This window comes from Lepidochelys olivacea (genome assembly GCF_965140295.1).
Source record: "Lepidochelys olivacea isolate rLepOli2 genome assembly, chromosome: 1".
NCBI classification, from domain to species: domain Eukaryota; kingdom Metazoa; phylum Chordata; order Testudines; family Cheloniidae; genus Lepidochelys; species Lepidochelys olivacea.
Window position 1 is genome coordinate 144,216,872 of NC_140411.1, and position 144,179 is coordinate 144,361,050.

A 144,179-nucleotide genomic window follows, 5' to 3' on the forward strand; every position below is an offset into this window, starting at 1 on the left:
CCGTCAGGCTGGAGGGAGGTTATTAGTGGAGTTCCTCAGGGATCAGTCTTGGGACCAATCTCATTTAGCATTTTTATTACTGACTTTGGCACATAAAATGGGAACATGCTAATAAACTTTGCAGATGACAAAGGTGGGATGTATTGCCAGAATGGAGGACGACTAGAATATCATAGAAGAACTGGAGCACCTTGAAAACTGGAGTAGTAGAAATGAGATTAAATTTAATGAGTGCATTACTCTGCATTACCAACTAACAATTTTTGCTATAAACTGGTGACATATCAGTTGGAAGCAATAGAGTAGAATGAAGACCTGGGTGTATTGGTTGGTGGCAAAACATCCAGTGATCAATATAATGCAACTGAGAAAAAAGACTAATGCAATCCTAGGATGTGTCAGGTGAGGTACTTCCAATACAGACAGGGAAGCGTTATTGCCATTATACGAGGCATTGGTGAGACCTCATCTGGAATATTATGTGTAATTCATCCGATGAAGTGAGCTGTAGCTCACGAAAGCTTATGCTCAAATAAATTGGTTAGTCTCTAAGGTGCCACAAGTACTCCTTTTCTTTTTGCGAATACAGACTAACACGGCTGTTACTCTGAAACATGTGTAATTCTGGTCACCCATGTTTAAGAAAGATGAATTCAAACTGGAACAGGTGCAGAGAAGGGCTACTAGGATGATCAGAGGAATGGAAAACCTAATTTATGAGAGGAGACTCAAGCAGCTTGGCTCATTTAGCCTAACCAAACGAAGGCTGAGGGGAAATATGATTGCTCTCTATAAATGCAGCAGAGGGATAAATACCAGAGAAAGAGGGAGAGAGAGAAAGGAGTTATTACTTAAGTTAAGTACCAGTGTGGACACAAGAACAAAATGGATATAAATTGGCCGTCAACAAGTTTAGTCTTGAAATTAGACAAAGGTTTTAACCATCAGAGAAATGAAGTTCTGGAATAGCCTTTCATGGGGAGCAGTGGGGGCAAAACAAAAACACTTAACTTATTTCAAGGCTGGGCTTGATAAGTGTATGGAGGGGATGGTATGATGAGGCTGCCCATCTGTGACTGCTAATAGCAAATATTTCCAAAGGCTGGAGATGGGACATTAGATGGGGACTACAGAGAATTCTCTCTTGTGTCTGGCTGGTGGGTCTTGCTGACCGCTCAGGGTCTAACTGACCACCATATTTGGGTGTCAGGAAGGAATTTCCCTCCAGGTCAGACTGGCAGAGATCTTGGGTAGGGGGTATGGTCTTCCTCTGCAGCATGGGACGCAAGTCACTTGCTGGTTTAAACTAGAGGAAATGGTGGATTCCCTGTAATTTGAAGTTTTTAAATCATTATTTGAGGACTTCAGTAACTCAGCCAGAGGTTAGGGGTCTAGTACAGGAGGGAGTGGGTGAGGTTTTGTGGCCTGTGATGTACAGGAGGTCAGACTAGACCACTACAATAGTCCCTTCTGAGGGAGGCAAGATAATAAAGTCTAGGATTCTATGTGTACTGCAGAAGAAAAGATGCATTGACTTCCAAAAAAGGAAACCATAAAAATCTTCCCATATCTAAAACTGTGAATGCAAAGAAGAAGGGGTGGATAGAACTTTAAAATGCCTTTGTAGACTAGAGTAGTGCAGCTAAGTGCTATATCCAGTGAAGCTGTAAGTACTATGTGCCAATAAAACCTACCTTTTCTAGGACATTGACTCAGAGATGGAGCTTTTTAAGAGACATCACATTTGTTCATATCTTGGGATGTTCAGACAGATTAAAGAACTCAAAAGGTGAAGGATATTTGAACAAAAAAGACATTTTTATTTAATATACTTTTAAACATACAGTGGTTTATCTATTTATGTCAGAATGGAAATAAAATTAGTGTTGCAGTAAAGGTGGAATATTCTCGTATTCTCTTCTAGTCAGGACAGTGTCAGTAATTTAGAATTAGCAGTGAGTGAATTCAAAGGGTCCAAAGGTTAATCTGGATGAGCTGCCAAAGTGTGACTGCTTATTTGATCTACTTAAGACTCTTGGGCTTGCAAAAAAGTGAGGTGAGATTCATGTAGTCTAAGACCAGAAAGGATGATTGATCTAATCTGACCTCCTGTCTAATGGCCATAGAATTTTCCCAAAATAATTCCTTCAGCATATTTCTATAAAAATCCAAAATCTTTATTTAAAAGTTGCTAATTGAGAATCCACCATAACACTTGGTAAATTGTTCCAATGGTTAGCTACCCTCACTACTAAAAAAAAAAAAAAGTATGCCTTAGTTCCAATCTGAATTCATCTAGCTTTAGCTTCCAGCCATTGGATCTCATTCCTTTTCTGCTAGACTGAAGAGCTCATTATCAATTAGATTGAGCTCCTTGAGTCTGTAACTACCAGCATGTGTTCCAATCCTTTAACCATTTTCATGACTCTTCTGAGGTCCCTCCAATTTAAATCAACATCCTTCTGGAACTGTGGCCCTCAGAACTGTAAACAATGTTCCAGCAGTAGTTGCACCAGTGCCAAATACAGAGTTTAAATTAACTTTTTTAATCCTATTAGTGATGTCCCTGTTTATGCACCCAAGAATTGCATCCTTTTGGCCACAGCACCATAGTAGGAGTTAGTGATCAGCTTCACTAACTCCACAATGACCCCCAAATGTTTCTCAGAGTCATTGCTTCCCATATAGAGTTCCCTATCATACAAACATGGCCTGAATTCATTGTTCCTAGATGTATACATTACGTTTGGCTGCATGCAAAAAGCCTCTGGAGAGTCCTCAGCTCCCAGAGAATGCAGTTAGACTGGATGGTGCTCAGCTCTCCTGGAGATGCTTGGCATCTTGCAAGGCTGGACCCTTTGACTAGACTGTTTACAACACTGTTAGCCAATCTCTCGGGAGACCTCTGGTACAGTATTCAGGTGTTCAGACTGGAAAACCCATGTAAAAAAAAGGTATATTTTAGTATTTTTGCTTCCATTGTCTTCTGGAACTTTAGAGGTGCACAGAAATTAAACAAGGGTAAACTGTTAAACTAACATTTTGAACATTGAATTGAATGATGGGTAATGGTTGCAGGTAATTTAGCCCAATTAGTTCTCCTATGCCTATTTAGGACGTCAGTGCAGTACAACCCTGTTTATTGGCATATCTGAGACACTCAGCCTTCTCTCAGAGAATATATAGAGACACTGAAATCACATCACGACATACATTTACAGTTCTGTATTTTAGTTTACAACTCTTCAACACTGCATTTCTGTTACAATTTATGAGCATAGCCACCTATAAGTGTACTGTTCTGAACTGAAAATAAGTACAAAAAGTTAAATAAAATAACTCAAATGTTAGGAGTACAGTAAAAAAAAGTTTGCCAAAATAGGTCAATAGGGATGTATTCTGGTGCTAAAATAGGTCACACACTTCCATACTACTATGGTAAACAGTGAGGTGTCTAAGCCCTGGTCTACACTACAAGTTTAAGGTCTAATTTAGCAGCATTAGATCGATTTAACCCTGCACCCATGCACATGACAAAGCCAAAGGGCTCTTAAAAAGGGCTTTAAAGGGCTCTTAAAATCAATTTCTGTACTCCTCCCTGACGAGGGGATTAGCACTGAAATCAACATCACTGGGTCAAATTTGGGGTAGTGTGGATGAAATTCGATGGTATTGGCCTTCAGGAGCTATCCCAGAGTGCTCCATTGTGACCACTATGGACAGTGCTTTCAACTCAGGTACACAGGAAAAGCCCTGGGAACTTTTGAATTTCATTTCCTGTTTGGCCAGCATGGCAAGCTCATCAGCACAGGTGACCATGCAGTCCCAGAATCACAAGAGAGCTCCAGCATGGACCGAACAGGAGGTACTGGATTTGATCGCTGTATGGGGAGATGAATCTGTTCTATCAGCACTCCATTCCAAAAGACGACATGCCAATATATTTACCAAAATCTCCAAGTACATGATGGACAGAGGCTACAACAGGGACCCACAGCAGTGCCGCATGGAAATTAAGGAGCTCAGGCAAGCCTACCAAAAAACCAAAGAGGCAAACAGCCGCTCAGGGTCAGAGCCCCAGACATGTTGCTTCCATGATTAGCTGCATGCAATTCTAGGGAGTGCCCCTACTACTACCCCATCCCTGTCCATGAATACCTGCATGGGGGGAGTATCATGCAACAGGCATGAGGATTTTGGGGACAAGGAAGATGAGGAGGAGGAGGAGGAGGAGGAGGGCGCACAGCAGAGAAACCATTCTCCCTGACAGCCAGGAACTGTTTATCACCCTGGAGCCAATACCCTCCCACGGCAGGCTCCCGAACCATGAAGCCAGAGAAGGCACCTCTGGTGAATGTACCTTTTTAAAAATAAAATACATGGGTTAAAAGCAAGCGTGTTTAATGATTAATTTGCCCTGAAGACTTGGGATCCATTTGCGGCCAGTACAGCCCCTCCTTTTAAATGGCCAACCCAACAGGTGCTTGGTATGGGAAAGGACAGCACTGCTGCTTGAAACCATTCCCACGTTATGAAGATTGAAGAAGCCGAAAGACTGTGGTTTACCATGGCTGCCTGCAAGCTGAATTCTTTTACCTGTCCCTGCATGTGTGATCTCTCACACCAAACCAGCAGGCCCTCAAAATAAGGGGCAAAATGCGACCTTGTACCGACAGCATATGTGCTATGTAATGTTAACAGCTTGGTTCACCGTGGAAGAGTCTACTCATTGTTCTCTAAAATGTGTCTTTTTAAATACTACTCTCCCTTTTTTTTCCCCTCCTGCAGCTGCAAATGTTTCAACGCTCCCCCTGTCATCTCCATCCCAGAGGCTAGTGCCGATAAGAAGGCAAAACAAAACAAATAAACCGCGTGCTCGCGATGAAAAGTTCTGAGCTCATGTAGTCCTCCCACACTGAAAGAGCTCAGCAGAATGGGCAGAGGCAAACAATGTCAGAGTCCAGGAAAGCAGAAAATGAATGCGAGGACAGGAGGGATGAGCAGTGGCAGGAACAAGAGAAGTGGTGGTGGCAGTGTGATAAGAGTAGGCAGGAAGCAATGCAGAGGCTACTAGGGGATAAAACAGATATGCTCCAGCATCTGGTGGAGCTGTAGAAAAGGCAGCAGGAGCACAGACCACTGCTGCAGCCCCTGTGTAACTGCCCGCCTGCCCCCCCCCAAAGTTCCATAGCCTCCTCACCCAGATGCCCAAGAACACGGGGGGGGGGGGGAAGAAGGGGCGTGCGCTCAGAGAACCCAACCACTCCACCCGGGAGGACTGCCCAAGCAACTGAAGGCTGGCATTCAATAAGTTTTGAAGTGCAGTGTGGCCTTGTCCTTCCTTCCTCCCCTCATCTACCACCCCGCGCAGTCCTTACCTCCTTCCCCACCCCTCCCAGGATACCTTGGCAGTTATCCCCCTATTTGTGTGATGAATTAATGAAGAATGCATGATTTTGAAACCAAAATGACTTTATTGCCTCTGCAAGCGGCGATCGAAGGGGGGAAGGTCGGTTGGCTTACAGGGAAGTACAGTGAACCTAGGGGGCTGGTTTTCATCAAGGAGAAATAAACGGATCTATCAGACCATAACCTGGCCAGTCATGAAACTGGTTTTCAAAGCTTCTCTGATGTGCAGCGCGCCCTGCTGTGCTTGTCTAATCGCCTTGGTGTCTGGCTGCGTGTAATCAGTGACCAGGCGATTTGCCTCAATCTCCCACCCTGCCATAAACGTCTCCCCCTTACTCACATATTGTGGCGCACACAGGAAGCAGCAACAATGGGAATATTGGTTTCGCTGAGGTCTAACCGAGTCAGTAAACTGCGCCAGCGTGCTTTTAAACATCCAAATGCACAGTCAACCACCATTCTGCACTTGCTCAGCCTGTAGTTGAACAGCTCCGACTACTGTCCAGGCTGCCTGTGTATGGCTTCATGAGCCATAACTATAGGCATTTCAACATCCCCAACGGTTATTTTCTGGTCTGGAAAGAAAGTCCCTTGCTGCAGTTGTTGAAACAGACCAGAGTTCCTGAAGATGCGAGCGTCATGTACCTTTCCCAGCCATCCCATGCTGATGTCAGTGAAACATCCCTGTGATCCACAAGTGCTTGCAGCACCATTGAAAAGGCACCCCTTGCGGTTTATGTACTGGCTGCTTTGGTGGTCCGGTCCCAAGACAGGGATGTGTGTTCAGTCTATCGCCCCACCACAGCTAGGGAATTCCAATGCAGCAAAGCCATCCTCTATGACCTGCACATTTCCCAGAGTCACTACCCTTGATAGCAGCAGCCCAGTGATTGCGTTGGCTACTTGGATCACAGCAGCCCCCACAGTAAATTTCATAGAATATCAGGGTTGAAAGGGACCTCAGGAGGTCATCTAGTCCAACTCCCTGCTCAAAGCAGGACCAATCCCCAACAAAATCATCCCAGCCAGGACTTTGTCAAGCCTGACTTAAAAACTTCTGAGGAAGGAGATTCCACCACTTCCCTAAGTAACCCATTCTAGTGCTTCACCACCGTCCTAGTGAAAAGGTTTTTCCTAATATCCAACCTAAATCTCTCCCACTGCAACTTGAGACCATTACTCCTTGTTCTGTCATCTACCACCACTGAGAACAGTCTAGATCCATCCTCTTTGGAACCTCCTTTCAGATAGTTGAAAGCAGCTATCCAATCCCCCCCTCATTCTTCTCTTCCGCAGACTAAATAATTCCAGTTCCCCCAGCCTCTCCTCATAAGTCATGTGTTCCTGTCCCCTAATCATTTTTGTTGCCCTTCGCTGGATGTTTCCAATTTTTCCACATCCTTGTAGTGTGGGGCCCAAAACTGGACACAGTACTCCAGATGAGGCCTCACCAATGTCGAATAGAGGGGGACGATCACATCCCTCGATCTGCTCGCTATGCCCCTACTTATACATCCCAAAATGCCATTGGCCTTCTTGGCAACAAGGGCACACTGCTGACTCATATCCAGCTTCTCGTCCACTGTCACCCCTAGGTCCTTTTCCGCAGAACTGCTGCCTAGCCATTCGGTCGCTAGTCTGTAGCTGTGCATTGGATTCTTCCGTCCCAAGTGCAGGATTCTGTACTTGTCCTTGTTGAACCTCATCAGATTTCTTTTGGCCCAATCCTCCAATTTGTCTGGGTCCCTCTGTATCCTATCTACCACTCCTCCCAGTTTAGTGTAGTCATCTGCAAACCTCATGAGGCTGCAATCCACATCATCCTCCAGATCATTAATGGAGATATTGAACAAAACCAGCCCCAGGACTGACCCTTGGGGCACTCCGCTTGATACCGGCTGCCAACTAGACATGGAGCCATTGATCACTACCCGTTGAGCCCGACAATCGAACCAGCTTTCTATCCACCTTATAGTGCATTCATCCAGCCCGTACTTCTTTAACTTGCTGGCAAGAATACTGTGGGAGACAGTGTCAAAAGCTTTGCTAAAGTCAAGAAACACGTCCACTGCTTTTCCCTCATCCACAGAGCCAGTTATCTCGTCATAGAAGGCAATTAGGTTACTCAGGCATGACTTGCCCCTGGTGAATCCATGCTGACTGTTCCTGATCACTTTCCTCTCCTCTAAGAGGTTCGGAATTGATTCCTTGAGGACCTGCTCCATGATTTTTCCAGGGACTGAGGTGAGGCTGACTGGCCTGTAGTTCCCCAGATCCTCCTCCTTCCCATTCCAAATTGATTCCCGACTGACCGGTAGCTGTCTGGCAATAGCCCTCTGGAAGCTTGCAATGCCACTTGCTTCTGAACTGTGAGGGCTGCTCTCATCTTGGTATTCTTGTGCTTCAGAGCAGGGGAAAGTCAGTCAAAGTTCCATGAAAGTGCCCTTACACATGCGAAAGTTTTGCAGCCACTGGGCATCATCCCAGACCTGCAACACTATGCAGTCCCACCAGTCTGGGCTTGTTTCCCAGGCCCAGAATCAGCGTTCCACGGCATGAGCCTGCCCCATTGCCACCAGGATGGCCAAATTGCCGATGGCCCCATTGCCACCAGGATGGCCAAAGCCTGTGCTTTGAGAGAAGTCTTTGTCCATATCCTCATCACCGCGCTGCCGTCGCCTCCTCGCCTGCTTTTGCGAGTTCTAGTTCTGCACTTACTGCAGGATAATGCGCGAGGAGTTTACAATGCTCCTAACTGCTGCGGTGATCTGAGCGGGCTCCATGGTTGCTGTGGTATGGCGCCTGCAGGAGAGTGGAAGCAGTGGAAGAAGACTGTTAGCACCGCGCACATTTCCCGAGGAAGAACACATGTACCTGGGAGCCCATGACAGACAACATGGTGAAATTCGCTATTGAGACAATAGCAGCGGAGCAGACTTGCAGCAGAAGTTGTGTATGATGGTTGGCAGCACCCAGGAGAACCAGAATGGATCCCCTGAGCTGCAGCAGAGCAGAGTTGCAGCAGAAGCAGTGGATGGTGGTGGTTAGCAGACCTACTGCACCGTCTGCAGCACCCAGGACACAACAGCGGTGGTGTTGGTGAGCTGAGCTGAGCTGAGCAGGCTGCATGCTTACCGTGATACGGCATCTGCATGGAAAAAAGGCATGAAATTATTGTCTTCCATTGCTTTCACAGAGGGAGGGGCGACTGACGACATGTACCCAAAACCCGTGACAATGTTTTTGTCCCATCAGGCATTGGGAGCTTAACCCAGAATTCCAAGGGGCAGCAGAGACGGCAGGAACTGTGGAATAGCTACCCACAGTGCAACGCTCCTTAAGTCGATGCTAGCATCGGTACTGTGGATACACTCCCCCAACTAAATGCACTTAGTGGGGACATACACAATCAACTGTATAAAATTGATTTCTAAAAATCAACTTCTACAATATTGACCTAATTTCATAGTGTAGACATACCCCAATATAGCAAATTTATAAATGCATTTCCCTGGAAAATACCTCACATCATATACTCACTCACTCTGGTTAAGATCAGCTGAGCGGCTGTTGCTGCTGGTTGAGCTCTCCAGAGCCAGTGCTAAAGGTTTGTCAGCTGAACCACACGCACCACTGGTAGCTCACCATATCACAGGGACCTTTCAGAGCAGGATGCAAGGTGGTGCTGGATACAGAGCTGGCTGACATTATTGTGCTGTTTTGATTTCACCTTGTGTTAACTATGAGAAATTCATAAGTTATAGGCTTAATCCTGGTCCCACTGAAGGCAATGGTCCAACTTGCATGTTTTTCAAAGGGAGCAGGAACTGGGCGCCTTGTATTTTTTCCAGGTTCTGAAGCACAGCATTAGGGACCTGATCCATAGTCCATTGAAATCAGTGGGGAACCCATGAACTTCAGTGAGCTTTGGATCAGGCCTAAAACATGAGGATTATTAGTGCTTACAAAATGAAGTAAATAAAATTCTGTGTTACATGGACAATTATGCTGAACATGCCATGGTATTTTGCAAAGATCTCTTTCCTTTGTTTTAGTTGCAAGTAGTGAAGTTTCAATGCCTCACTTTAATTTAAAAAAAAAAAAAAACACACACACAATTCTGTCTGCTAGAAGACAGGTGCAAACGAACACCAGCAGAAGGTGTTAGTAAGGATCACAGCCATTACTGAAAGGAGCAGAGCTTTTGCTACCTTATACAAACAAACATTATGAGTATGAAAGAGGGATGTTCATGTTTTCCATATGGCTAATGTGAGGCTAGAACAAACTTTGCATATGTTCATCTTTAAAAATGTTACATTTATATGCACTTGTTCCTGGGTTTCTCTCCCTCCCCTCACCTCTTTTCCAGTCAGCTAAATACAGTAACCCCTGTTGTCTATTCATACGCACCCATTTTGGGGATTAGACTGTCATCAGGTCATGCCTTACTGTTTAGTTATTTTTAGTCTCCTCACTTCACCTGGCAATTTTTGCAGCTAAAGTGCTGCCATCTGGAGTTGTTAATGGCATGCTGATGGAAGTGTAATCACTGCATGACTTTGTTCTGCACTTCCCCAGGGTGCAAAAATTGAGATACATGTTTAATTTGTTATTTTGTGCTTACAGCTGCTAGTGATCAAGTGTGATAGATAATGTATACAGTTTCGTGCTCTTTCAATACATAGTCTAAGAAATTCCTACTATGTATCAAGAGTTGCTAACATCAGCAAAACATACCAGCAGATGCTAAAAATATCCACGGGAGTGAAACCTATTGTTTCACGTTCTTTGTTTTCAAGAAGGTTTACGTACTTATGAAACCAAAACGCAATGATGTCTATCTTATTAGGAGATCCCTGCTCCTGTTGGATTGGCATTAGAATTGTCAGCAAGGACAATTAGCTCTCTACCTTTCAGGCCTTCGCCTGCAGAAAGGATATTTTAGCTGCATTATTGGATATGTGTCTTCTCTATGGACATAAGAGAACAAAATATTGTGTTCTCAGCTATAGCAATTTATGTATCAGGACAGTGAGGAATTGTTCTCCCAATGCAAAAGAAACAGTATGAGATAATTGTGGTGCCTGGCTTTTTTCTTACGGCACTACTTCAACAGGGAACCATCAGAATCATGTTCTTATTCACACCAAAAGGAAGCTCAGCCTGATAGAAAAGATACAGGAGAGCTGGCTGTATTTCAAGGAATCCCTGTTGAGGTTACAGGGACAAACCATCCCGATGTGTCGAAAGAATAGTAAATATGGCAGGCGACCAGCTTGGCTTAACGGTGATATCCTAGCGGATCTTAAACATAAAAAAGAAGCTTACAAGAAGTGGAAGGTTGGACATATGACCAGGGATAGTATAAAAATATTGCTCGGGCATGTAGGAATGAAATCAGGAGGGCCAAATCGCACCTGGAGCTGCAGCTAGCGAGAGATGTCAAGAGTAACAAGAAGGGTTTCTTCAGGTATGTTGGCAACAAGAAGAAAGCCAAGGAAAGTGTGGGCCCCTTACTGAATGAGGGAGGCAACCTAGTGACAGAGGACGTGGAAAAAGCTAATGTGCTCAATGCTTTTTTTGGCCTCTGTCTTCACTAACAAGGACAGCTCCCAGACTGCTGCACTGGGCATCACAACATGGGGAGTAGATGGCCAGCCCTCTGTGGAGAAAGAGGTGGTTCGGGACTATTTAGAAAAGCTGGACGTGCACAAGTCCATGGGGCCGGACGAGTTGCATCCGAGAGTGCTCAAGGAATGGGCAGCTGTGATTGCAGAGCCATTGGCCATTATCTTTGAAAACTTGTGGTGAACGGGGGAAGTCCCGGATGACTGGAAAAGGGCTAATGTAGTGCCCATCTTTAAAAAAGGGAAGAAGGAGGATCCTGGGAACTACAGGCCAGTCAGCCTCACTTCAGTCCCCGGAAAAATCATGGAGCAGGTCCTCAAAGAATCAATCCTGAAGCACTTACATGAGAGGAAAGTGATCAGGAACAGTCAGCATGGATTCAGCAAGGGAAGGTCATGCCTGACTAATCTAATCACCTTCTATGATGAGATGACTGGTTCTGTGGATGAAGGGAAAGCAGTGGATGTATTGTATCTTGACTTTAGCAAAGCTTTTGACACGGTCTCCCACAGTATTCTTGTCAGCAAGTTAAAGAAGTATGGGCTGGATGAATGCACTATAAGGTGAGTAGAAAGTTGGCTAGATTGTCGGGCTCAACGGGTAGTGATCAATGGCTCCATGTCTAGTTGGCAGCTGTTGTCAAGTGGAGTGCCCCAGGGGTCGGTCCTGGGGCCGGTTTTGTTCAATATCTTCATAAATGATCTGGAGGATGGTGTGGATTGCACTCTCAGCAAATTTGCGGATGATACTAAACTGGGAGGAGTGGTAGATACGCTGGAGGGCAGGGATAGGATACAGAGGGACCTAGACAAATTGGAGGATTGGGCCAAAAGAAATCTGATGAGGTTCAATAAGGACAAGTGCAGGGTCCTGCACTTAGGACGGAAGAACCCAATGCACAGCTACAGACTAGGGACCGAATGGCTAGGCAGCAGTTCTGCGGAAAAGGACCTAGGGGTGACAGTGGACGTGAAGTTGGATACGAGTCAGCAGTGTGCCCTTGTTGCCAAGAAGGCCAATGGCATTTTGGGATGTATAAGTAGGGGCATAGCGAGCAGATCGAGGGACGTGATCGTCCCCCTCTATTAGACATTGGTGAGGCCTCAGCTGGAGTACTATGTCCAGTTTTGGGCCCCACACCACAAGAAGAATGTGGATAAATTGGAGAGAGTCCAGCGAAGGGCAACAAAAATGATTAGGGGTCTGGAACACATGACTTATGAGGAGAGGCTGAGGGAACTGGGATTGTTTAGTCTGCAGAAGAGAAGAATGAGGGGGGGATTTGATAGCTGCTTTCAACTACCTGAGAGGTGGTTCCAGAGAGGATGGTTCTAGACTATTCTCAGTGGTAGAAGAGGACAGGACAAGGAGTAATGGTCTCAAGTTGCAGTGGGGGAGGTTTAGGTTGGATATTAGGAAAAGCTTTTTCACTAGGAGGGTGGTGAAACACTGGAATGCGTTACCTAGGGAGGTGGTGGAATCTCCTTCCTTAGAAGTTTTTAAGGTCAGGCTTGACAAAGCCCTGGCTGGGATGATTTAATTGGGGATTGGTCCTGCTTTGAGCAGGGGGTTGGACTAGATGACCTCCTGAGGTCCCTTCCAACCCTGATATTCTATGATACGTCTAAGTAAGAGAGGAGGCGAGAGTGCATGGCACCTTGGAAGATTGGTCCCTCTCTTTGGGGAAAACCTCGAGATTCTTAGCTTCCACACTAAATATCTGGCATACATGTTAGTCATCTTACACCATCTCTTGTGCCTCTTGAGTTGACAGGTCTACATTTAAATGAAAGAATGCTGCAACTCATTTGTCGTCACATTAGACTGACGGTGCCGTAGAAGAATAAAAACAAACTGTTAAGCAATGGCCATAATGGATGTGCCACCTCTCTTCCCCCAAAAGAGAAGAGATATTGAAATTGAATATAAGATACCAGGGAGCTTTTACACTGAAGAGAAATGCAAACACTTGGAACCAGCAAGAATGCTAGCAGCATGGCTGAAGTTATAAAACTTAGAAAATCAGACTACATATTTAGGTGCCTATTAACTGTAGGCAGCCAAGTTTGAAAAATTTGGCCCATAATATATGGTAAATGATAGACTCAGGATCCACTTTGTACACAAAGAGGTGTGAGTTTAAGAACTCTTGTTTTGCCCAAAAGATAATTTTAAATGTCAACCCCTTTGAGGGACTAAGTAAATATTCATGGACATTAGAAATGTTACTCTTATGCTCAAATAAATTTGTTAGTCTCTAAGGTGCCACAATTCCTCCTTTACTTTCTGGTCAGCATATTCAGACAGCAGCTAACCACACTATCACGTGTTATAATGTTATTGTTTGTAGTAGTGCTCCATTAAAATTTGACAAGATGTATTCTGTAGATTGAACTACAGTAATTCTGATTTATAGCCCCTCCCTCCTCAAGAAATTCTAATTAGAAGTGGGCAAATACAAATATTTTCCAGATTTGTTTGAATTATATTTTAAATTCCCTCCAGCATTGCATCCTATTGGTGTTCACTTTTAGACTCTAATTCTGAAATTTGATTTTTGCAGGCATTCCCTTTCAAATGAATGGGTCAGGGGAGGTGTCTGTCCATGAAGGTCTGATTGCTTGCATGTTGACAAAGGCACCAGTCCTGCAATCAAATTAAGTGCTCACTGATGCTTGCAGAAAGCAAATACTAAGCTTGCATGTGCAAGTATTCAGTATACTTATATTGAGAGACAGAGAGAGGGAGGAACGGATGGACACAGATTTGTCTTGATCAATACATACACACGGGCCCTAATATATTTGGTGTTATGGTTGATCTACCCTAGAAACACATTAGCAAAGAAAGCTGGGCATCACTTTAGTAATGAAGAGCAAAACCTTCAGATGAACCTTCTGTTATTGCATGCAAAGCACATACCAGCCATACTTTCAGCCTTTTCAGACATGCTGTACTTTACCTTTCTAGACTAGGCCTGAGGAAAATAGATGAGATTCCCCTCTCTGCTCTCTACTATAGATGTATAGGTGTGACACGAGAAGACACCACAAGAAAAAGTTGCATTCTAACAGAAAAACTTGGTTTTAAATTTTCCAATATTAAAAAAGGTTTACCTTTGTTTTTATTGTATTTTGTTTGAGTGAAGAGGGCAGATTTTTCTTTTCCAGAGTATTGTTTTGGATAGTTTTTGAAAAGCTGAATGACTGAAGGGGAGCTTTAAGTCAGTAATAACTGTTTGCTTGACATACCAGTTTCAACACCATAATTTCACTAATAAATGGAAATGGAGTTTGTACTAGAACAAAAAGGATTCAGTTGTCTGGTGCATACACTCTGGGATTAAAATGCCTATTTCATCCTGCACAAAAGCATCCAATATTTCATATAGGGAGCTTGCCATCTTGTTGTTCCCTGTGTGCAAACACCACTTTGACAATGTGACAACTAGAATAACTAAAGTCCAGGTGGTCTCCCACTACCTAATAGTTTCACACCAAGAATTCCTGCCATTACATCATACACTTATTCACTAAATCAGCAGTGATACGTCCTCACCAGAAACAACTGTAATCCAAAACCACTGTCTTTTCGATTTTAATGCACTGAGTTAGTAAAATTCCCAAATCTGTGAAAGACAAATTAAGGCCAGGCAGTTTACCACTGACTCACAGTTAGTGTAATTGGTTTCAGTGAGACTGCTCACAGAAGTAGAGTGATCACCAGACTGAGTAAGGGCTCCACAGTCCAACATATAGGTTAGGTCTACACTGCCATGTAAACCTGGGCTCAAACTCAGGCTTGAATCCAAACCCCCTTCTGTCTATACAGATCTCCCAGATTTAGGCTTGGGCCTACAGTCATAGGAACCTGCAGCAAAGGAGGGTTTGATCTTGAGTTAAGTTGGGAGCCAAGGTTCAAGCTCTATTGCTCTGCAGTGTAGATACAGCCCCTCCTGACTTGGATCTTGGCAGTCCACCAAAAGTATCTCACAAGCTCATGGGCCAACTTCCTTTGTCCTCTCTATCCCAAGAATCTCCAGTCGAAGCCAGGGAAACAGAAACACACACACACAAACACACACCCCTTGGTGTAGCACTGCAGCAGCTCAGTGAGTCAGCGCTAACCCTTCCATGTCTTCTGAAAACACCAAGCTGCAAACACACCATCAGAGAGCCTTCTGGGTTTGCAATGGAGACCAAATAGAACAAGGTCTTGTGCACAGTGCATTGCTTCGTGATCACAGGAGCCCAGCCAGATTTTGGTGAATCTCTGGTGCTAGGCCAGCAAAACAGTGGACTTTAGTAACACCAGGAATGATCACATGTGCCGGCAAATAGCAAAGAAGCTAGCAGAGTTGCAAATTTAAGAGACCAGTGACCAATGCAGGGAATGGATTAAGCAGCTCAAAAGCTAGTACCAGAAAAATCAGACACCAGAATTGCACCTCAGGCAACTCGTCGACCTGTCCATTTTTCTGAGGAGTTTGACCGTGTGCTGAGCACAGAGCCAACAGTGGTGCACAATGATTTGGTCAGCTTGTATGGGGGGGTGGGGGGTGAGGTTTTTGATGCCACAGCACCTGCAGCTGACAACGTCCACCAGCGTCTCAAGGAAGCTCTGCCCACTTCCTGATACAGGAGCAAAAGCACGAGCAAGAGCTGTTCTTCCAATGACTCCTCCACAACATCGATGGTGTTGGTAGCACACAGACCAAAATTAATTGAGCAGTCAGTTCACACATCTCAGAGCTATTGTTTCAGGCTATATTCATCCCCACTGGATATTCTCTGTCATCTGAGTACATCTTATTGCGATGAATGAGCCACTTCACACCTCCGTGCCTGCTCTGCTGCCAATGGATGTGCAGAGCCCTTTCCTTCCATTCTCCCTCTGATTTCATACAATATTATAATGGACCACCAGCTCTGCTCTCGCTAAGGTTGGGATTTGGGAAGCCCTTCCTGTTAAAAGGAGGACTCTTCTTAGAGTTCTAAAATCCACGTGCTTACACAGATGGTCTTAAAATTTGCTATGCCTCGTAGGATTTCAGGGTAAGGATCCACATATGGGGTTGCTTGAGCAACAGGTTCCCAAGATTCAGCCCCCAGAAAACACAAAAAACAACAAATCTGCATTTCATTAGATTCACAGATTCCAGTAACTTTGAAGTTTGAAACGCACCCTGGGAAGAAATCTAGCAATTAACTGTAAACATTTTGTGGGGGGGAGGGGGTGGAGAAAAGAAGCGGGGGCAGAATCTGCCATTGTCAAAGTTTGTTTTTGCTTTAGAAATGTAATCTGAAAAGAAGAAAATTCAGAAAGCACTGAAACTATTTTTGACAAAGCCCTGGCTGGGATGATTTAGTTCGGGTTGGTCCTGCTGTGACCAGGGAGTTGGACTAGATGACCTCCTGAGGTCTCTTCCAACCCTAATCTTCTATGATTCTAAGGCTGTCTGGGCCCCTCTCCCTGACCCATGTGAGCTGGGATCTCGAGCGGAGGTGGAAATGAAGGGAATGCAAATTTAAACATCTGGCAGCCAGAAAATGAATGGTTAAGGTTAGGTCTACACTACAGCTTATGTTGGCATGATTTATTCATCCTCTTGAGCAACATAAGTTACACTGACATAAGGGCTGGTGTGAACAGCACTACATCAGCAGGAGAGCTTCTCTCTCACTGACATAACTACTCAAGCCCCAATGAGCAGCAGAAGCTAAGCCGACCAGGAGAGCTCTCTTGTCAGCTTAGAGCAGCTACATTAGAGAGCTTCCAGCAGCGCCGCTACATCAGTGCGTCTGCACCACTGAGCAGTCTCTAGTGTAACTGTGCCCTAGGATACATATATCTGTGTGTGTGTTTGGGGTAGGGGAGAAAGGGGACTGGCTTGAGTATGTTTGGGAGAGGCCTGGTTTGGAGACGGGGCAGCCGGGATGGACCTGGAGCATGGTGGAGAATCCTGGCTGAAGCAGGGGTAGGAGTCCCAGCTAGGGCGTTGGTTACTGGGAGTAAGGGGCCCAGCTCAGTGTTCTGCTCAGGCTGTGTAACCAAGATAGCATGCAGCCTTCCCGTTACCCGCTGCCTGTGATATGTACACCCCAGCATAGGGCAGGAGATAGCAAGGAACAACTTCTTAAGTGTTAATGGCTCAGTGCCAACTAATGGCTTAATACTGCAGCTCTCAAACTGTGGGTTGGGACCCTGTTTTAATGGGGTCACCAGGGCTGGCATTAGAATTTTGGGGGACAAAGCTGAAGCCTGAGGGCTTCAGACCTTGGTGGTGGGGCTCAGGTTACAGCCCCCCTGCCTGGAGCTGAAGCCCTTGGGCTTTGGTCCCCACTCCTGGGGTCATGTAATAATTTTTGTTATCAGAAGGGGGTTGTGGTGCAAGGGTTGAAGGAGAGAGGACACACCAGTCTTCTCTCACATGCTTAAAATTACTCTAATAACCATGTAATAAAACGGCTAATGACTTGGGACACAGACCATGAATGAGATTTCTCTCACCAACCTTGTTAGCAACTACACATTGCAACACCCAGCCATTATCCCCATTCCACTAAACAAATTGTACGCATGTGGGGAGGAACACAGAGGAATCACATAGCAACCATGTGGAATAGTTAGTAGAAAGAACACTGGACTGGGGCTATTCCTAGCTCTGCCACTGGCCTGCTGGGTGATCTTGGGCAAGTCACTTCATCTTCCCATGCCTCAATTCCCCATCAGTAAAATGGGGATAATGAGGAAAACAGCTAATAAAAATCTTTTGATTAATTTCCTAGCCACAAGAGCAGATCAACTGAAAACCAAGGTGAGAATTACAACCACCTAAATGACTATTAACTCTGACTAAATATTTTTGTTTAAAAAAAAATAGGCAATTAAATAGAAAAAAATTACCTTGGAATTAAGGGCTACCTAGGGATAGCTTGCGTCCTTCCAGCATGTCACATTCAGCAAATCTCAAGCTTCTGAAAACCAGGAAATACAGAGTTCAGGTAAATGCTGCCCATACATGCCCTCTTTGAGTGATGCATACCCTTATCCCATCCAGCCTTTTCACTGTTGTAGACAGGTGCTACTGGCCTTTTCTCTATGCTCAAGCACTCAGCCTACTCGCCCCCCAGAAACACCACACTTATGAAATTTTACAACCACTTCATCCCTTCCTTTTACAGCCCTGTCACACTTGTACACTGGATACCACCTAAACCTTTCCGATATCTACCATTAAATCCACAGATTGTTCTCACCTCACTAGTGACAATACCCATGGCAAGACCACCCCAATGCCCTGCTACTGACACAGTGTAGACTATTCTGTATTGAAATGATGTAGACTGGAACCTCAAAGTACACAAGCACCTCTTGATAACACATGGGGGACTCTGACCTCCCTATCTCACAATTACAGCTCTGTGATCATCCTCAAATTAATTCCCAGATCTCCTATCACAGCTCTTCCAAGTGGCTCCAATTTATTCCTCCCTCATTCAGCAGAGCTACACCTAATGCAGTGAATGCAGCTGGAGTGCATACAGGTAATTCCCAGTGGTCATTGCCTGCTCCAGGAAGGGGCCAGGGGAGGGAGAGGGGATTTCCTGGTTTTCATAAGTCTGAGTTTTGCTGAACTCTATGTTCTGGACAGGCACAAAATCAATCAGGAACCTTAACTCTGCATTAGCTATTTTTCTCCCCCATTTAATTTGTATTACTTTAATACCTAGAGGCCCCAAATCAGATCAGGGCTCCATTATACAAGATGCTGAGCATTTTTATTGTAAGAGACAGCACCTGCACCCCATAGAGTTCACAGTATAAACAAACAAGACAGAGTATCAACATCCATTTTGCAGATTAGAAAATGGGCATAAAGAGGTTAAATGATTTACCCAAGATCACACAGGAAGCCTGCTCCAGAAGCAGAAACTGAACCCAGTTCTCCAGACCAGGGCCTAGATATAGGACCATCCTTCAAGGTTTTTACACAGCTCTTGTCCTTCTTAAGGATTGTAGTTCCTATTCCCATTTATCATTCCTAACTTTCTTAGAACTAACCCTGGGTCAAGGCTTTACTGTAGACCAGATCATGCCCCCAGTTCACATGTAAAAGGTGCTCAAGCCATATCCAAGGCTTCTTGTCCCTCATCTTCCAGGGACACTCAAAGAGCCCCAAGCAACCAGAGTACATGGGACTGAGGCATTGCACAAACAGTGGGCAGAGGCAAGGTAAAAAGATTAGGGCCTATCTTATAGTGCCCTCCTCTTACCAGACCCAGCTTTGCTCCTGCTGAGTCAGTTCACTCTCTGGGTTAATTTGCTCTGAGCTCTCTCAGGGAATCTAGGGTAACAGTTTCCAGCAGGTTTAGGTAAGCCTTCTTAAACAAAAAATCAAAACCTTACAAACTCTTCCCTCAAAAGTCTGCACAGGGCAAGTTGTCCCTTCACCAATCCTCATGGCAGTAATTCCAGTAACCAAAATTTCTTGTCTTTTACCTCAGGAATAGAAGACTCCACATAATCTCCCTTCTGTCCATTTGGTTTCATGGAGCAATTCCTCTTTTCGATAGCAGCCCAGTGAGAGCACTTCCCCTAACCCCTCAGCTTCCTGGAGGGTGTTGCACAGGCCCTTCCACCATTTCCTGCTGCCCTTCTTTATGAGAATCAGCTAATTAAGTTCCAGGTGCATCAGACAGGGTTAGTCAGCCATCCACCCAGCTGCAGGCCTCTGACCATAGAGGAATGGTATCCCTTATATTTTCACAAGCAGGTAGTACCTGGGCTTGCCTTTGGTGGGGGCAGTACAGCACAGTATAGGGCGAGGAGAGATGCAAACAACCGTCCTACCAACAATATGGTGATTCCTCAGCAAACCAACAGCATGAGGCTGTGCAGAGCACCCCTTTAAAGGGATCCCTAGGGGGAAGTTCAGTCAGAGAAAAGTAGCAAAAATTAAAGGGCCAGGGGAACTAATTTATGAGTTGTGTCTCCCCCACATCATCCAGTTGTGCTCTCACTGATGTCATTGGATTTATTTGCCATTGACTTCACTGCATCCCCAAATCTGCAAATATTTAAGCACAGCGCAGGTATAAATTTTACTCACCTAAGTCTGCCCATTGAAGTAAGTGGTACTATGAGTAAAGTTACACCCATGCTTAAGCAGGATCAAGGCCTGTATATGTGTGTGTGCCCATGTTCCCCACTACTGGACCCTTATGTAGAATATAAGTGTTGTATCTGGAGCCAGCAGAGAAGGAGATAGACACAGAGGGAGCTGATAGAAAGACAGTTGTGGTGGTTTATTATTCTGGCTGCAAACTGAAACTAACAAGAAAATGGGGCTTTGCACTGGGGGAAGGAGGTGCTCAAACATTTAAAAGGACAGGACATCACAGTAAAGGTCCTTCTGTAGCTGGGATATATGCCTTAACACACTCAAAACCGCCTTCACCAGATAAGGACCAGAGAAGTAGATCACAGTACGGAACGGGCCACCCAAATACCCAGAGACGACCTACTCAATAAAAAAAGAAAACCCCCTCCAATTGCAAGTCCGTAGTTGTCACCTACCACACCACACTGGAACCCATACAGGGTATCATCAAATAATTATAACCCATGCTTGATGGGGACCCCATTCTGAAAGAAATCTTTCCAAACCCCCTTTTCTGGCCTTCAGACAACCTCCCCCTGCTTATCATCAGAAGCAAGATCCCCACGGACCAGGAAACACCAACTCAAGGTAGCACTAGACCCTGCCACAACAACAGATGTAAAACCTGCAGAGATATCTCCACTGTTGCAATGATCAACACACCTTTCATGATCCCTGGGTCCTACACAAGCCTATGGACATGTGGTATACCTCATCTAGGGCAGTGGTTCTCAAAGCCGGTCCGCCCTTGTTCAGAGAAAGCCCCTGGTGGGCCAGGCCAGTTTGTTTACCTGCCGTGTCTGCAGGTTCGGCCGATCACAGCTCCTACTGGCCGCAGTTCGCTGCTCCAGACCAATGGGAGCTGCTGGAAGCAGCAGCCAACATGTCCCTTGGCCCGTGCCATTTCCCGCAGCCCCCATTGGCCTGAAGCAGTGAACCACAGCCACTGGGAGCTGCGATTGGCTGAACCTGCGGACACAGCAGGTAAACAAACTGGCCCAGCCCGCCAGGGACCTTCCCTGCACAAGCGGTGGTCCTAGTTTGAGAACCACTGCTCTAGGGCACTAACTGTGCCAAAAACAACTGTGTGGGTGAAACCAGACAATCACGATGCTCTTGAATGAACTCATACAGGAAAGTGATAAATAACAGGGACCCCATCACTTGTGGGTGAATATTTTTTTACAAAGTGATTACTCTATATCTGATCTGTCAGTCTTCATCTTCGCACAACACTTTAAAAGACTAGCCTGGGAGCTTAAATTCATAACTCAGCTAGACACTAAAACTCGTGGTCTGAACAAAGACACTGGATCTATGCCTTATTACAACAATCTGTCACCCACTAACCCCCCTTTTTGGCCTATGACTACAGGGATGTTAACAGGCCATTTCACCTTGAATGGTCCCTTAGAATACATACGAACTCCTGATTCTAAACTATCTACTTCATCTTATATTTAGCTGTGACACCGTGAGTACCTTGTCCAGACCTGAAGAAGACCACTGTGTCGCTCAGAAGCTTGTCGCTCTCACCAACAGAAGTTCGTCCAATAACAGATATTGCCTCATCTGCATTGTGTCTCAGGAGAGGGTCACATAACATGCTGGCTGTAGAAATGAAGACTCACCTAACCATGAGTCATCTAGCCAAAACATCAGTCATACCAAGGAGTGCGCAGTCCCAACCTAACTGTTTGGAGGGTAATAGCGGTCAGTAAGGGGTGAGATGCTAGTGTTCGTTAATCTCACGTACATTTGTGCAGCCAGCCAGGCCTGAATTTAAAAAAGATGAACAGTTAGCTAACAGATATTGCCCTCAGTGTATAACAAAAACCTATGACTAACTGGCAGAGTTTTGACTCATGTAGACAAATTCCTTTTTAGTACCATTCATAATTTGAGGTCAGTGACAATACATCCTAATTGTTCAAAACAATACTATTCAAAACTGACATACTATTCAAAACAATCTTGCTCAGTGTCTAATTCCATGAATATTTCTTTAACATTATCACTACCGGTATTGGATCCTGACACAGCAGTATTTGACAGATTAGCTACTGTCCACTCAGTAGGTTATCTGGAAGACAGAATCCACAAGGAGAAACTGGATCTACCTCAACTACTGGTGTACCATGTAAAAACGGAAGCCTGAAAAGCACTGCACTCAGCTTGTAGTTCCAGGAATGTTTTTAACATCACAACTGCAGTGTGTGGCCACAATGGCTTAGGCCAGTACAATTGGATAGCAGTAAGGGTAACATAATATAACTGGACTGGACTGTGTAGTAACTAATTACAAGGAATTTATATGTGAAGGCCTAACTTGTCACTACTCCAAATTTCTGTTTTATTCCTTGTACGTAGCACTGTAGGATACATTATAATAATACCTATGCCAGTTTATCAAAATAAATCTGTTATTCAAAGTGAACTCCAATATCAGGATGAAATTGAAAGGTATTACCAGTTTGAACATGCATACTAAATCCGCTCACTTTAAATTTAAAAGCATTACTAGACAAAGACAACATTATTCAGTTTAGCAATGATGTGCACAAGGCAAAACAAGCTTTGAATGACTTTGCCCATGATGGGGATCTTGAAACATTGGTTTCCCACACTAGGATAGAAGTTGCATTTAAGGCTTTGCTTGTGTTACAAAGAATATTAATTTTAGCTCTGTTAATTATGTATTGCTGCTTAGACATTTTGGTAAGACACTTTAAATCACATATAAAGACTTTCAGCACTGCATCATATATGAATTTGTCCAAGGTATCACCTTAATTGTAACAATTAACAAGGCAACAAGTTGCCTTGTCGACTAATATATGCTGGCTAGAGTGTGTATATATCATCTATATCTATCTATCTATCTATCTATCTATATATACATACATTAAGCACAAATATTGTAATAGTGATACAGCCTAAAATGGACAATTCCATAATCCTATTGACTTATGCTGAGTATTCCCTAACTCCTTCTAAGTATTTGGCGTAAGCTGATAGGAAACATTGGCCTAAGCTGATAGGAAACTTATCCAAACCAAAATAGATTCATTCTATGTCTTAGTACAAGCTAGGGAAGTAACTGTAAGGACCTGGGGACTGGAATGCAGGTCTGCAGAGCCTAGGGTGGCTGATAGTCCCATAGTGCCACTAGCAGACCATGCAGAAGTACACTCAGGGAGCACTATGGAGAGTAGATGCTATGGGAAGTACCGCCCAATAGACCCAAGCTGATAGTACCCTGAGGCCCTATGATTGGCCAAGTGCCCCTACTTAACCCCAGGGGTTGCCCCAGGAAGTTGCATAGACAACTTAACAGATCTTGGACTGCTGTAATGCCAGACTTTTCCTTGTCTCCTGGTCTGTGACTCCAACCTGAGTTTGACCCCAATTCCTCTCTCTTGATTCTAGCTTGGTACTGCCTCTGATCTCCAATCTCTGACTCCAGCCTGACTCTGACCCTTGTTTACGGGACCTGGCCTTGTGATTCCTCCAACTCCTGCCCGGTGACTCTTCCTGGTGGGCAGACCTCAGCCCAGCTGTGACCGGTAGGCCAAACCGCCTATGCCCCCGTCCTTTACAGAACCTTCACAGACCAGTACCTGGAATGCTAATATCCAAAACAAAGATAAGGAAGGAACAGAACAACAAGTTAGAGACCTGGAACAAACTGATGGGTTGGATTTTTGAAATGTGTAACTTTGGGAGCACACCTTCTGTGTAAGGTGAATGTGACATTGCTGCACAAGACAGCTTCCTGAAGGCTGGTGTCATATAGATCATTTTTCCAGTACGAAATTATTATTAGCTTATTATTAGAACAATAAACCTGACATGGCTGTTTAGCCTCTTGAATATATTTCAGAGTGTGGTCCAGCAATTTACTATACAATTTCTCCACAGACCTTAAGTTTTAGTATCAGCTTTATTAGGCTTCTGCAGGATTTCATAATGCTGTAGGTTCCTCACTGCCACTCCTATATTTCCTTTTGCTGTTCTTTAAAACAGAGACTTCCTTTGTTTGCACTAACCTGGGCTGAACAGGATTGTTCTCTTCAGGATAAGAGATCCAAGCTCATTTAGGGTTCAGTTTAGGGGTTTAGTTGCAGCTCAAATAGGGCACAGACAAAAGAGCAAGTGAAGCTTATCACTTAGAGATAACGGACAAATTCAGCTACAGAACCATGTCCTCTTAGTGTATTTAGGCCGCTATTGCTAAAGAAGAGTGTGGAAGAGCAGCTCATCTTCCCAGTCCCCATCACCCCCAAGATACTATGGGTTTGGGGGAATCAAGCCTACAAGCCAGTCCATCAATAGAACGTTGAATTTTGTTTTGGGACTAAACACCAAAATGCTTCAAGTTTCACATGATTGCAAACTAAAGATTCTGCATATTTCCAATAACTAGTCTGATTTTTGTTTTGGAGGGGGGGTTGTTTTGTTTCAGCCTTCATCTTTGTTTCGCCATTTGAAGATGATGTGAACAATTACATTTTTATTAGTATTTCCTTGAAGTGCTGCAGTATGGTCATAACCCACACCCTTAGTCTAAAAATTCCTTCTCTAGTTTGATAGGTGATTCTCCGACTAAGTGTTTGTGGACTATTTATACAATAAAATTAAACATGGAGTGACTGCAGTCATAATTTATACCCTTTCCCCCTTACTTTCTCCTGCATTATTATTAGGGAAAATGTGTTTTTATTCATTTTATAACATTTTAAAATACCCCCCCAGAACACCCTTTTGGAAAAGCAAAATACCTAATGTATTCTGATATGTAGGTAGTAGCTAATCAAAGAAGGATTTACAGTAATTTAAGCAATGTATTATAGCAGAGACTTCAGTTTGAGAAATGAGCATGCAGTATCATGCTGCTAACAAATGCAAAGACACTCGCTTCATTCCCCTCTGCCAGTATCTTCACAGTGAATAGCCTCTATCTGAGATAAATAATATTTGCTCTGTAAAAGAAACTCTTTAAAAAAATTTCATGACAAGCCACAGTGTCACATCATAGAAATTAAAAACAAAAAAACCCCAGAGTTTTCAGAGCAATGTGAAAAAAGAAATTTTCCACAAACTGGGAGGCAGGCCAAGCTAGCCCATATGCAAAACAGCAGTAAATGATTCAAGCTTGCCTCCTGGTTAATTTATGTTTAACAAGGGTATTAAAGTTTCCTGGAGACTAAGCAAAGAGCTGTGAAACTTGAGAACTAAATCAAGAGGTTGACTGTTTAACATTAAAATACCAAGAGTTTTGGCAAGTGCTCCTGAAAAATACAGTGGGCTCACTGGGCTGCATATTTCAGTGACAACAAATGTTGAGCCTTTTAACTAGAAAGTTACCCATATATTTGATTCTTAGGTGAGTGAATTTAGTGAACTACAATGTATTCACAATGTATTCATGTTTTAGTTGCTTGAGACAGTGTACAGACTAAAATGGTTAGCTTCTCTCTTTATGGCTTTGTCTATGCACTTTAATCCTAAACGAAAGAACTGTTCCTCTTATAATTCAATCACACTCTTAAGAAGAGACAGAGACAATCAGGATAGAGTGTCTAGTGGTTTTTCAATGTTGCCATAAAAAAAAAAAAAGACAGGTGAGGAGCACTGGGTTTCCCATACCACAACAGCCTATTTAGGACCAGGCTCTTGCTCCCATTGAAATCAATAGGTTGACTTTTTTTCATTAACTTCAGTAGGAGCAGGATTCATAGATTCCAAGTCCAGAAAAGACACTGTGATCACCAAGTCTCACTTCCTATGTAACACAGGCCAATCAAGCCTTTAATTTGGTATCCTGACTACAGCAATGCTCAGCATCTGAGTCTTCAGGGAAAGGTAATAAAATCAAATAAAAACCTCAGTCTAAAAGCATACAGATGGAGGTAAATTCTCTTCAGGTAATCACACAAATGCAGTTTACTTTGAAACAAAATTAAGATGTGAACTCAAGTCTTCTTTGGTTACTGGAATGAACACAAAATTATTCTCTACATTTCAAGTGAAAATGAATATTTTATATTTTGTTTTACAAAAGTCCCATTTCCAGTATTCCTTTAACCACAATAAATTTGACATCGAATCCTGACCATTGGCCCTTCTGGTTAATTGGGATGATTGCATGGGGGGAAAAAATAGTGCCATGACTTTCAGTTTTCTAAACAAGCATTTCCCTAATGTTTGAAAGCTGAGGGCTGGTCTACGCCAGGAAATTAGGTCAGTACGACTGCGTCACTCAGGAATGTGAAAAATCCACCCCCCCTGATCAATGCAGTTAAACTGACCTAGCCCCCGTGTAAACAGAGCTAGGTAGATGGGAGAACTCTCCTGTAGACCTAGCTTCTGCCTCTCAGAAAGGACAGGAGAGCCCTCCATCAGCGTAGGTAGTGCGTTCACTGAGGGGCTGCAGCAGTGCAGCTGTGTCACTACAACCCTTTAAGTGTAAACATACCCTGAGCTTCCTTTCTGGAAAACGAAAACCAACCATGCACCCTTTAAACCTGCTATGTGTTGTTAAAGGCCTGTCCATCCATGTTTAATACATCTTTGCCAGCTCTCCAGCAGATCTCGAGTGCACCCCCACACTTAATAGATCTTCATAGTCTGATATGTCCTTTTCTTTCTTACATGCTTTTATGAACAGTTAAATCGTTAATGTTGATGTTTAAAGAGGAGCAGCCTGCCTGGGCTGGGGCCAACTAGCCTCAAGCAGGAGGGGTAGACCGTGGGCAGGGCCACGCGGGCTTGTTTGGGGAGGCTTAGCCTCCCCCAGCCTACGATACACGCTGCCCATGATCAATTGAAAAACATACCTCAGAATACAGTTGCCTGCATTAACTCCAGAGTGAAACAGTGCTATAAGGAGCAGAGCACATTTTGTCTCTCCAGAAACAACTTGCCCAGCGTTGAATAACTCCCAGTTCCAGTTCTGTTAATGATATCTCAACAGCATCATCTAGAAGCTCCCCTAAAGTCTTCTGATGGCTGTATAGCACTGCACACTATACAGAGAACAGATGTTTGTACATCTTCTAGTACAGTGGTGGGCAACCTGTGGCTGCCAGACAGTTTGGTTACATTTGCATGGCCGCCCGCAGCTTCCAGTGGCCGCGGTTCGCCGTTCCCTGCCATGGGGAGCTGCAGGAAGCAGGTTGCCCCTCCCCAACCTGCCCCCCTCCACACACACTGTTCTTGTAGCAGCAGTCCTCTGGAAATCACTGGTTTTCTCTTTGCACTTTTTAGACCACACAGACATTTTGAAATTCGTCTCTTCCATCTGAGAGAAGCCTGTCTTACTGGAATTCAAAAGAGGAATGGATCTGAAAACAATGACTCTCCCTTTAGAGTTAAAGAAGAGCTTTGAATAGCTGTCAGCAATATGGGCATTGGTGTCCTGTTAACCAAAACTCCAGGGGGCATGATCATCACAATTCATCATTACTACATAACATGTTACACCTGCGTAGACGTTTCAACCCCCAAACAGGTACTGCAGCACTTTAGCAGCTCTATGCCGGCCAGATCATACTCCAGTGCTATTTGTAGCATTCTCATAGACTTCCTAGCGCTACTTTTATAACACTGTGCAATACAAATACATCCCTGGCGATATAAAGGAGTTGCTTTGCAGTATTTTTTCAGTCTCTTTATAGCCTGGGACTCTAGCACAGGAGGCACTCCTTTGGGGTGAGCAAAAGTGACAGAATAAAACTACCGTGCCATTTTGGGTGTTCATCAAATAGGCCCAACGGCACAGTTGTTTGTCTCACCTGTCTGGACAAAAAGGGCATTTCAGCTTACACACTACTGAGCTTAATTAAGATTCCACCCCCTCCACCTACAACACACACACACTTCCCTTTCTTTTCGCTAACCACATTAAACATAAATGCTGCCTTTTGCACTGCAAAAGTAATGAAATCATTGGCAGGCAATGTGCCAAACTTTAAATAAAAAGTTGTGGGGTTTTGGGGTGTTTTTTGGAGGGGATGGATCATCTTTTCTCTCTTGTTTACCAACAGTAATGGACTTTGTCATCAGAGTCAGTTATATTAAACATAAGGGACTGCATAATAAAACTCATTCCCTAGAATTAAAAAAAAAGAAGTAACAGGAAAACTTTTTTCCTTCTCATTCATTTTTAAAGCCTTATTTTGTGGAATCACTGTAGAGTTGTAAATGACCATGAAATTCCTGCTTGCCCAGTACTTTGGGACAATAAGGAGAGTGCCTTGCAACCGTTAGTCTGCTGTAGTATGTCATTTGATCTAACCATTAGTTCATCCACTAGTCTGGCAATTAAGACCAGAATTACCTGATAAAGGAAAAATAAATATTTGAATGCTTTTTGGGGGGTCTTTACTAGGAAGGATTTTAGAGATTTGACATTCTGGTTTGGCGCCTTCAATAACTGATCTTATGTAACAACATGACAGTTTGGTGCTAACTGCTTTGACATTCCCAGTCTGAATTGGAGTATAACATACCTACTACTGATTGTTACCCTTGTGTGTGTGAGACCGCTAGGGCTTTCCCACTGAGTCTAAAGGTAAAATCCTGGTTTTATTGAAGCCAATAGCTAAACTCCCATTGACTTCAGTAGGGCCAAGATTTCACCAACATTTTCTTTTTAAACTGAGACCTAGTGATCCATAGAAGCAGGTAACGTTTCCAGCCTGATCTCAACAGAATCTAAAGAAAATGAATATATTTCAAACATAGCCCTGTTAATCATTCAAACAACATCAAAAACAGAAAACTTAGCTGGCCCTTTCTCTTCCAGCTTGGCTATTCCTGGATTCTTAGCCCTTGTCTACACTAGGAGTTGAGGTCGAATTTAGCAGTGTTAAATCGATTTATCCCTGCACCCATCCACACGACGAAGCCCTTTTTTTCCCACTCTTAAAATGGATTTTTTTACTCCACCCCCGACAAGGGGATTAGCGCTGAAATCGGCCTTGCCAGGTCAAATTTGGGGTACTGTGGATGCAATTAGATGGTATTGGCCTCTGGGAATTATCCCACAGTGCTCCATTGTGACCGCTCTGGACAGCACTCTCAGCTCAGATGCACTGGCCAGGTAGACAGAAAAAGGCCCGCAAACTTTTGAAGCCCATTTCCTGTTTGGCCAGCGTGGCAAGCTGCAGGTGAGTGCAGAGCTCATCAGCAGAGGTGACCATGCAGAGCTCATCAGCAGAGGTGACCATGATGGAGTCCCAGAATCGCAAAAGAGCTCCAGCATGGACTGAACGGGAGGTACGGGATCTGATTGCCGTATGGGGAGAGGACTCCGTGCTATCAGAACTCCATTCCAGTTTTCGAAATGCCAAAACATTTGTCAAAATCTCCCAGGGCATGAAGGACAGAGGCCATTACAGGGACCTGAAGCAGTGCCTCATGAAACTTAAGGAGCTGAGGCAAGCCTGCCAGAAAACCAGAGAGGCAAACGGCCGCTCCGGGTAAGAGCCCCAACCATGCCACTTCTATGATGAACTGCATGCCATTTTAGCCACCACTACCCCAACTGTGTTGTTTGACTCCTTCAATGGAGATGGAGGCAACATGGAAGCAGGTTTTGGAGATGAAGAAGAAGATGATGATGATGATAAGGTTGTAGATAGCTCACAGCAAGCAAGTGGAGAAACCAGTTTTCCCGACAGCCATGAATTGTTTCTCACCCTGGACTTGGAGCCAGTACCACCCAAACCCACCCAAGGCTGCCTTCCAGACACACCAGATATACTTTAAATAGTATATATGGTTTAAAAGCAAGCGTGTTTAATGATTAATTTGCCGTGGGATTCGCGGCTCTTCTGGATGTACTCCCAAAGCCTTTGCAAAAGGTTTCTGGGGAGGGCAACCTTATTCCATCCACCACGGTAGGACACTTTACCACTCCAGGCCAGTAGCACGTACTCGGAAATCGTTGTAGAACAAAGCATTGTAGTGTATGTTTGCTGGCGTTCAAACAACATCCGTTCTTTATCTCTCTGTGTTATCCTCAGGAGAGTGAGATATCATTCATGGTCGCCTGGTTGAAATAGGGTGCTTTTCTTAAGGGGACATTCAGAGATGCCTGTTCCTGCTGGGCTGTTTGCCTGTGGCTGAACAGAAATGTTCCCCGCTGTTAGCCACGGGGAGACGGGAGGGGCTAGCCACGTGGTGGGGAGAGGCAAAATGCGACCTTGTAATGAAAGCACATGTGCTATGTATGTAATGTTAACAGCAAGGTTTACCATGAAAGAGTGTACCCATTGTTCTATAAAATGTGTCTTTTTAAATACCACTGTCCCTTTTTTTTTCTCCACCAGCTGCATCCACAGGATGTGGATGGCTAGCAGTCCTACTGCACCGTCTGCTGCCAGCCAAAGATGTAAAAGATAGCTGGAGTGGATCAAAACAAAGACACTCTCATAACATTTATATGAATGGCACCTTTCATTATTAATATCTAGAATGGGGCAGATAACTGATTTTTTTAATTTGGTGGCATTTCTGAAAAAGAGAAAAAGAAATCCATTCAAGTTGAACCAAACTGAAATGTTTAGCAAATCAAAACCTTGTGACATTTTCATTTTGCATCAAACAAAACAGTTTGGTTTTCGTATTTCTTAATAAAAGCAAAGGAAATGAAGGACGTCTCATAAAACTAAAGTGGAGATGGAGCACCCTCCCCATTCCCAATAGCTCAGTGAACCCAGGCCTCCACCTACCCAGGTGAGTGCCCTAACCAGCAGGTTGATTGGCTGTTCTGGAGATGGGTTTCTCTTAATCTCGCCTGTTGAAGTTGTTCCCTCTTCCCCCTAGGTGAGTGCCCTGTCCCTGGGGCTAAAGATCATTAGCATACCACCATTCCCACCACCTCTTCTTCTATGACAGGTGACATCTCCTCTTCTAAAGTTCCCAGTGAGTCTAGTCTGAAAAGCACCAAACTTTTTGCTATTTTTCATTTTGGCTTAAGCAGTTTGCCAAAACTGATATGAATTGGTGACACATTTTGAACGACTAAAATCTTCCTTTTTCAGCAAAAAAATGTTGTATCCACTATTAGCCACAGTGAGTCAGCTTCTCACTGCATGGTGCCAGCACCTGCTAGCAGGGGCAGTCAGTAGAAGATCCCTGTCAAAAATCAACATTTCAGATTCAAATATGAATAAGCACAAAAATGAGCCATCTGTGCACCACTCCACATTTGATGCCAAAACTAGGCCTGTTTGTCCATGGGGCTTGCTGTTCTAGACCCTTCCCAGACTGCAACCTTCTACCCACAGTTCCACAGAGGCAGTGCACCTAGAGGTAGATGCACAGGTTCAGAAAAGAATTAAACTTTTCCTGATTTATGGTTAGAATCATTTTGTTCTGGATGCTAAACAATTCACAATTGCTGCTGGCAGTCACAGAGCAGCTGCACTCTGTTGAGAGCCGTTTCTGGTCCCATGAAACAAGCACTGACTGGTGGGACTGCATCATTTTGCAGATATGGGATGATGAGCAGTGGCTGCAAAACTTTTGAATGTGGAAGGCCACCTTCCAGGAACTTTGTGCAGAGCTTTCCCCTGCCCTACAGTTCAGCAACACAAACATGAGAGCTGCTCTAACAGTGGAGAAGCAAGTGGCAATCACTATTTGGAAGCTTGCAATGCCAGACAGTTACCAGTCAGTGGGGAATCAATTTGGAGTAGGTAAATCAACTGTGGGAACTGCTGTGCTCCAAGTGTGCAGGGTCATTAATAGACTTCTGCTACGAAGGGTAGTGAGTCTGGGAAATGTGCGGGACATAGTGGATGGTTTTGCCATGATGGGGTTTCCTCATTGCGACGGGATGGCACGCATATCTTGGCACCAAACTACCTTGCCAAAAAGTACATAAACCGAAAGGGATACTGTTCAATGGTGTTGCAAGCGCTGGTGGATCACAGGGGGCGTTTCACCGACAACAATGTAGGATGGTCGGGAAAGGTTAACGACAGGTGCATCTTTAGAAACTCAGGTCTGTTCAAAGAGCCGCAATCCAGGACTTTCTTTCCAGACCACAAAATGAACACTGACGACATTGAGATGTCTACCCTTTGCTCACACCAGCCTACCTCTTGCTCCCATGGCTCATGAAGCCATACATCGGCCATCTGGACAGCAGTAAGGAACTGTTCAACTATAGGCTCTGCAACTGCAGACTGGTGCTTGAATGTACCTTTGGTCATTTAAAAGGGCGCTGGAAAAGTTTACTTTTAAAATAAAAGTAAAAAGTTAAAATTAGTACTTTTAAAAGTTACTAATAAGGTTGGACCTTAGTGAAGAGAACATCCCCATGGTTATAGCTGCCTGTTGTGTGCTCCATAATATCTGTAAAAAGGAGGGAAATTTTCCGCAGGGGTGGGCAGTTGAGACAGATTGCACGGCAGCCATTTTTGAGCAGCCAGATATGAGGGCAATAAAAAGATCACCAGCAGGGGCGCTGCGTATCCGTGAAGCTTTGAAAAGCCGTTTCAATAATGAGTCACAATAATGTGAGCTGCTTGTGCTTTCCCAAACCTTCACCTGGCTTGTATCACTGTCCCTGTAAAGCCAACCCCTCGCCCAAGCCAACTGCTTCTACTCAATAAAGACCATGTATTTATTGAATCCATTTACTTTAATTAACAAACATAAGTAAAGAGGGAGAACGGGGGGGGAAAAGGTAACCTGGGGGATAAGGGGTTGTAAAGTTGGAAGGGGAGAAACATTTTCAGCTGTGTAACATAACACTGCATTCCAGACCATCAAAGGTCTGTGAATGGGCATCTTCTGTTTCTTGTACCCTCTCCCTGAGTTAAGTGAAGGGATAATGGACGTTTCATTCGTGCCTCGTGGAACCCTTGAGGGAGGGTGATTCTGCACCAGGCGATGCTGGCTGGCTGTCCACCAGGGTCTACAGAGGGACTCTACCCTCCTGATTCTGTTCCTGCAGTTCAGGCAGATGCCTCAACAGGTCTGCTTGGTCCCTCAAAACCCAAAGCATCTCATCCTGCGCCACACACTCTTGCTCATCGGAAGCTTTCCTGCTCTCCATGTCCATGTCTTAACTTCTCAGACAGTGAAATCCTCCATGCTCTCAGCTCTGTGTCAGCTGTCCTGGAGGCGTTCATTATCTCGGTGAACATGTCCTCCCGCGTTCTCTTTCTCCTCCTTCTAATCAGCAAAAGTTTGCTTTCAGGTGTTCATGACACACCGAAGGACACATTTCCAGCTGTCAGTCAGGGGAAAAAATAAAGGAGCCACTGTACATGAATAAAATGTTTCCGTAGCAAGGCCATTTTCATAAAAAACAAACAAACAAAAAAAACCCTTATTACACTAGATGCAAGCCATAACATAATCAGAATCCGTAACCATTCATTGTGCCATTTTGCTGCTCCAGCCATGGTGAGTAGGCCCCCCTGGGTCATGGGTATCTGCACTTTTAATGAAGTTTATGACAGGCTCATGTCGGGAGCATAGGTAGCTAGTCGAACAAAGGCCTTTCCCCATAGCACCATGGAAAGCTGTTCACAAATGGGGCGGGGGGCAACATTTTCACTCCCAAATTGCAGAATCTTTCATGTGGGGCCCCAGTCCCCTATCAGCCACTTTAAACTACTTGCTGGCTCATGCCGAGCACAGAAAAGGCACATTAGCGGCCACGTGGTTTGACGATTTGGAATGTGCGGGGTTGGGGTGGGTCTACATGCCCCTTTTTTTTTTTTCCTTGTAAGAGCACTTTTAATGAGAACTTCCCCCATTTCCCCTATGTGAGCCTATCTGATATCAGTCTCCTGAGGGTAACAAAGGCGGAAAGGAAAGGAGACGCTGCAAGACTTTGGGTATAGACCCAGTCCTTATGCTGCTATGTTGTGTACCGCAATGATACCTGCAGAATTAATTCAGGAGTTGCGTGGGAAAGTGTCCTACCATGGTGGAAGAAATAAGACTGCCCTTCCCTGAAACCTTCTGCAAAGGATTGCATAGTACCTCCATAAAAGTTTCCTAGAGATATTCATGGAGGATTCCCGGGCTATCCCTGTCCACATAAACAGTCTTTTCCATAGCTGGAGGGCCTCTTGTAAGCAGAGAACCACAGCACCTCGCTTTTTCTTCACAGTAAACATGCAATACCACCAAATGTGTGTTCCCGCTAAAGTTTAACTGGACTTTGATTGTAACTGTATACTCCCCAGCATCCTTCCCTAGGTGCCTTCCCCAGCATCACGGTTGGCCACCATGAACTCCTGCAACCCAGAGGTCTCCAGGGTTAAAAATATTTCCTGGCTCTCGGGGAGAATGGATTCACCACTCACCTGTCTTCCATTTGCCTCCTCATCCTCCTCTTCTTCATCCACCATATTGTCTTCCTTGTTGTCCCTAGACTCACACACCTGTGAGGTGTCCACATTGCTTGTGGGGGTGCTGGTAAGGTCACCCCTGAGAATCGCATGCAGCTCGTTGTAGAAACGGCATGTGTGGGGTTCAGCACCAGAATGACTGTTCGCCTCCCTTGCCTTCTGTACGTTTGAGGAAGTTCTTTTATTTTCACATGGCACTGCTGTGTGTCCCTCGTGTAGCCCTTCTCCCGCATTGCATGAGCGATCTTTGCATAGATGTCAGCGTTTCTTCTGCTGGATTGGAGCTCTGCCTGCACAGACTCTTCTCCCCACACAGCAATGAGATCCACCACCTCCTGTGCAGACCAGGCTGGAGCGCGTTTGGGGTGTGTAGTCTCCATGATCAGCTGTGCTCAAGCTGGCATGCTCCAAGTGCTGATCAAACAGGAAATGGGAAATCAAAAAATCCCAGGGCTTTAGTTTCCTGTGTACCTGGCTGCAGTGCAGCGAAGTTGAGAATGATATCCAGAGCGGTCACAGATGAGCATTGTGGGACACCACCTGGAGGCCAATTAAGTCAAATGACACAATGTTGCGTCTCCGCTACCTCGCAGTTGACTCATGAAAAAACTAATTAAGTGCTACACCTCTCTCAGAGGTGGATTACAGAAGTCGACATTAGAGGTGACTTAGGTCAGCGTAAAGGACCCGGTAGCGTAGACACATACATTAACAGGTCGACTTAAGGCAGCTTCCTTCAACCTAACTTTTTAGTGTAGACAAAACTTCAGTTCTGTAAAGAATGCTAATGACTGAGCTGGTGCATGTGTAAGCTCTGTTAGCATGCTTATATTGGGAATGCTAATCACAGCAAGGTATCAGTAAATCTAGGAGCTAAACAAAAAGGGTTAGAGAGTGCAAAGTGCTGGCAGATAGGCCTTCTGCCAGAAATGTTGGAGCGAGAAAAAATCTTCCACTATTACATGGCACTATATGAAATATGTTTATTCCCTCCTGAGAAACCTGCTCCATTGTGGGCATGAATCCAGCAAGGAAACTTCTATACACATAGGATATTCTCCATTTTACAGAACTGTAAATTACACAAGCACACAAAAATCACTCACACAGAGCAACTGAGTCCAATCATTAGTGACTGCTGCCAACAAGTAACTACGATAAGTGCTTGCTACATTGTTAACACAGCAGAAGGTGGCAGCATGCTGCACTTACAGAGACCCCAATGAATAAAAGAGAAGCTATTATGAACATGAGGTCTGTTCCTTAGTTTTATTTTTAAAGAAGGTCCCTATCACACTGTGTTAAAGCTACAGCAGAGACAAAAAGGGCAAAAAACCACATAAAGCCTATTGTGCAGTTGAGACGTTCCAAAATAGAAGTGCCATGGTAATTACACGGAAAACCATGACAATTAAATCAGTTCAGTGAACACAAATTAATTATTACCATTTTCTGCACAGTCACTAAATTGGCAACAAATGCAAAACCTTACTTTAGATCTGTGATGAACAGAGAAAGCTAGAGATATATTCTTAAATATCTTAGATGTTTTAAATTTCTATTATTGTTGGAGAAACATGATGTATCATGTATGTACATGAAACCCCAAGAAATTATTTTAGCTCCTCTAAAATGGAGTACATGAAACTGTTACCTGCCAGGAGAAGGATGTGACTTATTTGTACATCATTTCCAGGTAATAACATTGCCGTGCAGGAAATAGTAATTGGCAAGCTCATATCATTACTGGGTTCTGGAGAAAGTTCTGATTTTCATATCAAGTTCTGTCTGAACCTTTCAGAACTAAATCTGCGACCATAAAGAAACTCACTAGGGTTTTAGATTTTCATTAAAGCACATCTCAGGTTGGGCCAGACCAGTCAATCTAGCTCCCTTCTTAATGCTCAGCTGATGGACAGCTAGCCCACTTCCCCTCTCATATTTTTTGGCAAGAGCTGGTACGCTGTTCCAATAATTAACTACCCTCACTGTTAAAAGTTTGCCCGTTGAGTCATTATGCTATGTCTGCTAAATTAATGAGCTGTAGCCAAAGATTTTAGTGTATTATTCATTTATTGTGTGATGTTATAATTAATTAACATGTCATGTCATACATAATCATTGTATATAATCATTGTATGCTAAACAGAGTTAAACTGTAGGATTATTAGATTGATCAGAATTTAGAAGGAATAATTATGCATTAGATATCTAAGTAAGGATGGCTGAAACCCAAGATCTATAGGCTGTGGCCTGTAAAGTTTTATTTTAGCTATTTTAGGCCTTGGAGATAAGAAATGCTAACATAAGTAAGTGACCAAAGAATAACCTGATGCCATAAGATTATGGGAAAAGAGATACAAGGAGTAATACTGCAAAAAAATAGCTGGAAGATCATTTTAAATCACAAAAAATGCTTGAAAGGCACATCTGTCTCTAACATGTTTTAGCCACAGGACACAGGTTGTGCATCAATGCTAATAAGAATAAAAGGAACTCTACACAACCTATAGGAACTGGTGTACCTCTAGTTTCTAGGGGACACCAGACAATAAGGAAAAAGAGGGTTGACACTTTCATTTACATGTGCTGAATGTAGATATAGGCAGAATCAAATTATAAAAAGGGGGTGCCCAGACTGGGAAAATTGAGCTTTCTACAGGAAAACTCCAACAGATACCATCCCTCTACTGATGATCAATCCACAAGAGACCCATCGACCCTAACACTATCTAGGAGGATGTGAGTATGTCTGTAGCTATAACTGGTGCATGGATATATCTAGGAGTTGTATGTGCTGTGACATTCATAACTTCAATGGTAACTTTAAAAAAATATATATAGTAGACCTTGTTTTTGTGATTGTATGTGTTACTTGCCTATGCTTTCATGTGTTCCTATGAGCTTTAGACCTAAAACAGGCAGAAATAACTGTTAAACTTGACAGGTTTCAGAGTAGCAGCCCTGTCAGTCTGTATCCACAAAAAGAAAAGGAGTACTTGTGGCACCTTAGAGCCTAACAACTTTATTTGAGCATAAGCTTTCGTGAGCTACAGCTCACTTCATCGGATGCATGCAGTGGAAAATACAGTGGGGAGATATTATATACACAGAGAACATGAAACAATGGGTTTCATGGTTGTTCTCTCTTGGGACTGAGAGAGGCCAGACAGAAATCCATCTTCTCCAACCCATCCTAATCCAAGTCTCCAATATTGCCGCTAGTATAGGTAAGCCAGGCAAGGCGGATTAGTTTATCTTTTGTTTTATGTGAATTTTCCCTGTGATTAGAGGGAGGTTTATTCCTGTTTTCTGTAACTTTAAGGTTTTGCCCAGAGGGGGATCCTCTGTGTTTTGAATCTGATTACCCTGTAAAGTATTTTCCATCCTGATTTTACAGAGATGATTTTTACCTTTCTTTTTTTTAATAAAATCCTTCTTTTAAGAACCTGACTGTTTTTTCCATTGTTCCAAGATCCAGGGGTTAGGGTCTTTGATGATTTTTGTAACCAACTGGTTAGGATATTATTTTCAAGCCTTCCCAGGAAAGGGGGTGTGTAGGGCTTGGGGGGATATTTTGGGGGAAGACGTCTTTCCCTGTTCTTTGTTTAAAACGCTTGGTGGTGGCAGCATACTGTTCAAGGACAAGGCAAAGTTTGTACCTTGGGGAAGTTTTAACCTAAGCTGGTAAGAATAAGCTTAGGGGGGGGTCTTTCATGCGGGGCCCCACATCTGTACCCTAGAGTTCAGAGTGGAGAAGGAACCTGTTCTCTATGTATATAAAATCTCCCCACTGTGTTTTCCACTGCATGCATCCGATGAAGTGAGCTGTAGCTCACGAAAGCTTATGCTCAAATAAAATTCTTAGTCTCTAAGGTGCCACAAATACTCCTTTTCTTTTTTGTTAAACTTGAGACTGTAGCTGCCAGAGTTGAACCCTCGGTGGTGTAATATAACATCACTAAAATTACCGTTAAATAAAAATAAAGGCTACAGAGCCCTCTATTATCAGAAATATATTGCTCAGGTTGGTACTTTTAAGTCCATGAATATGTCACCTCTTAACCATCTCTTGGATAAACTGAATAGATTGAGCTTCTTTATTCTTTCACTGTAAGGCAGGATTTTCCAGAACTCAAATTATTCTTGAAGCTCTTTTGTGAACCCTTTCCAACTTGTCAATATCTTTGTTTAAAGCATAGCCATCAGAACTGGACTAAGTGTTCCAGTAATACCTTAAAGCAGTAATAATACCTCCCTACTTCTCCCCTATATTCCCCTGCATAAACATGCAACAATTGTATTTGCTGTCAGAAGCACATTACTTCGCACTGGGAGCTCATTTTCAGTTAGACACCATGACTCCAAGACACTTTTGATGTCTAGGCTTTCCAAAATGCATTCTCACATCCTAGAAGTATGATCTATATTCTGTGTTCCTAGACAGATGAACCTTGCATTTAGCTCAATATTAAAATGCATGTTTTTTAAAACATGTTGTTTACATGTTGTTCATGTAAGCCTAGCGTCATAGGTGCTGGGACTAAGGGTGCGAGGGGTGCTGCCGCACCCCCTGGCTTGAAGTGGTTTCCATTATATACAGGGTTTAAAGTTTGGTTCAATGGCTTTCAGCACCCCCACTATACAAATTGTTCCAGCCCCCCTGCCTAGCTTGCCAGGCGATCCAAATAGTTCTGTAGAAGTGACCTATCCTCATTATTTACCACATCACGAATTTTTGATCATCTGTAAACTTCATCAGCAATGATTTTATATTTTTCTTCACATCATTGATAAAGATATTGAACAGCATCTGGCCAAGAACAGCTCTTTGTCCTCACTAGAATGTCCCCATTGAATGATAATTCACCATTTCTAATAATGCTTTGCTATTTAACAAGTTAACCAGTTTTTAATCCATTTAATATGTGCTATCTTGATTTTGCATAGTGCTATTTTTTTTAATCAGAATGTCGTGACGTATGAAGTTAAATGCCTTCCAGGAGTCTAATTCTATTACATCAACTCCATTACCTTTATCAAACTCGTAATAAAAAAACCCAATGTCACACACTTGACAAGACCTATTTTGTATAATACCATGTTGACTGGCATTATTTATACTATGTTTAATAATGTGTTGATTGGAACCCATATCAGTCCTTCCATGGTTTTGCTTAGGACTGATGTCCAGCTAACCAGCCTACTATTACCCAGGTCACCCCACTTATCCTTTAAAATACTGGTGCAACATCGTTAGCTTTTATTCAGGCCTCTGGAACTTCCCCAGTATACCAAAATTTGTTAAATCAGATCAATGGCTCGGGGAGCTCATCAGCCAATATTAATAAAACTCTTGAGTTATTCAGGCCTGCAGATTTAAAAATATTTAATTTTAGCCGATATTGTTTAAATACTTTATGTATATGCTGCAGTTCTACAGAATCCTGCTTTTCATCTTGAGTACGGAGCTTTAATTGATGTATTCATTTATTTGGTGAGAGGAATGCTAAAAGGTACAGTGAGTTTGGTTTTATGACACCAAGAAACGAAATGCAACATGTTCAAAATTTCCCATCACAACTAAGCCTCCAAAATGTCAACAGTACTAAATTCAATCCTTTTCTTCCCAGGTGGACAATGCTGAGGAACGCAGGATATAAGGGAAAGACACAGCCTGTTTTACATCTCAAGTGACCTCCTCTGGTAGACTCAAGGAGTGGACTTGAACTGTATCTATGCCAAAAAGCTGTATTGCAGTAAAGGGATGAAAGAGAAGGAGGAATTTAAAACTGGCAATACAATTAATAAATAGTAGATGTAATTCCACATCTATAATTATAATAAATTTGTTACTTCATATTTGTGCTACTGGTCTTTTCTTAAAACATCCTTCCTATTACAATTCTGCAAAGGTCCAATCTTCTTAAATGAAAAGAACCTCTATTTCTGGTTTCCTGCTTCTGGTTGCCCTCTGTTTTGTATTCTTTCAACTTTACTTCTTGAAATAAATTTCTTTCACTGTTTTTTCAGCTACTGGAGTCTGGGTTGAATTCATCTGAGGTCACACAGCTGAATGTATGTGTTATTAATCTAAAGAGGGACCTGCTAGTACCAGTCTTCATAATGATATGTAATAGCGCTGATGCTTTGTTTAGCATGTCTAATTTTTTTATATCTTCAAAACTGTCATGAACATTTTAATTTAAACTCTCTTTTTCTTCCCACACCTCCTCAAAAAAAGTGATCAAGTGCCTTAAAAGTAGATTTGGAAAAATTTCATGTTATTCCAAACCACACTTCATCTTAGTTTCATAAGCAGTGCCTCTTAACGGGCACCAGCATTGATTAATACTGAATAGCTAATTCCATATCATTTTAGGAGGTACCCTACTAGAGCACAGAGAATAAGAGAAATTCATCTTATCTCTATTTCAGCTTACATGGTTTAGCAGTTCCTATTCCATCATTAGTAAGGTCCCAAAACAAGCCCTCTGTGCTCATATTTATGTTAATCACTACGCATTTAATCTCTGAAGTGGATTTATCCTCAGACAGCTGCACTGTAGTTTTTACCTGCTATTATACCAAGCCCTTTTAGAAGAAGTGCTTCCAAGATGTAACAAAAATGGAGAACTAAAGTATGACTTATAGTTAGGAAGACTTTGGAAAAAGATTCAGGGCAGGGCAATTGTCCACAGGCAGACAAGTGGCTTAAATATATTGGGGGAAAATTCTTCTCTCACATCCACATAGCAGATCTCTGCGCTGATATTCAGCTCTTCCAATAAACATAGATCTCTCATTTGGGAAGATATCCACTGTGTAAGTCTGAGAGCTGAGTTTTGCCCTTTGCTTGGTACCATGGCAATGCTACTTAGGGCTTTTACATGAGAAATAAAATGATCTTATCATAACTATTCGCAGTTAAACACTATTTTAAAGCAGCTCCTTGGTTATGATTCATCACAGGGTTACCTCCAGTTTTATGCCACAGTAACTCCATAAAACAGGAATAATACAATGGTGAATCAGCTGCCTTGTCTGAAAAACAGTGTAAAATGACAAGTTCTTTAAAAGTAAATAATATTGTGTCTACTAACACTGACTACTTTTAGATTTAAAATTGCTGTTCACTACGTACAATATGTTCATTTCAGTGTGAATAGTTTTTAGTGCTAAATTTCTGTGATAAATACAGCACCGAGCAGACCTAATTATTACAGACTGTACTAATTACCATAAGAAGTTACACTCCAATAGTATTCTGGGTAGACAACAACTCTTCCAGTCTCAGGCCTCTCCTCATTAAGCCCCAATTAGTATGATAAATGAAGAGGGTGATTTGGTTACAGCCCGCATTGACAGTGCTTGTTTATCACAAAAGGGAAAGAAAAAAAAAACAGAGGCTAGGAAAAAAAGATTTAATACCTAATAAGTAATAATTGTTAATAACAACATCTCAGTCAACTGCAAACAAAGCAGAAGGAAAACTCTGTCCAGGTGTTCCTTAACTGCTGCAGCGGAGAGCCAGCATGGCCTTTACCCCAAAATAAACCTCTGCATTAATGGGAAATATTTCAGCTTGCCATCTAAAATCCTGCTTGTCCTTGAAAGGAGTGCTACAATGTGCATGGGCTGCAGGTATTTAGTCTGAAGCTTGTGAGCGTAGCCATCCCAAGTAAGGCAACTACAATGCTAAAGGCCTGTGGAGTGCATCTATAATGATTCTGTCATTCTCAAGTAGCTTTCAGAGCAGTAGCTACCGGCCCATAGAGTGCTAGACAGCACTTGTGGCTCTGAATTCTTTAAAACACAATAAGAAAAGGAGTCCTTGTGGCACCTTAGAGACTAACCAATTTATTTGAGCATAAGCTTTCGTGAGCTACAGCTCACTTCATTGGATGCATTCAGTGCAAAATACAGTGGGGAGACCTATACACACAGAGCAAATGAAACAATGGGTGTCACCATACATACTGTAAGGAGAGTGCCTTTTGGTATGATGTCCATAAAACTCGTACAGATACAGACAGACATCATCTTCCTCTCCAAATACAAACAGATGGACATCATACCAAAAGGCACTCTCCTTACAGCGTGTATGGTGACACCCATTGTTTCATTTGCTCTGTGTGCATCCGATGAAGTGAGCTGTGTGTGGACTGGACCAGGCTGAGGTTGGTGGTGGGATGGAAATTGTTGAAATCATGGTGGAATTCCTCAAGGGCTTCTTTTCCATGGGTCCAGATGATGAAGATGTCATCAATATAGCGCAAGTAGAGTAGGGGCTTTAGGGGACGAGAGCTGAGGAAGCGTTGTTCTAAATCAGCCATAAAAATGTTGGCATACTGTGGGGCCATGCAGGAGAGTGAATTTGTGGGGGGGGGGGTGGAGGGTGAGAAAACCTGGATTTGTGCTGGAAATGGCCCAACCTGATGATCACTTTAGATAAGCTATTACCAGCAGGACAGTGGGCTGGGAGGAGGTATTGTTTCATATTCTCTGTGTGTATATAAAGTCTGCTGCAGTTTCCACGGTATGCATCCGATGAAGTGAGCTGTAGCTCACGAAAGCTCATGCTCAAATAAATTGGTTAGTCTCTAAGGTGCCACAAGTACTCCTTTTCTTATTGAGAACATTATTTTGCTTATAATTTACCAATTGCAAGATTGTTCTTTTGGAGGCATAAATACTTGTTTCTACACTGCTCTTACAGAAGGAAAGACAAATCACTGTGGTAGTCATGGGATATACATACAGGATCCTTCTTACTTATATAAGGTGAAATTCACCCATGTACAAAGAGCCAGCACAAGGCTCACCAAATCCCACTGCTGACCTTCTGCACAGGGTCAAGTTTTGCCATGACTGCCCATATCAGCTCGGACACTCTGCAAGCTATGATTTTGTTTCATATTTCAGAGCAGTTACCCAAATTCAGGATACCTGTGCATGTGCTTTCCTGCATAGGAATGCTTCCCTTCACTGGGACCTGTGTGTACTACATACATTCCTTCTAAGCAATATTAAAATTATTAACCCATAACTTTTCCCACACACACACTCACACCTGGCCAGGAACATTCAGATTAACAACAATTTTAGGAATCTGTTTGGTTTTTTTTAAGGAAAGAGCCAGAGGTGCCAACTTCATGGGTGCTCCGGAGCTCAAACATCCACATGGGGGACCGGGGGGAGAGGGGGAATAGTGGGTGCTTAGCACCCAAGAGCCAGAGCTTGCATGTGGAATGTGATGAGTTCTGTGCTGCTAACAACTTCTATCCTTAGGACAGGGAGTTTGTTTACGAACAAAAAGAAAAAGGAGGACTTGTGGCACCTTAGAGACTAACCAATTTATTTGAGCATAAGCTTTCGTGAGCTACAGCTCACTTCATCGGATGCATTCCATGAATGTAGCTCACGAAAGCTTATGCTCAAATAAAATGGTTAGTCTCTAAGATGCCACAAGTCCTCCTTTTCTTTTTGCGAATACAGACTAACAGGGCTGCTACTCCGAAACCTGTTTATGAACAGAGGCAGGGTGATTAAGGTAACAAAAGGCTTGTCATTAACTTTAATTAAGGATCCTTAGATGGTCCTGAAAGCATTCCCAGGCATTCTAGTTAAGAGATAGGAAACAAAGGCTAGGAATAAATGGTCTGTAACAGGGTGTCATTGGGCCCCACCTCAGTTCTGCCCTGCTTTACCCACAAACCAGCCAGAGACCTCTGCATTGGTGCAATCACTCATGCTCTTTATTTACAGTTTACTTTCCCACCACTGTGTAACTACAGTTTCAGTCTTACAGCCCCAGGGACTGCTACCTCCTGCAGCCAGCAGACAAGAGCTTCCCACTCCCTCTAATTCTCTGGCTCCTCCCTTTCCTTTCTCCTTGGCTTTATGTAGCCCCAGGCTAATGAGATCGGTAGCTGTCCCCCATTTGCCAGTCAGTCCTGGACTTACTCAACCAGTTCCAATTCCTCTTCCGTGATTGGAGCTGGCTTGACAGAGGCCTGCCTCAAATTTCCTTAGCCAGCACCCTGGCACACACCTCCCCCTTTATGAACCGCCAAGTTCGTCCTTCCTCGTCCTCTCTCCCCCCTGCCAGTGGGGTTCATCCAGGGGAGTCTCTCCCCTTCTTTTGGGTGATCCCCGGTGTCATTTCCAGGGGGTTCCTTCATTCCTCACCCACCGAAAGTACACAGTGTGGGGGGTGAACACCCCCATAGCTCTGCCGCCACAAACCGGTCCTCACACCAGTCACACCCTTGTGGGCATCCCTTCTCAGTTGTCCCCTTTTCATCCAGTAGGGGGTTAGGGTTAATCACGACTTTCTCCAGGATGCCCCTGGCCTTGGGTTTCCCCAAGCCACCAACTGGGGTCCATGTCTCCTCTCCTGGGAGTTGCGTTGTGGAGAGCTTTACCTTCAGTTGCCCCTTTTCTCCCTCTAAGGGGCTTGGGCTAGCCATCTCCCCTGCACCTCCTTCCCCTCTGTCTACCCTATCTCGGCTCTGTTGTCTAAGGTTTCCATGTTCGCTTCCCTGAGGACCCTGCTCCTCTTCTTCCCTGGGGCTTCCCAGTCTAGGGGTCCCTGCCCCCTTCTTCAGGGAAGCTTTCCCTTTCCCTCTGGGGAGAGGGCCCCAGTCCATATCCAATAAAATGGGATACAGTAACCCCTCTACAACCCCGACCTGCTTCCATTTAAATCTGCCCAGCACTTCTTGGGGCACCTGGCATCAAGCAGTATTTCCTGTCCCAGTGGATATACTCCAAAGCCATCCGTGCACCTGGAATTATCCAGTGCAGTTTTATCAGCCACCTCTGGATGAACAAGCAGACTGAAGCTGTATCCACCAGACCCCTCTGGGGTTTCCTCCCCACCCTCACCAGGATAGTGGACTGCCTCTGCCCCCTTTCCCGTGCTCCAGCATTAGTCCAGCTGCAAAATTCAGCCCAATCACATTCCATATCAGGGCAGTCTCCCTTTTATGCCCTGGCCGCCCGCACTGCCAGCAAACGATCACACCAGCTTTACTGGGAGCTCCTCAGGGTTCCTCCTCCTTCCTTGCTGGGCCTTTCCCAGGGAGGGGTTCCCTCAGCTTCTTCCCCAACTTTACGTCTTCATAGGGTCGGCACTCCCTTCGAGGGACGTCTGACTCTGTGTATTCCTCAGTCAGCTTGACCGCTGCATCGACCGTACTTGGCTGGCGTCGCCTGACCCGGACTCAGATATTCTCGGGGAGGCCCTGTAGCAATTGTTCTACATCACTATTTCGCCCACCATTTGCATCTTGGGACTCAGCCAGTGGGTGGCCCAATCCATCATTCTCTGGGTGAATTCCCAGGGCCCCACCTCATGGTTCCGTGCCTGTTTGTCTCTCAGTGCCATGTAGGCTGCCTGAGCTTCGCCCGCCAGGTAGGGAAGGCATCCAGTTCATCTGCCAGGCCCATTTTACAAAGTCCCACACTTGGTGGCCGGGTGCCATCCCCCATCATGGGACTCACCATTCGTTGCAGGAGTTGCTGCTGCATGCTGGCCTGCTCTCTTATGAAGTCCTGTAGGCGTTTTTGCTGTTCTGCCTGCAGAGTTAGCAAGGCCCATCTATTGGCCTGGTGGGACTGCTGGAAGCCTTGCAGGGCCTTCTGCATCTGCTCCTGCTGCTTTATGAGTCATTACAACTACGTTCTGGATTCTAGATCCTGGACAGGCCCCCACGTATAACAAGGTGTCACTAGGCCCCCCTCAGTTCTGCCTCTGCTGTGCCCACAGACCAGTCAGAGACCTCTGCATTGGTGCAATCACCCATTCTCTTTATTTACAGTATACTTTTCCACCATCTTCTAGCTACACACAGTTTCAGTATTACAGTCTCAGGGACGGCGAGCTCCTGAAGCCAGCAGAGAAGAACTCCTACTCCCTCTAATTCTCTGGCTCCTCCCTTTCCTTCCTCAGCTTCTTTCCTGCCAGCCTTTATGTAGCCCCTGGCTAACAAGGCCAGCAGCTGTCCCCCATTTGCCAGTCAGGCCTGGGCTTACTCAACCAGCTCCAATTCCTCTTTCTTGATAGGAGCTGGCGTGGCAGAGGTTTGGCTCCAATTTCCTTAGCCAGCACTCTGTCACATGGTCCTTTCAGAATGGAGATGTAACCCACACACCTCCTGCGTGTGTTCTGTCCCATCTAGCAGCACCGAGACCACTTAGAGAGAGAGAGATTATGAGTTTGCTCTACAGTCCTAGCTAACAGCCAGTTGGCTTTTAGCTCATGTGGTAGAGGGTCATGCACTAAGAGGTGTGTGGGTTACATACTTCCCCTAGCTGAGGAAGTGCATCCCGAGCTTCAGAGACTTCCCAGTTGAAATCCCAGATGAGGCCTCACTTGTAAGGCCAACAGACCCCGGTCGTCGGTGGGCAGGATCGAACCTGGGAACTCTGGAGCTTAGTGCATGAGCCTTTACTGCATGACCTAAAAGCCATATGCCTGTTAGCTAAGGCTGTAGCGCAGACTCATAATCTCTCTCTCTCGCCCCCACTAGATGGGACAGAACACCTGTCATAAATATAAAGGGAAGGGTAAACCCCTTTGAAATCCCTCCTGGCCAGGGGAAAGCTCCTCTCACCTGTAAAGGGTTAAGAAGCTAAAGGTAACCTCGCTGGCACCTGACCAAAATGACCAATGAGGAGACAAGATATTTTCAAAAGCTGGGAGGAGGGAGAGAAACAAAGGGTCTGTGTCTGTCTGTATGCTGGTTTCTGCCAGGGATAGACCAGGAGCATTCAGTGTTTTACAAGAAGACTTTTAATAAAAAATAGAAGTAAATAGAAATAAAGAAATCCCCCCTGTAAAATCAGGATGGTAGATATCTTACAGGGTAATTAGATTCAAAAACATAGAGAACCCCTCTAGGCAAAACCTTAAGTTACAAAAAAGACACACAGACAGAAATAGTTATTCTATTCAGCACAATTCTTTTCTCAGCCATTTAAAGAAATCATAATCTAACACATACCTAGCTAGATTACTTACTAAAAGTTCTAAGGCTCCATTCGTGGTCATTCTCCAGCATTAGAAGACTTAAAAATTATCTCCAGTCATCAATGGGACAGACACAACTGAATAATGTAGCTGCCCTTAATGTGCATCAAGACAATACCAGGGAACTAGATGTGAATAAGATTGCTGGCAGTTTCATCCAGAAAGCTACAGTGAGACATAATGTCTTTAAACTGGGATGTTAGTGAAAATAGTTTGTAGGTGATTACAATGATTTTAATAAACCATAATTCATGATAATGTAACTATGTAGTTCATAACAATTTAATCATTATTAAAATAGTAAAGATACCAATGATAGACACATTCAGTAACTAAAATATGAAAGAAGTGTATAAATATGCTGAAAATAGCCTCCCGCCAAAGCTGGCAGAGTGCCCCTTTCCCCCCTTAAAAAAAAAACATACACACCCCTCTTCAAAAGCACCCACTGCCAAAAACAAAAGTCAGCACCTATGGAAAGAGCACCCTTTCCCAGTGTCATGTGGATTCTGACGACTCTCAGGAGGTTATCATCTCTTGTCACCAAAAGAAAAGACTCATTTATTCCTGTCAGTTGTCTTTTACGAGCATGTCATTTATACGATCCCTTTATAGCACATGTTGATAAATTGTATAGTCAATTGCTTGTCCACACTTTGGTTCATTATGAAATATATTCAAGGGACCAAATAACCAGTGTCAGTCAGATTTATTGCTCAAAGCAAATAATAATGTAGGACAGGGAAAAAGTTCTATATGATGCTGGTTTCTGGGAAGCCATCTCGGGCAGCGACGTCACATTCACCTTACGCAGACGGTGTGTTCTCAGACTTACACATTTCAGCTGGTATTATTTATATGGTGATTTTACAAATTACACATCTCTTAACACGTCACTAAAATCCAACCCATCAGCCTGTCCCAGTTCCCTAGCTTGTTCTGTTCTTTCCTTATCTTTGTTTTGGATACTAGCTTTCCAAGTACTGGTCTCTGAAGTATTTCCCTAGCTTGTATTAAGACATAGAATGAATGTATCTTGATTTTGACGAGTTTCCTATCTGCTTATGCCAAAAGCCTTATACACATATCACATTAATGAAATGTTCATATTAATATGTATTATACAATTATACAATATTAACATTTTATTAATGTGATATATGTGTACACAGATATATATATATTGTATAATACATATTAATATGAAAATTTTATTAATGTGATATCTATGTGTACACAGATATATATATATGCTAGCCAGCATACATTAGTCAATACTCACATTTATATACGTGACAGCTTAAGCTATGCCCATCTATCTTCCTGACCAGATAAAAGACTATCATCCTTCAAATATACCTTTTTTACTGTTCGTAAGGTTGCATTGAAAATCATTTTGATTTTTAACATGTCCAACCTTCCAACTTAAAGATATCTTCAAACACATGCAGTGGCCAATTTCTTTCTCCATGCAACTCCCCGCATTCCTCACACCTGTCCAAAAAAAACTGTAACAGTGCAAGACAGTTCCCAGACTGCAGGACCAAATTGGAGGACATTTCTGTAATCAGCCTGGAATAGCCATAAGTAAGTGAGAGAATAAGATTCATCTTTTTACATATCCCCCGTTGACAAAAAGTGAGAACCATTAAAAACCTTCCCCAACGGGTTCCTTTCTATTTTTGCTGAAATCTTAAGGAACTGTCAGTTTTCTCTTCTTTTCTTTAAAAAAGTACCTCTACTCAGGCAAGAATATATCATCCACACATAAGAGATTTAGAAACATGAGTTACATTCAGCAATAAAAACAAACCATTACATTATTGGATGCAAAATAAACAACCCACCATCAAAACATCCCCAAACCCTCCCTCTGTGGTAGAAAATGATAATGCAACTCTTATCTCCATCCTATCCCCTTCCCATGAGATTTCATAGGATGGAAATCAATGCAGAATTTGGCCCTAACACTTACTGTCTGATATAGAATCTAAACCGGTAACTTTCACACAAATAACTGAAATATGTGTTCCTGGTCTCCTAAATCCAGAGTATTAAGCACAAGCAGGTTTTTCTAATCAGATCAGATTTATTTTTTAATCCTGTGATACACTAGTGACTCAAATTCCTGTTATTTAAAAGTAGCTAGAACGGTGTGGCGTTATGTTGTATGGAGGCTGTTTTCTCTGCATTTGAGAGCCCACTTTCTAATGGCTGCACACAGAATAATAACAAATCTTAGCTGAAAACCTGTGTGTGTAGGTACAGACAAGGGACCACGTTTAAGTCATTTTTATAAATGCCTTGCCTAAGGAATGTTTATCAAGCACTACATTTTTATATGAGGCTGATAAAATGACTTACCGTAGCTCTAAATCTGGTTGAGTTGGCCGGCACTTTGCAAGTTGATGACAGAGCACACCAGCTTGAAAATTATTTGGTATAAAGACATAAGTGCCATTTTTAATACACCACTTGCTGAAGAAGGGGAGATCTTTTTTTCTTCACCAACTACATCAGAGAATGTTTAACTGAGACAAATGACAAATCAGAGGTACCGTCACGCTTAGTGCAGTCCATACACACAGTAAACTCCCATTGAAGACAATGTAAATTTTGTAAGAATAAGAATTGCAGGTTTCAGAGTAACAGTCGTGTTAGTCTGTATTCACAAAAAGAAAAGGAAGACTTGTGGCACCTTAGAGACTAACCAAATAAATAAATTGGTTAGTCTCTAAATTGCAGGATTGGAACCTACAAGCAGATTAACAAAGGGGATGTCTTATGCTCGGATATTTTCGCGTTGCACTTGGACTCATTGTTGAGCATGATGTTGAAGACACGTGACAAAAAAACCCTGAGGATTACATACACCTTGAAGTGCTGATGACTATAAAAAGGCCATACCCAAATTTTCTACCATAAAAACAAAGGAAGAGCTTAAGGGCTTGTCTACATGGGACACTTAGTGCACAGTAAGCTAGGTTGTGAATTTAAAGCATGCTAGCTACTTTGTGTTTCATTAGCAAAGAGTGAAGACAAAGGCAAGTTAAATTGAATGAATGGAGCTTTTATTAAACCATGTGGGCAGCTCGGAAGTTGAGTTGCTACCAACCTATTTCCATACACTCCTTGTTTTCCTGGTATCCAGACCATAACAATCCCTCCAGGGAACATGGACCCTCTGACTCCATTTCCACAGATCAGGATACATTTCCCCTATTTTACAAATATTTTAGTATAATCGTTAAAAACAAATAATTAACCCCCACACCCTCACTCCATGTCCTTCAGTCAGAGGTTGCTAGCACACCACTGGGCTGGAGTCACATCTTTACCACAGACTCAGCTGGTTACATAGTTTTTGAGATAATTTGATCTCTTTAACAGATGACCACACTGGGAGTGGCCTATTGCTGTCTCTCTGTCTCCTGTCTCTGCAAACTAACTCTCTGTAGAATCTCCTCCCTTCTTGTGGGGTGGCCTACAGATGGTTTTCCATCTCTCCATTCTGTGATGGTCTCTGTATCTCTGTAGGCTCTCTTGGTGATGTGTCTGCTGGCTCGCAAGTGTCTCGTGCTCCTTCAGATCTCTCGTGTCTCTCTTGTGTAATTACCTCATGAGATCTGGGTGCCTCTGCAACCCTCACGACTCCTTTAGTCCACTCTTTCTGGTGTCTCTCTAGTGGTTATATTCTCACAGCAGTGCTTGTCTCCAGGGCTAGCAGGTCCTTGCTTGACCTGCTGTACTCCAGCACCTGCTTTCCCTGACTGTCAGCCATCTCCTCTCAGAGGTATCTGGTAGCAACAGGTCTCCCCTCATGGGCAGCAGGGTTTTGGTCCTTTGCCTCATCAATGTCTGCGCTGGACTGTTTTGGCACCCTGTGATGGGGTTTTCCTGTGTGCCAAAAATGCTAACAAGGGGTCTGAACCAGAAGAAACCGTCTTTTAGCTGTTTTCACAGCTGATCCCACCCTCCCATTACTTTATGGATATGCTGGGGAGGAGGCGTAGTGGTCAAACTTCCATTTGTGTGAAAATTCCTTGACTTCTTCCAAGGCAAACTGGAGTCCATTGTTGGTGAATTCAGTGTTCTGAATGCCATATCTCTTTAGTTTACCAATCACTGACTTGATTCTTATATCAGGCAGGGCACCGGCCCCCCAAAAATTTAAAAAGTAGTCTACTGTAATCAAGTACTGCTTTTCACTGGCGGTAAATAAGGCTGCTGCCACCTTTTCCCATAGTTGGGTGTGCAGCTCATGTGGTAACAGTCTTTCTGCTGGTGGTTATCACACTCTTCTATCAGGGATCAGAGCTGTGTAGTCATTCCAGGCCAGCAAACACAGAGCCATCTCAGACAGCTGCCAGTGCCCAGCTGTAAAGCATGTATTTTATGGATGACATCCTTATGTGATGAGCCAGGGACAACAGCTCTCTGTTCTTGAAATATGATTCCATCCTGCTCACTTAGTTCATCTTTAATTTGAAAATATGATTCTGTTCCTACCAATACTTGGCTTTTGTCTTCTGGCTACTCTGCTAGTATCTCTTGATTGCCTGTACTTGGATGTCCTTTTTCGTAGCCTCTTTGATTTCCTTCAGCTTCATTGTTGAAACTGGGAGATAGTGCAGCATGTTAATGGATTCAACTATCCTGATCTCCTTCCCCCAACTCACTGTTGCTGGGTATATATATATATATATATATATACATAATAACACATAATTAAGTACCCTCTGTGGATACTCTTAGGGCTTGTCTACATGGTGAGTTAGTGCACAGCAACCAGGGAGTGAACTGACAATGCACCAGCATGCACTATCTCACCATGTAGACAAGTCTTTACTTCACACTCAGTGCCTTTGGGGATTCTCACTTAATGCACTTTGGAAATTCATGAAGCAACGTGCATCAACACAGTCTTGGAGTTACTGCAGAAAGTGTCATGATCGGGGGAAAGGTGTGAGAGGGCCCATGTTCCCTGGAGGGACGATTATTGATGGGACACCAGGAACACAAGACAGGAAATTAGGGTGGAAGCAACTCAGCCACATGGAGAAAGCAGTGCACAGAGTTTAATAAAGTTCCACTTTTTCAACTTAACCCACATTCAGCTTCACACTTTGTGAATAAAAACAGACTCGGTAGAGGGAGGAGTTTGAGCTGTACGCAGACCTGCCGTGCAGGAGGACGAGAACAGCAAGAAAGTAAAATGGTTACTTTACCATATTGGGGAACAAGCCAGCGAGGTCAGCATCACTCTGAAGCTCACCACCACCTCAAGCCTCACAGCAGTCCTAGGAGCCCTGGGGACCTATTGCTCCTCAAAACAGAAAAAAACTGAGGTGACACAGGTTTTTTTTACTAGAGACCAGTCCGAAAGGGAAGAGATAAACCCCTGTGATTCTGGTTTATGCACACTGACTGACACATGCATTTGGGGGACTTGACAGACTCCCTAATTTGGGATGAGATAGTTTGTGGCACTTGGGATCACCTGATCCCTGAAGGTGATCTCATAGTAGACCAACCTCCATGCATGCAATGATGGTAATGGAGAAATGCCCGGTGCGATTTCAGCTGGATAGCAGGGTCTCCTGCAAAGTGGTTCCTCAGAGTGAACTGGACTTGAACCCAGCCACTACAAAAAGCAGGCACAATCTAATAATGCACAATGAGAACATAACACAGCCTGTAGGAAAATGCGACCTCATAGAAACAAACTCAAAACATAACAGACAGTACCAACTGAAGTTTGTGGCAGCAGATGGTTAGCAGATGGGGAATACAGTCAGACAAGCCATGGATTTGTCAGGGTGCAGCATCGGAATTTTATATCCGCTTTTGCTTCTTGCATTGCAGGAGTCCCATGGACAATGGAGACAATTTTGAAAGCATATGGGGATGTTTTCAAAGGCAATGCCTCAAAGGAAAGCTGCGACTGGAAGTAGACCCCACAGTGGAACATGTTTACCATGAAGTAAAATTCCATTTGTATTACATAATCCAGTATGCAAGGAGCTTGAAAGTATGCAGAGCAGAGGTATCATAGCATACATAGAGGCCAGTATACTCTAGGTAAGCAGCATGATGGTAAAGAAGTCATCAGGCAAATTACACATCTGCATAGACCCAAAGCCACTCACCTGGGCATTGAAAACATGCCATTATCCACTGCCCACAGTTCATGAATCTTGCCAGAACTTTCCAAAGCCAGAATCTTTACAGTCTGATGTGAGGAACAGCATTTGGCACGTAACGATGATGAGATTACTGGTTCTGTGGATGAAGGGAAAGCAGTGGATGTATTGTTTCTTGACTTTAGCAAAGCTTTTGACACGGTCTCCCACAGTATTCTTGTCAGCAAGTTAAAGAATTACAGACTGGATGAATGCACTATAAGGTGGGTAGAAAGTTGGCTAGATTGTCGGGCTCAAAGGGTAGTGATCAATGGCTCCATGTCTAGTTGGCAGCCGGTGTCAAGTGGAGTGCCCCAGGGGTCGGTCCTGGGGCCGGTTTTGTTCAATATCTTCATAAATGATCTGGAGGATGGTGTGGATTGCACTCTCGGCAAATTTGCGGATGATACTAAACTGGGAGGAGTGGTAGATATGCTGGAGGGCAGGGATAGGATACAGAGGGACCTAGACAAATTGGAGGATTGGGCCAAAAGAAATCTGATGAGGTTCAGTAAGGATAAGTGCAGGGTCGTGCACTTAGGACAGAAGAACCCAATGCACAGCTACAGACTAGGGACCGAATGGCTAGGCAGCAGTTCTGCGGAAAAGGACCTAGGGGTGACAGTGGACGAGAAGCTGGATATGAGTCAGCAGTGTGCCCTTGTTGCCAAGAAGGCCAATGGCATTTTGGGATGATAAGTAGGGGCATAGCGAGCAGATCGAGGGACGTGATCGTCCCCCTCTATTCGACATTGGTGAGGCCTCATCTGGAGTACTGTGTCCAGTTTTGGGCCCCACACTACAAGAAGGATGTGGATAAATTGGAAAGAGTCCAGCGAAGGGCAACAAAAATGATTAGGGGTCTGGAACACATGACTTATGAGGAGAGGCTGAGGGAACTGGGATTGTTTAGTCTGCAGAAGAGAAGAATGAGGGGGGATTTGATAGCTACTTTCAACTACCTGAGAGGTGGTTCCAGAGAGGATGGTTCTAGACTATTCTCAGTGGTAGAAGAGGACAGGACAAGGAGTAATGGTCTCAAGTTGCAATGGGGGAGGTTTAGGTTGGATATTAGGAAAAACTTTTTCACTAGGAGGGTGGTGAAACACTGGAATGTGTTGCCTAGGGAGGTGGTGGAATCTCCTTCCTTAGAAGTTTTTAAGGTCAGGCTTGACAAAGCCCTGGCTGGGATGATTTAATTGGGGATTGGTCCTGCTTTTGAGCAGGGGGTTGGACTAGATGACCTCCTGAGGTCCCTTCCAGCCCTGATATTCTATGATTCTATGATTCTAACCCTGGATTGTGAGTCCATCATGATGAAAACCTTTGCAACACCATTTGATTGCTACAGACAGCTGTGGGTGTGCTAATGGGCATAAGCCAGGCACCAGAGGTGCTCCAGAGAAGACCCAGCCCAAGTACTGCAAGGACTGCCTGGGATGAAAATAATTACAGCTGGTATCATCATTGTACTTAATGGGAGCAATGATACAGAAGCTCGACGAGACCATGACAGAGAACTACAAGGATTTTCTACAGCAATGCAGGGACAAGAATACATAATTCAACCCAGAAAAAAAATGCAACTCAGACAGTGTGAGGTGACATACACTGGACATCTGCTCACAGCAGTGAGATTGAAAACAGATTCCAAACAAGATCAAGGCAGTCAGCGACATGCCAGCTCCGGTGGATGTGAAAGGGTTACAGCACTTCATAGGAATGATAAATTCTCTGCCCAAGTTCTGTTCACATCTGGCTGCAGTAGGGGAACCCATATGTCAGCTCATAAGGCAGGATGTTGATTCGGACTTGGCAGGTCCCCAACAGTAAGCATTTGAAACACTGTAATAAACGATAATGGATGCCACTTTCCTGAAGTATCACCAGGCGGGAAAGCCATGGACACTCTCCTGCATAGGAGAAGAGAGGGGTATAGCTCTTTTGCAGGACAGCCGGTTGCTTATGCCAACAGAGCCCTGTAACTTGGGTTTCAGGAGGAGGAGTGAACGAATGTAGAAAATTGTGCCGCGCAGGAAGCTAGTTGTTCATTCACATAAGCCTTCCTCTTCCCCTCCTAATATCCCATTATCAACAAGTTGCTCCTTTAACTCAAACCCCCGTTATGGAACTGGTCCAATTTCCATCTCTGCATAGGATGGGGTTGCTGAGCTGCCAGAATGCCCAGTCTTCTAGGATGTGTGTATCCCAGATCTTTTCATTTGGGCAGAATTGAAGATCTATAGCTCCACATTAATCCATCTTTATGCCAGCTATTGGACTGGACCTGAACACCCCTAGTCTCTGGGAAAGTTCAGACCTGGATCTGAATTTTGTGGATTGTGCCCATCTCTAGCAGTAGCAGCAATTCATCTGAACACAATCTTGATACTGTAAAATTGCAATTTTAGTGGCCCTACTTTATAACTATGTCTCGGATCCTACATATGATAATAGGTGACATGGATACACGTATCTGAGATTATGATTCCCACATTCTTCCTCAAATGTGTTTCATAAATTTGCAAAGCATAAGTGGCATTATTATAAAATGACAGAGATAAACAACCTATGATCTCAGGGAAATTGTTTAAATGCTTTTGTAGAGTCTGTTCCAGAGCAAATTGACTCATTTGCCTATATGGATTTTACAACTTCAGTTCCATTGCAGCCCATCCATATTGTCTGTATTATTGTTTGGGAGTAACTAGATTTAATGGTGAAAGCACAGAGTACATTATATACTTCACAGCTGTATCAGGATAAAACCTCGTTTACAAGTGGATTATAACAGATGACCCACAAACCAGTTTTGAGTAAAGTTGCAGTGAAAACTTCTGTTATCCAGTTCAGATAAAGACATTCTTCAGAGTTTGTGGGCTCTCTCTAGTTCAATATGGAATCACTCATAAACCTAATGAATTATCTAAAGGTCTTTTTAGATACCGTCAATATATGAGGTCCACTTAAAACTCTGCAGGACCATCTTCCAAATACAGAGAGCAATGTTCATAATAGATCATTCACTGCAGCATGATCTCAATCTTCAATGGAAATGGTAACTTAGGTAAAAAGTTTTGGAATCATTTAATCTGGTTACAAAGAGCACATCACTAATGAGTTATGCAGGAGGTCAGACTAGATGATCACAGTGTTCCCTCTTTGCCTTAAAATTTATAAGTCTATGCATAATTTAGAAAATCTTTAAATGCTGCCAGGTGGGAAATAGGTTTTCCTATCCCATTAAAATTTTTGAGATTTAAAAAAACTTCCCATCCCAAATCGAGATGAAAAGTCATATTCTCAAAAAAATTCACAAACTGAAAATCAGAAAAAAATAATTAAAAGATCAGTTTGGATCAACAGAAACATTTTGTTGTGATAATTTCAAAACATTTCATTTTGACCATTTTTTTATTTAAAAAAATAGTTTTACTCTACTTAGTTTACATTTCTAAACAAAAAAGTTGTTTTGAACCAGAAAAGCGGAATTTTTCATTTTGAAAATTTCAAGTGGGACATTGACAATTTTGAAACTTTTTTCAAGTTGAGAAATTTGTCAAAACCAGCCATTTCCCATGAAAATGTTGGTTTTAAACAAGTCAACTTTTACAATGAAAGAAATGTTCAGTCAAAAAATGCCAATTATTCTCTACCTTTAAATATAAGAACTAAATAATAAAACACTAAATAAATAACAGTTAAATAAGAAATTCTGATGTGTCCCAGTCACTGATATATTGTGGGCATAAGTCTGCAACTTGTTCCATGTGGGCAGACACCTGGATCCATGCAGAGCCATTTGCAGGATCTGAGCCTAGATTAAGACACTGGGACTCAATAGTGACATAAAGGTCTGTGTTTTATTGATCATGTCTGCATTTGGAAGTTTTGAAGGCAGATTCTGCACCCCCTGGAATTGCCTGTGTAGTCATTTACACCAGTACAAAATGGGTGTAAAATATGACTAACTCAGAATGGTAACATTTCACACCCAGTTTGCACAGGTGCAAGTAGCTATGCATGGTGCAAGGCAGTGGAAACAAATCAGGCTGAGCATTTCTTGACAGATTTTTCTCTCCCTCTGTTAAGCCGGATTTCATTGTTGCTCCTAAATGGAAACTTTCCAGCACAGGATGTGTCTGATGCCGCCCCAGTGTATTTGAACTATTGGAAGGAGAACTATCAATTTTCCTTATGCCTGACATCACAGCAGATAACAGGCATTCCACCTTAAAGAGACTCAAAAATATAAAGCATTTTGTGAAATATCAGGTTTCTAGGATGAGCAATATTGGTGGAGCAGCCTTGAAAAATTTTCAATAAAATATACCAGATAAGCATAATTTCTGCTTCTGCTGTTTTTATCATGGCTGATGACTAAAAAGCTAATGTCATTTTTCTTGCTGGCCAAAACAGCAGAGGGAGACCAAAAAGCAAGTAATCTTAGAATATCAGGGTTGGAAGGCACCTCAGGAAGTCATCTAGTCCAACCCCCCCTGCTCAAAGCAGGACCAATCCCCAATTTTTGCCCCAGGTCCCTAAAGGGCCCCCTCCAGGATTGAACTCACTACCCTGGGTTTAGCAGGCCAATGCTCAAACCACTCAGCTATCCCTCCCCCCTAATATTAGTCTTCTTGCCACTTCCTTATTCAAGGTTGGCAAGGTACGGCTTTCTTCCAATATTCAAGATCAGATACCAGGCTACCATGCAGATTGGTGTCTCTGAAGTACTCCAGCTCTGGTCTGTGTACTGAATCTTTAGTTTCCCCTGGCTCATCTTCAGTCCACAATCATTGCAAGAGCCATCCTACCGATAGAGCTCTCTGGTCTCCATTGGGTATGCCAATATGCACATAGCCTAGCCTTCCTCAGCTTGTCTTCAATTGGAGCAATGTGTGTAAGGCCCTTTATAAATTTCCTATCATAGAGTATCCAACTATTTGACCATCTCAAGAAGTTAATTTCTATGGTGGAGAGCATACCGATTTATTTTCTTGTGACTGGTCAAGTCTCTGTTCCGTACACTGAGATGGGTCTAATTACAGTTTTATACATTCTATCTTTTAAATGTATTGGCCTCTTTTTGTCATGGAGAACTGGGATCAGCTCCCATTGTTTTCTTCAAGCAGGTTCAGTACAATGCCAGGCATCACTCAGTAGGATATCCATGTCAGTAACCATTGATCCTAGGTATTTAAAATTCTTTCACCCTTTTAAGCTCTTTGTCTGTGTTATCCTTTATGGTGAATCCTCCTTCCTCAGTTATCTTAGCCTTGATCTTACCAACGTTTAGTCTAAGACCAGCCTGCTCAAGACTACATTGCCTCTGTTCAAAGTTGGCTTGCAGAGTCTCACAGTCTTCCCCACATATCATTAAGTCATCAGCAAACAACATGTTCCAAGGTGTCTCCCGTATCACATCCATAACAAACAAAAACAGGCCAGCATCAGGGATCAGCATTGAGCCAACATTTACTGGAACTTCTGTGCTGTAGCCCCATTTACTTTTGACTGTGATAGTCCATCTATCATACATATCCTGGATAAGATGGAGATACCTTTCTGACACACCTCTCCATCACAAACTGCACCGAACGAGTTCTCTTGGTTCACAATCGTAAGCCTTCTTCAGGTCCACAAGGACCATGCCCAATTGCCATCTCCTTTCTCTGAATTTCTCCACGAGGATTCATACCACAAATATGGCATCAATTGTGCTCCTTCTCAGCATGAATCCATACTATCCCTTCCAAATGTCAACTGTTCCATGCAGACACTTTTCAATATCTTCTCCCATATTTTCATAGCATATGGTATCAGCTTTATTGGACAATACTTAGCACACAGTGTAACATCTCCTTTATGTTTAAAAATTGACACTATAAAACTTCTATGCAATTCATCTCTTTCTTGAAAGTATCTTTGAACAAACTTGTAAGATACTTGATGCATTCTTCTCCAAATGACTTCAGAACATCCACTAATACTTCATCTGACCGAAGTGCTTTCTCCTTTTTCATTCTCCTATGTGCCTCTTCAAGCTCCTCCTCCAGTATGCAGCTTATCGTGCTCCAGTTCAGCCTACATGTTCTTTGTTCCTCCAGGTACTCCTCATTCATCAATCTTTCAAAATAATGACTCCTAACTTTGTTGATTGATTCACCATTTGTTTGCAATATAGAGTTGGTTGCTCCTCCAAGAAGTCATAATGATAAAAAAAATAGCTAATTACGATGAGTTCTATAATTTATTTGATATCTACTGAGATAGAAAAAAGGCTACATAAGCTGCATTGCCAACTCATGATTTTATCACAAGTTCCACAATATTTGTTGTTTTCCTTAAAGCCCCAGCTCTAGGAGTCAAGTGAATGTAAGGACGTCACATTTCATTTTTTTAAATAGCAAGTTTCTACCCTCATGTTTGCAGAGAAAAGCATGAAGAGAAAAGTTTGCAGAGAAAAGCATCTTCCAAAGGCTCCTAAACAGAAGGTAAATAAAGAGAACCTGTTACTGCATCACTTCTGGGCTTGCAACAAACCACAGCTAGTTCCTCAGTCAAGTGCAAGAGACAGAAGGGTTTTATTCGGCTGTCACTCCCTTCAGTCAGAGCATGACCAGCAGCAGACTTACCCAGCAACAATACGCAAGTCACTGGTAGCAAATCAAAACAGCTGTTCTGCATCAGGCTTAGCTTTGGCAGGCAGCAATTTCTAGTCAGTTCCTTGCTCCAACTAGGCTTCTCTCACAGAGTGAAAGCTGGAGATCTCCTCCCTCCCTCCCAGCCAGCAGTCAGCTGAGGTGGGCCCTCCCCTTTTAACCCATCTCTCCAAGCCTGTCGCATATTGCAGATGTAGCAGGGAAAGGCTGATTGAGCCCACATCAGCCCTTTCCTGGACAGTTTAGGGTTTGTTCACTCTATCACAAATCCAATTTATTATTATATTTTGTGGGGAGCTGACTCATTTTTTAATGCTACGGGTGGCAATACTGGTATATGTGTGATATTATATATAAAAATCCAGATGTTTGTGTAAAAAAATGTTACCTGTATGGCCTTAAGGCCATATATTTCACATACTAACTTGGTATTGAAGGTGAAGATTTTCAAAGGCACAAATGGCAGTTAGGTGCCCAACTTTTTAGCAGAAATAATGCCCCTAACGGCCTTTTGTGCTTTTGAAAGTGTCCTCTAAATAAGAATTATGTCAGAGAATGTGTGTGGTTTGGTGCTCATCTGGTTCATAGGTTGTGTTTACTGTTCATAAGCAATTGTTGAAGAATCCATTAACATTAGTTAGCTGAAATCAAAGACTAAACCCTTCCAAACAATCCATTACAATGTTAGGGCCTGATTTTCTGAGGAGCAGAGAATCCACCTCTCTTGTTTTGGGTGCTCAACGTTTCTGAGTGGCAGACCTGAAGTGTTTTCAAGTGTTAGGCCTTTCAAGCATACTGAAGGCAGTGAGGTCCAGTGGATAAAGGCACTGCCCCAGGAGTCGGGAGATCTGGAGAGAAATCCTGGCCTCATTCAAATCAATGGGAGTTTTGGTGACTTATTGGGCATGTATCTGTTCCCAGAAAGGAGCAGCACTAGTAAGGCGTGGTTCTGTGCTACACAGTGGGCAGAAGGGATGCCTACCACCACTCAAAATGCCATTCTGAATTGGGGTGTACAGGTCCCTGGCTGGCAGCTGCCTCTGAACACACTGGAGGGAAAGAGCACCAGACATCTACCAAAGACATTTTTAGGACTGTCTCAAAAACAACCAGCATTTTCCCTAACCCTCACACCAAGAAGCCAGTACCCGGTAGGGATGTCAGGAGGAGGATTTGTCAGGAGGGTTATTGATGGGAGAAGTATTTTATTTTACTTTTTTTGGCACTAGGATGAGAACTTGCTTCTCCTCCCTGTTGAACAGAGATGTGGTATACAGGTAGGCCCAAATCCTCAAAAGGTATTCGGTATTAAAATCAGTGGAAGTTACATATTATGGCCCAGATTCTCAAAGGTATTTAGGCTTCTATGTTTTTGTTTCTCCAGCTGAAACTGTTCACTTTTTGGCTAAACAGATAGAGGAGACACAAGTCCAGATGGAAGATATCTGGTTAGCACTGTCTACCTGGCAAACTCTGAATTCTGAACCTGATATTTTAGTTGTTTAAGTGACACAGAATTCTTGGAGCAAACATTTTTAACTTTGGTGCTAATAGATCCAACCAAGTCGATACATTATTAAATAGTCTCAAAGTACTGCACACCCCTTGGAATTTTAAGAGCTATATTTGAATTATATATTGTTATTCTGAGGGTTGGGTGAAACCTGACTGAAGCTGGTGGGAGTAACAGGATTCAGAATAAATACAAAAAAGCAGTTATGCTCCTTTATGGAATAAGATAACTGAAACAATAGGAGCCATAACAATATGATGAGGTTTTATACAGATGAGTTTATATTTATTAAATGTGTAGTAAAGATTTCAAAAGAAATACGGACCCTGATCCCACATCTCTTAAAGTAGATGGACTCATGCATTTTTGAAATTCCTCCCTACCCCCCACATACACACACACACCCACACACATCCCCCACCATGTAGAAGTGAATACATTGTTTTGTAGTGAGTAATGTTATAGTATACGTTAGTTTTCCAGTATATTGGAAATGGACCTTCTGAACAGGAAATCCAGTTTTGATGGTGTTCTGATAACTTGTTATTTTTATTTGTTTTTAGTTTTGCAAATTTTAGGGGGCAAAGTTAACTTTGGGTGGTTGGTGTAAATCAACTGAGGTGATAGCGAGTAAGGAAGTGTTAACTATATGGCAGTGGAAAACTGGTTGGATTCCTCAAATTTTTTGGCACTAACATTTGAATTTTTGTTTCTTAAAAAGGTGCAAAATTGTAATAAAAGTTCATTCAATATTTGCACGTTAGCTGGACTCCACTGATACAATTTTAACCATAACTCTTCTAACTGAGGGAGAGATTTTTCCAACTCACAGTTGGGATGTTAGAGTGCCTAACTGCCTTTTGGAGTTTTGAAAATCTCTCACAGGGGGGTTGTAAATTAAAAATCACTGATAAAAATCACTTCTGTTACATTTACTGGAATATCACAAGAACTTTAGCTAACATGCTGAATAGGATAATTTCCCAAAGGCCATTTCAACGAAACCAGGTAGCTACAGGGAAATAACTTTTGTTCTAGTGGCAAAATGCTTGCTATATTGCATGAGCTGATTCACACAGGATACAGATTATTGGTGTTTACGATATTGAAGCTTCTTATGTTCTTATGTTCGTTCATTTCACAGATGTTTTCTAGCTCTCTAAGGGCTTGTCCACATGGTACAGCAACGTGCCCTACAGGGGTGGAATTCTAATGTGCACCAATGTGTTTTGTACAAACTGTCCCATACAGACCCTACTGGCGAGCACTAGAAACTCCCTAGCGTGCATTTAGGTAGTACTGCATACCCCTATAGAGTGCATTATAGTACATGCACATAAGCCCTATATCTGAGGAGAAGAGTTGGGGATGCATCAGGCAACTGTTATGGAAAAGAGCTGATAGACAATATAAACAGGCATACACAGAACTTGCAGCATGATCACTGGCAAACTTGAAACCTATTCAAAGCATAATGATCATTTTCATAGATGCATAGAAAACCAAAACCGACAATCAGGCAAAAATTCAGTTTGACTATAAGCAGGGTGATGAATCAGGCAAAGGTCTGCCTAACAGTTTGACACTTGCCAGTAGACAGATTTCCATGAAATTAAAGTATCTGATGACAATTTGAACTAATGAATCCACTGTAATTAACTCATTAACTCTTGTTCCAAGGATTTTACAAAAAGCTAACTATATTGGATGTTGTAAATTTTGATAAAATACAGCAGGCTTACACAAAGTTTACTTCATCCAACAAACATTTGCTAAGCCTATTTCTCCTCCACTGAGAGAAAGATCCAATGTAACAATATTGCCTGGCATGACCGATCCTAAGGCTTCGCAGCTTCACTCCACACCATAGCCATTCAGAACTTCACAGCACGGGTGGGGATAAAGCACAGGTCCTGAGCCCACCTCTGGAGAGGCAAGAATCTCCACAGCTGCCCCAGGGGGGTGGAGGGGGGCAAGCAGGGCAATTTGCCCGAGGCCCCAGGGCAATATACTATACTATAGTATTGCAACTTTTTTTTATGGAAGGGGCCCCCGAAATTGCTTTGCCCCAGGCCCTCTGAATCCTCTGGGCAGCACTGAGAATCTCTTTTCGCTATGTTTGTATTAGGGTTTGACAGGTGGTAGAGCAGGCTCCTTGCAATGGAGAGTAGTGTATATATATAACATTAAAAAGGTCTTCTTCTGACAGAGTGGGATAAATCGGTATCAAATTATGAACTCCATTTTGTATTATGTATCTAAGTTTGCCTGAGGGCAGCCTATTGGTAATTCCTTATAAAAAATTGCCCCGCCCAGGAGAGATACTTTACACATCAAAGCCATCAAACTGAAATATGGGGCCATCAACTCTGATAGTGTTTCAAGTGCAGATCCACCACCGTGGAACAATGTTTTTTCTACAGAGGGGCCCACAGGCAGGTGACTGATGCGTGTCAGGTGGAGCACATGGCTCAGAGACAAAGGTGAGACCCTACTTAAGAACAGGGTTCTGCTCTGCATGGGGGGACCTGCTCATCACCACATGTAAGAAGGTTTTGCAGGAGAGGACAGGAGGAACTCCACTGTACCTACTCACAAACCACAGACTCCCAGAAGGGGGAGATCAGGGTACAGAAGGGTGCATCACAGGAGTTTTTGTTTTCAAAGATCTGTAACTCAAATTCTTTAATTGTAAAGTCATGGTGGTTAAGAAATTCTGTTGCTAAGCCTGTGTTCCTTGCTCACCTTCCACATTGTCCCTAACAGCATTAAATTAAAAGCCCAGAGAGGCAACAGCTTAGGTGGAACTCTGAGGGGGGGGGAGCATGCAAGTGAGTGAGGGAGAGGGAGGTCTCCGACACCGATTTCAAGTTCTACAGCAACTGGGCAGTGGTGCCCCATGTCCCAAAGAGGAGGGTCACACAAGAGGTCTGAGCCTGGGAATGTGCCCCTTCGATCTGGACCCAGAACAGTGACTAGGGTCTACCCAGTCCCAGTTGGCTTAAAAGCACATGAGACCCAGCAACTGGGTCTACACACAGCACTAAAAGGTGTCTGTACGGTGGGATACCAGGCTAGGCTGTGATAATTATATAGTAACCATGGATGTGATTTTACTTTATATCTTATTTTAACTACAGGGAATACTGTGGGTAATGAATGTGATATGTGTGGGTAACTAACTATAATAATGATCACTGTACACGCTAGCCAGTACATTACATTTAGCAAAGAAAAACTTCTTACTCTATTTATTTTACTCTAACAATTTGAGCTGTGCCTTTGCCCTAGAGATCTTAAGGATAACAGTGAAGGTGGATATTAAACCTTTCTAGCCTTCCAAAGAAATTACAATGCAGTACTTGCAAATTGTTCAAAAAATTACATTGTAACAACTACAATTCTCAAGTGGCTTCCTTCATTTCCTTGAAATGTTGTAAAATAAATTCCACTCTACCCCTCACTAGCAGTAACCACAGACATTTTTATGACAAGAAACTCCTTCTCCCACTCTCCAATTTTTTTTACCATGGCCATATTAAGGCACAGGAACTACAGGCCAAGCAGCAGAAGCAGCAGTTAACAGCCAGTTGCAGAGATGCACAGTGACCACAGTGACATTGCTCCGCATCCCCATCCCTTTCTGGCATGCAAAGTGAACCCCTGTGAATACACTTCTGAAGTCTGTGTCTTTGATAACCAAGCACAGCCAACTGTGAGTGGGATGCAGTTGGGGGGGGAGGGAGGGGTGATGTGTTAAAGGGAAGTTTGTTTGTCACTTTTCCACCACAAGTTGGGAAACTGAGGCAAAGAACACTGCCCAGTGCACTGCAGGGTCAGGTTTGCATATGGTCACATGCTTTGGAAGGTGGTTGTGGTGTTTTCCAAAATTAATGCTTGGTTCTCTTTCCCTTTTAATACAAGTTCTCTTTTGTTATGCACAGACGCAGTGCTTGCCAATGGGGGAAGTTTTGCCTCTTAGAGGCACCCAGGAATAGTGTTAAATTTTCCCAGATTATTGGGTGGTGGCTCAAATTCTGTTCTGTATTGTTAAGAGGACCCACTAGACGTTGAACCTGGCCCTTGTTGCTGCCCACTCCACCTGGCAAAAGGGTTACAAAAGTAAGATTATCATGTAAATCATTTAACTCCAAGAACTGGGACGCTGGGGAGGGGTGGGGGAGACACAACCAACTAATATCACAAATCTCATGATAAAGTCACAAGATTTAGCAATATGCCCGCATGAGTCTGGTGGCAACTTGAAACAGCTCTGAGAAGAGTGAACTGCCCCATTTATATAATGCTGCTGAACTGTACAGCAGTGCCAAGCAGAGGTGGGGCCTTGTTAGATGGGTTAGGTCATAGAACAAGGCCATGGGAGGGCCCATGTCAGGTGTGTCTAGGACCTGGAATGCCTTAATTTGACTCTGCTTACTATAGAATTCTGATTCCAAATCAATTCTAGCTTCCACTACTGCAAAAACTCTCCTGATTCCTGGTGGAATGGAAAGTTTGCCTGTCAGTCACTATGACATCTTCTGGGCTAAACACCATCTCAGAGTCACTTGCTAGCAGGCAGTTTAGATACAGCACAGCTACAGCAAAGTACCTGAAAAAGCTCAAGGCACAAAATCCCTTGAGCTGAAAATACAATAGCAGCTTCTGTGTTCAGACACAGAGGTTTCAGGGAGATAACCCTCCACCATCTTTGTGGTCCCAGCCCTGCAGTACCTCCAGGAAGAGGAGAATACAAAGAGAAAGGAAACTCCTCTGCAATGAAGGACGGGTTTTGTTTTACCTAGCCCAAATACTGGAACAGGTTATGTTTGTAGGGCTGAACTAAGGCAATACAGCCCAGGCTCTGAGAAGAGCTGTGAGGGCAGGAAATGTCCTCCCACCCCTAGTGAGGAGGGAAGAAGAAAAATAGGGAGAATGAGCAGCTCTTGAAGAGAGAGCTACAAGCTGAAGCCAAAGAAGCTTAAAAACAAACAAAACGTTAAAGGCACAGAAACAGCAGTTAACCAAATGTGAAGAAAGAAACAAATTTTTCCCTCTGTGAGCAATAGAGCTAATATTCCTCATAATCCCTCCTAAAAAAATCTCTTAAACTTTACTGATAAAGCAGCATGGCAAAAAAAAAAAAATTGAGCAGTTTTATGTTGCATCAGGGATTATCAATAAGAGAAATGATAAGTAAGCTTCCTCATCCACAGCATCAGACAGAAATCCAGAACAGCTGATTAGTCACAGAACAGGGAGGAAACCAATTGCCTACTCTGCGTTCAATTTAGCAAGTTAGACATCAACTTCTCTGCAGCAGCTCTGAGGCCCATAAGTACAGGGTGTACAATACTGGGGAAGCTATGCTGCAGCTCCCAAGCCTACTCCCCCCTACCCCAAACTCTACTCTGGCCCTTTAGGGATAGGTCTCTTTCCTGGATGTGTAAGCTAACAAACAGAGCTGAAAATAGGGGCATTTGAGAGGGAGTTCTGTTGGAGGAGAAGGAAGGAGGCAAGCTCCTGTTCCTTGGGAGCAGTGAGTGCGTTTTTGCATGTTGCATGGTTTTTGTTTTTTCTAGTTGGCAGAGGCTGGGAGGGGGTGGTGTGCTATGAGAGAAGCAGAACCTTTGATCACAGCAGTGCCCTGATTAGGGTGCAAAGCTTCTCTGACTAGAGGGCTTATAAAGGCAGCAAAGCGCCAGCCGGTGGCACAGGAGCAGCAGCACAGGAGCAAGCACACAGAGCTGAAAACGGGGGAGTGCGGGGGAGGTGGTATTTGGCGTTCTGGTCGGGGTGTGGGGGGTTTTTCCCCCTTGACAGAAGCGTAGGCAGGAAAGCTATGACAGGTACAGCGGCAGCAGTGGTAGTGGACTAAGTGGTAGTGACCCAAGGAATGGAAGAGATAATGAAGATGACGGGATGTGAAAGCTGTGGCGTGTACATGATCCTGGAGGGAGTACCCGTAAAGAGCTTTGTTTGCATGAAGTGCTGCCTGATAGAGCTGATGGCAGAGAAGCTCTGGGGCTTGGAGATGCAGGTGGAAACGCTGGCTGAGATCTGAAGGGGATTTGAGCAGATGATGTAGGGAAGGGAAGAGGAGGCTGAAGGGGAAAAAGTCAGGACTAGCAGATGCAAACTGGACTGGAGAACTCTGAGGGGAGACTGCTGGGTGAGGAAAGTGACCAGTGGTAGCATGTGACCTTGAGAACCAGGCAGAGGAAAAGACCAGCTAGTGAAGGAGAAACAGAACTCAGGAACAGGTCTGTTGAGGTGGAAAATGAAGAAGGGGCATAGTAGGCAGTAACAGAGGGTGGGAGGACAAGGAAGAAGAGAAGAACAGCTAGCCTTATAAGAGGGGACGAGTCACCAGAGATAGCCAGAGTTCAGAGCCCCAGGAAGATACAGAAGATGACTTGCAGAAGACTACAAGCGGGAACAAAAGACAAGGGGACTTGTAGACAGAAAGAACAGAAAGAAAGCTGAAGAATCACACCAACACTAGGAAGAGGCAGGTCTATATGATGGAGACTCTCTTTGGGACAGAAAGTCCTGTCACCAGAGCTAATCTGGAGAACAGACGGGTGTGCTGTCTTTGCTGGGATCTAAGATACAGGATGTAAAACTGATCTAAATGGGATAAGGAAAGAATCCATGGATTTTCCTTCATGTGGGAACAAATGATACAGCTAGATTCTCAATGGAAGACATCAAAGGAGACTAAGCCAGGCTGGGGAAGATGCCTAAAGAAATGGAAGCTCAGGTGATTTTCAGTGGGATTCTACTTGTCACTAGGATAGCAAAAATGAGACAAGATTATCATGATCAACAGATGACTCGGGTAGTGGTGTTATAAGGAGGGCTTTGGAATGTTCGACCCGGGAGGTATTCATGGACAGATGGACTGTTCTCATGGGATGGACTGCACCTGAGAAGCTGAGAAGGGAGGGAAATAGATTCCTGTGATGGGGGTTGACACAATTGATTAAAAGAGCTTAAAACTAGGAACTCAGAGACTGTTAGGAGATGTTCATGTAATCTCCATGCCTGATTCTAACATTGACAGAGAGGAAAATCAAGAAAGAGAATATAGCAATGGAGCAAGGAAAAGGGGTGGATAGGAGAATGAACATTCAGAGGAAAGATAGCTTCATTGGTATTTCCACTAACAGTCAGGTAGGTGATACTGGCAGTAGACTTACTGTACCTGATCAGATGAGGAATCTGGGTGAATCCAAGCAGATGTCTATACACCAATGCAACGAGCATGGGTAACAAAATGGAGGAATGAGAACTACTGGTGCAGAAAATGAAATCAGATATATTAGGGATAAGAGAAACATGGAATAGTAGTCATCATTACTAGAGTACAGGAATTGAAGGATATGTGCTGTTCAGGAAAGACAAAATAAAGATAAAGGTAGTTAAGTAGCATTGTTTGTTGATGATGAGAGAGACTGTAAAGAAATTAGAAGTGATGGAATGGATAAAACAGTCTGTTTGGGTCAAAATCACTTTGGGGAAGAAAGCTACCAGAGGCTCACCTGGGATAGTGCTTGGTATGCTACAGACCCCCAGGATCCGATCTGGTAATGGACAGATATCTCTAATGAAATCAAAACTACTAGGAATTGTGTGATTATGGGAGACTTTAATTTCCCAGATAAAGACTGGAGGACAAGTGCTACTAACAACAGTATGGGCCAGATTTTCTTGGATGTTATAGTTGGCAATTTTTTTCAAATAGTCACCAAATCTACCAGAGGTGTTGCCATTTTAAATTTGGTAATGGTGAGCAGTGAGGACTTCACAGAAGAACCGGCTGTAGGGGACAACCTTGGTTCAAGTGATCATGAGCTGATTCAGTTTAAACTAAATGGAAAAAAATAAAATATGCAACTAGGGTGCTTTATTTTGAAAGGGCAAACTTAAAAAAAATAAGGAAATTAGGGAAGTGAACTGGATGGAAGAACAAGGGTCTGAATGTAGAGGAGGCTTGGGATTACTTTAAATCAAAGTTGCAGAAGCTATCTTAAGCCTGCATCCCAAGCAAGGGGAAGAAATTCATAGGGAAGGGTTGCAGATCAACCTGGATGAGGAAGCACCTCAAGGAGGTAATTGAGAAAACAGAAATCCTACAGGGAATGGAAGATGGGATGGATCCACAAAGAAAGCTACATCTTGTAGATCAGAAAGTGTAAGGATAAAGTGAGAACTGCCAAACGCCAAGCAGAGTTGGACCTTGAAATTGAAATTAATACAAAAAAAAGTTCTATCATCATATAAATAAAAAGAAAATAAGGAAAGAAGAAATGGAACCACTAAACACTAAGAATGGAGTGGAGATTAAAGATAATCTAGGCATGTCCCAACATGTAAACAAATACTTTGCCTCAGTTTTTAATAAGGGTAATGGGGAGCTTAGGGGTAGTGGCAGGGTGGCTCATGAAAATGAGGATATGGAAGTAGAAGTTACCACATCTGAGGTCAAAGTCAAACTCAAACAGATTAATGGGACTAAATGGGGGGCCCAGATAACCTCCATCCAAGAATATTAAAGGAACTGGCTCATGAAATTCTGAGCCCAATAGCAAGGATTTTTAATGAATCTTTAAACTCAGGGGTTGTAGCCTCGGACTGCAGGATTGCTAATATAGTAACCATTTTTAAGAAAGGGGAAAAAATGATCTGGGAAACTACAGGCCTTTTAGTTTCACCTCAATTGTATGCAAGGTCTTAGAACAAATTTTGAAAAAGTAGTTAAGGACAGAGGTAAGTGGTAATTGGGATAAAATTCAAAATGGTTTTACAAAAGGTAAATCATGACAGACAAACTTGATTTCTTTTCTTTAAGATAACTGACTTTTTAGACAAAGAAAATGCAGTAGATCTAATCTACATGGATTGAAGGCATTTGATACAGTTCCACATGGGACATTAGTTAAATTGGAGAAGACGGGGATTAATATGAGAACCGAAAGCTGGATAAGGAATTGGTTAAAGGGGAGATTACAAACAAGTCATACTTATAAGTGAACTGTCAGGCTGGAGGGAGGTACCTAGTGGAGTTCCTCAGGGATCAGTCTTGGGACCTATCTTTTTTAACATTTTTATTACTGACCTTGGCACAAAAAGTGGGAGTGTGCTAATAAAATTTGTGGATGACAAAGATGGGAGTTATTGCTAAAATGGAGGAGGACTGCTATATCCTACAAGAAGAACTGGAGGACCTTGAAAACTGGACTAGTAGAAATGGGATGAAATAGTTTGCAAAGTCATGCACTCTGGGACTAACAACAAGAATGTTTGCTATAAATCAGAGCTTTATGAGTTTGAAGCAACAGAAGAGGAAGAAGGCCTTGGTTATTGGTTGATCAACGGATGACTGAGCCACCAATGTGATGCAGCCATGAAAAAGACTAACGCAATCCTAGGATGCATCAGGTAAGGTATTTCCAGTAGAGACAAGGAAGGGTTAATACCATTATACAAGGCACTGGTGAGATTTGATATGGAATACCAAGTGGTGTTCTCGTCCATTCTCCCCGTGGAAGGAAAAGGCCTGGGTAGGGACCGTCGAATCGTGGAAGTCAACGAATGGCTACGCAGGTGGTGTCAGAGAGAAGGCTTTGGATTCTTTGACCATGGGATGGTCTTCCATGAAGGAGGAGTGCTGGGAAGAGACAGGCTCCACCTTACGAAGAGAGGGAAGAGCATCTTTGCGAGCAGGGTGGCTAACCTAGTGAGGAGGGCTTTAAACTAGGTTCACCGGGGGAAGAAGACCAAAGCCCTGAGGTAAGTGGGAAAGCGGGATACCGGGAGGAAGCACAGGCAGGAATGTCTGTGAGGGGAGGGCTCCTGCCTCATACTGAGAATGAGGGGCGATCAGCAGGTTATCTCAAGTGCTTATATACGAATGCACAAAGCCTTGGAAACAAGCAGGGAGAACTGGAGGTCCTGCTGATGTCAAGGAATTATGACGTGATTGGAATAACAGAGACTTGGTGGGATAACTCACATGACTGGAGTACTGTCATGGATGGTTATAAACTGTTCAGGAAGGACAGGCGGGGCAGAAAAGGTGGGGGAGTAGCACTGTATGTAAGGGAGCAGTATGACTGCTCAGAGCTCCGGTATGAAACTGCAGAAAAACCTGAGTGTCTCTGGATTAAGTTTAGAAGTGTGAGCAACAAAAGTGATGTAGTGGTGGGAGTCTGCTATAGTCCACCGGACCAGGGGCATGAGGTGGATGAGGCTTTCTTCCGGCAGCTCGCAGAAGCTACTAGATCGCACACCCTGGTTCTCATGGATGACTTTAATTTTCCTGATATCTGCTAGGAGAGCAATACAGCGGTGCATAGACAATCCAGGAAGTTTTTGGAAAGCGTAGGGGACAATTTCCTGGTGCAAGTACTAGAGGAGCCAACTGGGGGGGAGCTTTTCTTGACCTGCTGCTCACAAACCGGGAAGAATTAGTGGGGGAAGCAACAGTGGATGGGAATCTGGGAGGCAGTGACCATGAGTTGGTTGAGTTCAGGATCCTGACACAGGGAAGAAAGGTAAGCAGCAGGATACGGACCCTGGACTTCAGAAAAGCAGACTTCGACTCCCTCAGGGAACGGATGGGTAGGATCCCCTGGGGGACTAACAAAGGGGAAAGGAGTCCAGGAGAGCTGGCTGTATTTCAAGGAATCCCTGTTGAGGTTACAGGGACAAACCATCCCGATGTGTTGAAAGAATAGTAAATATGGCAGGCGACCAGCTTGGCTTAACGGTGATATCCTAGCGGATCTTAAACATAAAAAAGAAGCTTACAAGAAGTGGAAGGTTGGACATATGACCAGGGAAGAGTATAAAAATATTGCTCGGGCATGTAGGAATGAAATCAGGAGGGCCAAATCGCACCTGGAGCTGCAGCTAGCGAGAGATGTCAAGAGTAACAAGAAGGGTTTCTTCAGGTATGTTGGCAACAAGAAGAAAGCCAAGGAAAGTATGGGCCCCTTAATGAATGAGGGAGGCAACCTAGTGACAGAAGATGTGGAAAAAGCTAATGTACTCAATGCTTTTTTTGCCTCTGTCTTCACTAACAAGGTCAGCTCCCAGACTGCTGCGCTGGGCATCACAACATGGGGAATAGATGGCCAGCCCTCTGTGGAGAAAGAGGTGGTTAGGGACTATTTAGAAAACCTGGACTTGCACAAGTCCATGGGGCCGGACGAGTTGCATCCGAGAGTGCTAAAGGAATTGGCGGCTGTGATTGCAGAGCCATTGGCCATTATCTTTGAAAACTCGTGGCGAACGGGGGAAGTCCCGGATGACTGGAAAAGGGCTAATGTAGTGCCAATCTTTAAAAAAGGGAAGAAGGAGGATCCTGGGAACTACAGGCCAGTCAGCCTCACCTCAATCCCCAGAAAAATCATGGAGCAGGTCCTCAAAGAATCAATCCTGAAGCACTTACATGAGAGGAAAGTGATCAGGAACAGTCAGAATGGATTCACCAAGGGACGGTCATGCCTGACTAATCTAATCGCCTTCTATGATGAGATGACTGGTTCTGTGGATGAAGGGAAAGCAGTGGATGTATTGTTTCTTGACTTTAGCAAAGGTTTTGACACGGTCTCCCACAGTATTCTTGTCAGCAAGTTAAAGAAGTATGGGCTGGATGAATGCACTATAAGGTGAGTAGAAAGTTGGCTAGATTGTCGGGCTCAAAGGGTAGTGATCAATGGCTCTATGTCTAGTTGGCAGCCGGTGTCAAGTGGAGTGCCCCAGGGGTCAGTCCTGGGGCCGGTTTTGTTCAATATCTTCATAAATGATCTGGAGGATGGTGTGGATTGCACTCTCAGCAAATTTGCAGATGATACTAAACTGGGAGGAGTGGTAGATACACTGGAGGGCAGGGATAAGATACAGAGGGACCTAGACAAATTGGAGGGTTGGGCCAAAAGAAATCTGATGAGGTTCAATAAGGATAGTGCAGGGTCCTGCACTTAGGACGGAAGAACCCAATGCACAGCTACAGACTAGGGACCGAATGACTAGGCAGCAGTTCTGCGGAAAAGGACCTAGGGGTGACAGTGGATGAGAAGCTGGATATGAGTCAGCAGTGTGCCCTTGTTGCTAAGAAGGCCAATGGCATTTTGGGATGTATAAGTAGGGGCATAGCAAGCAGATCGAGGGACGTGATCGTTCCCCTCTATTCGACATTGGTGAGGCCTCATCTGGAGTACTGTGTCCAGTTTTGGGCCCCACACTACAAGAAGGATGTGGATAAATTGGAGAGAGTCCAGCGAAGGGCAACAAAAATGATTAGGGGTCTGGAACACATGACTTATGAGGAGAGGCTGAGGGAACTGGGATTGTTTAGTCTGCAGAAGAGAAGAATGAGGGGGGATTTGATAGCTGCTTTCAACTACTTGAGAGGTGGTTCCAGAGAGGATGGTTCTAGACTATTCTCAGTGGTAGAAGAGGACAGGACAAGGAGTAATGGTCTCAAGTTGCAGTGGGGGAGGTTTAGGTTGGATATTAGGAAAAACTTTTTCACTAGGAGGGTGGTGAAACACTGGAATGCATTACCTAGGGAGGTGGTAGAATCTCCTTCCTTAGAAGTTTTTAAGGTCAGGCTTGACAAAGCCCTGGCTGGGATGATTTAATTGGGGATTGGTCCTGCTTTGAGCAGGGGGTTGGACTAGATGACCTCCTGAGGTCCCTTCCAACCCTGATATTCTATGATTCTACTCTGTGCAATTCTGGTCTCCCACATTTAAGAAAAGTGAATTTAAACTCAAGCAGGTGCAAAGCAGGGCTACTAGGATGATCAGAGGAATGGAAAACCTACCTTATGACATGAGATTCAAAGAGCTTGTCTTGTTTAGCTGAGGGGAGATCTGATTGCTTGCTATTAATACCAGGGAGGGAGAGGAGTTAAGTGTCAGCGTGGACACAAGAACAAATGGATATAAACTGGCCTTCAACAAGTTTAGGCTTGAAGTTAGATGAAGATTTCTAACCATCCGAGGAGTAAAGTTCTGGAACAGCCTTCCAAGGGGAGCAGTGGGGGCAAAAAACCTAGCTGGCTTCAAGACTGAGCTTGGTAAATTTATGGAGGGAATGGTATTATGGGATTGCCTACAATGACATGTAGCTGATCTGCAACCGCTAGTAACAAATATCCCCAATGGCCAGTGATAGGAAACTAAAGGGGGAGAGTTACTACAAAAATTTTCCTGGTTTTTGGCTGGTGGGTCTTGCTAAAATGCTCAGGGTCCAACTGATCGCTATATTTGGGATCAAAAAGAATTTCGCCCCCAGGTAGATTGGCAGAGACCCTGGGGATCTTTTGCCTTCCTCTGCAGCATGGAATATGGGTCACTTGCTGGTTTAAACAAGTGTAAATGGTTGATTCTCTGTAACTTGAAGTCTTTAAATCTTTAAGTCTTTAAAATTTGAAGTCTATAAATATGTGGACTTCAGCAACTCAGCCAGAGGTTATGGGTCTGTTACAGAAGTGGTTGGGTGAGGTTCTGTGGCCTGCAATATGCAGGAGGTCAGATAAGATGATCATGGTGGTCTCTTCTGGCCTTAAAGTCTGAGTCTAATGCAGTGGTTCCCAAACTTGTTCCGCCGCTTGTGCAGGCCAAGGGACGTACTGGCTGCCGCTTCCAGCAGCTCCCATTGGCCTGGAGCAGTGAACCGCGGCCGTTGGGCGCCGCGGTCGGCCGAACCTGCTGACACGGAAGGTAAACAAACCTGCCCGGCCGGCTGGGGCTTTCCTTGCACAAGCGGCGGAACAAGTTTGGGAACCACTGGTCCAATGAATGACCTCTGCCATTGCTGCTGATAGCAATTTGGGACCTCAGTGTGTACAGAATTGTGCTGTTTCCTCAAGCAAGCAGGAAAGGCCTTGGGCTGTTGAGTTCCTCTTATAAAAGTGGAAAATAAGACAGAAGCTTAATTTTGTGAAATAGATTAAAGTCCAGCGAGGTCCCTTGTTTGAGAGTTAAAGATGTGATTTTACAAGGAAGGAACCAACAATTCAGAGTTCAGAGCTAAATCAGATTGAAATCCAGTCTGTTCCAAAGATGGAAAAGTGTTCTAAGTGGTTCCATATCTTCATATTGTAAATGGGCCAATTCCAGGTAGAATGTATTAGTGCCATAGACACAAACAGTGAGTTTGCTACACTGATCACAGAGAGGAACTGGGAAATTAGGAGACTTTCAACATCCTTTTGTGTTAGTAGCACACAGACAATAAAGCATTCATAACCATAAGCATAAGCCTTTAAGGTACATAGATTTTTATTGGATTTATATGGTGGAGACACAAAATATATCATGTAACAGCAGTAAGAGTCAGTTGGATTTGGATCTTGTACAGTAGAGGGCTGAGCCAATACAATTTAAAAAATGCAATTTAAAGTAGACCGTATAAGAAGTACTCCAGAAACAACCAGCCAAAACAGAGGGTGAACATTAAGTAGACCAACTGTTCAATATATAACCAGGAAACTATCTTAAGAGTTATTGCAGAAAAATTCTCAAAGCCATCAATCTAAACCAAGTTGGTGGTTATAAGCACATAATTTGTATTGGAGGCCTAATACAGTAAGAGCTAGACTACTTAAAATAAAAATCAGAAAGTGGGTTCAGTTTATCATTTTTCATACAAAAGTATCACCTGGAGAGAACTCAAGATAGAGGAAGTAGTGATAATGTTTTAAGGAATACTATTTGTTCATATCAAATAAGTAATTTAGGCTTCCTCAGACAGTAAAACACTTCAAGATGATTTAACAATGATTTAAAGTAGTGAAGGACTTGAGATCCATTTCTGCCACCTTTATGTTGAATAGTACCTTACTCAGAAAGCGGTTCCGTTGGTGGGTGGGAAGATCTGACCTTTAGTTAACTATTCTGTTGATAATACGCAAGCCAGGATAGATTCTAGCTCGGGGTGGGCAAACTTTTTGGCCCGAAGGCCACATCTGGGTATGGAAATTGTATGGCGGGCCATGAATGCTCACAAAATTTGGGGGGTTGGGGCATGGGAGGGGGTGTGGGCTCTGGGTTGGGGCCAGAAATGAAGAGTTCAGGGTACAGGAGGGGGAACTGGGCTGGGGCAGGGGGTTGGGGGGGGTGAGGGCTCCAACTGCGGGTGCAGGCTCTGGGGTGGTGCTGGGGATGAGGGGTTGGGAGTGCAGGAGAGTGCTCTGGGCTGGGACCGAGGGGTTTGGAGGGCCAGGAGAGTGATCAGGGCTGGGGCAGGGGATTGGGGCCCGGGAGAGGGGCAGTGGTGCAGACTCTGGGCAGCACTTACCTCAAGCAGCTCCCAGAAGCAGCAGCATGTCCCACCTCCAGCTCCTACATGGAGGTGCGGGCAGGCTGCTCTGAGTGTTGCCCTGTCCACAGGCGCTGCCCCTGCAGCTCCCATTGGCCATGGTTCCCGGGCTGCAGGGGCCGTGCTTGGGGCATGGGCAGTGTGTCCTATGCGTAGGAGCCGGGACATTCCGCTGCTTCTGGGAGCTGGGTGGAGCCACGGCACATGCAGAGTAGGACCAACCCCAGACCCTGCTCCCCGGTGGGAGCTTGAGGGCCGGATTAAAATGTCTGAAGGGCCAGATGTGGCCCCAGGGCCGTAGTTTGCCCACCCCTGTTCTAGCTACCTCTCCTATAGCTGAGCTGTTTTTTCAGAGCAAATAGCAGTAAGATGTAGTAACAACTAATTTTTTGTTAAAAACAGTAAAACAGAGACAAATCTGAATACAAACAGGCAGCTAACTGGTGCTGAGGGAGGTGATGCTATTGTACTTCACTCTGCATCAGCCACAAAGTTGCTTGTGTAGCCAACAAACCCCAAAAATATTTATGTAAAATCGATATCAGTTAATTTAAGGTTTAACCCCCCAACAGTCAGTAAATCAATTACTTATTTCTATGGCAACCTTAACACTACCCTCTTCCACATATGCATTTCTAATATAGACTTTATTACATGATTATAAATGTAATGAATAACCTAAATCCCCAAAACTGAAAACAAACTTTTTAAATTCAACATGGTGCTGTGTTACCTCATGAGAAATGTAGTTGAGATGCTTTATGCTCCCATTCTCTTCTGTGGTCCAGGCTCTCGGGCCAGACAATATCTTCCAGGATGCACCACTGTCTCCCCTCTTGGTGATGGGGGAGGGTTTATCACAGGAGTCCCTGGTCATGGGACATCATGGAAGATGTCGCCTGGCCCATATAGGAGAATGGGAGCATAAAGCACCTGAACGACAACTTCCCTGAAGCATGGTGGCACCATTTTGAATTGAAGTACTTTGGTTTTTGCTCTTTTGCCAAGAAGTTTGAATTTTCCGTGGAAAGATTTGATGAAAATGGAGGGAGGGAAAAAAAAAGTTTGTCAATTTTCCTTGGCAAGAAAAACCTCATTTCCCAAACAGCTCAGAGTGGGGAAATTAATGTTAGACCAGAATGTAAGTGAGAGCCCATGACACATACCCTATTTAGCCGAGACAGAATCGGCTAGGAGAAAAGACCTTTAGATCCGCAGTCGTACATATGTTCTGAGCCAGGATCAACAGGCTGAGAAAATAACATTTGGGTGGGTGATATGGGGGAAGGGAGGAGAAATAGACTTTATGAAACTATAGTTTTGTTTTATCACAAAATGTCATTGTTTCCTCTTCAGTATCTAGCCAGTCATGAGTGAAACATTCTGGAATGTAATTAAAATGTTGGCAGTTCATTAGCAGACATTTCAGGGGGAGCAGGATCAAGCAAACTTACCCCAGAATAAATGTGATAATTTTATTTTAGTTTTCACTCTCAGGATTTAACAATCCAACTTTTCAATGTCTCAGCAAAGGAAAAAGTGACCGTGCATGCTCTTAATGATGAAATATTTAGAGCCGGTGTTTCCCTCTACCCCCACCTTAAAATTAAACAGGCCAAAAAAGCCAATTTATGTTCTGTATCTTGCTGAATGATATGCATACAGTTTATGATTATCAATAAAAAATCTGATGTAAATTGGCAACACTTGCAAAAGATCTCTCCCCACAAGCTTTGCAGCATTCAACAAAACATTAAATTTATTTCCCAGACCTTAAGGCTGCTCTGATTTATGTTTTCTTCATTCATTTTTGTGTACAATTCAAATAGCAAAACAGCTGAAATATTTGTGAAATAAGATTCAAAAAATACTACAATATCTGTATCCAACCTAAATATTTATGTGGTAGACTGCTGCAGTCTGGTGAAATTTAAAGTCTCTCCTGTATGCTAGAGATAGCTACAAAAAGAAAAAGTGTACGCTCTATATCCAGCTCTTGGAACTTGTACGGTAACTGCAGTCTCTTCACACGGGCCTGAAAATGCAAGTCAGATTCTGTAAAACCCTGGATTATGGACCTTTTCAAAGGCAGATGTGACAGCTTCCACATACGAAAAAACAGGATCCTTTACAGAGAAAACAGCTTATGTTCAGCTTTCACCCACAAACCCAGAAGATTGCTTGAGTGAGATATGTATGACTCATCTAAATGGTTTTAAATGGCTGAAAGGGTGCAAAAGGTGAGACCTCATATATGGGATTAGAGAGGTCTCGTACTCACAAACTGAAAGTCCAATATTTAGCAAGTCTTAAATGCTTTCAGAGTTCAGAGTGCTCGCTGCACCTATTTGTTATCTGATATTGTTATACTCCTATTCCTAAGTCAGTAATTGTATAAGAGCGTTAACTTACTCCTTGGCCAGCACGTTCATTCGTAACGGGAGAGTTAGATTCATGGGCTTTGGTTTTCTGGCATTACAATTGATGTGTGATGCTCACGCTTAGCTTTCCTCCATTTAACCCTGTTAAAAGCTCAGAATCAGGTTCACAAAATCCAGTAGTGTTGGAACACATAGGGCACTTATCCCCTAGCTCATCGGGTACAGAGTATGCCGGCAGATGTCTAGAGGGAACTGGTGTACCACTTCACTCACGTAGCACAATCTTAGGGTTACAGTACAGGCAAAGAGTATTTCTGTTCCAGGAGTCTCAGTAACCCATATATTGGTGTAAGCAGAGTCAGAATGAGCTCTACCCTGACATCTGGTCGCGAGCTGTGGATAGGACTTCAGGGGCTGATCTCGTTTGCATGGGCACACCCACCCTGCCTAGCATGATGGACTGCTGGCCCAAATGGTCACTTTGGCTGCTGTGGGATCCCCAGTCTCTCTGTTATTGGGACAGGTGTAATAAAGGGTTGTTATGTGAGTCAAGGACAGTAGAACTGTACTTGGCATTTTATGACGGAGGGGCTTGCCCTCAACTAAAGTAGCATTTGCTAGGCAAGGGACATGGGCTCCAAAACCCAGTGAATTGAGAGAGGCTGGGGATAGGTATGTGTTCTGGGTTGCATGTATGCTACTTTGACACCTCCTCTCTCTACTGTGTAATAACAGAGCTAATTTTGGCTCCATTACGAGTCTTGTTACATGCTGCAGAGCTGAAATCACTGATACCTACGTCTAAGCATTAGACCTACTTTGGGTTAGTGGTACACTAGCACTGAGATTCCCCTACTACCACCTACTGTTTGCTCAGCTCTAAAAAATCATCCTTAGTACACAGAGATTGGATCCACATGGTATGCGGGGGTTTGGGGGTATTTAGAGCCAGGATTCCTGAAGGGTTTTTAGGAATTTTTACTAAAGGGGGAGTGTTTTGCAAAGCAGCTGGAGAACTACTGCACAATGCATATATGTTTGTCTAAGTCTTTCCCAAAGTCTCTGCATTCTTTATATGAGGGCATTATTGTAGTTCCACAATATTATACTATATATATATAATATCAATATTCTGGACACTTATTACTCTGCTTGTCTCTCCCTAAAGTGTTTCTCTGCTGCATCTTACAGTCTTTTAAATGCAGCCTCTCCTAGACCCAGCAAGGTTGGAAGTTTTGTCATCCACATTTACTGGATTTTAAGTCCTCTGCAGTACTTGTACTTATTTACAATATTTCAGCAGAAAGACCCCTATAGTGATGAGTCACTGTCATTTCCAAAGGTGTCATGCTGAGGTGGTGCTGTGAGGAAGTTGCAGTAGCAGCTAGCTGTTAGCCTGGGATAAATAAAATAAGAATTCTGTTTCTAGCAAGATTTATTCCGTAGCTGTGAAGTTCTCGTTCCAGAGACGGTGGCAATTACAGTACCTCTTCCTCAGAGAAGAACTCTTTTGGACGTACCAGTGTGCGGGAGACCTCAGGATATACAGAAAGCGCACAAGTTCAATATGTGAACTCAGCGGCATGCAACTTGTAACCTCACTCTCTCCAGAGTGAGAGGGAAGCACCACAATTCACTACAATCCTCAAAAAGCCAGGGGTGACAACCTGCCCCATTGAAGGCAAGGGGAGCTTTGCTATGGACTTAAGTGGGGCCAGAGGTTCACTCCAGATATTTAGTTTTGCACTAGAGAGAGCAGAATCACCTTCCATTATTTCCTGAAAGAAGCAGACAGTTGCTTTCTAAGTCTCTTCCATAAGAGCCTTGTTTCTTGATACTGTGTACTGTACCATTTCTACCCCTTTCCAGCAGTTACTAGGAGGATAACCTTTCTGCTTATTCTATTACTTTGAATGGAATTAGATGGGCACAGGAACTTCCTTCTGCTCCACACCTGTACGCTCTTTTGCTTCTCATTATCTCTGCAACTCGTTGCCCCTCATAGCGATTCATTCGGCTGAGCAGTAACAATTAGTGGAGCTTCCATGTAAAAAAAAAAAAAGTGTTTTTTCTTTAAAAGTCTCAACGTATTGTATTTTATAATCTTCCATGTGTCAGGCAGCCTGTGCAATATCGATTTCAGTAGGGATGAGAGGTACGGCAGATAAGAGATTCTTCCCCAGAATTTGTGAATTGAGCGATTTACCATGAAACAAACTGTGCAGTGGCATGGGGCCCCCAATGACGGGGGGGGGGGTCCCAAAATGCAGGACAAATATCTGACCACCTGCCCTGAGTCCTGGCTGGTGGCACAGCTGGGCTTAGGCAGGCAGGCAGGCTGCCTGCATGCCGTGGCTGGTGGCCCCACGCCGCTCCCACATCTCTGCGTGCCCCTGGCAGGGAGCCATGGGCAGTGCATGGAGACCTGCTACCCCCCTCCCCACAAGGGGCATGCAGAGACGTGCCAGCAGCAGGGCTAAAGTGGCTCCTGACCCACTCTGCCTCCCTCCCTCCCTCCACGCCGCTTCACTTCTGGAAGCAACCGGCATGTCCCTGCAGCCCCTGCGGATGGGGGGGGTTGACTCCACGTGCTTCCCCTGCCCCAAGCTCTGACTCCACAGCTCCCATTGGCCGGGAACTGAGGCCAATGGGAACTGCGGGGGTGGCACCTGCAGGCAGCAGCGTGCGGAGACCCCCTGGTACCTCCCCGTCTAGGAGCCGCTGTCAGAGGGGGGTGTGTGCTGGTCGCTTTGGGAGCCACGCCATACAGGGTAAGCGCCACCCCCCTGCCCTCCTCCTGCACCCCAACCCTCTGCCCCAGCTCAGAGCCCGCACCCAGCACCCAAACTTCCTCCCAGAGCCTGTCCCCCACAAACCCTGCCCCAATCAAGGTACCTCACTTTATTTTCATTTACTTCCCATTACATATAATATAGGAGGAGGATGAAGAAAACACATGAAAGGGCGGGGGGGGGAGTAAGAGAGAATGTTCTTTTTCTTGGCTGGGTCCCAGGGGTGGGCCCCCAAAAATTAAGCTGCGCACAGGGCTCCATGAACTCTAAATCCACCACTGGTGCACGTGAGTGTGTGCCATGTTTCATACAGGAGAAAGAACAGAGGAAGCTGCTTTTGTGGGAACTACTGTATAAGCACTGGCATTTGAAAACAAAGTACAGTTAGGAGGATTCTGCACAAATTTCAAAAGATACTATATGCCCGAGTGCTAAAGTCTGCCAAAGATGATGTTTAGAAATATTACTATTTCAGATTGGCATGCAGCAGTAAGCAGGGAAGTTAAACTTGAGGGGGGGAGGGGGGAGGGAAGAGAGATTGTGTGCACACAACTATTTTGCCCCATACCCACCCCCAAAATCTGTGAAAACAATTCTACTAACAAGGTAGTCTGGGCAATTTGTGAATGCTGGGTGATGAGTGAATCTCAAAGCAGTTATAGGTATCCAAATGTTCTGAGGCTTTGCTTTGTACTCTGTGTATTCACTGGGACTTTAAGCTGTAAAATCTTTTGGGTCAGGGATCGATTACTTGTTGGAATGGCTCACCAGTTGCACAGCACCATTAAGTACTACAGTTTATAAAGTACTTTATAATAATGGTTTTTCAGATCTTATCCAGAACTCTGTGGTCTGGAACTCTTTCTGGGAGTCTTGTGAGGTCAGGCTCTCACAAGATTGACAGTAATCCCTGCTTTTGACTGGAAACACCACACGAATATTTCATTATGTCTGCTTCTACTTACAGATGTAATCAGATTATGCAGAACTTCAATAGCTCAAGTTTGGATCAGCTCATGATTAAGCAAGAATTTAGACTGGTTCTTATTTTATCAAAACAGCTTTCCCATCCCTGCTTTTGCTGTAGTAAAATGAAATCCTTGCCCGTTGCGTGCGCATCACATAGGCATGCTGCTATAAGTGTACTGCATTAGATATGACCCACAGTTCAGCTCCACAGCCACACTCAATTGAAAAGGCCAACCAATACCAGAATACCAACTTTGTGGTGCCAAGATTTCAGGCCCCAACAGAAAATTCTTAGTGGTGTGGGCACGTGTTTGGGGAGGACATTGTGACTTTCTGGACTTACTGCAGTTTGTTAGTGATGTATGAAATGAAAAATCATGGGCCAGTGCACAGAGAATACAGGCAATACCATTAGACAAGTAGGGAGAATTTAAGTGCTGCTAAAACCCTTGTGCAATGGGACTGCCAGGAATAGAATATTTTGTTTGGGTAAACATTAGAGGGACATTTTCAGATATTAAAGCAAAAAAAAAAAAATAAATCCCCCAGCTGAGTCCTTCTCATACGTACACCCACATCTCTGAAATATGCAATTTTAATTGCAAGGGTTGGTTCATTCTTCCTAGTCATATTTTCAATTAGAAATAAAGTGGTGCCTGACTGACTGTTGGAAAGGTTAGGTTTTTTAATGTTCTTGCTGAATTTATTTGTATTGTTGCTGGCTACTACAACTTGTTCCACATGATAATATGGCAATAATATGGCAATAATGGTGGATTAAAACCTAAAGGCTAATTTCTATCCTCAAATATGCACACCTCAATTACTTGGGGCTGTCCACACATAGCTGAGGGCAGAATTTAGCCCTAGATTTGGAAGAAAATAGCCAGAAGAGAAGAATGCAGAAAATGTGTGATGAGAACAAAGGAGAAAGAGTCATGGATGATTTTAAATCATTGGAGTGCGGACAAAAGAAGGTGATAGTGTAGAAGAAAGACCAAGGTTCATTATCTTCAGGGTATTTTCCTTTACCATTCTACCTAGCACAACTGAAAAGAAAAAAGATTTTCTGAATTTTAGTTTTTCAATAATTTAATAGAACTTTCAGATTAACAGAAGAAACTCCCCTTTTTAACTAGCTCTAGTTTGGATCCAGGATTTGGGTTGCTCATGCTCAAATAAATTGGTTAGTCTCTAAGGTGCCACAAGTCCTCCTTTTCATCTTCAGTGGTAACTTTAGAAAGAAAACAAAATAGAGTAGTTTGGAAGGTTCCACAAGTTTTTGAATGAGCACTTCAATTTCCTGAAGGTAGACTCAAAAATGTGCGGCTGGAAGGGACCTCAGGAGGTCATTTAGTCCATTCCTGTGTGCTGAGGTTAGATTAAGTAAACCTAGACCATCCCTGGAAGACATTTGTCTAATCTGTTCTTAAAAAAACCTCCAATGAGGGGGATTCCACAACCTCCCTAGGTAACCTTCTCCAGTACTTAATATCCTTATTGTTAGGGTGACCATATTTCCCTATGCTGAATACAGGACACCTGGTAAAATTACTCATATTCAAATGAGTTCAACTGCAATCAATCAGAACTATGCAGTACAAACATTAAAATTAACTTCAAGTTGACTGAGCCCGTTACAAATAAATATTGCGTAGCTGGATTCTTTTTATTTACCTTCTTATCTGTAAGGACTTTAGGGTTCACACGGGTAGGGGCGACACACATTTATGTACACCTCTCTCACACAGGGTGGGGGGGGAAAGGGGGTGACCTACTGACCCAACCCTCCCTGCCCGGCGCTCTCTGCCCTCCAGGCCTGGCTGGGCTACCAAGATTGACCTGCCTCTCCTGGTACTTGGTGCCACATATTCCTGAGGCAACAGGTGGGGGGGAGGGCACATAGGGTCACATGCCCGCTCCCCAGATTTCTGCCAGGGTTCATACCAGAATGTGGCCAGCAGCAGCCTTTCGGCACTGTGCAGGAGGGAAGGGACAGGAGCTGCTTCCAGCTGTGCAGGGGGGAGGAATGACCCAGCCCACGTCTTTGCAGTCCCCTCTGTGGCGGGATGCAGCTTGTCTGTTCCTGCTCGCACAGTGTCAAAAGGCAGCTAACACCTCCAGGCTGCTGCTGGCCATGGACATAACCCAGCTGCTTCCTGTCCCCAGGCTACAGGGCGGGCAGGAAGGGGTTAAGCCCTAAGGATCCATTGAGAACCAGGGCCCAGGGAACCGACTGTAGGGGCTTCAGCGAACCTGGCCAGAGAGCTGGCTCAGCATGGGAGGGTGCCTAGGGGATGGAGCAGCCCTGGGCTCCCTGGGGGCAAAACCCAGAGCGTGTGTGCGGGTGAAGAGGGTGCTAAGCCCCTGCCTGGGGGGCTGCTGTGGAGTCTGCAGGTTCTGGATGGAAACAGGCTGGAAATTGCTCCCCCGCACCACTCCAGAGCTTAGCTGAGGGGCTGAGACACTGGCCCATGCCTGTGCTGTGCGGGGTTTTGGCACATGCAGGGCTCAGCTCCTCCTGAGGGTCTTGGGCTTTCCTGGGGCACCAGCCCAGCCAGAGGCAGTGGGGGAAGGAAGGAGCCTGCCAACCCGACTGTTGGTGAGCTGAGCGCTCCGACTACAGGCTGGTTCTCCACACAGCGCTGGGAACGGGACACACCCCACCGGGGGGATCTGGAGGAGCAGCGGGGATGGGGGAGGTGAAGGGACAAAGCAGAGAGAGGACAGCGAGAGGGGGAGCGCGTAAAGAGCCGATGTGTGGGCAGCAGAGGCGACACATAACTGGCTGCCACCTGGCGCCTGCCTGGACTCACCAGCCGCCGCAGCTAGCAGCGCACAGCCAGTGCCGGCCGGAAATGGGACGGGGCCCTGCTGGCAGAGAGCTGGCATGCAGCAGATAAGCAGGGGGAGCAGCCAGCTCTGCACGCTGCAGCTTTGCCCCGCCACCAGCTTTGCACACCCACCCCCATCGTCTGCCACTGGACCCTCCCACCCCCCCACTGCTGGAGGGCAGGCGGCTGGCAAGCAGTGATCGGGCCAGCAGCAGTACCTGCCAGTACTGATTGGGAGGTGGGAGGGGAGAAAAAATACGGGATCCTTTAAAAACAGACAGCCTGGTCACCCTACTTATTGTTCAAAAGTTTTTCCTAATATCTGAACTAAATCTCCCTTACTGCATACTAAGCCAATTACTTCTTGTCCTACCCTTGGTGAGATGCAGAACAAAATGAAGTGCCATTCTCTTGCTAACAGTTTTCAAATTTGTGAAATGTTGTTTTAAGGTCCCCCCCCATCTTCTCTTCTCTAGACTAAACATGCCCAGTTCTTTCGACCTTTTCTCATAGCACAGGTTTTCTAAGCACTTATTTTTGTTGCTCTCCTCTTGTCAAGGTTCCTTCCCCACTCTGAACGCTAGGTACAGATGTGGGGACCTGCATGAAAAACCTCCTAAGCCTATCTTTACCAGCTTAGGTCAAAACTTCCCCAAGGTACAAAACATTCCACCCGTTGTCCTTGGACTGGCCGCTACCACCACCAAACTAATACTGGTTACTGGGGAAGAGCTGTTTGGACGCGTCCTTCCCCCCAAAATACTTCCCAAAACCTTGCACCCCACTTCCTGGACAAGGTTTGGTAAAAAGCCTCACCAATTTGCCTAGGTGACTACAGACCCAGACCCTTGGATCTTAAGAACAATGAACAATCCTCCCAACACTTGCACCCCCCTTTCCTGGGGAATGTTGGATAAAAAGCCTCACTAATTTGCATAGGTGACCACAGACCCAAACCCTTGGATCTGAGAACAATGAAAAAGCCTTCAGTTTTCTTACAAGAAGACTTTTAATAGAGATAGAAGTAAACAGAAGTAAAGAAATCCCCCCTGTAACATCAGGATGGTAGATACCTTACAGGGTAATTAGATTCAAAACATAGAGAACCCCTCTAGGCAAAACCTTAAGTTATAAAAAGATACACAGACAGAAATAGTTATTCTATTCAGCACAATTCTTTTCTCAGCCATTTAAAGAAATCATAATCTAACGCATACCTAGCTAGATTACTTACTAAAAGTTCTAAGACTCCATTCCTGTTCTGTCCCCGGCCAAGACGACTACAGACAGACACAGACCCTTTGTTTCTCTCCCTCCTCCCAGCTTTTGAAAGTATCTTGTCTCCTCATTGGTCATTTTGGTCAGATGCCAGTGAGGTTACCTTTTGCTTCTTAACCCTTTACAGGTGAGAGGATTTTTTTCTCTGGCCAGGAGGGATTTTAAAGGGGTTTACCCTTCTCTTTATATTTATGACACCTCTGGACTCTCACACCTCTGGACTCTCTCCAGTTTGTCCACATCTTTCTTAAAGTGCAGTATCCAAAACTGGACACAGTACTCCATCTGAGGCCTTACCGATGCCAACTAGAGCAGGACAGTTAGCTCCCTGTTACATATGACATGCCTGTTAACACATCCCAGAATCACATTGCTGTTTTTGCAACAGCATCATACCACAGAGTAATAGTCAATTTGTGATCCACTATACCACCCCTTCCCTCCCAGGTATTGGGGGGAAAGGCACTTCTGTAAAGCATGCAGCAGAGATAGAATCTGTAAAGAGAAATTGTTTTAGTTTTACTGATAAACTGTGATTCCAGATATTTGACTAAGAAAAGGAACTTTTTCAGTGCAACAAATGAGAACAGTACTCATACCAATGAGCACAACAACTTCTATCCCTCTTATTCTAGGCAACAGAGCTGGATCTTTTCTGTCCTGTTAAAAACTAACCTGATTTACTTTTATCCATTTTTAGTGCTCAGATATTGTTTAGTATTTAGATATAAAACAGATAGATGTCTATCTAAGCTCTGTGCAGCCTCACATCATCAACACCACAAGAAAATCCAAGCAACAATAAGTAATTATTTAAATCAGCGCTCAGCCAGCCAGACACTTATGGGCCCAATATTGGAGTCCCCATGTAGGCAAGACTGACTGAAATCAATAGGTTTGCCTGCAAAAAGACTTTAGGTTATCCCCTACATCCATTAAAAATTTTATATGATGAAGATTTTATTTTCAACTTGTTAGCAAAAGCAGATACCCTAGTATTTGTCTGCCTAACCATCTATTTCTGAGAAACAATGCATTTATAAAGTTTAAATTTTACTTGTGGTTCCTCTCCCTTACTTCCATTCCCTGCCCTTACATTATAGGTATTTACTGCCTCTCTGTCAGAAATACTGTCTGCTAGTGTAATATCATTAAAAAATAATTTACTGAAAAAAAATACTAATTCTCGCAAAATAAGACCAACATGGCTGTTTCAGATTCAAACTGCTGGACCCACTAGCGCCCAGTTCTGCCTTACAATGTTCAGAGACGTCTGCAATCATAGAATATCAGGGTTGGAAGGGACCTCAGGAGGTCATCTAGTCCAACCCCCTGCTCAAAGCAGGACCAATCCCCAACTAAATCATCCCAGCCAGGGCTTTGTCAAGCCTGACCTTAAAAACTTCTAAGGAAGGAGATTCCACCACCTCAATATTTCAAAGACATTCAGCCATTCTCTAGAATGAGGTCCTAGCTAGATGGCTGGTATGATAAAGGGGTCACAATATGGGAAATTGAGAACCACTGCTCTAGAAAATTAACAGAGTCAGATCTTGAATTACTGCTAGAACACATATGAAGGATGTGTGTGCAACCTGCAATATAGTCAGCAAAAACCTACTGAACAATTTGTCACATCCTTGCGATTTTCATATTGTACAGCCTCATCTTAATGTTTTGTTAGTCTACATCTCTACTGTAATTATCATTAAAAATTAGTGGGAGTTACTAGAAAAGACTCAAATCATAAAAATGAGGCTATACCTTTGATATTGGTTCTGTAGATCAAGCTATTTTTCCAGGAAGTCACAGTTTTCATTTAAGGCTACACTGGAAATCAAATCACACAGTTTATGAATTACAAGTCAGTTTCTTACAACAGATGAAGATAAATAATTTCTTCTCTTCTCTTTCTTCTGGCTACCACGTACTGGGTGCATTAGTTTTCTTTCCTCTTCTCAGTTCTGCACAATACATATGGGAACACCTCTGCTCATGAAAAGTGCATAGCAATTGATTACCAATGCTACACTGCAATCTCCTCCCATTTTAGGTTTGTTCTTTTTCCCCTAATCAATGGGAAGACACAAAGGGGAGGGGAGCAAGAAAAACTGCAAACTCTTTGCTTTCAATATCTATTTTTGCACATTATTTTCTTTCTGAAATTTGTCACTGTTGGACTAGATGACCTCCTGAGGTCCCTTCCAACCCTGATATTCTATGATTCTGTGATTTTAAGATATATGATCACATACTTCCCACACACACACACGATCTCTCCCTCATTCAGTGCACTGGATGGACAGTGTTCAATATTTCTTTTTTATCTTCATCCATGTCTGACATAATGCCTTACTCACTGCACACCATTTAAACCCAACAAAGAATACAGAATTATTCATTTCATCATGTGTTTTCCAATGATGCTCAACACTAGTATCAGAGTCTTTCATTAACATTAGTTTATTTTCACAACACCTCTGTGAGTGAAATGGTATTATCCCCATGTGTAACATGGGCAACTGATGCAAAGAGAGATTAAGATCACAAATTTTGGACACCCAGAACCCGATTTCCCCCCCAAGGTATTAGTGTTATATAGCAACTGTATGATCAAAGCACAGCTCCCATTAACTTCAGATGCAGCCAAGAGTGGTCAGCACTTCTGCAAATTAGACCTCAGAATCTCAAGCTGGGCACTCAGCTAGTGACCACCTGTGAAAGTTTGGTTTAAGCCATTTCTTAGCATCACAAAGGAATGCTTTGGCACAGGTAGAGATAGAATCTAGTTCTCTAGAGTGGCATTCAATTAATGAACTTTAAGACCATCCTCTCTCTTCTTCAATCCCCTGCCTCGTTCACTAGACCCCTTCCAACTTCTGCAACAAATTAAGAAAGAGTCTTGCAAAAAGCCTCCTTTACTACTGTGAGGAAGTGGGATTTTTTTGTAATATATGTTATTAGGTATATATATTACAAAATTGTTATTATAATATTGTCTCTGTTCCTCAGTTTTCCCCATAATATGCTTTGCTACCCAGTGGGGAAAACAGAATTAAGTTTGCTTTCAGGGAAGACTGAGAGTTATAGGTCTGTATGTCACTTCCCCATCTGGGTGGAATGAAGAGTCATCAAGGAAGTGGCTGAAACTGATGCAGATCAGCCACGGGGGCCAGAGAGACAATGCAAGCTCCACTTACCATGGATTTTCTGGTCTCTCAGCAGAGACTGAAGGTCAAGAACAAAAGACTGAGATATGAGGTGGGAGATAACAGATGGCTTCTGGAAGGAAGTTGGGGGGAACTCACTTGGAAAATAACTAAGGAAAAGGGTCAGAGACTCTGTCTGAAAATGGGGTTCACTACAGCTTGGCTGATGCTCTGGGCTGACCAGAAGGGACTGTGCTTTAACCTTCATTTCCCTATGCTAACCTACAAACTTCCTATGCTCTCTGTTCCAGTTGACTAATAAACTCCACTGTTTTGAAAATGCGACTTGATTGTCAATGTAAATGCTTGGTGAGGTGCACTTGTAACCCACACACCTTCTGGGTGTGGTGTTCTGTCCCATCTAGTGGCACCGAGATCACTTAGAGAGAGATTAAGGAGTCTGCTACAGCCTTAGCTAAGTGCTATATGGCTTTTAGGTCATGCAGAAGAGGCTCATGCATTTAGCTCCAGAGGTTCAAGGTTCGATCCCACAAACCAATGACACTAATCCCTAAAAAATGTACAAGCCTCTATCAGCTGTCTCCCTCAGTTGGACTCACTGAACAGAGCTTGTGTGTGTGTGAAGCGGGAGTGCTGAAGCCCCAGAGTTTCAGTCTAGGAGGCAGCGTTGCCTACCTGCACAAAGAGCTTGATCCCTTGGGAGTCTGGCATATCGAAGGGGTTTCTCCAAGAGATGGTTCCAAAGCTGAGGGTGTTGCTCCAATCCTGTGGAATGTGACAACTGCACAACCTTGACTTGTTCCCTGAGCACCATCCATCCTTTAACAAACCCCTAATCATGTGCAAAATAATTGTCAGAGGTTTATAAACTGCTCAGATTAGAGAAAATTTTCATGGGGATGGCAAAAAGGGCACATCCCTGACACCACAGCAGCCCACCTGCCTAATTTCAAATCACTGCTCCAAAGCACAGAGACACTAGACCTCAATGAAGATGGTTAGAATCTTTTTAAATGGGCAAAACAATGTATTTTTCCTAACCTCAGTCTAGGAATTGGCTGAACCATTTCAGCTGAAAATTTCTCAAAAAAAATTCAGTTTGAGGCAGACACCAACCAAGGATAATTTTGGCCTCAATGGTTAAAATGTCCTATAATGGAAAGCATTAGGCAACCTTAACTACCAGTGCCACCTATGATGCGTGGAATCATGTACAGTTGTCTTTGAAAATAAGTCTTTTTTAATAAATATTTTATTGCACAAAGCTCAGTAAACAGCAAAAATCTCATAACAAGTATGATGCCAGGTACAAATTTGTAGGGTTTTTTTTTTTGTAGAGCTAGAAACTTGCATAATTCTCACACGAGATTACATGAGAAATCTTCTCCTTCCCAGCAGCCAATAAGGGAGGAGTGAGAACGTGAGACTAGCCCCTTCTAGCAAGTTTCATATTCAGGACACAAAACACCTATACTTGAGCAAGTAACGATTGTAACTCAGGACTGCTATGCTCACCGCTCTGCAGCAGCACTGCTTGGCTCTCTGCCATAGGAGCAGGGAGCCTGGAACTCAGAGCCCAGGCCCCAGCTAAGGGCATGGGACAGCCCCACCATGTCAGGGCTTCCAGGCTCTCCGCTTGGAGGCAGCAGCCTTTCAGGCTTCCAGTGCTCCGGCTCTAGCTGTGGCTCAGTCTCCGCCTAGAAGACTAAAATTCCTGGGACTGGCTCCTAGATTCTGCAACTCTGGGGCAGCCCCACAATGCTGACTGCCTTGGAGATCCCTGGTCTTTCAGACACCCAGGCCTGCTGGCTCGCTCATCAACAGCTGAGCAGCCTGGGAGTCCTTGGCTCTGGGGACAGTCCACATGTTGGGGGTGCCCCAGAGCCACAAACCCTGGGAGCCTAAGCACTCAGGAGTGAAATTGAAACTGACAAAAATGTCCACTTCACAAATTTCATTTAAGGACCACCACCTTTGGTTTTCCCAATATGAAATTCTTGGGGGGGGGGCGCAGAGGGAGAGGTTATGGTTTGCAAGAAATTTTAGTAAACTAAACAAAATCAAATTCCAAGCTACTGAAGCTTCTTGTGAAATGAGAACCCCAAGTTTCAGTGAGCTTTAATGAGGGTTTCACTGTGTCAATTTTCAGTAGCTTCATCTGTGACAGGGTGTACCAACCCCGCATTGGGCCAACAGAGACGGACCAATCACTGTGTGCCCAGTGTCCTGTTTGTTTGTCCTGCCCTGCCGGTGGGCCACAGACTGATTGCTGTTCTGCTCTGCCTAAGAAGCTGATTCTCCTACTAATCTCCTACTGATTCTCCTCCCAGCCAGGAAGCTTAGGGGCTATAGACTAATTGTTTGCCCTGCCCCACCCAGGGGCTATGGACTGATTGTTGTTCCATTCTATCCAGACGACCAGAATTGTTGTCGTCGGCCCCAGAGACTCGGGGGCTACTGACCGTTTGTTTGCTCAGCCCTGCCTGGGGTCCAGAGCCCACTGTACTGCAACTACCTGATCTAACAGGAAGTCCTGACAACTGGGTCACAGGGTGTACCAACCCCACACTGGGCCAACGCGGGTGGCCCAGCTCAACAAACAGGGCCCCCCATCACATCATCTTTGTAAAGACTAGGTGTGAAATGCTGTCTTAATTGAAGTCAATACAAATTTTGCATGGGGCCAGGAAGTGCAATCAACTGTATTTGCATCAAAATCCTTAATCAAGGCGAAAGAAGAGATGCTGGGAATTCAGTTTTGTGGTCTTATGTTCTATCAAAATCTTAGATTCTGGTTGGAGCTAAAAGCCAAACATGATTCTGAAACTGCAAAGATAGGCTATCTACTATAGCTGGTCCTGCCTCAGCACAGAAGGCTGGACTTAATGACATCTTGAGGTGCCTTCCAGCCCTATGTTTCTTTGGTTCTATGTTTTAATTTAATTAGCACAATCTAAAAGTAATCTTGATGAATTCATGTTGTGATGCATATGCCTTTTATTGTTCCAAAATTAGGAGGAATTTTATATTGAGTAATACAGACCCAATTTTATGCAAAGCAGATACAGAAACAGAAGGATTAGACCAAAACTTAAGAACTTTTCACCCATTTGGTGGTGGTGGTGGTGGGGGGGAACTTGTGAGAACAACATTTTCTTAGGGCAACACTAATTGTTCCACTGGCACAGAAAAAAGATATACTCACTACAATACGTAGGCACCCAGCAAAAGGAAATACTGAAATATTTCTGGGGGTCAGGCAATCACACCACCTCATTAAAGCTGTCAGGCAGGATAGATGCTATCCCTTCAGGCTACATGAGGGAACATGGGGCCTGATATGTAACATTTCCTGCTTAGTGTTAGCTGAAACTGGAAAACCACTGCCCAAGGCCTAGATGGATCATGCAAGCCTGGGTAGTTGCTAGGCAATGCAGTCCAAGAAGTTCCCCTGGGGTCTGATAACTGCAGGGGTGGGGAATTGATTTGATTGTAGCTCTGGGTGGGTGGGTGGCTGGAAGAGAAGCAGCAGAAACACCACAGAAGCGGACCAAAGGCAGCAAGGAAGCCCCAGAGACTGCCAAAGAAGCACTTGTAGCATGATTCTGACAAAAAGCTAGGATAACTTTCGGGGAGAGTGTTGCCTGGGAAGAGGCTTGGAATTGTAAACGAAGAAATTGTCTCCTACTGTTTGATTCCTACTGTGTTCATAGAAACAGGACTTTGCATATATTCTTTGTAAATAAATAGGACTGCATCAGAGAAATACCTGATCATCATCAATTACTCCTCCTAATGGAAAACCTCCATCAAGACACCAACAAATCAGCTAATCAGCACCAGTGACACTACTTCGTCCTGGCCTGGGATGAAAGGACAACTGACTGTGGTGCATATAGTTACTTTCAGAAAGCACAGGAAAAAAGCTTCATGAAATCCGAGAGCAACCATGACAAAGGAAAGAATTCGCAGCTGAATTTGTCAAAGAAACACGTTTGCTCTTAATAGATTTCTACTCTATATTTATGGAAATTTGAAAACTAATAAGCAGTAGAATGGTGATAGCCCATATAAAGTCACAATATGCAAGGCACAGAATACCAGAGATTCAATTACTGACAACAAATCCAAATACAGAATTTCAGCAGTTCACCAAGAGCTGTCACTTTGAGCACATCGCCTCTTTGCCAAGATACCCACAGACCAATGGCAGGGCCAGAAGAGCTAGTCAGACAATGAAAACCCTTTTAAGAAGCTTAACATATACAATTCTGTATCTACCATTGTGATCTGCAATCTGTAAATTATACCCCTTCCACTCATGACTGGTAATATCTGACAGAGATATTGTGCCTTGGCTGGTAGAAATTTGCTCTATGCAAGAGCAGGGTGCTAGTTTCCAAAAGTGAGTCTTACTAGACTCCCACTAAAAAACAAACCTGAAATCTTGTGCAAACACCCACACAAATATCAGCAGTAAGCATATTGGCATCAGTTACAGCCTACATACAACTACTGTAGCCCACAGGGTTTCTTTTTTATTATATTATTTTTGGTAAAACAAGTTTTAGAGTTTGAAGTTGCATACTGTGGAGATTTCAAAGTAATAAAGGATGATAGCAAAGGCTGGACACCAGGAAACAGATGGAAGCATGAACAGCTAAATGCTTTAGCTTCCATACACTTCTAAATTAATTGAGGAAGGCATCAAGTCACACACTGCATGTCACTTATGCGGATGGCAGCTTGAACATCACACTGGATGCTAGACATGCACTACAGACATACTAGCAGAAAGCAAAAATAACACAGTTGTACAAGTAAAAATTCGTTACTGAAAGATTGCAACTCTTCTAGAACTAGTTTTGCTAAGGAATGCATTTATTTACTTGCAGCAAAGTTTAAGGGAAACTACTACTGGGCACAAGAACAACCCCTTTTATGCACTGGTGTTAAAAAGCAACTGTCAGCTAAATAGACTTGAAAACCCTTAAGTAAGTTTAAATTAACTCAAGCTCTGAGCATACACGTGACCTACCACATTTATCAGTTTCTCAGCCATTCATCTTGAGTACGTAGTCAGTTCTGCAAAGCTGGCTGTAACATTCTTGCTAGGTCTGAAAAAAGACTTTTTTCCTGACCACTTCTGAAAAAAAAAGTAGGATTTTTTTTTTTAAATTACTGACTCTTGTCCCACCCTCTCAGAACAACAAAATCTGTGTATTCAAATTTGCACTTGTTTAAACTTTAAAACCAGTTTAATTAAACTGGAGCAGAACTCCCCACATGGCATGATTGAGAATTAGGTCCTCAGGATGTGCAAAGACTCTTTTCAGACAGAGCCGTGTAAGGAAACCTTAGTGTAAATGTGAATCAGGCTCTGAGTTTAACTCATGCAAGAACCCTACTTCTTCATCCATTTAAGTCTCAAAAAGCTACTTTGTACAGAAGTCACAGTAATGAGTCTAGTCAAGACAGTGTGCAGTACAACATGGGTGTGTGGGAAGTCTGCCACAGTCTACGGCGTGTCAAAAAGTGTGACTCTTCCACAGAAAAAAGGTTATAGATTAAAAGTTCCACCAGCTCTGATTGCAACCAAGGAGGCTGCTGAACTGCTGTGGCTGGACAGCTCTAAACGGGAAGAGGGAAGAGTTTGAATCAGAGGAACACGGATTCATTTGTGTGACCTCTCCTCCACTGGAGGTTGCTATGTAACTCCTTTAAACATATAAAGGTGTGAATATTATTTTCCCCATCTGCAGAAGGGGGACCTTTTCCCTGCCTTGAATAAACTCTCTTCATTGACATATAGTATCTGCCACCCCAAAGGTTGTTCATAGCTCAACAACTCTATGTGTTCTGCTCCTTGTCGGCAGTGATCCCTTGATTCAAGGATGATCTCTACCACAGATTGACATATGGGTCCGGAGAGGACTCAGGAGTCTGACCCTGGAACCACAGATCCGCCCACAGTAGGTATAGATATTTTCTGGCAAGTCAGAAAACAATTCTTGACCGGGTCCTGACCAACATTCCCAAGGAGGACAAGATCATTCTCCTCGGAGATTTTAATGTTAGAGTCAGGCGGGAGTCAGATCTCTGGAATGGCACTATCAGAAAAGAAGTAGGAAAGGCTAACTCAAACAGCATTCTCCTCCTGAGCAAATGCGTAGAATGTGGCCTGGTCATCACCAACACCATCTTTAGACAAAGTGAGAAGTATAAGACCACCTGGAGATGCCCAGACATTGACACCTTCTTGACTATGTTATTGTCCGAGCTTGAGATTGGAAGGATGTCCGCATCATGAGGGCCATGTGGAACCGATGACTGTTGAACATACCATCGCCTTGTTAGAGCCATCATGAATTTCCAGATTGCCCTGAGGCATTGTAAGCAGGCAAAATCAGTAGGAAAGAAATTCAAACGTCAAGTCTCTTCCAGACATAGTAACTCGGGAGAAACTTCAGCAGTGTCTCCAAGGGAGATTCGCCACCGTACCTACAGCTGATGATGATAATGAAAATTTCTGGAAGGGATTAAAGGCTGCCATTCTCTCAGCAGGTGCTAGGTCCATTGGCTATGCCTGCTACACATAGCTGTATGTTCTCTTACACAATGTTACAACGGATCATTTGTTATTATTCATTTTACGTTTTATAAGAGTCACCTCTGGGGGAAAACAGGCTGGCAAAACACAAATGTAAGGTACCATCTCCCTTTGTTAAGAATAATGAAAAGAACTAATGTTTCAGCAGCCACATATGCGGTTACCGTTCTCATGCTTCTGTACAATAATTGCCTCTCACAATACAATCTCACACCCCTGCACGTTTGTGTTTATTTGCATCTGTCTTGCCTTCCATACTTATACATAAAATGTTTTTAAGATATGGACAGTGCAGTTCCAGAAAAAAAAGCAGAAATTTGGTTTTGCAAATATATGAGTTATGGAATTTCAAACTTCAAAGAGAAAATCTGATGATTTGATTTCCTGATAAATCAGTGCATCCCCCATGATAGTACAGTTCTAGCATCACAGTCAATCTGCATATTCAGATGGTGGTAATTTTTTTCCCCCTAAACATATAACCTCTTCATTCTCTGCAGATATTTCAGTGGGAATGTGAGAGCAGTCAGTTATTCCCACAAATTGTGGGAAAGGGGGAGAGAAACCAACAATGCATGAAGACTATGCATTGCTTTCTGCTGCGAGGATGGCAGTTAAATACAGTCACTGTTTTATAGTATAACATCCAGAAATCGAGTAAGACAGTAGCATACAGGATGCAAGCTGTTCCATAACCAAGCCCAAGACTACAATACACTGAATAATGTAAACAAAAATATTGGCTGAAAAAGTTAGTATTTGGCTATTGATAGAAAGGGAAGGAGGATTCCACACACACACACACACACACAGATTAATTGATCTTCTATAGCAATGGTAAAATAACAAAATATTAATACAATTTTGTTGGATAAATGTTTTGACGGACCTGAAAGAACCATGTTTTGATGGCATAGCTGTAAACACGTAGGTTGGGGGAGTGGCCACCTATGTCAACAGCTTGATTTGCCTTTCAATTGTCACTTTGCTTCTCTTCCTCTCAGCCTATACTCAACTGCAAAGCTTCTACCTCAGAGTAATTTTCCTCCATGTGTGCCCTGGGCCTACTAGTCTTCCATCTGTATCTCTACAACATAAACCGTTTTTAGTTCTCTAGTAAGCAACCTGCGGCCTCCTCCAGTTGACTATGGAAACCTATCTAATGATTTTGTTGCCCACCACAAGTTAGTGCTGGTGACCATGCCAACCTCTGCTTGTCAGCTATAATGTTTCTCAGTATTTCCTGGCTCTCAGCCCGCCTCACAACAGCATTGTTTCCTGATGTTGATTACTAAGGAACATCACTTATTTACATCATTTAAGTAGCTTTAATGTCTATAAGGAGAAAAGGAGTACTTGTGGTACTTTAGAGACTAACCAATTTATTTGAGCATAAGCTTTCGTGAGCTACAGCTCACTTCATCGGATGCATACTGTGGAAAGTACACAAGATCTTTTTATACACACAAAGCATGAAAAAATGGGTGTTTACCACTACAAAACACAAACAAACACTTACAAGATCTCTATCAATCATTCTTACAACTACAATACCCACCTGCGGAAGTGAAGAAACAGATTGATAGAGCCAGAAGAGTTCCCAGAAGTCACCTACTACAGGACAGGCCTAACAAAGAAAATAACAGAACGCCACTAGCCGTCACCTTCAGCCCCCAACTAAAACCCCTCCAACGCATTATTAAGGATCTACAACCTATCCTGAAGGATGACCCAACACTTTCACAAATCTTGGGAGACAGGCCAGTCCTTGCCTACAGACAGCCCCCCAACCTGAAGCAAATACTCACCAGCAACCACATACCACACAACAGAACCACAAACGCAGGAACCTATCCTTGCAACAAAGCCCGTTGCCAACTGTGCCCACATATCTATTCAGGGGACACCATCACAGGGCCTAATAACATCAGCCACACTATCAGTGGCTCGTTCATCTGCACATCCACCAATGTGATATATGCCATCATGTGCCAGCAATGCCCCTCTGCCATGTACATTGGTCAAACTGGACAGTCTGGACAGACGTAAGAGAATAAATGGATACAAATCAGATGTCAAGAATTATAACATTCATAAACCAGTCGGAGAACACTTCAATCTCTCTGGTCACGCGATTACAGACATGAAAGTTGCGATATTACAACAAAAAAACTTCAAAACCAGACTCCAGCGAGAGACTGTTGAATTGGAATTCATTTGCAAATTGGATACAATTAACTTAGGCTTGAATAGAGACTCGGAGTGGCTAAGTCATTATGCAAGGTAACCTATTTCCCCTTGTTTTTTCCTTACCCCCCCCCCTCCTCAGACGTTCTTGTTAAACCCTGGATTTGTGCTGGAAATGGCCCACCTTGATTATCATACACACTGTAAGGAGAGTGATCACTTTAGATAAGCTATTACCAGCAGGAGAGTGGGGTGGAGGGAGAGAAAACCTTTTGTAGTGGTAAACACCCGTTTTTTCATGCTTTGTGTCTATAAAAAGATCTTGTGTACTTTCCACAGTATGCATCCGATGAAGTGAGCTGTAGCTCACGAAAGCTTATGCTCAAATAAATTGGTTAGTCTCTAAGGTGCCACAAGTACTCCTTTTCTTTTTGCGAATACAGACTAACACGGCTGTTACTCTGAAACCTATAAGGAGAAAGTGTTAAGACAAAGTATACGAAAAATAAATGAATGTCATTTAGGGCAAAGGAATACCAACAGTTTAGTGTGTGTGTGTGTGTGTGTGCGCGCGTGTATACATGTGGTATTATAGACACAAATTACATATAGAAACTATATTAAAAAGAACATTAAGGTTGCAAAGTCAAGTACTCCAAGTTAAGTGCCAGCATTAAGGTTGGCTGTGTAATCCTAATTTGGACACTTTGTCCAAATGTATTATAATGGTCCTACCCAACATCACATGGGAAGCCTGTGGCAGAACCACAATCACAACCCCTCTCCTTGATCCTGGGCAATGCCTTAAACACAAAAAAGGCCCTCTCCTCTTCCAATTTTCTGCCTTATTAACTGCATGTCCTGTGCAATGACAGGAGTCCTATAGAACAAGTAGTACACTATTGTTTATTTAAAGTCTATCATAATGGCAGTACGTGTTTTATACATTTCACGTCTCATTAAGATTGATTAGTACCAATATGTATAATCAACTACGTAGTTTATAGACTACTTTCTGAAACTAATTCAGTCTGACAGAAAAGGTATTGTCACGGGTGGTCTACTCCCCAGTAAGGGCACCTCCCTGTGAGTGCATCTGAGAATTAGCTCCACTCAGGTCTGATGCCCCCTTCTGCTGCATGCCCTGCCATCTCCCTCTCTGGCTCCGTGACTCAGAGTACTTGTCTTTGTGGCTTGGCCCTCCAGCCAGGTAACTACAGTCTTCCCCTTCTGGATAATTTCGCAAATAGTGTATCTGGTACTTCAAATAAATCCTTCGAGGACATGGGTGACTACAATGCAGTCCACAGAATTTCGTAATCAGAACTGAATTGTGATCCTGTTCAGACCAAGAGGCAACACTGCATGCTGAGACCTGTCATTTCTACAGGATATAGATCTGTTTTAAAAAATGAAAAAGGGGCAATGTACTGATTTAGTGCAGTCCTAGTGCTCCAGGTAAGTTGGGCAATGTTTGGACTCCTTTAAATTAGGCACCTGCTGCTATAAATGGCATTCCAAACAAAAAGCCTTTTCCTCAGGATTCCTAGCTGCTTCACACATTGTGATAGATTGTCCAGGGTTCAATCAGAAATGTAGAGAGAGAAAAACAGTAACTGGCTCATAGTGATTAAGAAGTCTTGAAAATAAAAACAAAAAAGGGAAGAAATAGAAAATGGGGCTGTGTTGCAGAATTCAGTTTTCATAGGAAGGAATCAAATAATTTGTACTGTCTGAGCTGATATGGAACGTGGAATTTTTGGCACATAACAGCCTCATGATGAATGAGAACACAAACAAAAATCAATGGCTTAGCTGTAGAAAGAACAAGTTTTCCCTAGCAGTAAAGACTTGATACTGGCCGGCAGCCTAATTTCAGTAGGAAATGCATTCCAATTAATGGAAGCTCTGCAAACAAGAGATAATTGCCAAGGCAAGAGACTGAGAAAAGGTCTAACAGCCTTCCAGCTTCTTTTTCTTGTTTGTGGTTCACTCTGATCTGTTTGCACTTCTGTTTTTTAAATGCACGTTAGTTTCTGGAATCACATACCTTTTCCATCACATAAGGTTCCCCTTTGTTCACTACCACACTGTCCTCACCAACACAACACTAACTGTGAAGTTTGGCTTGTTTGAGAAATGATATACTTTCCTTCTTACAACTCTTCCCTTACATGCAAGTTTCTTCATTATTTCTGCAGTACTTGTTTATACTGAATTTGATGCACAGGAGATCCTCAAAAAGAAAAGGAGCACTTGTGGCCCCTTAGAAACTAACAAATTTATTTGAGCATAAGCTTTAGTGAGCTACAGCTCACTTCATTGGATGCTCACAAAAGCTTATGCTCAAATAAATTTGTTAGTCTCTAAGGTGCCACAAGTACTCCTTTTCTTTTTGCGAATACAGACTAACACAGCAGCTACTCCGAAAGGAGATCCTCAGCAGCTCCATGTCCTGGGCCAAATTTACTGCTGCCGTAAATGGGTACAACTTTCCTGCAGCCAGAATTTTGCCCACTTATGCCCTGGTGAATTTGAGCCCTCATTTGCACAATTGTCCCATGAACACAATGTATCTGTTCTCCAGCTTATTTCAGCAGAAATATAATGCAAATGAGCAATATTGGATGCTCACAAATGCAGTTCCTTTTACCTTTAGGAGACTGTTTCAGATAATTTATTAAAACCAATCTGGGTGTTTACTTATTCCATCTGCATGGATATTGAAACTTGAAAAGCCCTACCTCCCATATTTACTATAAAAAGAATCAATTTTGTTCTTTGCTCTCTTGAATATTACGCACTAATATTTCTAAAATGGCTTTTCATCATCTCAATCAATATCGGCCTTGACCCAGACAGTCATCATGCAGCCTGTCATGATGTTTTGCAAAGTAGCTCTTTCCACACCGCACTCTTCAGGGGATTTATTACCCTTTCACCCCCTTTGCAGCATATCAGATGGCATCAAAAAGCGAGATAGAAACACAGAAGCACTTACTTTCTCTTTGGATTTTCCCCTCCTGCAAAGTCTGACCAAGAAAGAGATTTCTAAGTTGCATAATTCCATCTAACATTGTGCGGCCAAAAGGAGGGAGATTTATTTTCTCACCGTCACACAGACTTTACACACAAATTTGCTTTCCTGTCTCTCTCCCATCTAAATAATCAAAACCAGCAGCTACCTATATTTTGAGGCAACTGTCCCAGTTTAGCCGACATGGACACCCAGTGCTCTACACTTGTTAATTTATGTATCCTCTAGCTTATCTAAGCAACTCCAAATCTCAGTCCCACAATCACAGCCGAGCATTCAATAGCAGGCTGAGTGCGACTGTGAATCGAAAAAGACCGAAGACTAAAAGGGAAGCGAGGCAGTAGTATAGCTGCTGTAGGGCCTGGCAGCGGCACGTAAACCAAGAGTACTGTTGCAGCTATGTACACCAGCCGTTTGGGAGACGCTGGTTAAACCAGTTTCCAAATCAGTCCTGTTGTATCCTTGGCCTTGCCCATCTTAACCATCCCTAAGCTACACGTAGGCTTGCTCGATGTGGCAGGTCAAGGTGCACCATTCAAATTTTGAAAGTGAAATGTTCTTTGTAGATACATAGTTTTAAAGAATTGGGCCAGATTTATTACTGTATCTTGCTGTCCCATTTTGACATCATGATCTGATGAATATTTATGGTCTTCAGGCACTACTGCCAAGGTGCTTGTCTGAGCTGCATTAGTATTTTTGGAAACAATGACTTGGATTCCATCAGGGACAGGTGGCCTGGCAGCAGTGGTATGGAGCTGTCAAACCATGCAATGTATATTTAAACCAAAAAAGAGAGAGAGGAGATGAATCATTTCGTGTATTTAGCTTAGTATATTATTTGTGACAAATAGTCTTGCAGAATATTTCACCACTAAACACACTACATATAAAGGCAGTTTATAGGTCACAATACATCATGGAGTATGTGCCATACCTCACTGCTAATTGTCAAAACTGAAGACTGCCTGTTTTTCAATCACTATCTGGTACCACTTCAGAGACAAGGCAACTAGCAAGTTGTCATAAATATAAAGGGAAGGGTAAACCCCTTTGAAATCCCTCCTGGCCAGGGGAAAGCTCCTCTCACCTGTAAAGGGTTAGAAAGCTAAAGGTAACCTCGCTGGCACCTGACCAAAATGACCAATGAGGAGACAAGATACTTTCAAAAGCTGGGAGGAGGGAGAGAAACAAAGGGTCTGTGTCTGTCTGTATGCTGGGTCTTTGCCGGGGATAGACCAGGAATGGAGTCTTAGAACTTTTAGTAAGTAATCTAGCTAGGTATGTGTTAGATTATGATTTCTTTAAATGGCTGAGAAAAGAATTGTGCTGAATAGAATAACTATTTCTGTCTGTGTATCTTTTTTGTAACTTAAGGTTTTGCCTAGAGGGGGTCTCTATGTTTTTGAATCTAATTACCCTGTAAGATATCTACCATCCTGATTTTACAGGGGGGATTTCTTTATTTCTGTTTACTTCTATTTTTTATTAAAAGTCTTCTTGTAAAAAACTGAATGCTTTTTCATTGTTCTCAGATCCAAGGGTTTGGGTCTGTGGTCACCTATGCAAATTGGTGAGGCTTTTTATCCAACATTTCCCAGGAAAGGGGGGGTGCAAGTGTTGGGAGGATTGTTCATTGTTCTTAAGATCCAAGGGTCTGGGTCTGTAGTCACCTAGGCAAATTGGTGAGGCTTTTTACCAAACCTTGTCCAGGAAGTGGGGTGCAAGGTTTTGGGAAGTATTTTGGGGGGAAGGACGCGTCCAAACAGCTCTTCCCCAGTAACCAGTATTAGTTTGGTGGTGGTAGTGGCCAGTCCAAGGACAACGGGTGGAATATTTTGTACCTTGGGGAAGTTTTGACCTAAGCTGGTAAAGATAAGCTTAGGAGGTTTTTCATGCAGGTCTCCACATCTGTACCCTAGAGTTCAGAGTGGGAGAGGAACCTTGACACAAGTTTAGAGGGGTAGCCGTGTTAGGCCGTATCCACAAAAACAACAAAGAGTCCAGTGGCACCTTGCATCTGAAGGCTTGCTACTTAAACAGAGTGCCTACAAAAATGGAGTACAAGGGAAGAATTCAAAAGGAGAAAGTAATCAGTAAACTCTACCACCACATGTCAGCCAATTGCAAACTCTGAATAGCTTTAGTTTACTTAAATAGTGTGCATTACAGTTTGGGCCGTAGGCTCAACTCTGAATGGAAAACATTACATTGTAGTCTATGGGATAATGCCACATGACCTGAAATATTTCAAATTAATTGCATTATAGGGATGTTAACTAACCTACATGAAAATTTGATTTGTCTGAAACAAGCTTGATTTTGTTTCAATTTTTTGTTTGCTTTGGTCTGATCAGGTTATTTTTGTTAGTGTTTTGTTTGGATTTAACTCCCACTGCTCTGCCAGCTTCCAGAGATCTTTATAAGTTAGGAATCTCTCCTGTTCCTTAAAGCTTGATGTTTACAACACAATTTTTCTACTTCTTTTCTAATGTAAGGCAAGTTGCATGAGGATGCTGTATGCATGGTTGGAAACTGAAAGTCAGCTCAAGCAGATAGGAGGGTTATATAAAAATTTGCTTAGAAATCCAGAACCTGTAAGGTTATGACCTTTTTGATAAAATTCTGTTCAATCTGAAAGTCAGCTCAAGCAGATAGGAGGGTTATATAAAAATTTGCTTAGAAATCCAGAACCTGTAAGGTTATGACCTTTTTGATAAAATTCTGTTCAATCTGTTCAATCTGAATACTATAATATCTTCCATTCAGTACAATTTTTATCATAGATTTATAGACAAAGGCCAGAAGAGACCATTATGGCAGGGGCATCATTTAGGGCGGGCAAAGTCCCCTGACTTTCATACCTGAGGTCTGCTCACAGCCCACGCCCTAGCCCCAGATGGAGCTCTTAACTGTGTGTGGAATAAGAAAAGGAGTACTTGTGGCCCCTTAGAGACTAACCAATTTATTTGAGCATAAGCTTTCATGAGCTACAGCTCACTTCATCGGATGCATTCGATCAAGTGAGCTGTAGCTCACGAAAGCTTATGCTCAAATAAATCTGTTAGTCTCTAAGGTGCCACAAGTACTCCTTTTCTTTTGGTGGATACAGACTAACAGGGCTGCTACTCTGAAACCTGTGTGTGGAATGTGAGGAGTTCTGTGCTACTCCCAGCTTCTGCCTTTTGGGCCGGGAGTTTGTTTATAAACAGAGGCAGGGTGATTGAGATGACAAAAGGCTTGTCATTAAAGTAAATTAAGGATCATTAGATGATCCAGAAAGCATTACCAGGCACTCCAGTTAAAAGAAAAGGAGTACTTGTGGCACCTTAGAGACTAACCAATTTATTTGAGCATAAGCTTTCGTGAGCTACAGCTCACTTCATCGGATGCATACCGTGGAAACTGCAGCAGACTTTATATATACACAGAGAATATGAAACAATACCTCCTCCCACCCCACTGTCCTGCTGGTAATAGCTTATCTAAAGTGATCATCAGGTGGGCCATTTCCAGCACAAATCCAGGTTTTCTCACCCTCCACCCCCCCACACAAATTCACTCTCCTGCTGGTGATAGGAAGCAAAGGGTAGAAGGGTAGAAATAAATGGTGAGAATGGAGAGAGGTAACTAGTGGTGTCCCCCAGGGGTCTGTACTGGAACCAGTACTATTCAACATATTCAAAAACGATCTGGAAAAAGGGGTAAACAGTGAGGTGGCTAAATTTTCAGATGATACAAAATTATTCAAGATAGTTTTTTTTTTCATAGATATTTAGGCCAGAAGGGACCATTATGATCATCTAGTCTGACCTCCTGCACAATGCAGGCCACAGAATTTCACCCACCACTCCTAAAAAAGACCTCACACCTATATCTGTGCTATTGAAGTCCTCAAATTGTAGTTTGAAGACCTCAAGGAGCAGAGAATCCTCCAGCAAGTGACCCGTGCCCCATGCTACAGAGGAAGGTGAAAAACCTCCAGGGCCTTCCAATCTGCCCTGGAGGAAAATTCCTTCCCGACCCCAAATATGGCGATCAGCTAAACCCTGAGCATATGGGCAAGATTCATCAGCCAGATACTACAGAAAATTCTTTCCCGGGTAACTTGGATCTTACCCCATCTAAAAACCCATCACAGGCCATTGGGCCTATTTACCATGAATATTTAATTACCAAAACCATGTTATCCCATCATACCATCTCCTCCATAAACTTATCGAGTTTAATCTTAAAGCAAGATAGATCTTTTGCCCCCACTACTTCCCTCGGAAGGCTATTCCAAAACTTCACTCCTCTGATGGTTAGAAACCTTCGTCTAATTTCTAATCTAAATTTCCTAGTGGCCAGTTTATATCCATTTGTTCTTGTGTCCACATTGGTACTGAGTTTAAATAATTCCTCTCCCTCTGGTATTTATCCCTCTGATATATTTATAGAGAGCAATCATATCTCCCCTCAACCTTCTTTTAGTTAGGCTAAACAAGCCAAGCTCCCTGAGTCTCCTTTCATAAGACAAGTTTTCCATTCCTCGGATCATCCTAGTAGCCCTTCTCTGTACCTGTTCCAGTTTGAATTCATCCTTCTTAAACATGGGAGACCAGAACTGCACACAGTATTCCAGGTGAGGTCTCACCAGTGCCTTATATAACGGTACTAAAACCTCCTTATCCCTACTGGAAATACCTCTCCTGATGCATCCCAAGACGACATTAGCTTTTTTCACAGCCATATCACATTGGCAGCTCATAGTCATCCTATGATCAACCAATACTCCAAGGTCCTTTTCCTCCTCCGTTACTTCTAGTTGATGCGTCCCTAGCTTATAACTAAAATTCTTGTTATTAATCCCTAAATGCATGACCTTACACTTCTCACTATTAAATTTCATCCTATTCCTATTACTCCAGTTTACAAGGTCATCCAGATCCTCCTGTAGGGTATCCCTGTCCTTCTCTAAATTAGCAATATCTCCCAGCTTTGTATCATCTGCAAACTTTATTAGCACACTCCCACTTTTTGTGCCCAGGTCAGTAATAAAAAGATTAAATAAGATTGGTCCCAAAACTGATCCTTGAGGAACTCCACTGGTAACCTCCCTCCAACTTGACAGTTCACCTTTCAGTAGGACCCGTTGTAGTCTCCCCTTTAACCAATTCCCTATCCACCTTTCAATTTTCCTATTGATGCCCATCTTATCCAATTTAACTAATAATTCCCCATGTGGCACAGTATCAAACGCCTTACTAAAATCTAAGTAAATTAGATCCACTGCGTTTCCTTTATCTAAAAAATCTGTTACTCTCTCAAAGAAGGAGATCAGGTTGGTTTGGCACGATCTACCTTTTGTAAAACCATGTTGTATTTTGTCCCATTTACCATTGACTTCAATGTCCTTAACTACCTTCTCCTTCAAAATTTTTTCCAAGACCTTGCATACTACAGATGTCAAACTAACAGGCCTATAATTACTTGGATCACTTTTTTTCCCTTTCTTAAAAATAGGAACTATGTTAGCAATTCTCCAATCATACGGTACAACCCCTGAGTTTACAGATTCATTAAAAATTCTTGCTAATGGGCTTGCAATTTCTTGTGCCAATTCTTTTAATATTCTTGGATGAAGATTATCTGGGCCCCCCGATTTAGTCCCATTAAGCTGTTTGAGTTTCGCTTCTACCTCAGATATGGTGATGTCTACCTCCATATCCTCATTCCCATTTATCATGCTACCATTATCCCTAAGATCCTCTTTAGTCTTATTAAAGACTGAGGCAAAGTATTTGTTTAGATATTGGGCCATGCCTAGATTATCCTTGACCTCCACTCCATCCTCAGTTTTTAGCGGTCCCACTTCTTCTTTCTTTGTTTTCTTCCTATTTATATGACTATAGAACCTTTTACTATTGGTTTTAATTCCCTTTGCAAGGTCCAACTCTACTTGACTTTTAGCCTGTCTCACTTTATCCCTACATATTCTGACCTCAATAAGGTAGCTTTCCTTACTGATCCCTCCCTTCTTCCACTCCCTATATGCTTTCTGCTTTTTCTTAATTACCTCTCTAAGATGCTTGCTCATCCAGCTTGGTCTACAACTCCTGCCTATGAATTTTTTCCCCTTTCTTGGGATGCAGGCTTCCGATAGCTTCTGCAGCTTGCAGCTAGTTGCGTCCAAAGCTGACTGCAAACAGTTACAAAGGGATGTCACAAAACTGGGTGATTGGGCAACACAATGGCAGATGAAAAGTTGATAAATGCAAAGTAATGCACATTGGAAAACATAATCCCAACTATACATATAAAATTATGGGGTCTAAATTAGCTGTTACCCATCAAAAAAGAAATCTTGACATCACTGTGGATAGTTCTCTGAACACATCTGCTCAATGTGCTGTAACAATCAAAAAAGTGAACAGAATATTGAGAATCATTAAGAAAGGGATAGATAATAAGACAGAATATATCATATTGCCTCTATATAAATTCACAGTACACCCACATATTAAATACTAAGTGCTGATTTGGTCATCCCATCTCAAAAAGATACATTGGAATTGGAAAAGGTACAGAGAAGGGCAACAGAAATGATTATGGATATGAAACACCTTCCGTATGAGGAGAGATTAAAAAGACTGGGACTTCTGAGCTTGGAAAAGAGACGACTAAGGGTGAATATGATACAGGTCTATAAAATCATGACTAGTGTGAAAAATTTGAATAAGGAAATGTTAGTTACTCCTTCACATAACACAAGAACTAAGGATCACCCAATGAAATTAATAGGGAACAGATTTAAAACAAACAAAAGAAAATATTTCTTCACAGTCAGCTATGGAACTCTTTGCCAGGGGATGTTGTGAAGGCCAAAACTATAACAGGGTTCCAATAAAACTAAGTTAATGGAGGATAGGTCCATCAATGAGTATTAGCTGGATGGGCAGGGATGCAACACCACACTCTGAGTGTCCCTAGCCTCTGTTTGCTAGAAGCTGGGAGTGGATGACGAGATGGATCACTTTGATGATTACCTGTTCTGATTATTTCCTCTGAAGTACCTGGTTTTGGCCACTGTTGGAAGACAGAATACTGGGCTAGATGGACCATGGTCTCACCCAGTGTGGCCATTCTGATGTTCTTTATATAGAACCCAGATGTATCTGCTTTTGCCCCCTCTCCCCGCCCCCCTGCATAAGCCACTAGACCGCACTCCCCTCCCAGAACTGAGATAGAACCCAGGAGTCCTGATGGGGTCTCTCTCTCTGCAGAGTTAGTAACAAAGAATATACATTAACATTTTAAACCTAACCAGTGTCCCTTAAGTGACTTACCACAAGATGTCAGAACATATTAGTATTAGAGCTGAGTGGGTCTAATATTTAATTTTCTTTCTTTTCAATGGGAATTAGATACAGTGCTCCTGTCAGCTAATTGCTAAGTTATCTGCCCAAAAAACCTAGAATTTTCAAGTGCCAAAGTAGCCCCTAGGATTATGGTCAAAGTTGTTCCCCCCACCAAAATCTGAAATGGTGCCCCTGCATTATGGGCATCTAGTCTGACTCCTGTATTATACAGGCAATAGAACCTTACAACATATAACTTCAAACGTATAACTTTTTGAGATGTAGCATCTCTTTTCAGAAAAACATCCAATCTTGATTTAAGGACCACAAGTGACCTAAAAATCTACCACATCCCAAGTAAGTTGTTCCAATGGTTAACTAGTCTCACTATTAAAAAAAAGAAAAGAAAAGAAAAGAAACAAAAGCCTTTTTTTCAGCCTGAACATTTTTAGCTTCAATAGTTGAAAGCTGGTCTCATTATGCCTTTTTCTGCTAGATTAAAGAGCCATCTTGCGTAAAATCTCTCCCCAATGGCAGACAATGGGGGACAGTGATCAATTCACCTCTTAACCTTCTCTTGGATAAACTAAATAAATTTAACTTCTTTAGTCTTTTAGTATATGGCAGGTTTTCCATACTTCTAATTATTCTTGTAGCTCTTTTCTGAACCTTTTCTAATTTTTCAATCTTTTTTGAAGTGTTGATACCAGGACTGTACATGGTATTCCACTAATAGTTTCACCAATTTCATACATAGAAAATACCATCTCCACTTACTACTGTATTACCCTACTTATAATCACTCTTAGCTACATCACTACACTAGGAGTTAATTTTCAATTTATTATCTACCCTCACTACTACGTTCTTTTCAGAGTTGCTGCTTTCCAGGATACAGTCCCCCAGCTTAGAGATGTGACCTACCTTCTTTGCTCCTCGATGTATGACTTTGCATTTCGTGTAGTTACAAAGCTTACTTTACCAAGAGATCCAGACAAGTCTCTATTACTGACCTGTCCCTATCATTTACCATTTCATCAATGTGCATCATCTGCAAATTTTACCAACAAGGATTTTATATTTTCTTCCAAATCATTGATAAAAATAGTGACTAGCAAGTTCCTGTGGGAACGCACTAGGAATCCCAATTTCTTTTTTCTACTTTACTAGTTAACCAGTTTTTAATCCATGTAATATGGGCTACACTGGTTTTGTATAGTGCTTTTATACATATATATATATATATATATATCAGAACATCATGTGGGATTAAGTCAAATGCCTTACAGAAATCTAAATATGTTATGTCAAGACAATTATATTTTTATCAACCACACTTGTAAACACGTCAAAAATCAATATCTAGTTTGTTTGACAAGACCTATTTTCCTTAAAGCCATACTGATTGGCGTTAATAATACTATAATTTTTTAACTCTATACTGATTAATGGCATGTACTGCAGTGGCTTGCTCTCTTCCTGGTTCTATACTTTGACTACGTGCAATTCTCCACAAAATCATAAAACAGAAAAGCATCAAAATGACTTCTTTCAGTGCCTCTAAGCACATACTTCCCATCTCAAGGCTGTGCTTTAATAGACGCTAAAATGAAGGCATGAACCAGTTTGGTAAGCTATAGAAGTGGAAAAGGCATAGCCATTACATTCAGAGAGACCTCGTAAGAACACAAGATCTCAGGACATACCATACAGTATCCTTCTATTATGTAGTACTGCATGTTTACATTAATCCTGATTGCCAGCAAACTCTGCACATTCAGGGTTTCTGGTCCTCTAAAGTCAGAACTTGAATAACACAGTGAGTAGATGTTGCAGGAAACTGTATGGGCTCTAAATGTGCTGTTGTCCTTGAAAGAAATGGGTACCAATATGCTAGAAAAGTGCTGTATGTGCATAGGGAACTCAAGAGTTTAACTGAAATACAGTTCTATTTTAACAAATACTGCTCTGAAACCTACCTCCTATATTTCATCGTCTAATCTCATTACAGGGGTATAGTGAGATTGCAAAAAGCACATTCTGTAGAGTTGGTTTTCATGTGTGTTTGGATGGGGAAGAGAAGAGAAGCAAATGTCTCCACATCTGTTACAGCTCTTTGGTTTCCATCCTAATCCTGTTTATACATCTATGTCATTTCTTAATCTCATAGAGGATTAATAATTCTCTTTTGTGGGGGGGTCTTAATCCCATGCCCTTGACTGTGGTCTCTGTGTTGAAGGTGCTGAGTGACTCGACTGAGAATTAAAATTGGGGGTCCTACAAGACCCTATGACTATTTTGGATATCCTAATGGAACGACCCTGCTTGCAGTTCTAAGGCTGAATAATAGAGGGCTCTTCAACGTAGCCGACAAAGAAACAAGAAGATCCAGTGACCGGAAGCTGAAGCCAGATAAATTCAAGAGAAATTAAGTTCAAATTTTTAAACAGTGAATGTGTTTATCCACTAGAACAGCCTACTAAGGGCTGTGATGGTTTCTACATCACTTGAAAATATTAAATCAAGATATGATCTAAAATAGCATTTCTAAACAAATATGGTCTACTCGACCCACACCTTATGGGCTTGATACAGGAATTACTGAGTTAAGTTCTAAGGCCTGTAGCATGCATCAAGTTTGACAAAGTATAAATAATGGTCCTTTCTGGCCTTACACTTCTATGAAATTTTCTGATCTCTTTCAGCTCCTACACTCAACATATTAATATCAGAGTGAGACTGTCCTGGAAATGGCTTCCTAGTGTAACTATTTTTTTTTTAATACCATCTCTAGGTTGTCAGGAAAAAGCTAAATTTTCTACCATATTCTACTTGGATTACAATCTTTGTCACAAAATTGAGACAGACAATATATAATGAGAATAAAATGATATCAAGCTTTAGGACTGCAAAAATTGAAAAATCAATAGTGATAACATTTCAAATGTAATGACTGTGAGGCAAACAGAAAATGGCATAAAGGATATCCATTTTCATGACAAAGACGGTAATGAGAAAGAAAAAAGGTGCAAAACTAATCTGCTCTTGAAAACTGCACTCTTTTCTTCCAGTTATCTATTCCAATCATGTAGACAAGAATTTCTATGACTTTATATAATGAATCCACTCCAATAGCTAAGATTGTCATCTTGCTGTCCTCCCTAGAGATTTAAGATTATAAAGGATGTCCCCTCTCTAGTATGCGGAGAAAGATACTATATCCAGCACTGGTTCCTCATCAAATCCTTGGTTGGAGAGTCTAGCTCCTAAAAGCAGTGTTTGAGTCCTCAAGGTAGGTGACGCAAAATCCAGTCTTGTCCACTTGTTACAATAAACTGGAGTGACAGAGACAAGATTCACTCATCTGTGTTGTTCCTCACCCTCTTGCTGCTAGGTCCACCAACATATTAGTGACAAAAGAGGTTGAATTGATAATTTTGTGTGTAATCATCTGCTTACTAAAGCATTTTAGGCCATGACCTTCTATAACCTTTATACCATTAAATGCCCTGTCTTGACTGATTACGAGGTAACCAAGCCATGTGCATCTTTATGGAAACAATGTAGGTTGATTGACATGAAAATTAAAATACAGCAAACAAGATACAAATCTTTTCTCCATTTGTTTATCATTGCTGGGCTGTTAGCATTCCTAGGCTGTTTGAAGTAATTAGTTCATAAAGGCCAGTAATTCTTTACTGCACTCTGATTTTGGGGGTTTTTTTCTGGCAAAAAATGTGGTTTACATTTCTAAGAATATCTTTTTTTAGTCTCACTTCTTACTTTTATAAGTTTCCAGTTCCCTTTTATCACATAGTTCTGTCATGTCACAAACAGAATTACGTCTCACATCTTTAGTTTATTTTTTTAGATTAGCATACTGTATTGTACCAGTAATGCATTCTGCATTGCTACAACAAGCTGCAAAAAGGACATTCATTTAAAACTTGTACAGTATTCCCTCCCTACAAAGTAACTCCTGATATACAGCAGCTTCCATCTGGCTCCCAAATGCATAAATTCCATCATAAGAACAACTCATTATTCCATGTTTCAGAGTAGCAGCCGTATTAGTCTGTATTCGCAAAAAGAAAAGGAGTACTTGTGGCACCTTAGAGACTAACCAATTTATTTGAGCATAAGTTTTCGTGAAGTGAGCTGTAGCTCATGAAAGCTTATGCTCAGATAAATTGGTTAGTCTCTAAGGTGCCACAAGTACTCCTTTTCTTTTTGCATTATTCCATAGTATACATACCAAACAACTAACTCTCAAGGGAGCACATTGCATTGAGAACTAATGGACTGTTACATGCACGTATTCATACACCATACAAGAACAGCTTTCTATCCATAATTTGTGCATGGAAATATGTAATTTTTTTCTGACATCTCAGAAAATTAAGTTTTTTTTTCACCCCAGACCTAAAAATCTTTGATAAAAATACTCAGTTTATTAATACTCTACTATTAAAACTCATTTAGAGGCATTTGTCAGCCTCAGCATGATTCCAAGAAAAATTTTAGAATATGTCATTCCAGCATAAGCCTTCATATACACAAAATGTTATTCAGAACTTTGGGAGAAGTTAGAAGACTCTTTTGACCTAAAAGAGAGATGTCTGAAAATGTGCAAATATTTCATTGATTTCTAACTGAATCCAAGAAAAATCACTATGAAATTATGTATCCTTGGGGGGTGATTATGTATCAATGGTGTTTGATCCCAGATGCTTTATGCATAAGAAAATATAAAATTGTCATACTGATTGTTTTTTGTCTGCAAAAAGAAAAAAGTGGAACTAACAATACTTGTACCACTGTACATACTCTTACTGCATGTTTTATCCTATGCACTGGTGCCAGAGAAAGGGAGGCCAGGGGGCCATGGCCCTCATCACACTTTTTAATAAAAAAAAAAAAACACAAGTGCAGAATTCATGTTCCCTAAGGATGTTTTCTTCCCGGCAGAATCTATGATTCTGCCGGGAAGGTGCTGCACTTACATCTTTCGCTCACCAGGGGCTGCTGTGGCACCAGAAGAGAGGGAAGCTGGCTCACCACTGGAGCGGCCAGTCACAGAGAGGGAGGTGGCACTTCAGCCTTGACCCCTCCACCTCTACAAAGGTTCCAGCGCCCTTGATATGATTCCTACTCCCCGTTCCTTGGTCTTTTTATGAAAGCTCCTTGGGTAAGGGAGTTTCATCTTCCTATAAGCTTCCTCAGCACAATAGAGCCTTCAACCCTAGTTGAGGCCTCTAGGCATTACTTTAATACCAATTTACAATATATACATGCCATTGATAAATACAACCCTTTATTTTGAATCATGCAGTTAAAACCCCAATTTGTTTCTGTGAACTCCTTCCCCCGCCCTTTCTTTTTTGCTCAGGAGAAAGCTAGTGCTCACGAAAGCAAAGGATAGCAACAGATAGAGCTCATGCATGTTTAGGAAAGATTGTGGTAGCTACCTTTTATAGAGCTACAAAAGCAGCTCAGTACAGACATGCAATATCAGAGTGATTCTAGGCTAGGTGCCATGTGTGGTCGTTCAGCACTGTAGATAAATTATAGGTGGAGCCTTAACACAACCCATAGATAAGGCAGCCCTATTGTTTCTATTCAGTTGATTAACAATCATTCAACTCTATCAAGAATTATGTTATTTCAAATAAAAAAGGATTGTGGGAGCAGAACTGATGCCAAGTTTCTAAAAGGTTTAGGCATCCAAAGCCCTGATCCTCCACAACAGAAATGGGCTGTTATTCCACTCAGACAAAGTGGATCTCAACAACTTCAAGAGTGTTTTGCATGGCCTCTTCTGAGTTGCACGGCCTCTTCTGAGTTGCACACTCCTCCATAATTCTCTACACGACTCCAGAAGTTTGCAGATAGATCAAAGTGCTACACATGGTACATCTGGATACCTGTTTTCACTGTGACTTCCACAGAGGATGTTGAGTAGCCGGACATTACCTTGCGTAAATTCTACCCATAGAAAACTTGCATTAATCTATGACTATGTTCTTTTAGCAGTAAATTCTGTTCCACAGTGATTAAAGATAGAGGTGTCAGACCAATCAAGGCAGGATTGGGTCATTCAGTATTTAAAAACAGTCAATACGCAAAAAAGCAGATAAGGTAGACTTACCTGTTGACAAGTAGAAAAGGAGTACCTGTGGCACCTTAGAGACTAACCAATTTATTTGAGCATAAGCTTTCGTGACCTACAGCTAACTTCATCGGATGCATAAAAAGCTTATGCTCAAATAAATTGGTTAGTCTCTAAGGTGCCACAGGTACTCCTTTTCTTTTTGCGAATACAGACTAACACGGCTGCTACTCTGAAACCTGTTGACAAGTGATAGTTAGATGACCTCTACAAACTTACACAGTTTTGGGGGGGAGGCTTAGGGGAGCTATCACTTATCAGTAGTGAACTCAAACATTTTCAAAGTTGAAGCAATCATGTACAAACTGATTCTGACTTGGGTATTTATCATCTCCTTGATTGGAAGCCCAAGGCTGCATAGAAAATGATTAGTGCGCTCACTCATTGTAACCTACTGTAATCTGCATCTCAATTTTTTCTGGAGAATTACACTAGTATTTTTGCAAGAATCCAAAAAATGATACCATAGAATTAGCATAGTTTATCTTCAGAGAACGGATTACAATCATGCATTGTGATTAGGAAACATAACGGGTTGTTAGGATAATAAGAAAAACTTGAATGTTTTTCCAAAGCTTTGTTTGTGCTGTATTTGCCTTAGATGCGTATACAACTGTGAGCTATAACATATATTAGTACTATTATGATACTCAGATAGCAGCACATTAGTTAAGACTGCATTATGAATTTTTTACATAGAAAATGATAATTGTATATCTTTCCCCATCCAACCGTCTCATGACAAATTTTAATGTATATTTTAGAAGTCTCTCTCTAGTATCATATTGATTATAAAGGCAATATACACTAAGACTCTGATCCTGCAAACAGTTTTACATGTGCTTAACTTTATATGTAAATAATTTCATTGGATTTAAGTGGGATTGTATGCATGCATAGAATTAAGCACAGGAAAGATGCAGATCCTTGGTAGCTGCAGAGCTATTTTATGACCTGTTATCTGTTTCCCAGTTTGGGGTAAATTTTTCCAAAGGCCCCTGAGTGATTTAGGAGACTAAGTGTCATCGACTGTTAAGTCCCACTGGAAGACAAAGTCACTCAAGTCCATGAGGCTTTGGGTCCTAAGTCACTTGGTTCATTGGAAAAATTTTACCCAAGTCTTCAATACTAATTTGCAGTAGATTTTAAAAAAATAAATGACCACATTTTAGTGAGAAACAGAATTCAAGTCTAAACGTGACATCAAGCACATTGGAAGGTATTTTCCAAGAGAAAAATAGACCTTTTTCAGCATACATATATAGTCTGACATATATAGTAGCTCCATTTAGTATTTAAAGGCAAATTGTTAACATACAAGGAAAACTGAACTGAGACATTTATTTATTGTTATTTTTAATATAAAAAAGACAACTTCTTCGATTGCCTTTGACATTATTTAAAACAAAAAACTGCATCAAACCCCTATCTCAAGTCCATCCCCAACATAACCAGTAGTAGGACTTCCCCCTTGTTTCACCACAATCAATCACCCCTATCAGAGTCCAAACTCTGAAGCCACCCAGGCAAAAAGATGGGCCTTTGCAGCATGCCCTGAAGGTCAGCTATTCCCTGTATCACTCTACATGATTGACAAGGAGAGAGACATAACCCCTGACATACCGTCTGTGACCTGCCATTGAAACAAGATTTAAGCTAACAAAAAGCTCAGTTACTAATGGCCAACATTCAAACTTCTGCAGTCACTAGCTGCTGTGTGATCTACAAGATGAAAAGCGTAAAGTGAAAGATCTATGAACCAGTGTCAAAATGTTCTCTGTTCAAGGCAGTGAGTGCTGAATTATTAAACTAACAAGGGAAGTCTGTGCTGAATAATCCCAATGAAAGTTTGATTTATTATGACAGATGAATATAGTTATTCAAATAATGAACCTAAACTATTTTTGCTGGGGTTTTAATTAAGGTTGGCATTAGTGAAATCGGGTCATGTTTAAGAGCACTGTTACTTGTAAATAATTATTATCTTCACTTATGACCTATGTGTCTCATGGTTAGAGGACAAACTGCATCTTAGACCCCTTTTAGTTCCCTCTGAGTGCTCCCGTCAGGTGACAGGCCTTGTTTCCTGCACCTCATTCAGGGTGCAGCCACTAGGTCCAACTACTCACACTGGATCGCTGAGCTGCAACACCCAGGCTTCCAACCATGTTAATTACACAGGTCCAACTCTGTTTTGGTACCCATAAAAGTTTCCCCTTCATGAGCCTCTGACTAGAGCAGAGCGAAATATTTTCAGCAAATAAACTATTTTGCCAAAAAATGCAACTTCAGGTCTGCTGCAACTATTCACAAATTCATGTCTTGTTCACAGACTAGTTTCAACTGAACTGGGAAAAAAAAAGCTTTGATAATTTTGAAACAAAACATTGTTTCAATCCAACTTGAAAAAATTATTTTTGAGTTCAGGCATTTTTTACTAGAGCAAAGAAAAGGAAGACTAGATTCACAAAACTGGAAGTGTACAGGGAAGAGGTAGTGCTGTCATAGGCTTTAGTCCAATGGCTAGGGTACTCCTCTAGGATGTTGAGACCCAGTTACAATTCTTCTCCCTTGCCACCCACCGCAATTTGAACTTAGATCTCTTACATTCCAGGAGAATGTCCAAAACAGGCTATGGAATATTCTGGTGTGGGGCTTCCTCAATGTCTCCTATTGAGGCTATTCCACCATTGCAGAAGAGACTTGAACTTGGGTCTCTCACAGTTTAGGCAAATGCCCTAGCCACTAGGCTGTAGAATCAGTAACTCTTTCACTGACCCAGTGACTATCCATTGTCATAATGACTGACTGACTACAGCTGACAATGAATAGTCAGGGAGGTGGAGAAGGTGAGGAAAGTGGGCCAAGGTTTGGGCAAATGTTAGCAGAGGTGAGGAGATGTGGACAAATCTGGATTTGTTCTGGATGGGAGATTAGAATGGAGAGTGGAAGAGGAGCAAATAGAGTTTGTGGGAACTGTAGAGTATGCGAGTAACAAAGATGGGGAAATGAAGCCAGTGGGAGGAAGAAGGCAGCTGAGGACAGAGGCTATGATCCCTGGGACAGATGTGGTGAGTACCAGAGGGGAGAGCGGCAGATAGATGAGGAAAAAAAATTACACAACATGCACTGGTCATAGAGCCCCATGCAGATTCCTCACCACCACATACAATAAAAGTGACACCTAAGAAAAAATCTAGAGATCTGCCTTTATTATTGTGTCTTTTTCTTCCTCTTAATCTTGAATCTCCCCGCCCACTCCCTTCTAGGGTTCTCTCTACCAGAAAGCAAAGGATGTCCAAACCTGAAATACTAGTCAGGAGTATTTAGAGTGAGCACATTCACAGCTGAGCTTTGCTACCCCCGATTATGATATATTCAAGATATCAATAGTTTAAAAGAAATACCAAAGTAATAGAGAAGGAGTGGCCTAGTGGACAGAGTGCTGGCTCTGCTACCAGTCTGGGTAACTTAGGAAACGACTTGCCCATCTGTCTGCCTTATTTTCCATATCTGTAAAATGGAGATGCTGGTACTGACCTCATCTGTAAAGTGCTTTGAGATGTACAAAGGAAAGGCACTAGATGGGAGCTAAGTATTATTATTACCACAGTCACTATTTTAGGGAAGGTTGAAGCATCTGGATTTGACTATATAGAATTTCTTACTGTATTTTACTTTAATTGTCACCATCTCTTAAATGTAACAAATTGAACATTTATCTATTGATGTACCCAAAGTGCAAGTCTCTTTTTAAAATAAATTAGTTTTCTCTTTCCAGTGCCTTGTAGATATTTAGGGGAGCGCAGAGTGGTTTGGTGGAGCTGTGTAATTGACATCTGAATATAGATGGGAAGTAAAACACTCCTAAAACTAGACTATTTTGAACATGTTCATTCTGTGAGAATGTGTCCCGGATAGGATGGAATCAAGCTGTGCTGCATCTCAGGCTCCTTGAGTGAACTAACATTTTTATTGATCTGATGTAGAAATCACCGAGGCTTGCTGTCGTAGACTCCTTCAGTATCCACACGTAAAATTACTCTTCATTGTAGGTTCAAGATCTCATGGCCACCATGAGTATCCAAAATGGTTCCCATTTATACAAACTAATGGACAAACTCTGGATCTCATTGTTGGGTGACCATGGGGGTGAAGGCTGAGCCTTTGCTATGATCAGATCACCACCTAGCTGGTTTGAAGTCAGGATTTCACTTTACCTCCCATGGGGTGTGTATATTTATTTCATTAGTATACCCTGAGACCAATAGACTGAAGTCTGTGTTCAGATTTAAACAAAAAAAATAAAAAAGGATGGTCCTTTTTAGTTGCATGACCATTAGAGGTCATAGATCAGTACCTCAGGAATTTTATTGGCTTCCCATTAATTTCAGGGTGCATTTCCAGTTCTAATTTCTGGGTGCTGTTTTTGATATTGAAAGACTTCTAGTTTAACTTCCAGGTAAACAAGTGATCTCCTGCATCACCATGTCAGGAGAGATCATCTGAGGCACTGTAAGAATCTAACTTAAAAGATTAATGTGTCGGAAGGCCAGTGGCAGATATTTTATTCTGGAATTTGCACAGGTTAATTCTCTTCATTCAGCTAAGGTAGTTTAACATTGTTGGGTGCTTGCTTTTGTTATTGCTCAAGTAATGGGTGAAGGATATTAGTATCTGTCTTAATAGACCAGAGTAGCTGTGAATTCAGGGAGGGTTCTTGTTGCAGCCAATGGCTATCAACATGATGCAGTTCACTTAAATATGTGTAGAAACAATTATCAGAGCCTGTCGGTGCAATGAGCACTTTGTTATAAAGTAAATTACAATTTTTAATTAATACTTTTGTTCCTCAAATCTGTTTTAAAATAAGGGATTTGGGGCTAAGAAATTACTGTCTTTCATTAATACAAAATCCATATTACAACCATTCATTGTGGTTTCAGTGGAATTGTCCTTACACAATTTTTCCAGACTACCGAACAAATCGGTGTCTGAGCTAGTCGCAAAGTCAGTCCCTTCAGTTTTTCATCTATGAGCACTTTCAGAGATACACAATCATGCAATTCCTACTGCACGGGTGATGTCTCCACTATCTAACTTCTTATACTGTGCCCAACGTTATTATATCAAAGCCCCTCACAGCATGACAAGCAGGTCAGAACTCAGCATGCTAAGGTCAATGGTTACATGCAAGTCTCTCCAACTCAGGATGTTATCCTCAAATGTTTTTCTTTAGCTTGTTCGAGGCCAAACCAGACATTTTTGTCTCCCCCCTCCACCCTTGAGACATCTTCTAAATGAGTACAGTGCCACTAGAGGCTGTTAGCATCTAATCCAGGTAACAGAGACTAGCCCTTTTCCTCACTTATCCATTTCTGATCTCAGCAACAATCAGCATTATACCTAACAACAAAGCCTAACTAATGAAACTATTCCACATCTAGAAATCTGTCACTACACCAAAGAACACAGGATGTGTGAAGTGAAATAGCTGTAATTAACTTTAGATGTAAGCACCTACATTAAAGTTTCTGTTGCTTCATTTACAGACCAAAAATTCAAAACAGCCAAATCTGAAAATGGAAGCAGAAGTGAAGTCAAACCCCCATAAGCCAGAAACAACTGAAATATTTTTCAGAGTAGCAGCCATGTTAGTCTGTATTTGCAAAAAGAAAAGGAGTACTTGTGGCACCTAAGAGACTAACACATTTATTTGAGCATAAGCTTTTGTGAGCTACAGCTCTCTTCATCCGATGAAGTGAGCTGTAGCTCACGAAAGCTTATGCTCAAATAAATGTGTTAGTCTCTAAGGTGCCACAAGTACTCCTTTTCTTTTTGAAATATTTTTATGATGATAAATTGGGAAGTCTCAAGCAACAAGGTAAGACAAAACCAGTGGTGGTCACAATAGTGAAGACTATCAGCAAAAAGAGAAAAGATAATGTGACATGTTGGACTATTCCTCAAGATCTAAAATCCACACAGGACACCTATTGGGTATAAAAGACATTGAAGCTAGCTACTAAATTATTTTTAACGTAATTCCTCGGCACAACAAAAGGCTGAATAAAGCTGCATCTAAATTCAGAGGCCGGGAAGCTTTAGTCTAGCAGAACCACCAATGTCCTACAAAATGGTGACATTACTTTTGGAAAAGGCAAGAGACAGGGAGGAGACCTCGAGTGGATGCTAGTCTATATATGTGGGGTCTTTTCTCTCAAACCCATTAAGGCTCTCCCTGAAGAGGTCTGAATAGCCTAGTTTCAAGGTCCAATGAGCCTTCTAGTATAAAACAGCCACCCTTAATCCACTAAAATGTCTGAACAAAAAGAAAAAAAGATTACGAAAATATACAGAAAACCATGGTATCCATCCACCTACAGTAGCTAAGGGGGGAAAGGAATGTGTAGAATGGATCTTGGAGGAAATTCCATTCACAGAATTCAATAGCCAATCTGTAGCCTAATATATCAGTTCACTTTTCCTCCCCCATTCATCAACAGATCATGCTGATTGTAGGGAAACGAAACCCCACAGGTACCAAGAGAAGGCCCTGACCGTCTAGGAGTGAGAAGAATCTCAGTTGTTTTAACGAAGCTAGTTTCTTTCAGAAATACATAGGCCTTAGAAATAATCTCTCAATACCTGCAGTTGAACCATTTTGCTTATGGCCCTTCCTTAAAAGGAAAGTTAACAAGACACTTGCTGAAATCTAAGTACATTTTCTTGGCTGTCCCAGGCTGGGATATGTTCTACCCATAACAGTTTGTAAGCAATTTTCAAGATAAGCCCCATAAATGTAAAGTCAACATAGGGAGACAGATTTGGAAGCATTGGTCCATGAATGACACATTCCAATCAAGAAAACAAGTAGAATTCTTAACCAGCATACATAAGTCTCTTTTTCAGCTAGATGCAATAAATTATAGCTAGTCTCCCCTTTGTGATGGGAGCAATGACCCTTTGGGCTTTATCAAGGAAAACAGGCATTTATAAATTCACATTTAGTAGGTGTAAGTGGGTTGTATGTTATGTTCTACTGCAACAGCTATTCTCTTGAGACTTTGATTGTTCTTGAACATAAGGCAGTTAAGATTTGCCAGGAAGTTTGGTTTATTCATACTGCAGATGCCTGAAAGCAGCAAGATGATGGCCAGACATTCAAAAGGACTTGCCAATTCTCAGATGGCTAGCTTCCTGTTAAGGAAGATTACAGCCTCCATGCAACCACAGGCACTTTGGAAAGTGATGAAAGGAGACGGGAAAAATCCAAGCATTATTTATTATTTGTATCATCATAGCACCAATAAGCCCCAGGGAGCGAAGATCATTCCAGGCAAGGGAGCAACATGGAAGGAGACATGAGCATGAAAGTGGGACTGAGAAATGAAGGGGATAGTGAGGCTTGTAGGGCAAAGGGGACAATGGGGCAACATTAGCAGAAATAAGATGAGATAAAGGTGGAGCTAGTCACAACTTAAATTAAAAGAGTCCTGACCTCACAGGGACAAGAGACTGAGAAGCAAACATTTCCATATACTAAAACTTATAACAGTTTGACCAGTAAGGTAGCTTCTCTAGGCAAGGAATGAGATTTGATTATCATGAGCGCAGCCTTAGCTTGTACAGCTGTCACACAAAATACTTTGACTTAATAACGTGGATAAATATGGACCCAACACTGGTTATTCACATGTGGGAGACAGGAAATCTCAGGAGTAGATACAGCATCGATATTTTGTGCTAGGCACTGTACAAACACAGGGGGAAAAGTCATTCCCCATCCCAAAGAGCTTATAATGTAAGTAGAAGACAAGAGGAGACAGGTGGAGAGACATAGGATGGAGTAAAGAAAACAGTAAGATAATATTGGTCAGCATGATAGTGGTCTCAGCCTACCATCAGCCTAAAAGTGTGAAGGTTTTTTGTAGGCATCACAGCAGAGGAGAGTCTGAGCATGTGTTAGTTTTATGGGGATTTATGGGAAACTCCTCCCAGGCATAAGCAGCAGCATCATGGGAGAAAGCAAGAATGTGCTTGTGTGAAAATTTAACAAGTGGGCTATGGACGCATCAAGAGCCATTCAGAGATGGGAGTCTATCTTTCAGTACAGAAAGGGAGAGGATAGGTAGGCTGGGAGTAAGCCATGAGAGGTCTTGAAAGTGAAGTAGCTTATATTTGATGTGAGAGACGAGGGAGTCATTGGTGGAATGCAAAGAGAGGGTGACAAGGTCAAAGCAGTAGGCTAGGAAAATTATCTTTGTAGCAGCATTCAGAATGGCTATTCGCATGCAGCAGCATTCAGAATGGCTATTTGCAGGCAAAATTGCAGCTGTCAGGGCCAGAGAGAAGGATGTTGCAGTAATCAAATTGCGAGATGAGAGTTTTAGCTGTGCGGGTGGATAGAAAGGGCCATATATCTTAGAGATGTTATGCAGAAAGAATCTACAAGACTTAAGCATAGCCTGGATGTGAGAACCTAGAGAGGTCCAAGTTGAAGATGTCATTGGTCAGAGTGACAAGGCAGGATTGTGGTGTTGTCCACCCAATGAAAAAGAATGAAGGTAGTGGGGACAGCTTGGAGGAAGAAGATTAAGAGCTTGAGATGATGGCTAGACATCTATGGTGGAGATGTCAGAAACAGGTAGAGATTTTAGTTTATTTTGTTCTACTCCAGCTGTAAACAAAGACGGACCTAAAAGGTCAAAATTAAAGTTTTGTTATTCTAAACTCCAGATAGAATAAACAGTGACACAAAGAACATTTTCTAAAATGGTGGCTCAAAATTCAAATAGATCTCCTGAGTTCTGAGACCTTTTCCACTCAGCTTATCCAGAACACGATGTTCAGTTCTGGGACAACACTTCATCCAGTTCTCTGGGATCCAAAAAGCTCAGTTTGAGTCCAGATTTCATCACTCATGCATACAGTAAAACTACATTGAGTTGATCAGACTCAAGCATAGCAGATGGGTATACCATATCTTCAAAGTTACACAGACACACTCTCCCTTCATATACATATATCATTGCATTTATTATACATTACATCACCCATTTTTGGATTGGATTGGTCACTTTGCAGGAAACAATCTCTGTGCAGCATGCTCTGTCCATGCTCAAACTCCTCTTTACATTAGTAACTTATCTTGTCCATTAGTAAATGGTTCCCTAGGAGTTCTCCCTCTTATATTAACTGGCTCAGGCATTGTCTTTTTAACCTACTAACCTATTTACTTCAGCCTAATGATCAGTTTATCTCCCTAACTCTGTCCTCCAAGAAATAAGGCCTCCTTTTATATGTTAATTACTCATGTGAGGCCAGGCCTCAGCTACATAAGGAGAATGCCCCCAACCCACAGCACTACTCAGCAACCACATTATCTTTTTCTGTAAAATACTGATCAATCTGTCAGACTGGCTGGTTATCTTGTTCAATATGAGAGTATGGTCTTCCTGCTTATTAAGGCATACATGTTCTCTCCTTGAATTTGAAATGCTGCAAGACACATTTAGTTTGCATGGGTGTTTCTGGCATGCCCATCTAAGCCATGGTACTTAACTGAGATGGTCTTACATTATAATCTTGAGAACACAGGACTTGGGCCCATCTCCACTGAGGACCCATGAATTTGAAATGGTCCTCCCAACCCCCTGGTTGCACATCAAATTGCCTGTCTGTCATCCTTCAGGGCTAGGCTTGAGAAAGTTTATTTTTCAATGTGGTTGCTTGGAGGTTTAGTTTGCTGGTCATTTGTGTGCTATTGCATCAAATGTGGGATTTGAAGGTTTTTTTAGCTATACGCATTGATATTTGAACATGCAAAAGGCATTATTCAATGGTCATTTTGTTTTTAGTTATTTTCATATAAGACATGGGCATCCACAAATTAAAGTCGATGGTTACATATCTTAGTGGATATGAGATCAACTATAAGTTCAGATCCAGATTTTAGACACCGCTCCACCCCCCAAGGTCTTTTCTTTTTTGTTGGGGGTGGAGTTTCTAGTGGCACTGCCAGAGCTGAGAGAGAAAAGATGCAGTGAGTTCCCAGAGCCTAGGTTTGGGTCATTTTCTATTGCTATTCTTAAATGGAATTCTTCACATGAGGATTTAAAAAACCCATCTCCACAAGTACACAAGGAAGAAATGAATGCAGAGGGTATTAGCATTAGGTTTCATGTCTCCCAGCATGAATCCTCCAGCTATTGGCACCAGACTACTTAGTTGCCTTTTTTGTGAAAGGCCTCTGTTCCTTTAAGGCAAAGTTACCATTGCAAACAGAGGTAAAGATGCCATTGCTATTATGCTTATACTTTTGTCATCACTTCTTGATAAAAAGAGACAATCCTTTCCCATGGGGAGTGAAATTATAAGGCTAATAAATGTCTTGTGAATCTTAGCTCTATCACGAGATGAAGTCCTAATTAAGGGGGTTTTGTTTGTTATAAAATCTGAGACTGTTAATAATATCATACTGTCCGAATGTGAAAGTTAGGTAAAGTTTCATCTGTGATCCTGATGGGATCCAATAAAATAGCTGTATTCTTCAAAGCACATAAAGGTGATTCTATCAACTTCATGATCATAGTGAAAGATCTGGGAGCTTGAGAGTTGGAAAATATTTTCGTTCTACCCACACATTGTGCCTCCTGTCTGATCCTCAGAACGTTTCTGCAAAGCTGACGTATTGGGAACCTGAGATAAATATTCCTAAGATCTATATTTAAGTAGGAGATAGCCTGTCAAATGTGGCTATTCTTAGGTCCTTTTAACATGTTTATTACTAAGATTTTTTTTTCAGAAAAGACATTTCAGAGTTTTAACTAATATTCCAGAACTATAACTGCACAGATCTGAGAGCATTGTCTTTGAAGCAATGAGGCTAAAATGTTCAAAGGTAGTGTCTAATTAGGCACTTAAATCCATGTTTGGTTATCTAAGACTCAGATGATGTCTGACACCCACAGATTTTAATAGGGCTTGTGAATATTTATTTCTGAAAATCTAGTCATCCCCCTCCCCCCCCCTTTTTTTTTTTAGGTGCCTAACTTTAGACACCCAGGTTTGACTATTTTGGCCTTAATTGACTCCTAGATTCTCTCAAGCTTGTAACATTTTTAATCCAGTTGAAAACTCTAAATCCTCTATTTATTTTTAAAGGGGTCATTTACAAGGGCATTTACCTTTACATATAGTCCATTCTTCTGGCATCTGGGTCCCACTGAAATCAAGGGAAATTTTGCCATTGACTTCATGGGAGCCAGGATTTCATGCAGAGTTTAGATTTGGAAGAGGTGGAGCAACATTCTTCATTCAGATAAGTACACTGTTCCTGAAAGTTGCAAGGAATAACAAAAATTGAGAGATAAGACCTTGTTTGTTCTCTTAGCAAGTATAACACAGGTAGCAGCCATGCAGTCTCTCCCACAAAGTACAAGAGCTTTTTTTTAAAAAAAAGTGTAATCAATAGCCTTAATATATAGCATTTTATGTATTAAAACGACATCAAAATACATATACAATGTATTTTATATGTACAATATATAGAACATCTTCTACATTACAGATAAGACCTAAAAAACCTTTAACCACTACAAAGCACTTGATGCTGTGCTGGAAATCAAATCCACCTGGGACCTTTCCCTTTTCTTCACCCTCCCCACTTTCTAATTAAAATACATCTTAAAGCAACATTACCTCCCCTTTAAACAAAAAGGGCAAAGAGGGGGAAGACCTTAGAGACTCGTATTTCAAAGCAAAGCCCTAATTCATCACACAACTGCAATTTTAGCTCAAATCTTTATGTGGGTTCATGACACAAATACATTGTAAACAATATTAAGAAAGAATAGGTGGGCTTTTCAGAAGTGTTCAAAGTTGGTCAAAATTCTGTTCCCATGAATGTCAATGGTAAAAGTCCCACCCCTAGTCTACTTTATTCTTACTATTTATTGTGTCTATCATATACATTATATTATGGTAGCAAATATACACACACATTATGGTAGCAAATCACATGGGGAAAATGGAGCCTACTTAGAACTGAAAACCCTACTCTGCTAGGCATTGAACATACATAGGTAATCTCTGGCCAGGGGCTAAAAGACACAAATAGAAGGGAAGTTAGAGACTGGGCTATAGGATATAAACAAATAAATGTGGTAAAGAATTAGCACAACCTTGTTAGCTACATATCTTGTTGTGGTTAAGCCATTTGTTTAGCGATTTTACATTTGAATAGTAGGTCCTCAAATAAGTCATAGTAAATGTAATGTTCTTACAGGAAGCAGTGCAAACCAGTCGATTCCGTTGGGAGCAACACCGATTTCCCGTTTCCCAACAGGGTGATTCTCATTGCCATTAGTCCAATTACAACCAAGTATCTCTATGCAGCCAGATCCCAACATCAGGAGTGTTAGGCTATGTTTACATGGTGCCATAGTACGGACTATGGGAGTGTGAATTACAGAGTGCCCCAAAGAATTGTGCTCTAACTGCCCTATACTGACACAGGGCACATGAGTTCACTAGTTCACATGAACTTAGTCCTCTTTCAAACAGGACTATGTTAACACAAGCTAGGGGCCTTTCAGGTCATGCCAGTAGTGTGCACACAGGGCAATTACTGGAAACTTCAGAAGGATCCTACTTTGCAACAATAGACTTTTTTATTCAATTCTGATTACAAACTTACCACCTGGAGACAAGCTCTGCTTTGCAGAGTGATGCACATACTGAGGGAGTTAAAAAAAGAAGCTAGATCTTTGGCAGCTATATCATCTGATGCAGAAAAGGCTATTGAGGACATGCATGGAGCTTCATGTTAGAGATTCCAGAAAAGCTTGGGGAGCCACCAGTGTATTCAATTTGTACATTTAATAACTATGCTTTATAGTAGACTGGATGCTGTGGAATAAGTCATCTCCAGTTAAGTATTACAGGGGAACAAGCCAGGGTTACACACTATTTCCTTTGCAATTACAGATTTTTGCACTGGCAGGAAATGCCAAATCAACTACACTTAAACAACTTACACTTTAGAATGAGGGTTGTGTGTCCTTTACTCTTTACATAAACATAATATGAAGGAATCATATAGGCACAGTGGGGTCCAAATAACAGTATTTAAGTTTTTAAGGATCTTTATTGTTAAGCAACAAGTATATAAATCTGACAGTATCCCTTCCCATTGTTTCAGGTTTGTTTGTTTTTCAAAAGGAAATCATTTCAGTGAGGGAAGGTCACACTGAAATGTAAGGCCGACCAGTTCAGTATCAGCAAAGTTATATAGTTTCCTTCACCCCACACCTGATTTCCTCTGGCAATGAATGCCACAGCTGTAGTCCTCCCACCACCTGAGAGTTTTATCTTGGTCATAAGGTGCATAGACTTGTGGAGTGTGAACAATAAGGCACTCCTTACAGCAGAGGCAGGCCCCAAACCATTACGGGCCTCAGAGACTAGGACCAAGACTTTGAACTTGGTTTTTATAAAATACAAAGTTTATTGGAAACCACTCCAGATGTACAATTTGGAGTTAAAACAGTGGCTACCACTATCAGACACGCAATTTAGTTCATACTAGAAGAATGCTGTATTACAGAGCATAATCCATATCTGGGTGGAGACAACACACATTATTAATATTAACTTGCTTTCACTTTGATCTAGAGGGATCACCCTTTGATCCCAGCAAGCAGCTCCCTAGAAATTTCTCCATCCTCTTTCCCAGGAACTGCCCTCCCCCTCCTCCCTCCTCCCCCCACATGTACAGGGATGTCCCTCACCTTTGATAGTTTGGTGACCTCTTATACATCCTCCCAGCTTGTCGTGTCAGCTCACTGTTCTTCAAAATTTGTCATTGGGGGTAGCGGATGGCCACTTCTCTCAGCAGGCATTTCCAGAGAGCCACCTGTGGTGGCTGCAGGCTCCCTATTCCATAGAAAAGACTCCAAGGAAGGCTGAGTGGCTGCCTAATCATACCCCCATATTGCAGCAACAGAAATAAGAAAGGCTTCTGTGTGCTGCTGTACTGCCAGCCTGGAGCTTAATGATGCTCTACGCTGCTTAGTGACTGTCTGTAGCTAGGGAAACCCCATGGATTCCCTGTAATTCTAAGATTTCAACCTGTTGCTAGGGAAACCCGGGTATTTCCTTAGCTGCAGGATGCCTCTTTGTAGTCTCCTTTCCATCTCAGGCTGTCTGCGGACTCAGTGCAGCAATATGGAAAGAGACTTTCCTGCAGCATTACTTTACTAGTGACTACAAGTAAGAAAAGCTTTACTGTGGCATCATTTAGTTTCCAGCCCCTGCCTCCCCACCATACCAAAGATCTGGGAGTGGGGCTGAGGCTATCACTAGTTGTTCCCGTAAGGATTGCTGCTAGGAAAAACAACCACCTGGCATGCTCTGGAGAGCCAAGTAATGGCTACCTGAAGTGTAGAGGAGCTGTTACAGGCCACTCTTTCACACTTTCCCCCAGAAGCTACCACAGGTGAGAGGAAGTCTTGGAGTTTGTGATAGTCCTGGGTAGGGGAGAGAATCTCTTGGAAAGGGAAAGGGGCTTCTATACGCAATATAATCATATTATCTGAACATTAGGACAGAGTATGTTGTTTGTCCATTGCTATTCATCACATCACTCCTTTTCTCTATTTTAGGAACTAAACAAGATTAGGTATAAATCAAAGCAGAGTGGTTTTCAATGGATTGCCTAGGCTGAGGTAAATAGTTATGTCACACACTAACAGATCTTTCTGCAAATCACAAAGTGCCAGAGAATTTCAAGTGTGAATGAGGAGGAAATACTTTTAAAAACATAGGTTACTTATTTCTGCAGGCAACGCTGGAGTGGAGGCTAGTGCATGTTTCTTATCTTAACTCATTCTAGTTTTGCAGCTCACTCTTAAAACTCAAACTTTGCAAATTGGGGAGTGCCAACAAGCAGAGTAAAAATTTACTTACCTATTTTAGTGACACTGGGAACTCCAGAAAATCCAGCTTCTTAATTTCAACCCATTGTTTCTTCCTGACATATTTTCCAGTATTTTAGGTATGATGTAATAGCCCCTGGTCTTATATTACTTGAGGCTGATAAAAATCTGTTTATAATATTTTATCTTGGAAAATTGATGAGTCTTGTTTCCTATAGCAATGTTCTTTATTTGCTAATAAAGTCTTTCAAACTGAGAAGAGCAGTGACATGAAATGGAGTAATTCAGATGCAGTTTTCTTATCTAGAAGATAATAAAACACTGGTGTCCAGGGAAGATGGCATTGTAATCTCTTGCAACTCAAAAATGGTTTTCATTCCGATCAGTAATAAAGCGATTAAAGTTATTAATTCCAAGAAATAAATTCCGGGAATTTGATAGTGACTTTCTATTAAAGTAAATATGCTTGCAGCAAGCCTTTGAAAGTAAAAAAGCTGTACTGCAGACAGCTCCTTATCACTCTGAGTGACCTTTTGTCTGATTACAGAGAATTGCCAAGATTTCTCCTTCACTCCTAACTCAGAGCCCATTTCCCACGTGTGTCATCAGATTGTTTTTGACCAAATCTCTCTGTACTATAACCTGTATTCAAGAAAAATAAGGATTTCCTAATCTTGACCCTCACTGACTGCTTTATTTCCAACTTCTTTAATATTTTTGTAGACAGCATTTCAGAAGTGGGACTACCATACAAGTAGGTATTCGTTTGAAAACTCAAATGGTGTCCACTGAATTTTCTGACCTTCTTTTGCCTAGAGAGATTGGTGAAGTTTGTTTCTACATTTTTAGTAGAAGAGGTAAAAGAGGGGTCATATTTCAACATAAAGTGCCATTTGAAAATAATTTCTAAAAAGGGTAATTTAGAAATGTTTTAATAAATAGTTAATCCATTTTTAAGGATTATAGACTCTAATAGATCAAATAGGGCGTCTTACAACTGTAAATGGCGTCAATGACGGTTATAAGCCATTGAAGTGTTTATACCATCTATAACACACTTATACCAGGTAATCGCTGTTACGAGGCATTTTTTTTTTTATAAACAAGGCTAGTACAACTCTTATCACAATTGCTGTTATGCAATATTTTAATCTCAAACTTGTACTTTAATCTCGTGCACTGCCAGTGTTACTGAGGTCTGGCAGTGCCAAAGTGGGATGGACACAAGGAGAACAACCAACCCGAAGCCAGTGCCATCTGTGTTCCAGGGATCTAGGAAGGAATTGTTCCTCCCTAAGCTGCCCCTGCAGCTGTGCAACTCCCACAACAGAGACTGTACTTAGTACACACACAACCTAGCCCAATATTTCAGATTGATTTAAGGGCCAAATTATGGTTTTTAGCTATTTGCCGAGGCAGGAGGATGCTGCACAGATCCCCCAACTATATGGGAGACAGTTGTGCAACCCCTCCACCTGCAGCTAGTGTGAAGAACAAGTGTGCAGGCTGCCCAATGAATTTGGCTTGCTCTACTAACAAGTGTAGAAGGGGGCAGGCCCATGGCAATACCTCCTCCCCCACCTTCCTGCCACCTTTAAGGTGCCCTACAGGGTGAGGATAAGAAACTGAACAATCTTTATTTCGTACCATAGACCAGTGGTTCTCAACTCTGGTCCACGATTGTTCAGGGAAAGCCCCTGGCACGCTGGGCCAGTTTGTTTACCTGCTGCATCCGGAGGTTCAGCCGATCGCGGCTCCCACTGGCCACGGTTCGCCGCTCTAGACTACTGGGGGCTGCGGGAAGGGTGGCCAGCACGTCCGTCAGCCTGTGCTGCTTTCTGCAGCCCCCGTTGGCCTGGAGCAGCAAACCACAGCCAGTGGGAGCCGCGATCGGCCAAACCTGAGGATGCGGCAGGTAAACAAACTGGCCTGGCGCACCAGGGGCTTTCCCTGAACAAGCGGTGGACCACAGTTGAGAACCACTGCCATCGACCCTTTATTATTATTCTACCCCGAGTCCCAGCTATTGGCCTGCCTACACAGTGGCTCTTGGCAGCCAACTAGGTAGAACATGGTCCCCTGGGGAAATACTGAGACAGGAGGGCCCATCACATTCTAGCCCAAAATTGGCATTGTGGGATTTTTAAAGACCTTAACTAAGCAGAGTAGCTACAGTCAAGGCTCCCTTTCATCTTACTAAAAGTATCTAACCCATGTTCAAACAGTATGGCTATCTGGTCCCCTCCAGTGGCTATTCCAGGTTTAGATGATTATCAGTCAGCGTAACCTTTGAACTACAGAAGGTGGGTTCTTTAGCTCAGGTAATAGAGGCTTGTGCTTTAACCTCCCAAAGTCCTAGGTTCAAGACCTTCTATACAGGGGTATCATGTTTAATTAATTATGGATCTTGTACTGCAATTACATAGGTTTAGGAAGGAGGGAGGTTACATTATTATTCAATATTCATATTACAGTAGTGCCCATAGCCCTGATGAACAAGATAATAGTTTCTGCCCCAAAGAGTTTACAACCCAAGAAATAAGAAGAGAGAGACACTGTTACTATCCTAACGATATTAATACAGATTTAATGCAAGTTTTGATAGGGTGGACCAATTCCTGAAAAATTTTCTGATTCTCTTCTAAGAAACTGAGATACATTTGAAGTAACTCCTGAAATGAATGGAATTCCTTACCAGTGTCAGACAGGTGTGAGAGGAGGAGAATCAGATTCTTCAACTTTTCTTGCATAGAGGGGAAGACAGACAGTAAGGGCTTATCTACCCAGTAAGGGCTTGCATTAGTCCGCACCAATGTGGTGTAAATTTTAGTCTACACCAGCATGTTGTGCACTATTGGCCTGCGTTGACCCTTGTGGCAGGCACTAGAAGTTCCCTAGTGTGCATGAACAGCAGACAAGCCCTATGTCTAAATGGTAAGAACATTAGAGGGACAATGAAGAGGACAACTTTTCTTCAGACATATCTTCGTGCTCCCATTGCTATCTTTTATATGTATTTCAGAGGTTCTTTTAAGTCACCTTTAAGAGGGCAGTTACATTGAAACATCAAAGCCTGTATTTTAATTGGAGAATTAGGGAACCCTGTGCATATCTCTGGATGCTCCAGGAGCTACCTTTCAAAGCATACCACAGGAAACATTCTTCAGATGCTGACAGATCTTCAAGGACTGGACACAGTCACATTCTTGGATGAGCTTTTCTCTCCACATTTTTGCATTGCTTAATGATCACTTGTGTGTGCAAAAGACTCATGCTTTGTGCCTACATGTGAGCATGCATACATGTGCTTGAAATATAAAATGTAGGGTTTTTTTTGTTTTGTTTTTTTTTTTACCATTTTTATGTAATTTCTGCATGCCTATCAGATACAATGTGAAAACTGATTCTACAATTTAATAAGCACCAGCTAGAACGTTAAACATCTCTAACTGAATTTGGAGGAAATTATGACTTGTCATCCTGAACAAATCAAGTTATTGTGCTAATAATAAGGACAATTTTACAACTGTGACAATTTCAACTGCCTCTAAAAATTTACTATGAATGTCTGTTTGGCTTTTGTTGTTGGGATTTTGGGCATTTTATTTTTAAAACTCCCAGTCTCAAAGAGACACTGCTTTCATGATCAGCCCTTTTCTGATCTAAACATTGACTTCTCATTTGTGTAATGTAAATGTCTAATAGCTAACTCAATACAGCATCAGTTCCAGTTATTTAACATTCATCTTTTTAACTTTAATTCATTTTTAATGCATGTAAGTGTTAATTATGGCCACAACTGTGTTATTTTAGGTCTGATTGGCAGATAACATCAGTGGCTTTGAGCACTTGAAGGTTACCTTGTACTTATGGAGTTTTAAAATGGTCTCATCTCAGCTTTCCTCACAGACTGCTCACTCATCTTGTGACTTACTTATGACCTTTGTTGCCTCATATGGTTATAAGAAAGCAAGAGATGTCAGGAATCGATTAGTAGCGGATTTGTCAATGGGACTGAAAAGATTAATGCACAGTTATATGGGCTGGTGGCTGCTCTTGAATGAAATAAATTGACAAAAAATCTATCCCCAAGTAATAAACACTATAAATATTTGGCAGTTTTTCCTGCAGGTAATGAACAAATTACATTTTCGCCTGCTTTTCCTGATGTATGCATTGTTGATGAAATGCCAGAAAAATGACAACTCTTTAATAAATTGAGAATTTACAGTAAAAAGCCAGAGGCTTTTTTTTTTAAGAGGGGGAAGAAGAGAAGGCAGAATTGAAATCAGATTTTAAGATCTGTTTCTTTACAATGTATTGTATAAAACTAAAAAGGGGAATGTTACATTCATTGCTGAGTATGTACAAACAGAGATACCGATGCTGTCATTTAAAACACGCAGTGTTGAGATTCATTATACATGAACATTGTTACAAATACAGAAGCTCTATCATGTTCACTTCTCCTTATTGTTTGGTTACTTTCTGAGGAAGGTGCTTAGATAGCATGGTGATGGGTGACCTTATAAAAACCTAAATAGATAAAAACTTCCTTATCTCCATCAGTTTGACGTGGGCACAGTAAGAATCATTGAGCCCAGAGTATTTTTAATCAGCATACCTACAGCACATACCACTAGCCTCAGGCATTTTATCAGTTATCCTTTAAAACTTTCATCTTCCTCCTACAAAAAAAAAAAAAAAAAACAGAAAAGATTCAATTTGAGTTATTGCAAAGTACCATACAGAATTTTGTCCGAACAGCTCTATGCAATAATTACATGCTGCTTCCTTTGGAAACCATGGTAACGATCCAATAAGTAACACATGCCACAGCTACTGTAACAGAACATAGTGCAGTGGGTGCTAGGCAGCGGGGTGAAAGGAAATATTGTACATACTAGCCAGTCATTCTGTAGATAAATGAGGATTAGCTGTTTTAAGCTTTTAAATTAAGTTTAAACTGCTCTATCTGGTACAGCCCCATTTGCTGTAGATTTAGAAAACTATGGCGTGCAAGCAAAGAAAGACAGGACACTGGGCTAGATGGACCATTGGTCTGACCCAGTGTGGCCCCTCTTATGTTCTTAAAGGAATAGTAGTCACCAGTTACAGGCTGACCAGCCTAACCTGGAGGCTTTTTGATAGGAATCTTATAATGTCTGCACCTAGAGCAAACCAGGGACTGAATTGTTACTCTGAGTTACAAGTTGGTCTTTTATTCCCCCTTGCTCTCTAGAGGCAGTAAGCTGTTTCAGCCCATCTCCTGGCACTGCTTACTTGAGCCTCTGCACTGACTCAGATGAGCTGGCTGGCACATTTGACGGGGCAGAGCCAAAGTTTTACCTACTCCCTGCCTCTGTCCACCCACCTGTGCAGGAGGGAGAGTAGTGGCCCAGTGGCAGGTAGCAAGTGCAGGGATATAAGGAGCACATTACACACATTTCCTCCCCCGAATATGCTCACAGCATAGCTGGTGATCTGGCTCTGAGTCTGTCAAAAACCCTGCACTTGAACTGTAGGTAGCTGAGCAAGTTAAAGGAAATCACAAAAGCAAACTAAATAGCTAAAGTACCAGTCAGGTTGTAGCTCGCAACCCTAAAAAACACTCAGATTCTCGACTTTAACCTGCTTACCAGAATGGCACATTCCCAGAGAAACAACTCGGATTAATGTCTGCCATAAATTATTGTAAAGAGGCCTGAGCCACTAATCCTTATGCAAATAAAACTCCCTGTGAAATCAGTAAGAGTTTTGCCTGCTTAATGACTACTGGATTGGGCCCTAAGAACATAACTGCCTATAGTTTCATCTCTTATATTATACTTAATGCTTACCTATACAGTTTGGGAAAGCAAGCTGTGAGAGCCAGACTAAAGGACGGGATCATCCATTTGGACAATCACAGATCAAATACGGAATAGCAAAGTGAATAGGTGCAAAAAAATCCAGACAGAAATCTGTTTGCATGAGCTGTTTGGTAAACACATGAATAGCAGTTGATTTGCAGACAGCTAAAAGGGCTAAATCTGTACCACATTTTTGCCAATTGTCAGGTTTGGCTGAGCTGAGCTCAAGGAGTGGGTTGGGGGGAAATGGCAGAAAGAGGTCATGCAAAGATGGCTTTACTCTTACTTTTGCAGCCCTTGAGTTCTGGGTTCAGGTCCTCGACGTAAGTTAGAGTAGCACAAAGGCTACTGTAAGTGGTCGACACGTTCCTATGATCCCAAGAGGCTGTTCAGCAGCCACGGACAGCTGACATGTAAAACACTCTGGCCATACCCCTTCCTCTCCATCACAATACCTGTGCCAGTATTCTTAAAGGGGGATAGCAGACAGCCACTGCGCCAGTTCTGCACCACCACTTATGCTGGTGGGAAATCCCCTTGTAACCACTTAAGCCTTCTTTACCACCTCTGTCTGCTACCACAAGCACAAAGAAGCATAATAGACCTGAGAATTAGGCCCATCATTTGCAAAAAATTAGGCCAGCTCTAACTTCCGCGAACCTACAAACACCCATGCAGAGATTCTGAATGTTTTGCCAGGAGTCTTTGCTCTTCAGGAGTCACAGATGTAGCCAAAGGATCTGCTCAGCTGGGACTGTTTGGATCTGAACTGCGCTCAGGCTGTGCATATGCTAAGAGAGAGAGCTGTATGGAGGCTCCATAGAACCCTACCACTTGTAGAATAAGTTGTATTGGTGTATTAAGCTGTGCCGTTTAACGTTGTAAAATGAAGTTTAACGTAAAGTGCTACCAATTTATTTTCCTAATAATTTAGCAATTTCAGTAATTCATTTAGATTTTTAGTGGCTAAGGGACCACACTTCACAAAATTCCTTGTAATCCACGGAGCCTGAATTCACATGACATGCTATGCCATTACATGGCGTTCGGCTAGTTTTTAATATGAATTAACGTTGTCAAAACCCATGTGATACAACGTGGCATAAAACAGAGCTGAAAAAGATTACCGCACTGAATGACCACACATGATATAACTCCCATCACTGCTAAAGCACCAGAGCAGAAGCTGTTCACCTGCACTACCCCTGCTGGAAACAGTCTATGTACCTCCTTACTAGCAGCAGCTTAACTTATATTTTTTATTTGAATATGTACTTTCAGACAGTAAGATTTCAAGCAATTTCTTAAAAATGCTGGTGGTGTTTAGGGAGCAGATGACTAGTGTTAGGATATAGATATTCAGGCCTGCCTGTAAAGGCCTATACTCTAAGAATGTAGGTATATGTTTATCATTTAGCTAGTAACAGAGGTATACAAGAAAGAATCTGTGTAAGGGGCTTCTCTCACTGTGACAGTCTGAGGCCCTGTTCTTAGGCCAATGCCTTTGGCTAAGCAGCAGAGGCAGCCATAAGCTGGGAAGCAAACGGTCACCCCCTCACATTCCAAACTAGTCAATCTGGGGCTGTTAGGAAGGTGATCCGATCTATCGCCTCCAGAGAAAAGGAAGAGCCTAGAAGATGTAAAAGGAAATTTAGGTTGATAGTTTTCTGTCTGGTAAGAACTCACTTATCAATAGACACAGCTGGGAAACCCTTATGTCTTTATAGATGTAGTTGTGAAATCCTCACTTCTGTATTGTTTTGTCATTATAGTTCCCACTTTACTATTGTTTATTTGCATGGTCTCGGTCTGGTTCTGTGATTGCTTCTGCCTGCTGTATAATTAATTTTGCTGGGTGTAAACTAATTAAGGTGGTAGGATATAATTGGTTAGCTAATCATGTTACAATATGTTAGGATTGGTTAGTTAAATTTCAGTAGAAGGATTGGTTAAGGTATAGCTAAGAATATTACTATATAAATTAGGGGCAAACAGGAAGTAAGTTGGGATTCAAAAATAAGGAAAAAGGAACTTGGATTTAAGCTTGCTGGAAGTTCACCCCAATAAACATCAAATTGTTTGCACCTTCGGACTTTGGGTATTGTTGCTCTCTGTTCATGCGAGAAGGACCAGGGAAGTAGGACAGTGAAGGAAAAAGCTGTCTAACAACTAGGCTCTTTAAAGATGGTAGTGAAGGCAGAGATAGAACTGTCACTTCCATAAAGCATCCTATACACTCTTATTTAATTACCCTCAAAATCTGCTGCTGGCTCTAAAACAACTACGCTTTATATGTTATTTATTTATTAGGCCATGTCTACACTATGAAAGTACTCCGATTTTACAGAAGTTGATTTTTGGGAACAGATTGTATAAAGTCGAGTGCACACGTCCACACTAAGCATATTAAGTTGGCAGTGTGTGTCCACAGTACCCGAGGCAAGCATCGACATTCCGAGCGGTGCACTGTGAGTAGCTATCCCACAGTTCCCGCAGTCCCCGCTGTCCACTGGAATTCTGGGCTGAGCTCCCAATGCCTGATGGGGCCAAAAATTTGTCACAGGTGGTTATGGGTAAATGTCGTCAGTCAACCCTCTCTCCCTCCATGAAAGCACCGGCAGACAATCATTTTGCGCCCTTTTCCCTGGATTGCCCAAGCAGACGCCATAGCACGGCAAGCATGGAACCCATTCAGCTCACCGCAGCAGTTATGACCATTGTAAACACCTCGCGCATTACCGTGCAGTTTATACAGAACCAGGCGAGGAAGCAACAGCAGCACGGTGATGAGGACATGAACACAGATTTCTCTAAAACCGTGATCCCCGGCAATTTGGAGATCATGGTGTTAATGGGGCAGGCTCATGCCGTGGAACACCGATTTTGGGTCCGGGAAACAAGCACAGCGTGGTGGGACCGCATAGTGTTGCAGGTTTGGGATGATTCCCAGTGGCTCCGAAACTTTCGCATGTGTAAGGGCACTTTCATGGAACTTTGTGACTTGCTTTCCCCTGCCCTGAAGTGCAAGAATACCAAGATGAGAGCAGCCCTCACAGTTCACAAGCGAGTGGCAATAGCCCTGGGGAAGCTTGCAACGCCAGACAGCTACCAGTCAGTCGGGAATCAATTTGGAGTGGGCAAATCTACTGTGGGGGTTGCTGTGCTGCAAGTAGCCAACACAATCATTGAGCTGCTGCTATTAAAGGTAGTGACTCTGGGAAATGTGCAGGTCATAGTGGATGGCTTTGCTGCAATGGGATTCCCTAACTGTGGTAGGGCTATAGATGGAACGCATATCCCTATCTTGGGACCGGACTACCAAGGCAGCCAATACATAAACCGCAAGGGGTGCTTTTCAATGGTGCTGCAAGCTCTGGTGGATCACAAGAGACGTTTCACCAACATCAATGTGGGGTGGCCGGGAAAGGTTCACGACACTCGCATCTTCAGGAACTCTGGTCTGTTTAAACAACTGCAGGAAGGGATTTACTTCCCAGACCAGAAAATAACTGCTGGGGATGTTGAAATGCCTATAGTTATCTTTGGGGACCAGCCTACCCCTTAATGCCCTGGCTCATGAAGTCGTACACAGGCACCCTGGACAGTAGTAAGGAGCTGTTCAACTATAGGCTGAGCAAGTGCAGAATGGTGGTAGAGTGTGCCTTTGGATGTTTAAAAGGTCGCTGGCGCAGTTTACTGACTTGCTCAGACCTCAGCAAAACCAATATTCCCATTGTTATTGCTGTTTGCTGTATGCTCCACAATCTCTGTGAGAGTAAGGGGGAGACGTTTATGGTGGGGTGGGAGGTTGAGGCAAATTCCCTGGCTACTGAATACATGCAGCCAGACACCAGGGCAGTTAGAAGAGCACAGCAGGAAGCGCTGTGCTTCAGAGAAGCTTTGAAAACCAGTTTCATCACTGGCCAGGGTACTGTGACACACTTCTGTTTGTTTCTCCTTGATGAAAACCTGACCCCTTGGTTGCCTCTAAATTCCCTGTAAGCAACCTGCTCTCCCCCCTTCGATCACAGCTTGCTTGCAAAGGAAATAAAGTCACTATCATTTAAAAAACATGTATTCTTTATTAATTGATTATAAAAATAGGGAGATAACTCACAAGGTAGCCCGAGTGGAGTGTGGGAGGAGGGTGGGAAAAGGTCACTTCAAAACTTGTTGAATGACAGCCTTTTGTTGATTGGGCTGTCCACTGGGATGGAGTGGTTGAGTGCCCGGAGCCTCTCCCCCTCCTCAACCCTCCCCCCCACCCCGCGTTCTTGGGCATCTGGGTGAGGAGGCTATGGAACTTGGGGAGGAGGGAGGGTGGTTAAACAGGGGCTGCAGCGGCAGTCTGTGATCCTGCTGCCATTCCTGAACCTCCACTAGACGCCAGAGCATGTCCATTTGATCCCACAGTAGCCCCAGCATTGAATCCTGCCTCCTCTGATCTTTCTGCCGCCACCTCTCCTCACGTTCATCAGCCGCTTTCCTGTACTCTGCTATTGTGTCCCTCCACACATTGAGCTGAGCTCTGTGAGTGCCAGACGACTGCATGAGCTCAGAGAACATTTCATCGCGTGTGTGTTTTTTTCACCGCCTTATCTGAGATAGCCTGTGGGACGGAGGAGGGAGGCTTGAAACATTTGCAGCTGCTGAAGAAAAAAAGGGAGTGAAGATACATTTTACAGAACAATGGCTATACTCTTTCATGGTGAACAACACTATTCACATTGCATAGCACGTGTGATTTTGGTACAAGATCGCATTTTGCATCTTATATTGAGTGCCTGCGGCTTTGGTGTTAGAGATTACATACGCAGTGCCAGGCAACAGAATTCAGCTTGCAGGCAGCCATGATAAGCCACAGTCTTTCGGTTTCTGCAACCTTCGTAACAGCAGCTCCCTCCTCTCCCATACAAAGCAAAGCACTTGAGTTGGCCATTTAGAGCTGCGGTTTTCCTGTTAATGTACAGCAGCAGAAACCAAACCAACCCCCGCACATCCAATTGGCTGGGGTGATCGCTTTACTCTTCCCCCCACCACGTGGCTGGTATCAGGGAAGATCCCTGCTAGCCAAACGTGAACAGCTCAGAGCCAATGCCCCACCACCACCACGTGGCTAACTGTGGGGAGATTTCTTTTTACCACAGGCAAACAGCCCAGTAGGAATAGCCACTTCTGAATGTCCCCTTAATTAAATTCCCCTATTTCAACCAGGTTACCATGAACGATATCACTCTCCTGAGGATAATACAGAGAGATAAAGAACAGATGTTGCTTGAATGCCAGCAAACACCAGGACCATATGCTGCCAGACTTTGTCATGCAATGATACCAGATTACTTGCTACTAGCATGGTGTGGTAAAGTGTCCTACCATGGAGGACAGAATAAGGCTACTCTCTCCAGAAACTTTCTGCAAAGACTTTTAGAGTACCTCCAGGAGAGCTTCATGGAGATGTCCCTGGAGGATTTCCGCTCCATCCTCAGACTCGTTAACAGACTTTTCCAGTAGCTGGAATGCACGAATGCATTCCAAATCCTCAGAGCTAATTAATCATTTTTAAAAAGTTGCTTTTAGAACATGTATTATATTTTAAAAAGGTACACTTACCAGAGGTCCCCTCTCTGGCTTGGCTGGGTTGGGAGGGTATTTCAGTCAGGGTGATAAAAAGATCCTGGCTGTCGGGGAGAATGGTGTGCTGCATGCTCTCCTCAAGCTCGTTCTCCTCCTCCTCCACAAAATCCTCAGGTATGGCGGAGAGTAGCCCATCATCAGAGTCCACGGACAGGGATGGGATAGTGGTGGCGGCCCCTCTAGAATTGCATGCAGCTCAGCCTAGAAGCGGCATGTCTGGGGCTCTGTCCCGGAGCATCCGTTTGATTCTTTGGTTTTCTGGTCTGAGCTCCTTAAGTTTCATGCAGGACTGTGTTGCATCCCTGATGTAGCCTCTGTCCCTCATGGCCTCTGAGATTTTTTGAAATGTTTTAGCATTTTGTCTTTTGGAACATAGTTCTGATAGCACGGATTCCTCTCCCCATACAGCGATCAGATCCAGTACCTCCCATTCGGTCCATGCTGGAGCTCTTTTTCGATTCTAGGATTGCATGGTCACCTGAGCTGATGAGCTCTGCATGGTCACCTGTGCTGATGAGCTCGCCTGGCCAAACAGGAAATGAGATTCAAAAGTTCCCGGGGCTTTTCCTGTACACCTGGCCAGTGCATCAGAGTTCAGAGTGCTGTCCAGAGCGGTCACAATGGTGCACTGTGGGATAGCTCCCTGAGGCCAATACCTTCGAATTGCATCCACACTAACCCTAATTCGAAACGGTGATGTCGATTTCAGTGCTAATCCCCTCGTTGTGGAGAACAGAAATTGGTTTTAAGAGCCCTTTATGTCGAAAAAATGGCTTTGTTGTGTGAACGGGTGCAGGGTTAATTCGATTTAACGCTGCTAAATCCGACAAACTCGTAGTGTAGACCAGGCCTTATGAGTTATCCCCCGATCTTAAGGAGACAGGTGTCTACTCCTTACCTTTCAGGATCATATTAATCTGCAGTGAATTACTTGAAGAAAATTTTGTGGTGAGGCAATGCAATATAATGTAAATCCTGGGGACAAATATGAGATGGTATAATAGATGGAACCCAGCAGTAGTTCTCAGTTCTGGCTATTAGAAGAAATGAAAACCTACAGACCCAAAACTAGAATTGTTGTAATATTAAAAGCTATTTTGTCTGAGTGGAGATTTACTCAAGCAACCAACCAATGGTTGGGATTAAAAACAAAAAACAAGGAAATTCACAATGATAGTTTCTGCTGTCATTCCCTCAGAAAAGCAGGGATCAGCAAGGGACGTTGTCTGCTTATCATATACAGTGGACTACAGTTAGAACAGTGTGAAAAGCTTGCTGGAGCCTTCAAAACCCATAGTTTTAGCATTTGGCAGTTTTTCTTAAGAGATTGCAGAGAGGGTGGAATTAGTCTCTTTGGATCAGTAATGTAATTGTAACTTGGCTTTAGACAAATACAAAAAGCAGTTTGGGCCCATTAAAAAAAAATACTTGCATGAAATTATCCATTTCTCAAGATAGTTCCATTGCTTGTGACATATGGGGAGATTTTTTTTTTTAAACTAACAGTCCTTTTAAGAAAATTGTATGAAATGTCAGTTCACCACCACCACCATGAAAGTCTCCGGAGGAACTTTAATCTAGTTCTTACTACAACACGTACCTAGAGTGATCACGTGAAGGACAGAGTGAAAGCCTTAGTTCTGAATTTCTTTCATCAGTCTCAATTTT